This window comes from Camelus bactrianus, chromosome 11 (assembly GCF_048773025.1).
Source record: "Camelus bactrianus isolate YW-2024 breed Bactrian camel chromosome 11, ASM4877302v1, whole genome shotgun sequence".
NCBI lineage: Eukaryota > Metazoa > Chordata > Mammalia > Artiodactyla > Camelidae > Camelus > Camelus bactrianus.
In genome coordinates, this window is record NC_133549.1 from 48,098,267 (window position 1) to 48,242,445 (window position 144,179).

General features: G+C 38.3%; 1 protein-coding gene and 1 long non-coding RNA gene across 4 annotated transcripts; one reads left to right on the forward strand and one right to left on the reverse strand.

Moving 5' to 3' along the window:
• Nucleotides 1-8,831: 8,831 nt before the first annotated feature.
• On the reverse strand, nt 8,832-72,520 carry HECTD2 (HECT domain E3 ubiquitin protein ligase 2). 3 transcript variants are annotated; one of them, XM_074373965.1, is made up of 21 exons: nt 72,245-72,510; nt 58,138-58,267; nt 41,804-41,942; nt 40,994-41,096; nt 39,893-39,982; nt 36,483-36,547; nt 34,091-34,136; nt 32,243-32,352; nt 30,666-30,814; nt 29,985-30,108; nt 27,503-27,599; nt 24,078-24,185; nt 23,064-23,196; nt 22,076-22,164; nt 18,491-18,649; nt 15,192-15,266; nt 14,408-14,495; nt 14,213-14,319; nt 12,793-12,908; nt 12,144-12,287; nt 8,832-10,834 (listed from the first exon to the last, which is right to left on the reverse strand). In XM_074373965.1, the coding sequence occupies exons 1-21, from the start codon at nt 72,392-72,394 to the stop codon at nt 10,714-10,716; spliced, it is 2,343 nt and encodes a 780-aa protein (XP_074230066.1). In that variant the 5' UTR covers nt 72,395-72,510; the 3' UTR covers nt 8,832-10,713. The 3 variants fall into 3 exon arrangements, 2 of the variants coding, with proteins under 2 accessions (XP_074230066.1, XP_074230067.1); XM_074373966.1 differs by lacking the exons at nt 8,832-10,834; nt 12,144-12,287; nt 12,793-12,908; ... (1 more) ...; nt 14,408-14,495; nt 15,192-15,266 and having other exon boundaries at nt 18,519-18,658; nt 72,245-72,518; XR_012510204.1 differs by lacking the exons at nt 8,832-10,834; nt 12,144-12,287; nt 12,793-12,908; ... (4 more) ...; nt 22,076-22,164; nt 27,503-27,599 and having other exon boundaries at nt 72,245-72,520.
• An 82-nt stretch (nt 72,521-72,602) lies between these two features.
• Nucleotides 72,603-77,994, forward strand: LOC141579131 (uncharacterized). The gene is made up of 3 exons (XR_012510205.1): nt 72,603-72,778; nt 74,132-74,194; nt 77,456-77,994. It is a non-coding gene; the product is annotated as an uncharacterized LOC141579131 (long non-coding RNA).
• The last annotated feature ends 66,185 nt before the right edge of the window (nt 77,995-144,179 follow it).

A 144,179-nucleotide genomic window follows, 5' to 3' on the forward strand; every position in this document is an offset into this window, starting at 1 on the left:
GCCCCAGACCTGGTATGACTCCCAGCACTGCTGCTTACTAGCTGGTGACCTAGCTCTGGGCCTCAGGGTACAACAAGGGCCCTGGCTTGCAGCGACCCCAGCACTCCTCCTCTCGAGAAAGCTCTAGGATTCTGCCCTCAGGAATCGGAACTGGACTATTTTGCCCGAATGTACTGAGTGTTTTCCAAAGTAAATAAACCCTGGTTACTAATTACCTGACCTACATTCCCTGTGATTGCAATGACAAGAGGGAGAGCTAAGATTTCCAAGGAGAAATTGGAAAGCAGGGACTGACTAGACAGCACTCAGAGGTGAGGCCTAAGGCTCACATTGATTGGCCAGAATCCTGAAATTCTGGTTGATGCAATTCTCCAGAAAAAGCTGTTTTAGAAGAGCCCCTTAGTCTTTAAACACAAATAAGCACTGTCCTATTTTTTCATAGTTACAAAACTAATATGAGTTTACTATATATATCATATTGTATAATTCTATTATTTATTATACATTGTTACTTATATGTTTTAATACAACTATATTGTTTTATATTTATATATAATAGAATTATATTAATGTAATATAACTTACATTCTTGTGTTATATATGTATTATTAATACAATTATATTTTTATAATTACATATAAATTATATAAAACAATATAATTGTATTAATATGTTACATACTCTTTTAATTATATATGACTATATAATATATAGAATGTATAGAATTATAATCAAGCATTATAGATATTATGATTTAGAGAGTGAAACCCTCCTGGAGTTCTGCCTCCTCCCTGCTGCTCCCAGTCCCCAGGAAAACACATACAGTTAACAGTTCAGTTTATATTCTTGTGGGGATTTTCTATGTAAAAACAAAAATACATCTATTATTTTATGGAAATGGGATCACACTAAACATGCTGCTCTGAGGCTTGTTTCTCATACTGAACCACCTATTTTGCACGTCTGTCCAGGTTAGCACATGTCGATCTGTTTCATTCCTTTTAACAAGAAGAGGTCTTCTTAATGCATTGGGGAATCTAGAAAAGGGAGGTCACCAAGAAATATATAAACCTTTTTTTTTTTTTCATTTCCAGTATTATTTCTGCCATATTTAGGAAGTGGAGAGTATCTGAAATTAGTTTTTAGATGCTGCAGATACAGTTAGTTAAAAAACACATCACAGGAATGATGGTTGGCTTGTTGTAGGAAACCAGTGAAGGAATGGAAGACTCACTGTGCCATTTGGACCATTCCTTATTATTTTGTCCATTTTGTCTTCTACTTGACAGTGGAAATCTTTCTGTGGCAGGGAGAATAGTGGCCCCCAAAGACGTCCAGGTCTTAACCCCAGGAACCTGTAATTATGTCACCGCACACAGCAGTGGGATGTGATTAAATCAGGGATCTTGAGCTGGGTGGTTGATCCTGGATTATCTGGGTGGGCCTAATGTAATCACAGAGCTCTTGCAAGTGGCAGAGGGAGGCCAGAAAGTTCACTACCAACTTTGAAGATGAAGAAGAAAGGGGCCACGAACCAAGGAATACGGGCATCCTCTTGGAGCTTGAAAATGCAAGGAAACAGATTCTCCCCTGGAGCCTCCAGAAGGAATGCAGCCCTTGGACACCTCGGTTCTAGCCTCGGATCTAGTGAGATCCATTTCACATGTCTGAGCTCCAGAACTGTAAGATGATAAATTTGTGTTGTTTTAAGCCTCCAAGTTGGTGGTAATCCATCACAGCAGCAATAGGAAACTAGTACACCTCCAATCACTCGTCCGTCTTGTGTGCTAAGATGACATACGATCCTCCCTTGGATCCAAAGGCAAATGCTGTGTCTGAAATCATGATGCATCTGTGATTCTTGCTGACCAGGAACTAACCAGAGTCCGCTGGTGGTTATCATTTTAGGTTATCAAAATCAAAAGGAAAAATGACAGAGGAGAACCCATGGGCCTCTGGGAGGATGTGCATGGAACCCCTGGTTTAAAAGGTCACCAGATAGGTAGATGGACTTGATATTCTCACTCCATTTAACAGCTGCATCACAGAGGCTCTGTGAGATCACTCGCCCAAGGTCACAGAGTGGGCTAGGGCCTGAGCAGGGAATGAGATGGTCTCTTCCCTGACCTCTGTGATGGTTCCTCTACTGCTTAAAAGGAATGCCAGTTTTGGGTACCACTGAGGTGGCAGGAGGAGGAGTGTGCCCAGATTTGCCCAGCCAGCCAGGCCTGAGACTCACCCACCTAGGCCGGCAGTCAGATGGGTTCCCGGCTCAATAATTATGATTCTGTGGCACATCCCTGCTTATTTAATGCAACTACTTCTCATTCCTAATCGGGTGTGTTTTCCTGATTAATGTCTGCTAGAAGTTTGTTGATTTTATCAGCTTTTTCAAGCTCAAATATCCTTTTGGATTTATGTCTCAATTATTGTGTTTTTATGTTTTCTAATTGAATTATTTCTTGATGCTTTTATCTTTTTCTCTTTATTTTTCTTTGTTCCCAGCTTGCTGTCCCCACCCCATCCCAAAATTTTAATTTATTTGTGAAATTCATTAATTTTATCTTTTGGTAATAAAAATATTTAGAGCTATAAATTTCCTCACAAATTCTCTTGGCCTATATCCCAGGTGATCAAATACACCACTCTACCATTAAGCTATACCTTCCCCACCTCTGCTCACTGGTTTTGTTTCATTTGATGAGCAGGCTGCTCAGTAACTGGAGGTGGACTGGCAGAGGCTCTGTGTGGCTGGAAGTGGAAAGGCTGGCCTAGACTGATGGGAACCTGATGGTGGGTGGGGTTTAAGAAGGCGTTTCCCTGAGGCTGACACACTGAAGTCTTAATAGTCAGGGTGAGAGTGGGTTTGTGTGAGGCAGGGCAAGAGGCTATAACGTAAAAATGAAACTACTTACCCGTGCAGGTTTCTGGTTCACTCCACTGATTCAATGAATGTTTCACCTGCCCAGTCAAGTCAACAAGTCAGGTAAGATTTTCTGCGTTCACTGACCCGGCTCTGTGCTAGGTGGGGACACAGGAAATGCCTCTATTCTCAAGTTGCTGATCTGCACACAACGAACCCCACGCAAATTTGAAAATAGTAAGAGTCACCTGAGCAATAAAGGTAGGTGGGATGGGTGTGAAAAGAGGGAGATGTGCCTTCCAGCTAGTTTTTTTGTTTGGGGGGTGGTGGTGATTCAGGGCAAGGTTTGGTTGGGGAGAGAAAATTCTAGTCTGGGTAGGTTTGGAGGGAAGGAGACCTGAGCTGGACTGGGCTAGGGCTGAGGGAGGACTTGGTTAGTTGGAGAGAAGCAGGACGAGCACCTCAGAAGCATGAGGCTGAGCAGCGACGGACTGAGCAGGGTATGCTCAGGAGACAGTAGAGGAGCCATCCTTCCGGAAGTTGGTATTAGGGAGTATGCAAAGTAAAAGTGGATCACACACTAGGCTTTGGAGTTGGGAGGGGGTTAGATATACCTTAGGCATTGGACAGCAAGGCACATGGTAAAAACAGACTTTTATAAAGATTAGCTGTGGGAACCTTAGGATAAATGGGGAAAGAGTAAGGCTATAGTCAGGGAGGACAGTTAGCGATGAAGGATTGTGGGTCTAAACCAAGGAGGAGCCTGCAGGAATGGAGCAGAAAGAAGGGTCAGATCTGAGAAACAGCATGAAGATGAAGCTTGTGGACGCAACGCAGAAGAGAAGGAAAAGTCAAAATGAGACCAGTATTTGCAAGCCAAGCAAATCAGGAGAATAAGATTGCCAGTGACAGAAACAGACAAGTAAGGAAGGCGTACTGAAGATCTTACAAGAGCCAGCCTATATGCAGTGGGAAACACAGCACAGGATTATGTTCCTTGAGGAAACTTACTGAAATAATTCTATATTTTTTCTATCATAATTTGTGTGTGTGTGTGTGTGTGTGCGTGTGCGTGCACGCATGCATGAAAAAGTCAAGATGCGTTGCCAAAAAAACCTAGCAGCTTAACTCAGTAGTGACTAAGTCTCCCACAGTATGTATATCAGAGTCACAGTATCTAAATGGCATGGAAACACTGAGTTGTATAATTGTCATGAAAATTCTGGAGAAATTTTCTTGCTATGATGCACATTTTAATGCTTCATAAGGTAAGTATTCAGAATCACATTTGCTTCTTATGTTTGTGGGGAATAAGCAGATGATGTATGGTGCCAAAGATCAGCCTCCAGCTGAAATGTAACAGGCACTCAATAAACAAGGGTTAAATTAACAAATAAACACTGGTAAAAATGATCTACAGAGAACAGTGTATTTAAAAGTTTTATGCATTGGATGGGGTAAAAAATAACTAAGAAGCAGGCTTATATAGGCTGAGCTGAAATGGAAGAGGCCATTTTCTGTGATAAACTTTTATAAATTTTGGGCAACATATAGCTACAGAACCTTAAACTATAAACATCCCAGACTAAAAGGAAGGGAAGCAGGGAAATCATTAGTCACAGGAAATGAGGAATAAAGGAAAAGCCAGAGTAGTAAGCAGGATTCGGTGACTCATGAAGGTCATGAACCCTCTGATGGATTTTAATGCCCACAGAATTCAACACACATGTCTGAAGCCTATTCAAAGTGAGGAACCAAAACTGATCCCACTTCCTAAAGCCTAGAATTTAAGAGCATTGCCATGTCTATGAAAAGGGGATAGAAAAACCTTACCCATAAACCCCAGCCTGTGCCACTATAGGTGAGGGGGTCCAAATTTATACAAGTGGGAAAGGAACCCTAATCCAAGGAAAAGGTAAGATAAAAATTGGTGTGGGAAACCTGTGGGGCCTTGGTTGAGAACAACATGAAACTACTCTGCTAGGGCACAAAATGAAATAAGAAAACAAAAATACAAAATTATAAGTCACATAAGGAAACAAATCACTGTAAGAGCCAGTGGATGAACAAATACAAGCATTAGCACTTCAGGAACTGAGGAGAGTGAACAAACTAAATGTATCAAACAAGTATGCTGAACAATATTTTAAGAAAACTGTATGTAAGAGAGAACAGTATGAAAAAAGAGACTTGAAAAGGAACCAAAAGAGTTTCTAGAAATGAAAAATATAGCCCCTGAAATAAACATTGGTTAAAAACAGATTAGGCACAGAGAGAGATTTAATGGTTGAATGAGATGGTACAACACATGTTTAACAGAAGAGATGAGAAAGAACAGGGAGGAGCAATAATAAAAGGAAATGGCTGAAGAACTTTCTAAACTGAAAAGGTAGAAATTCATAGCTTTTAGAACCATAATGAATCTTAAGAGGGATTAAAAAATACACAATATACACATTGTCTTTGATGTTTTGCAGTCTCATGAGAGAAAAAAAATCTTAAAAGTAGTCACAGTGAAAGAGATCATCTACCAAGGAATGACAGTTATACTGACAGCTAACTTTGTATCAAGAATGAAACCCAAAGACAGTGGATTATACGCTAAAAGTCCTAAGAGAACAGTAACTATCTCAATAGAAATGCATGAAGAATCTATCTTTCACAAGTAAAGGTGAAGTTAAGTCATTTTCAGACAAATGGAAAAAATTTACTACCAACAAACCCTCATAAAACAGCTTCTAGTAAATATAATTTAGGAGGAAGAAAATTGATCCCAGGGGTGGGTATGAAGAACAAGAGAAGAGAGAATGGTGAGCAAAGAAACTATAAAAGTGCAGTTAAATCTACACAAACATTAACTATATAAAATAATAATTTATGGACTATATTAAAATCTAAAAATTCATATTATTAAAGAGAAAAATCAAGCTACAACGTGAAGATTTCTGTAATCCATGAGCTATAATAGTAGTAATTACAAACACATATGCTTATAGGTCAGACATAATATAAGTAACTATTATTTATATACATATATAGGTTAACTACATTTCTAAGTATATATATATTTTATGTATAAGCATATATGTATGTATCTAATTCATATACACAATTATTACATGTATTTATATATAAGATATATACACATAAGTATATGCACACACATATACTTATATACACTTCTACATAGACTTATTTCACAACTCTGTGAGCTATGTATTATTATTTTTACTTTACAGATGGGTAAACTGAGGTCAAGAGATATTAAGTAATTTGTCCCAAGTCACACAGTCAGTGGCAGACCTGAGATTCAAACTGAAGCAACATAGCTCATAACTGTTAGCAAAGGATGAGTATCCAGAATAAAGAAATTACTCCTAAAAACCAATGGGGAAAAGAATAAAAAAAAAATCAGGCAAAGAGTACTGAGCTGGTGATTCACAGAAAAGATCTGAATGGCCTGTAAATGTACCAAATGGTGCAAGGTCATCATCAGTTTTGGAAATATAAATTAAAACACACTGGTCAGATTAGCAAGCAAAGGTCAGCTGGAACCTGGTGTTGGGAGAACGTGGAGAATTACAACTTCTGTAATGTGGAAATTCATGCCGGACAAGTGGATGATACCTGGTAGAGCTGAGGATGTGCAGCCTGTGATCCAGCCGTTTCACATCTGGGCTGGAACCTCGAAAGGCAGCACATGCACACTCAGTCCAGCAAAGGTGCTCACCAAACCTTTGGGCCGCACTGGAGAAAACATGGAAACGTTAGTCTGTAGGATGGATCAATAAACTATGGTATATTCATTTCATAGGGTTCCATTCTGCCATTAAAATGGGTGAATTATAGCTTTCTGTATGTATAATCAGGAATAAGGCTAGAGAAGACAATATTGAGTATAAAAAGTTGCTTAAAGACATGGAGAGTACAATATTTGGGATATGAAACTGTAACAAAATGATGCAGTTGACCCTTGAGCAACATGGGTTTGAACTGCGCAGGCCCATCTATGCATGGATTTTTTCCGGTAGTAAATACTACAGTACTACGTAGATTGTGGTTGGTTGAATCTGATGACGGGGAATTGTGGATACAGAGGAATCTCAGATATAGAGGGCCAACTATAAGTTATGTGCAGATTTTGGGGTTTTGACTGCATGATGGTCATGACCCTAACCTCGAATTGTGCAAGGGTCAACTGAATAGCACTTAGAGAAAAGCACATGTATAATACAAATGTAGGACAGCGAAGGAAGGATTTGCACCAACTGCAGTTTTACGGGGAAAAGAGAGTACATTGGGATTGCAGAAGAGCACAAAAAGGGGCTCTGACTCCATCTATAATTTTTTATTTAAAAAAAAATCTGGCAAAATGTATGTTAGATCTGAGAGTAGGACATGATATTTTATTCATCTTTGAAATTTTTCTCTACATTTGAAATGTTTCATTAAAAACAAACTGCTCATTTTTGAATTTTCAAATGACATCTTGTCACACAGCTGCAAAACAGTATTAAAAAACCCTTGCCTAGGGAGACATTTATAAGGATAAATTCTAAAGCATTGTTTCTAGAATGAGATTTATTCTCCTAACACGATTTTAATGCCCCCAAAGCACTTTGCGTTCTTTAATCTGTGGTCACACCTGGTGTCTGAGAGTCAAAAGCCTCTAGAAGGCTTCAAGCAGTGGTTGTAAGATGTCACCCCATTGGCACCATGATTCCTCCGGCAACATGTCATACTGCTCACCATGTGCCGGGGCACTGTGTACATGCTTCACACACATTAATTCATTTAACCCTCCCTGGGACCTTATCACTAAGACAGACAGGTTTATTATTTCCACTTTACAAGTTATTTTCACTTGGCAATTGAGTGAGTCATGGGCAGATAACGTAACCTGCCCGAGGAAACACAACTACTTAGCAGTAAACTCAAACCCAGGTAGTCTGGCTCCAAAGCACAGTTCTTAACAGTTGCTCACTGGACTACGGGCTGTGGGTCCTCCGGGTGAACTAATCTTGTACCCCGCCCTGTGAAAACCCACCCGAGTCTCCCATCCAGCTTCCAATCTTCCATCTATCACCCATGACATTCTCTCCTACTGTCTCATAATATCCTCTCTTCTTTCTTTAAGCATAGAAAATGTGGGCAAGGGAAAAAAGGGCCAAGCCAATGGTTTTGGGGGGGAAATATTTAAGATTTGAAGTTACCTACCTTTGGCCAATGACATGTCATACTTAGTTCATTTCTGGGTGGTCTCCATGGCGTTATAATGTTCATTTGGTGGAATATCTGTGTGATCATCCAGACATTGGATATATACTGCTTCATACTGAAAAATAATGCTAGAGATTGGTTATATTTGGTAACAGCATGCATCTTTTAAAGGTGTATATATTAGCAATCTTCCTAAGCACTAGTTTAAAAGACAGTGTAACAAAAAGAATAGTTTGCATCTGTAAGATATTTTAAACTTATGGTTTTAATTCATTGCTTAATACTCAAAAAATGAACCAAAGCCTGGAGGATTATATAACTTTAATACTTGAAAAATTTTATCCAGAAATTAACTTAATACACATTTGTACAAAAAAGAGGGACTGTTAAAAACTTCTCATCAAACAGACAAAAATATGATTAAGCTAAGATTAAAAAAAGGACAGGACATTTTGTAAATACTGATAAATACTGTGCAATGCTTTAATTTACTGTGGCAGATACAAAAATCAAGAATTCATTAACAGATTATATTAAAAAAAAAAGCAACTGCATGAATTTTCTAGCTGTTTAAATTAACGAAATATAACAGTAGTGTTTTTTTTTTAAAAAAAAATGAGGTATTAATTACACTGTAAACCAAAACCAGAGCATAAATAAATAAAGGCAATGTGCAATTTAGTGATAAATGGTTATAAATTTCATCAAGAGACAACAGAAATTTTCCAGTTATTTATGGACTTTGTCATTTAAAAATTTAGCTTGCTTGTGTATTTATTTAAAAATGACATAACTATCGATATACAAGCACATCATTAAACATGCAGACCAAACCCACACAATTTTTCCATCTCTACCAAATAAAAACTTTGTTTACATTTTTATTTAAAACACTTAAATCTGGTTTCTTATACATGATTCTTTTGTGCTTATCAGTTAGTAGTAGCCTACATTAAACATCTTACTTTCTAGTGCTAGCAGTATAAGAGGGAAGCAGTTTTATTTGCATATGGATTAAAAACAGAGCAAACAAAACAAAACCATCATGCCTTTAACTCTCATAGGCATTCCAAAAATTTTAAGAAAAACCCTTTAAATAGTCTCTCCAAGTGGAAAAGCAGAGTCACTTCTGTCTCAAAGAGAACAGTAAACTAACTCCTTTTCCTCAGAGATTCACACGTTGGCTTCAGAACTGCAGGACAAGCTGACTAGTCCCTCCACCCTAAAAGAATCCTGCTGCTGGCTGGACACAGGAAGCAGAGCAATAACCGCATAACTCAGAAAAAAAATTGGGGGCAAGTAGTATTTGCATGTGAACCATATGCTGGTACTAAATGCTGGCTTCATTATTATTGCAAATATATCTTCAGAGTTTTCTGAAGGAAAGCTATCAACATATAATAGAGAAGTCTTGACTTGGAAATATTTGTAACATGCTAATAAAACTGCTTCATTTGCTGGAAATTAAAAAGAAAATCATTTACTGTCTGACTTAAAAATGCAGTTTCTTTTTACATGCTACTTTATTAGAAACTCCAAAAAGGGTACTTTTGAATTTGCTATATTCAGAATCCAGTGAAAAACAAACATTTTGGCCAAAATGTTGAACTTTACTTTTACACCAAGCTACATCATTTTGACACAAATGTTATTATTGTATTCACTTTTGTCAGATACCTTAGCCTACCTTTTCTAAAAACTGGTGATCAAAAAATATTAGAAATAAATCCTGTACATCAAAGTAGATATAAAAACAGCTCTTTTCTTTTGTGCTTGTAATTGACTTAATTTATCAGTGATTTGTCAGATATGATTTCCTTTCTAATATTCTGACCCTGAAGAAGAAATGACTATACAAGTATTACACAGTACTCAAAGTAACTAGTTTACTGCCCACATGCATGCAGACTAACAATACTTAAAAGAATATAACCTTGAATCCAATTAGTCTGAAAATAGTTACACTCTTGTACAATCATCTTTATTGATTTGTAAAAGCTGTATACACATCTAAAACCCTGAATTTACTTTGTAAAAATAAATCTTTAGCAATAAATGGCACTATCAAAATCCCATTATTCTCAGGCTATTATGTAGTTATTTACATGCTTTTCAGTAACAGTTGAAAAGAATCTTATAGGACCAAAGCCAGTATATCAAAAAACCCTGTAAATTGCAGCTGCAATTATACTGTTGTTTGACCGCTATATGAAAATATGGCTACATGCCTTACATTAATGATAATGTAGCTATCTGTGTTGCTACTGTGTGCTAGCAGCACACAACCTGCCACTGGGCTTCTCTCTGTCATCAATGCATTCTTGACTGCACGATGCTTTCCCAGTGGAACACCTGTGACAAACTACTTATGGAGAATGATAAAGTGCTATAAAAAAGAAGGACTGGACCCACAGCTGTCTCTGCCACCTGGTCTCTTCCTCACTCAAACAATGTGTCTTTAGGAAACCATGCCTCCACTGAACATACTTCATACTTGATTAAAAGGAAAATTAGTACTTTAAAGTTGCTGAGCTTTGTCAAGGTGTTTTGAGACAGAAACACGAAAAGGTTAAAGGCACAATAAGAGGGAGATGAATGCTACATATAAAATATATTTCAAGTCTTTTAGGTTACTCAAGTCCAAAACCTTCTGAATTTGAAATTCCAATGATCAATTTCTGTTTCAGGTCTTTTTTGCTCTTGTAGGGGGGAAGGCAAAGTTGATTGAAGCAGGTGTGGGCCACAGGCAACCTATGGAAGAAAATTTTTTTAAAGATACTAAGTCTTAAAACACACAGAATGACTGCTAAGCAACTTTCAGAGTTACCTGGACACACACATTCAAATCTATTTGACTATGCTAAGAACTGACTCATCCGATCCTTTACTGAATAAAAACTCCTGGAGTAACTGCTACATTGTAGACACAGGGCTGGATTTACAGACAAGTCAGTCAGTGTCCCCGCTCTCAGGAAACTTTCATTACAGAGGCATTATTTTCGGAGTCAGATAAATCTGAATTTGAATACCATCTCCCCCACTTTTCTGTTTCCTCCATCACTGTGATAAGGTAAACTATTCAAATGAGTTGTTTGAAAGATTAAAAGAGCTGTCTACATAAAACACCCAGCAGGGTAGTAGATAATATAACTCTTATTATTTACTTTAGTTTTGACTGTCAAAAAATAATAAAAGGAACATTTCTGGGATGCTTGATACCCACACTTCCAATGTTGCTGCCCTCAATGTACAGGCAACATTCATCTTCCAAACCTCTACCCGATGACACTGTTATCTTTAGTCAAGATTTCTACAGGTTTCTGAGACCCTTCCCCTCAGTCTTTATGCACTCCACAGCAACAGAATAGCTGTTGGTGGTGGCAGTGGGAACAGTGGGAAGGGAAAGGATAGATTCCAGTTCTAAAATGAAAGGAAGAACTGACAGGACTCAGGGAATATATGGGGTAGGAGAAAAAATGATTACAATTAAAGTAGTGTCAACTCAAATTAGCTTTAGAAATTACAAGATGATTAGTAAAAGAAGTAGGTCAGTATTAACCCATCAATACTATAGAAAATAATTTTAAGCCATCATCATCATCATCATCATCATCATCATCATCATCATCATCATCACTTTCATATGCAAAGAGCACTAGATAAAGAAAAAAAGACTAGCACTAGAGGTACTTCCAGTACAAAAGGACTTCTGGTACTAGTTATGATAACCAAAAGACTCTCCTTGGTATTTTAAATAAAAAATACCTTTAAGTATTTTTAAATACAATATACTATGAAAAGCAAGCAAGAGTCTAGAAACAACCATAAAATGGTTGACTTAGCAAAGTAAAAAGCTGATTGAAAGGATTATTATCTTGTTAGTATTGGTATGTCTCAAAATTAATATAGAACTTAAAGCTATAGTCTCTCTTCTCTCAGGGCCATGTTTACGCCCAATATTTTTCTAGGAAAATGATTTCAGATTAAGAGAATCTTCTAATTTCAAACATATTATTAGCAAAACCTGTAGATTAAAAAAAATTACAGTCTGGAAATTTACCAGTTAGTAGAAGTTTCATTCTTTGAGATTTTAAAGTTCAAATCAGCCATTCCTCCTACAGGTACTCTGTCACTTCCTGTAGTAAAATGTAGCAACTTCTTTTGAAGATCAAGAGGAAATCCAAGCACAACATCCCAAAAGTATCTAGAGAACACCAAAGAAATTTATGTAAAATATTGTGACAAAAACCTTGCAGATGAGAATACAGTAATATAAAGTAAGCTCTAGGGAAACAACTGCCCTTAAACATACACAGAACTCTTAATGTGAAATTAAGGAGTGACAGGCTTCTAGATATGAATTAGATTTCTTACTAATATTATTATAAAAATAGTCCAACAATGAAGAGTACAAACGCCATTTTTCTCCTCTATAATTTTTCTTATTTTTTTCAACCCGGTGCTGTTAAAGTGCTATTTGTAAGCGCGGCATCCCTGTGAGTCTAGAACCGGTCATTTTTTAAAAAAGTAAAATCTCTGTGCTTTTGTAGAATCTTATTCATACCACTTTCTCCCAAGGGGATTGCCAAGTGATTTCATATTGAACATTCTTGCATTATTTTCAAGAGATACAGGGTATACAAATAAACCAATTGCATTCTCTTCCCTTCCCGCTTCGGCTGCCTCAATCTCAGAAGCAGAGAGCTCACCGTATAGTCAGGTCAGTTTTCGCATAGCCATCATACTGAGTGCTTCTCTGCAGAGCATGCATGTCCAGTTCAGGACTTCCACAGACCAAGATTTCGACCTCTTCTGGACGAAGCAGCTGCCAATAATGATTCATCAAAAATGAGAATAAAAAGTGACGATTTTTTAAAAAGGGAAATGAGAACTATTTTCACTGAATCAAATTATAAACATCATGACTTTCTAAGGTAGATCAAACCATTTTTCCCAAAGAAAAAAATCTGGTTATATTTTTCCCACTGAGGTGAGGTATTTTTGCTTCTGGAAGTTTATAAATCTTGTCAAACTGTTGGGTTCCCCCTCTTGCAAATAGCAGTTAGCAGCTTTGGCAGAAAAACAAGCAGATGAATAAGCATGAATCCAAATCACAACTCTTCCCCAAAACCCAGCTTGAAACTCTCTCAGCTATTCCAGCATCTACTGACAAGCCTGGTTCCAACACCCCATAATGCCTCCTGGGTAGAGTCTGGGTACTAGGTCACAATCTGTCTTGTGTTGTTCTCTTGTTTTTTTCACCTACATAGGTTGTCTCCCACCTAAAGAGATTAAAACTTAAAACTAGAGACCTGCTCTGCTATTTATTACCCACTCCCCACCCCCATCACTATAGTGCATCACAGACGAAACTCAATTAGAACTCAACAAATGCTCCACTTTCTAAGGTACTTTCAACAGACATGTGACAAAGGTCACTCTAAAATAAGCTCTCTCCTATGAAAAATAATTCACATGGAAGACCTCACTCCAAACCCTCCTGATAAAACCAAAGGGAGGAACCAACGGCATGATGGAGTGTGCCTGTGCCCAGGGCAGCTGGGGAGAACAGAAACGAGGCTTTTATCTCATGGTCTTTCCGACACAGTGTTCCCAACAGCAGCTGACCCATATTTAGGTGGCTCAGAGAAAGTCAAACCAACCGGAGTCCATTATGACTCCGAAACAAACTACTTCCGGTGGGTAAAAGGCAACTAGGAGTCGCTGGGGGACCCCTGAAGCGGCAGGAAGCAGTTATAAGTATGTTTCTTAGTCAGTGAAAAATTGTGGCTTTTGCTTTGGAGCTTATGTTAACTCTGTTTTCTGTGCTTTGCCCCTCAGTATTAAAGACACAGAGCCCATGGGATCCCTTCCTCCACTCTACTTGGGGAAAACATCTAAAGCCCTAAAAGACATAGCATAAGACACAGCTTAAGGGCAGGGGCAGGGGAATGTCTTTTTTTCCTTTAGGCTGAAATGAGAGAACTATTTTTATTTCTAGCTCTATCTTTAAAAAGTATAAGACATTTATTTTCAAAGCTTATCTACTAAAATATGTAAGGAATTATTTGTTTATATTATACTATTACAAAACCTAACTGAAAGCATACTTTAACATTTTAAACTCACCATTAGGGCATTTGAAGCACACACACTATGAAATCCATAATAAAATGCAGCAAACTGCTTATAGATGGATTTGTTGAGAAGGAAGTCAATATAAAGCTGTACATATTCTGCAAAGCAATTTTACATCTGTTAAATGTAAAAGTAAATGCCAACAACTCTAATGCACTTTAATTAAGAAATGGTGTCTTAGCTTACCTTTCCTGTTTTGGTTGGTGACTGGAATTTTATCACCACCTGGCTTTAAATTATAGGACTTAATTATTCCAAATTCTTCTTGAAAAACCTGATGGGACATTCCAACACAGCATATTTACTGGTATGACTGACATATTAACAGGCTTTGAAGAACAGGTTTGTAAAATGAAAAAAGAACATCGCTATCCCCTCTTCTAAATATACAAACTACAGAAAGGACAGGCTCTTGTGGTATCTGTATTAAGGACGAGGGGTTGTGAAAGCATTTTGGGGTAAAAAAGTAGAGTCTTAACCCTCTCTGTTGAATGATGTTAAATACAGATGTTCTCCAAACTTGCGTGGCCATCTAGGTAGCACTCAGGTCTTTGGAGCTCTGTGGATTACTAAAATTTTCACTTCCCTATTATTATTAGGGGAGTAGAAATGGGAGTTTGGGTCTGACCTGTTAGTTTCTGCTCGTAACTTCCTGTGCTGAAGCTACAAGAGAGATTTGTTTTTCAAAGCTGAAAAGTTCTAAGGCAGTAACTGGGTCAAGGGCAGAGGCCAGGCGCCTGGCAGAGTCCCCTCACCCTTGGTGACTTTGAGCGCCTTCCCTGACTGCTCACCTACACATGTCTGCTTCACGGTGTCTTGCTTTATCAGGTTAAGAGTCTTCATGAAAGGGGATGGTATGTGTTGATCAATCCCTGCTTGTCTTTTCTAACGATGGGTGTATGGTTAACAAATGGTATTTTTCATATATGAAATACATGGTTAACAGAAAGCTATTTCCCCTTGATGGTACCTGAAATGTTGAAAAGAAATCTTCCTCAACATTGCCTTCGTATGACAGGAGTTCACTTAATCCATGGGCCAACTCCTGTAAAGAGAAAGCTGTTACCTGTGTTTTTAAATCAAATAGAACTACCCAAAATAGTTAAGCAGATCAATTGTAGTTCATTTACATGTGAGATAAATGGTTTCAGATCCTGAAACAAAGATAATATTAGAGGTGTATTTTCCAGGGCTGAAAATGCTTGTTAATGATTTCTACCATGTACAAGACGTGGAAAAATTCACTGGAAAAGGTCACGTAAGAGGAAAACATCTAGTCAAAACCATGGAGCATAACTCTATGTCTATTCTTATGCAGCCAGCTAAGAGCTCAGTCTCCATCATGAGTCACTGCTCCCTGCAGCATCACTAGTGATGAATTTATAGTATTTCTCACTTTCAATCTATATTCTTTAAAAATCTGCTAATGTTTTAGGATTCATCCTTTAAACATAAAAATACACAGTTTATACATGTTAATTGGTTTTTACATTTCACTTACAGCACCCTCCTCTCCCAAGAAAAAGTTGAGAACACTGGGAGAAAGTTTTCCTACATTATAACTCATGTTTTCCATGAACAGAGATTTAAAAACAGAAAAAACAAACCAATATTAAAAAAATTTAGGTTTTATGAAAAAAATTAGTTTTATTTTAAATATTAGAAGAAATAAAGAATAGCATGATTAGAAGGAGCTTACATACTTTTAATAATAAATTTTCTACTCCATTAAAACCAGAAATTTTAAAACAGATTTAAGCTGGCATAGATTTGATATGATTTTCATCATTTGTTTTAATTATTAATAAAATTATAGATGCTGAAAATTATAACTTTTTATAACTGGGAGATACGCAGTTTTTTTTTTTTTCCTAAAGAATTCCAGGGACTAGTAGGTGAATCCAATGGAAAGGATTTACCACCTTCTTTCAAATATTAAACTTTTAATGACAAAATACAAATTCAATTAGGTAATGAAATTATATACTCAGATCTGCTTTATTCAGGACTGTAAGCTTTTTATTTGCAACCTCTGTATTTTCAAAACCCAGTTTTTGTTGATTTTTTCAAATCTATAACTGTATATAGGTAACTCTTAATTGTAATATGCTATCTCTAAAATATTATTAATTACCCATATACTTCAACATTTTAATGATTTTGTAAACCTAAAATTTAAAAAAACAGTGTGTGAAGATACAGACTTGGTTTTCACACTGTTTGAATACTCCAGTCTTATTTAATACCGCATACTTGAGAGTGACTTAAGCAGAAAGAGCTATTACAGTTGCTGGTTCAAGGTTATACCTCTCCTCCACTGTCAACTAAAACCCTCAAGTGTGATTTTCACAAGACTGCGTGGGGAAGATCTGAGGGTGTTGCTGGACAATTCTGATGCTTTGAGTCATGGACTCCAGAGAGAACCAATGGGAGTTTTCATTAACATGGTCATGGAAAAGCACTGGTCTATTAACACTACACTGATGGCTCCATAGTTGAATATTTTGCTTACTTTCTGTATTTTTTGTCCTTATTCACAGATACTGTGTTTAGATTAAGAAATGTATCACCATATGCTTCTTTTTGCTTTCCTGTTTATTCTTCTTGAAACACATAGTGTACAAATACAAACAGTAAAGTACTGAATAAAAAAAGCACTTAAAACTTTTTTATAGCTGTTTTACCATATGTGAAATGGAAATTAGGTGCTAACAGATGTCATTAATGAATTGATAATCCATTAGAAGCTTTTTAGAAAAATTACCCACATTCCACTATCCTAACACAGCAGCAGTTTTCTTGCTTCCTTTTAAGCTTTATTCATGCATGTATTGAAACTCAAGCTTTTTCTACAGTTGATCTAATATATGTACAGTCTTGGTTCATTATTAAAGAGCCAGTATAAGAATATAAAATTAATTCAGTGTCATCTTCAGTTCCATAATATAAAACAACATATTGGCATAGTCGTTCATAAAATATCCATTATTATTAATTTAAAAACCTAGATCTAAATGAGTCAAATTCAAATAGCTTTACCCATAAAATTACATAATTTATTGGTAAAAAAAAATAAAATTAGGAAATTTATTGGTAAGAAATTTGGCAAAAACTGCATCTATGGGACAAAAAAATCACAGAACTCTAAAATGAGAAGGTAGCTTGGACATTAGTATATATTACATACTAATTAGTATATATTAGTATATATAGAACAATAACTCCCATTTTTATACCAACAAGGAGATTAAGTGACTCATCCAGAGTCATAGGTAGTGTGTTGCAAAAATACAAGACCAGAGAGGGCAGATCTTTCAGTTTCTTAAGCAGAGCCTGTTCTATTATACTTTTGCAATTTTTTCCAACTTTTGAGATCTTATGAAAATATGAATTGAGGCTTGTAATCTGAAAGAACCCAAACCATATTCCAAAAATGTGTGATATCACATGAAGAATGGTTTGCTAAATTGGTCACATGTTTGGAGAGGTTTCTCAACTTTGGTAGGAAGGTGCCACCCCTATACCAAACTCACCTGTCCATTAAAACACAGAGATATTTAGATAGGACCTTAATGAGCAAAGGAAATGTTCACCTCCAGGTACTTGGTAAGAATATTATGGGGAATTCTCTGCTGACCAACAGTTATCAAAACTCAGCTGTAAAAAGTACTGTTATTAGAGAGGATTGTCAGGATGATGTGTATACTACCGATTCTTCTACTGAATTTTAATACTGAATTAAATTTGATGATCAGAATTCTAATTTCTGGACTGAGAAATGTTATCAGACAGGCCTGTGAAATTCACTAATTTAATTCAGAGATGCTGTTGCACACATTGTTAATGATATTGCACAGTGACATGTTAACAAATCCACAGAAGCAACCAAGTACTAACTCCCTTATTATCTCATGGAATCCCTCCAATATATAAATTTTACTATCCCATTGTTCATATGAGGAAACTACAGCTCAGAAAGGTTAAACAATTGATCCAATTTCACAGAGCTAACAAGTAGCAGAGCCTGGATTCAAATCTCTGCCTCTGACTCACAGCCTATTCTACTATGCTGTAGGAGCTCAGAAGTGCTGCAAAGTGGGTTATGTGTCTCTATAAGGAAGGAAAAAGCTACATGAGAAAGGAGATGGGTTACAAAGGTAGGCGGAAACCATATGTAAACATAAGAATAGTGTTAGGAGGACAGAGACTGCAGTAGAAGAGAGATGATTTAGCATTAAAGGATAAGATGCTAAACAACTTCATACTTACAGGCATAATTTGGCATAAATCATCCGTGGTAACATTGCAGATGCCCACTGGCGTATTTTGATCACTAGGAATGATGGGAGGGCTCAATAATTTCTTGTAGCAGCAGGGGGGGAAACGAATATCCAAGGTAATGCTGTTATAAACAGCTAGTCCCATAAGCTATGCATACTAAATGTTAAGCATTAACATAAAATCCATGACAACAAATGAGTTGTGAATTATGCATCAGTCTATTTCTTGCATACTTCTACCAGATCTAACACTGACTTTCTAATTAATCCCACATACTTCCTCTTTCCTTTATTTTCCCTTTATTTTACACAGTGTAATTCCTTGATTACCAAACAGCATGTAAAAAGGACAGGTTCAAGGATAGTATTGAATGATTTCCCTAGGAAAGTTTATCTAAGATCACAAGAGATAGAAATTTCATACATTTCTATAAATTATTTAACATATAAGAAAGCATTTTCTAAATCTAAACAAAGATGTTTATGATTTTATAGGCAACAGCAGCAATTTACTCAGTAGAACTCACTGCAGAACACACCACTGATTTTGGTGATCATTTTAGCTATTTAAAAACTAAATACAAGCTATGCAGAGAGAGCTGTAGTAAATAAACATATGGACACACACAGATGTGTATACACACATGCACATACTATTGATAAGCTAATAGCACAATTAATGTCCCACAGTAATACTTGAAAGACTTTCATTACTTGGAGTTTACTCAAAGTGTTAAAGTTAAAAAGCTATAGAAGCATTTCTAAACTTGGTCCAATTGCATTTTGTTTATCAGTTCTATGGCAGAATGTAACTTATCCACTTGCTAAAAGAGAGGTTTTAGATCAAATTTCATAACATTTCAACTATCAAATAAAGATTATAATATTAAGTTCTTAAGGAAGTCATTAATTTTATAGGCTCAACAGGAAATCTAAACATATGGGCTGGATAAATTCTTGAAAACAATTAAAAAAAATTAGAAGACAGCCAACATTTTAATTTGCTATGGCAGAATGAAGGCTAATAATAGTTTAAGAAATAGATACGCTATTTTATAGGTAGCCACATCAACAGAGACCGAGCAGTGTGTTCTAGGGGAAAGACACTATTAAAATAAGGTCAAATGTACGTCTATAATTGTGATAACAGCAAGAATAGTAGTAACTACAACACTACTGTAGTTACCAGCTATGATCATGTAGTTACCAGCTATGATCATGTAGTAGGGTGGCAAGTTTTCATTAAAGCTTAAAAAAAAATTACAATCCTGAAGGGAGGTTTTTGACAGGTGAGGAAGTAAGTTCACAGGATTTGCTTCGGGGCGCTCTCATAGGAAGAAGCATCATGTTTCGTTTCACACAAAATCAAGCTGCTCTGGTTGAAGGAGAAATGGGGGTGGGGATTCTGCTGGAGCCACTGAGGTGTCATGTGATGCAAACAGACCAGAGTTTGCAAACCCTGCACAATATTATATCGCCCCTACCCTTAACTACAATGTCCCTTTGGTGTAGGCCATTCTAATTTAAAAAAAACGGTTAGATTATGGCTGTTAATGTAATCTTCAAAACAGTTTACAATTATTTATATAGGTTTTACTATATTTCCTGTAAACCTCAAGCCTTAATACTTAAAAATAATTGCATTAGAAACAATACTATCACAGCTACTAAAACAATAAAACTTTGGTTCTGAAATTTAGAAACTGGAAATATGCATGGAACTAACTATATTTTCTTACTCATCATGCCTGTTACTTCTCAGTTTCTAATTCTCACCTTTGACAGATTTCTCAACCACTTACATGATCACAATCTACTATTATCTCACATTTTTTCTATACGTCATCATGCTTTTTAGAGTATCAACCTTACTTTCTACAATTTATTTTTTGTGAGATAAATACATATAATGAGACAGTAGTGGCTATAATTTAATTTTAGATTCAACTGTTTAACTTGTAATATGCAACATGAAAATTATACTTAATATGCTCTTTGAGGGTAATGATGAATAGAAACTAATGTCTATTGCAAAAAAAAAACCTATCAGCAAATTCATGATATTACATATAATCCCACTCTAAAAATGTGGTGTAAGATCTAATAGTTTATTACAAATATTAGAAAGCCAAAATACACCCAAATCCAAGCCATGATAAGAATGTAAAATATGACAAACAGATTTATCAGGGAATTTAAACAGTTCACACTGTAGTGAGAAGCATCGATGACTCAAGCCTTCAATGAGGCTGAAACATTCAACAAATGATTACTGTAGATAACAGAATGACAACAGGAGACTAAGAATTGTTAAGCATTCCATACTGTGGACTTAGCACTTTGGACCTTAGATATGATAACATATACAAAATTTTAAATTTATTTTACCATCTCAATGTGTGATTTTCTCCCTACTAACTTTCCTGCCATTCAGCCTCTCAATTTTCATATTTATTCCTCAGGATTGATTCCAACAAATGCAACAAAGACAGACATTCAAAGCCCTCTGTCAGGTGGCTCTTCTTCTTTGACAGCTCCTTCCATAAATCTCAGAGTATCCCCTGCTCCCACCAAGTGGCCCTACACATTGCTCTGTAATAGGGCCAGCACCACGTGGACTTTTCCCCAGCCATTCTCCCACTCTCTGCCCTGCTCTCTCTAGTCCTGTGTTAATCAAATATATTGGTTTCACTTAAAAATCTCTACTTACTCTTGAAGGAATACACTGAATCTTTTCCTTCATAGAACTCCTCAGTATTTAATGCCAAATGGTCAGTTGACTCGGGGAACAGATTACCTCTTACGTGGGCAGTCATCTGTCCATCTAGACGGTAAGCTTCTTAAAGGTAGATTTTTTTCCCTTCTTTTAATCTATGTATCTCCAGTGCATGCTCATTTATTTATTCCTCCCTTCTTTCTTCCACAAATATATTTTTTTTAGAATTTAAAAAGGTGATGTAGAAGGCACCCTGTCCCATCTCCCACCCAGTGCAGGGATGGCCTCTCCAATATACCTGACAGGGATCAGAGGATGGCATAGGAATTTATGTAATCTTAAAAACAGTGTAAAGTAATACCATATGCTTCAAATGCTCCCATTCCATTCAATTTTTAATTTTTATGACTGCCTCAGGATTTGAGGCCATATTAAGAGTTTTAGTTTAATTTAATTTCTACAATTTCAATTTAGAAAACTGAGTGAAATAAACACAAAGTGAAAGAACTAACAGAAAAATAATTATGAATAGGAAAGATGCTTTGACTTTTTAAAACATTTCTTAAATTTCTGATAATCTACATTATATATGAAATAGGAAATAATTTTTATTTTGAGATAAGGTTTTCAGAAAAAAACATTTAAAATTCAGTTATTCCTCTCAGTTAACTAAATATGCTGATACTGTATAACTGTGATATTACAAACAATAAAAATTACTGAAAGTCTACTAGTAAATTTGACAAGAATATTTAATCTGAATAAAATGCTTAATGAGAACAGTTTTCCAAAATTCAGATAGAATTTTTAAAAATCCTCAGTCCACTAGCACCTCCTAGTGGAAAGTTTAAAGGATACAATTCCAACCAATCGGAATTCAGAATAGTTATCACATTTAAAGCTGCTAAACCAATGGCAGTATGAATCCTTATGATATGTAAACATGCCTGGAAAATATAAAACAATTTTATTAATATGATTGATTTAAAAAATCAGAGTGGTAAACACATACATGACATCTCATCTATTAGAGGCAAAACAGTTCAGCAATAGTTAACAAACCATCTTTCACTTTAAGATGTATCAAATACATGTCCAGAGAGTGTGTAAGAGTATTTTATTGTTCATTGCTATCCCGAACCAAGGGTGAAAATGCAGAACAAAAAGACAGTTAATTTAATCAGTTGATTTTCTTTTATAAAAACTATAGTTTTATACTTTATAGGTTATGGTCAAAATTAATTTTGAGCATTATCTGCAGATTTCAACTTATCCATGTCATCCCTACTTCCCATTCCCAGAAAGATGATATATACATACATATATATATATTTAAGATAAATAAAGAACAAGAAAAACACTTAAAACTCTTCCTTGAAGAAAAACATTTAACAGTTACTAAAGATTACTTAGGTGTTGTCTCTAAATAAAAGAAAACCAAATAAATTTCAAAGGTTTATTTAATGATTCTTATTTATTAAAATGGCTCATTATTTAAGAGGCTTCAAATATTAGCGAAGAGCAAACTATAGTTTTGTTTTTTATTTTGAATGTTCTTTTTATTTCAATGACAAATTATTATGTATTTGGCTTATTCAGAAAAGATGTGGATGCTTCCTTGCAAATACGTACTTTCAGTCTTTATACATTTTGCGTAGGATTCCCAGTAAGATAATGAATATTTTGATTGTCAATTTGGTCAATTTTTAAAATGCAAATAAGTCTTTAAATTATTCAACATTTATGGTTGACCGAAAAATCTGGAAAATCACAGGGTAGATTAAAAATGAGTGACTACTTGAATCTAACAATTATGAAGAAACACTGTTTATAAAACTTTACTCACCATAATCTGGATGAAAAATTTGGCGAATGAGAAGAAGAAACCATTCTTTAGTCAAGCCACCCATATCCAAACCAGCTTCCCCTACAAACGTAACTTTCAACTTCTTTTTCAAGTCTGCTCTTTTCCGGGTTAACTATTTGAAGAAATTATATAACAGAGGACAACAAAGGGCAGTAAAAAGGAAATAAACTTTTTTAATTTGGGGAAATGTAGTACGTACGCATTCTTTACCTTATCTAAAATGGCACAAAACTCCATCCATCCATCCACCCATCCATTCAACAAATCTGCTGAACACTGTGTGAACTAAGTATTTTGATGTTTGTTGTATAGATCAAGAAACAGAATTAGAGAGGTCAAGTACCTTGCCCAAGGTTACTGCCTCTCAGTATCATTGCCTCCAAGATTTTAATTTAGCAAATTACAGTATAAAGTAATTCATTTCCTTTTCTTTCACTTGCCTTCAACACTAAACTTCAAAAAAAATCACATAACTAAATCAGGTATTATCTTATAATAGCCACATGAAGATCTGGGTAAAGAACTACACAGCATGAAGCTCTATAACACATGTACATACAATCAAAGTATGTTCATCCTCAGTAGACCTAATATACCGTATACATAGGATGAGACTTAATTTTACAGATGAATAGTCTGGGACCAGGAGAAGTTCAAATGACTTGTTACACAACAAACCCAGAACAAAGATGGTCTAGAATCTAGGTTACATATTCAGAAACATGAATTACTCACTTAAGTGTCCTACATAAAATCTTTTTCTGAAGATTTAACAGCAAACCATTAATAAACATATAAAAAAATGAACATAAGGTTTAATTGTGAACACAGAACTGTTTTTAACTATGGTATCAAAAGAAATATATAAGAAAGCACACTTACTGGTATGCAGAAGTAAAAGTCAGACTACTAAGGTTTTGGTAATAAACCATATTGTCAAATTTATTTAAAGCTTTAATCAATTAATATCATTTTGGAATAAATGATCTATACCTCATCAAGAGAATCGCTAACGAGATGTGTCCGCCTTACTTTCATATTTAGAAATAGCATATTCATATCAGGTCTCTGTCTTCGAGATACTTTATCCACCAGACTTTGCTGATTAAAAAAGAAAGCAAACATTTTCATTTTTACTTAAACTATAATTTCATTTAAAACATTTAAACACGTTAGTAAAAATCACATATTCTTCTCTATGCATCTCTTAAACAATTTCGTGAACTCAATTACACAAATTTTGATTTATGAAAATGCCTTATGCTTATTTCATTTTGGAACAATGGTAACCAAAGGGGGTCCAAAATGGAGGACCAAAAATAATTCACCACCGATAGTAAAGAATGTTGCATTATAGCTTCTATATGTTTCATCTCTTAAGTAGCGAGGTTTTCTGATTAATAAATACAAGCATAAAGTGGGAACGCTTGAAACAAGGTATATATTTTTGATGATAAAATTTGCTTGAGCTTTTTTTAGATATTGAATTTACTCTAAAAGTACAATTAGTCTACTTTTAGGAAGTAATTTGTCAACATTTATCAGAAACCATTAATTATGTTCAGAGACTTAGTCCCAGTAATTTCACTTCTGAGAATTCTAAATACAGAAAATACAGTGAGATGTTCATCACAGCATCATCTATAAAGGCAAGCCTCTAGAAATATCCTAAATATGTATCTACCTAATGGAAGATAATACACTTATTAAAAATAACTTAATAAAAATTACATAAAAACTATGTAAATAACACAGAAAATGTTTAAGGCAGGCACAACTGGAAAAAGGGGGGAACAAAATAGCACATACAATACTGCTTCTACTTCATTGCCTTTTAAAGATGTATAATATAGATAATATAGATAAAAATATCAAAAGAAAATTTACTAAAATGTTAAGAATAGTTATGTTTGGGTAATGGAAGTATGGATGATTTTCAAAATATAAGGCATATATCACTATCATTTATCACATAGTCTATCTGCTTGCATAGTGAATTGAATCTAAAGCTTTTTCAAACTATATGATCTTTGGTACAAAGAAAATGAATTATTGTGCAAGTTAAAGATGAACATTTCAGACATTTTAAATATCTGCAGCAATAGCTTTATAGATCAAATTTTAATACCTCAAATATATATAAGATGACTTTCATTATTTTGTAGATTACTATAATAAAACACTAATTCAAAGCCCTTCTTTCTCTCTCCAATATCCAACTCTAAAGGTTTTTAATAGTTTTTTCTTCTATGGGTCCTCCCTTTAGTGCTCAAGCAGATCTGTATTTCCAGGATAGTATCCTCTGTCATGGACCTGTTTTCCAACCCTTTCCTATCCGCTGTTCCCAGTCTAGCTCCTGGGAAGCTGTCACACTGGAAATACCCAACACACAAATTTAAACTAGGATGCTCATGGAAGACAAGGCTTAGGGCTATTCCTTCCATCAGGAATTCATACTGAATAGAAAGTGCTTCTAATGAAAGAAGTAACTCAACGATGGTAGAGTTTTAGACATAGTCTGATGAGGAAGTTATTTTTAGGTTAAGGAATCTCTTGCAACTTCAGATTATACTACATAAATTCTTGCTTACATTAACTACCTATAGGGCTGTCCTTGGGTCAAAATAGTCACCAGCCATTAATTCCAAGTGGTATGGCAGTTCACCAGTTAAAATGCTGGGAAACAGCCGTAACTGGTAATCCCACTTGACTCTTTCAGTCTCCACTCATCTGTGTCTGTGCTCTGTGGAAGACTCAGCCTGTGACACAATCGACAGCTGCCACTCTCCTTTTAATTGGAAGAAAAGCTTCACAAAAGATACTTAACATCTTACGTGTCAGTGACACAGCAGAAAACTGCTCAGAGGAACTTAGACAAGCTTCTAGCTCTTTAGCGTTTTTCTTACTAATATGAAAAATCATAGCCCAAGGTAGATAAAAGTATGAAAAATGCACATGAAATTGCATCAATGCAACTAACAGAAAATGTCAAAATGACTACCTATATAGACTAATCTTTGAGCCAGTATCTACCCAAGATTAATAATTCTGGTGCTAAATATACCTGTTTAAACTTACTTTTCAGGGGGGTAGTGTGGCTATGTTACTCCTTGATACACACAGGCAGTAAAATTTCTTCTAATATTCCCATACTCAGTATAAGCTGACTCTGGGATGTCAGGAGGCACTTAAATCTTTTGTCTCGCTCTCTGATAGAAAAAAATACTCACCTTCTGGTGACTTACTGAATAATAAACACTTTTTTTGATCTTTGATTTGATTTAGTAAGTTACAACCATTTTTTTTCCCTTCCACAGATTAGGTTTTAAAGTATCAGCTAATTACATTAAGTAAGGTAAACACTGTTTCTTGAACATTTCTTTCAGTTATATATCATTTATGCATGGGCATACTAAATTGTTTTGAAAATCATATTATTTACTGGGTCCAGTCCAAAAGGTATGAGAAACACTGACCAACTCTGTCATCAATAACCGTATTACTTCAAAAATCTTGATTTTAAACATCCCGTTTTCTAACTACCACCTTCTCATTTTAGAGCTAAACAACTCTTACTTTTTATGGTATTTTGAAGTCTCTTGGGTCTCTTTATTTGAAGGAGACTTCCCTCTAAGTTTTAAAGTTGTAAGTAATCATGTCACAAAAGCAGATCTTCAAAATACATGAGCATTTAAATGTACAGTTTAGAGCTCTAGCTTTTTTTTTTTTTTTTTAAAGCTGGGTCAATCTGGTCTGTATTTAGAGCAAGGCGGTAACTGTGCTGTGCTGAAAACACAAGTGGTAGCGAGTAGAAAGGACAGGCCCAGAGACCAACTTCATCCTGCTCCATAAGGTGCCTCACGCCAGCCTGCCTGCTCCCCCAGTTTCAATGGACCCCCGTGCACGTGGTCTCCTAAGAATCAGTAAAACATCTCTCATCTTCTTGGGATACATTTCTCAGTTTTCCAAGATTATATCTTTTGCTACATCTTCTAATTTTTCGTTTGTCTCTATTTGATTGTTGTAAAACCTAGAAAACGTGTCAGTGGTCTGAGTGGTTTGCTGTTAAGGACAGGCCTTCCCTTGTCCTCACTGTAGTTCTCATCCTTGCCCTGCGAGTTACCCCGGAGGATGGGATCTACAGAATAATGTCCAACAAGCTCCCAGGACTTTGGATCTGTGAGAGGCATTTCATCTTCCTGCTATGCATTTACGATATAATGAGAAGCTGATGAGGGGTATCTTTTTCCCATCTCATGAATAGGTAGGTTTAAGCACTTTTTGAGGGAGTATAATATAAATTTTACTTTTAACATTTCCTGGTTATGCTAGAACAATTCACAAGACAGTTGACTTATTTGTTCAATTATTTACTATATTGATTATAGTCAGCATAAATGTTTTCATAGCTGGCTTACCCTTGCGATGCTTATCATCTGTTGTTCTGAGTCTCTTTGAATAATGATTTTTTTTGCAGCTATAGAAATAACGAATGGGTACTGACAGAAGGAAAACCTGCTCAACAAGTGAAAACAGAAAAAGCAAAATGGTGTATTTTTAGCAAAATTATACTAAGGGAATCTAAGGTACCCCTTCTAACAATATTAAACATTACTTTTGTATTGTGTTTTACCACTTACAAAATGATTTTATGTGCATCATTTAATCCCCACAGCCCTGTGAAGTATGTTCCATTAGTAGATGTGCAGTGCCTTTATTTTCTAGAGGAAGCTACATCTAATGTTCTGAAATAAGCGCTAATCTACTTACATTGTTTATAGACAGTAATTTCAGTTTACGCAGTCACTTGTACATCATTACCTGTGAAAAATATGGACAACACCAGAACCAGAAGGCAGAAGTCCTGATGAAGGATTAGGACAGAAAATTCATGTGCAGAAATTAACATAAGAATCCACTATTATACGGGTGTTTCTGATGTGTGAGCTTCAGAAATCAGGAATTCTAGCAATAACTACAGTAGGAAAAGTGAAGTAATAAATTTAAGAGAATAAAATCAAAGTTAAGAAAAAGTGTATTGCTTTAGCATTGTATTTAATGCTATCGAAATATGAAATGATATGTATCTGTAAAAACCCAACCAAGGTTATGAAAATAACTTTTTTCTGGGGTCAGCGATCACATTCATTGCTTTGTAAAAGAGCCACAAACTTCACTGAGAGAAACGCATTTAGACAGAACTAGTATGGTGGCAACGACACTCAGGAGTTAGACTCCCAGCAGAAGTGGCTGCAGTGACTCCATCGGTTATAGCTGGAACACATCCAAGTAGTCAAGCAGCACATCTGTGACCACTGGGTGCAAGGCAGGCATTACGGGGAAAAAGGAGACAGCCCTAGTGCGAACTGAAAATAAAATGGCTTTCCCTTTGGAATGAAACCATTAAAAGGCAGTAATAAACTGCTCACGAGTACTATTGTGCAATAATTTTGAATCACTAAGTGCTCACTAAAAATTTGGAAGTGAAAAGAAATGTAATGAACTTCTTTTAGCAGGATGGATGTTGCTCTTATTATGTGCTTTAAAACAGTGCGTCTCAACCTTTCCCTAGTCATGGCACATAGGCAAATGATACCGTGTGTCTGACACACTGAGAAAACAGATGAGGCCGCCCATGGCCAGACATGTGACTTGCCCTGGGCCTCCAGGTCCCTCTCTAGGTCCAGACTGGCTTCCCAAGGGCTGAAGGGATCATAGGCTCAAACCTCTGGAACTCATTTTTGGGACACTAACAATATGGCACAGTGGTTAGAGGATTAAAAGATGTCACTGAAATATGCACAATAACTCTTGGAATTGTTTTGTGGTTTTTGTCTACATTAAAATTATATTAAAGTGGGACAAAAGGTGTGTTTGTAGAACAAATTTGGTCAAGAAAATACCCATTAGACTGACCAAGTTCCCCAGAAATGGAATTCTTATTCAGTTCTGAGTGTTCAGATGTGGACTGAGATATGTCCAGAAGGCCAGTCTCTGTTTTAGGCCAATTCTGGGAGAAAGGATCCCTGGAGGCTTGAACCAATTTATGAACTAACCTGGGGTTTTAGGTTACTTATATCCACACCATATTTCTTGGTCAGTCTCTTTTAGAATAATGCATTTGGCAGGATATTTCATGGTCTGGGAACAAATTATGTCTGTGACAGTCTTGCTGGTTTAATCCAAACTTTAAGTGTGGCTATCAGGTGTAGGATAACAAAGAATTTGGTCCAGTTTTTTGAAAATCTATTATATTGTCATAATAAATCATTTCTGGTGAAGCCCTTTTGCTACAACATCCATTCTTTTAATACTATATATAAAGGACAACCACTTTATCTACAGAAAAAGGGAGAAAAGGAGTGAGTGTATGTATGTACGTGCACACATGAGTGACTGCTGTGTTAGATCAGGCACCAGCAAACTATGGCCTATGGGACAAATGTTGCCTATGCTTGTGAATAAGCTTTTGGGACACAGACACATAGCTTCATTTACATAGTTTCTAAGGCTGTCTTGTGCTATAATGGTAGACCAGAAACTGTACAGCCCAAAGAGCCAAAAACACTTATAATCTAGTATTTGGCAGAAGAAGTTTGGTGACCGCTGTGCTGGATGACAGCACACAGAATAAGAAGATACAAGAAACTGCATACTAAGACAGAACTTTTCTTTCTTAAAAAGATGTTATTAATCAAATCCAAACCATATTAACATATATATAAATTCAAAATATCACAGAAAAAGCTTTAAGAAATATAGTATTTCAAGGCTAGATATCTACAAGTTTATATATAAAGATATGTGTATATTTAAATTTATTTACACAAACTTAAAAGCCAGTCATTACTTTATATAGTATTTTATTTTGTGAGTAATCAAATGAGCTTTTGATCATACCTGTGAGAGTTTCCAAAGCTCTGCCAGGTGTGGTATTCTTCCATGAGATCAATGTGATCCAGGGTGGAATTATAGAAATCAGTGTAAGGAATAAGGGTAGGGTGAACCAGACTGTTTGCAGAATCTGCAAAGATAAATTCTAACATAATGATCTTTTCCATGTGCATGATTCATTTTAAAGTCTACCAGATAGCCTTTATCTAGAAATTCCTATTTCAAGCGATTGTAGCTCTGAATTAAAAAGATAGTTTTAAAACTGGTCAAAAGGCAGCCAATAATTTCTTGCTTTTTTAAAAAAACTTTTGGTAGGGATTACATTAGTATAGCAAAGGGAGTGTGCAGATGGCAAGCTACCCATACTAGTCCCCCATCAGTGTTCTCTCTGAGGAGTCATCAGGAATTAATGGAAGTTTCAGTATTCCTAGAAATCACTACTTAGCAGGTCATAAGCAGGTGACAGTCATAACACAGAATACTGCCCAATAAAACGCATAAAGCATTTTCATTCTTATACATGACTTATGAAATCCATTAGCAAAACAGAAAACAAATTACTACAACTCTTCTCTTCAAAGGAATGGTTAAAGATGTAAGAATGCAACTACAGAATTTTGAGATCCTTATGGAAATACTCCTATATTTAACAAAGAGAAGTAAAGATGATTGAATAATAAAACCTACTAAGTAAAGCCAACACTTTAGATGCTGAGGGGATCCACCAGGAACACTTTGATATAGGTGGAAATTCTTCAGGCTTTGCAGGAAACAGGCGCAAAGAGATAAACTGGAGCAATCTCTCTACCAATTGTTTGAACCTCTTCTGGGATAATCTGGTAAAGATTTTTGAAATAACTCCAATCAAAATTCACATTTGCTATTTTGGCAATATATTTATTAGATATCAAAGTTCATCCTTGATGCATAAAATTTTAGAATAGTGCCCCAAATTCTATTAAGTTGCCAAAAATTTGAAAAGATGCAAAATCTTACCTCGAATATTATTTCTTAATATGAAATTAAACACTAAAATGACCATAAAGTTAGCATTAAACATTTCACTTTTAAGGCTTTCAATATTCAGTCAATTCTCATTAGTCACAGACTCTGTATTTGCAAATTCACCCTCTTGCTACAATTTAATTCTAATCCCCACATCAATAGCTGTGGTGCTTTCCTGGTCAATTCACGGCTGTGGCAAGAGTGGCAGAAAATGTGAGTCGCCAACAGTGCTGGTGCTGAGGCTGAACAAGGCGATGCTCTGCCTTCCTGCTTCAGCTCGCATACTGCAAACAAGGTCCTTTATGCAGTCTATTCAGTGTCATGTTTTTCACACTTTTATGCTTTATGTTTGGGATTCTGCTGTTCTAAAATGGGCCCCCAAATACAGTGATAAAGTTCTGTCTAGTGTTCCTAAGTACAATAAAGCTGTGATGTGCCTTATGGAGATGGTACCTATGCCATATAAAACTCACTCAGGCATGAGTTCAATGTTAATCAACAACAATTTAATATCAAATAAAGTGTCTTTAAATAGAAATATAGATAAAGCAAGGTTATGTACTGATTGGTTGATGAAAATGTCGGGACCAAAGGCTAGCAGGAACCTAACACTGTATTTCTTGTGGAAGCAATGGTTCAGGATTCACCAATTCAGTGTTCACAGTAGCTTTACAGAACACAACTATTGTGAATAATGGGAATTAGCTGAATATAAAGTATTTTTGAAAATATTTTGCTTCTTAAACTTTTATCAATCATAGGGAAAATACTGTTAATGTAAGTATAGTTCTGTGAAAAAGTGTTATACTGTTTAAAGTTGATATTAATGGCTAACATTTTACAATGACACTTTTAGGGAAGATAAGGCATCATGTAAATAATGGTGAAATAAAAAGACACAAATTAAAACAGTAATGTCTATGCAAATCCAATCACCACCTTTGAGATATATGAAAAACCAATGATAGGAATATGCTGCATAAAATGCAAAAGCAATGGACAGAAATCTCAACACCAGCTGGCACAACTGGAATGGTTACTTACATTAAAAACAGATTTTTAATGTATCCTCTATGTAGTACTAAAGAGTATGCTTGTAATTGTGAATTATAAGTATCATTTCTAAAGACCTGAAAACATCTGAATTATAAGTATCATTTCTAAAGACCTGAAAACATTTAATATATTTTATTATAAAACTACTAATAAACTTAAAACTGTAAGATTATAAAAATTCTTAATATCATAGAATAATTTACTTTTTAAACCAGTGAACTAGGAAATGATGGTCAGCTTCCACTAAGGTAGCTATCTGTCGGAGCAAGTGAGCATAGATGACATACGTAGATGTGTTATTAAATTGAGGATTCTGAAAAAGATATTAAAGATAATGTGTTAAAATTCTGTCAACATGTAAAAGGAAAGATACTAGGCTTAATGAGCTAAGTGGCAAATGCAGAAAACTAAACTTGAGATTATAAAACAGTAGGTGCAATCCTTTAAAACACTAATCTATTTGTTTAACTCTCTAACAGAGGCTTGGATTCCCACTGCGGTACAGTGGAAAGAGCACGGGCCTTGGAATTGATATAGATCTGGATCTGAGTGCTAATTCTGTCACTTACTAGCTATACACTCTTTGGGATGTTCCTTAAACTTTGATTCTCAATTTCCTCATCTGTAAAATGGGAATAATAATATCTTAGAGGTTGTTTTGAGTATTAAAAAAAAATGTAGGTCAAGTACTTAGCTTAGTGCCTGGTACAAATGGTGGCAATCACTCCTACCCAATTAAACAAAAACCTGGTTCTTCCTTGATTACAAATGGGTTAGGGTGGAGAGAATGCTAGAAAAAATGAAATAAAAGCTGGCTATGAAACCTGCCATTGTGAAATGAGTTATTTGCATATCTCACAAAGAAAAAGGGGAGAACCACATAATAGCTTCTAAGAACTTTTAAATGTTAAAGGAGAGCTTGTATAGTAAGCAAAACCTCGAGTTATAGTCCCCAAACCTAAAACTCCATCACCATGTACATTTCAGAACTCCATGGGAAAAATGAATATTATTGAAAGATAAACTGAAATTGTGAAAAATAAAAGAGCAGTGTGTATTTTTCAAAACTGACTGACTGGCAGTTAAGTTCAAAATTAGGGAGTGACCCCAGCTGAAAACCTCACCAAACGATAGCTCAAAGAACAAGATGTCATGAGCAGAGCTACTGCTGACTAACGTACTCACTTAAAAATCCAAGCTTCATGTTGTCACTTTCTAGCTTTTACCACCTCTACATATATTTCTTCTTTTTTCTAGTTTTGTCTTTCCCTTCTTACCTCTTTACTTCTCCTTGTATCTCTTCACTATCTCTTACCTATTTTCCCCTTTTTTCCATGTTTTCTTTTTTCCTCTCTCCTCCTTCTATCCCTAGCTTGCGTATTTCTTTTTATTGACCATAATATTGAGCTAAGTGCCATATCTTAATGTAATTTTTTCTTATCTTTAAAAATGAGATAGTAATCTGCATGAACACCTTTTGTAAATTGTAAAGAATAATACAGTCATAGTATGCTAGCTATGGGAATAACACATTTCCTTTTCAAAACACTGAAATTGCTTTTCATTTCTCTGGACCTTATTTTTTCATGTCAATGACTATCATTCAAGAGGAAAAAGTTCATCATCTTTGCTTTAGCAAATAAAAACAACCACTTTGATTTTTCCATTAGAACTCTATCTTAAACATTTATTGAAAATACACAGAAAAGTTAGAAACCACTAATTGGGAAATAAAAGAAAGTTTTGGAGCCCCTTAAAAAAATAGTTATAAGAAAGGAAACTTACTGATGGAGGAAGTTCTTTGACTCTCTTCCTGAATCTCACAGGAAGAATGCAAGAACTAAATTAAAATATTAATCCGAGAGATAATTTAGCCTCCCACTGTTTATCTGTTCTAGTTTTAATTCTCTGGTTATAAGTAATTATAATTTAAAAAGTATCAAAAATGTTGTTAAAAATAATACCTAGTATTTGATATCAGTTCACTTACAATTGCATAGACTGAGATATGAATTACACAACTTAGTTCAACCAAATTCTTGCTTTCTTACCTGTAAAAGTATAAAATATGCTCTAAGATCATCTTTTGTTCGTGGTCTGAAAAAGAAATAAGTGTAACTGATTACAGATGAATGTTTAATCTTAGAATACCTAATAAAAAATGATCAATAAATGTTTCTGTGAGAACTTATATGATAAAAGCCAAAACCAGGCTTAAGTTAATATGTATTATTATTGAGACAGTAACATATCCACATTATGTTGGGAATATAGGTTCCTCTGTGCTTACTCTAGACTGGTTCTGAAGAAACCTAAAAACTAAGTTAACTAGGAGGGAGAGAAAGCAAAGGCAAATGTGGTAAAAAGGTAATAAACGGTGAATCTAGGTGAAGGGTGAATGAGTTTTCATTGTCTCCTTTAACTGATCTGTAGCTTGAAATCCTATAAAATTAAATATTGGAGAAAAATGGTTCACCACCAACTATTTCCTTGAATTTCCCTTAAGAAAATAAAATGACCAAGTAATTATTTACTTTTCTGTTATGGTTACAAAATCTGAAAACATAAGTCATTGCCCAAAATGTACTAGATGACCTTTACAGAATGTAAAGCCATATTATCTGAAATATAAATATAAGTAACATGTATTAAAATTCGAAATTCATATGCATATATATGTATATATAATTTTCAAATTAGTAATATTTCTCTGTGGAAGAATTATCTCAACTGAGTAATGATTTAAATTATTTAGATTTAAATCAAATCTAAACTATTTCTTTCTATAATATTCTACATAATTGTCAGATTATTTTCTCAACAGGACTACTGTTTTGTTTTAGAAGCTATGTTTGAAAAGATTTTTTAAAAGCTCAAGGCCATTCCTAAATATGAAAATTCCTGATGGTAGAAGAGTCCATTTTTTTTCCCATCTTATAGCTATACCATGGAAATTTCCATTTTCCTGTCCTATGCACCAGTATTTTAGTACAGTATACAGTTCTGGGTACAGAAGTTGCGGTTAAGATCTCAGCCTCTTTCTTGCCAGACTGCCTGGGTTCTAATTCTGACTCAGGCACTTACTGTGTTAACTTGGGCAATTTACTTCTCTGTGAATTAGTTTCCTCAACTTTGAAATGAAAATAATCATATTACCTATTTCACAGGATTGTAGTGAAGACTCAATGAGAACTACATGTAAAACTTAGAAAGGTGCCTAGCCCATAGTAAATGGTCAATCGACTTTAGATCTTGTTGTTACCACCATAAACCCAAAATAAACCAAGATCTTTAGGGTCAAGACCACATGTTCCTTTGACAAGTAAGTCCCATCAGATTACCATTTCACTCTGTCTTGGGCACACAGTTGAGGAGCAGGGGTTAGGCAGCTGTGCGAGTGTGCTTAGGGGGGGACTGAGGTCCCTGCAGTGCCATCAGACCACTGGACTTCTTTCCTCCTAAGCATTCTCTTTACATTCCAACTTTTTTTCATTTTCAATGAGGTATTGTGTATTCAACCAGAAACGTAAAATTCAAAGAAAATGCAAATGTATTACTAGAATGATAAACTAGGAAAATACTGTTAAAGTTAAAAATCACATGAAAAATATAGTATGACTTCAATTGTTTTTAAAAAGCTGACTAGAAAAAACTGTAAAATGTTGACATTTTTACTTTTTTAATACTATTCTGCCTTTTCTAATTTTTTTATAGTAACTATGAATTTCTTTGAGAATTGGAACAATGTTATTAAAATATATAGAGTACACTTAACATATTTAAGAATTCTAGTTTGGTATTATTTTTAACTTGGGTTTAATACAAACATTTAAATTATAATTTAATGGTATTCCTTTGGCTTTAGTAGAAGCTATTATTTAAAATATAATGTTATTAAGTAATATAAATTTAAATAATATGTAATTTTAAAAGTATATTTTTGTGTTCTGCATATTCACAATTCAAAACATTATTAATTATATTGTCCATCATTCCTAACAATTCAATATTCAGTGCCAAGAAAAAAACATTTCAGTAGCTAAACTTACTTTTCCTCATATTGAGAAATAAGAAAATTGTGCTCTGGTTACCAGAAAACCCAAGGCTAAATGTAGTGCCCAAATTATTTCATTCTAGGTTACTGATGTAACTACCCATTCTAGTTTTGTCAAACACATGTTTATCTGTACCCAACAAATTTTATATACAATTTTAAAGAATTCACAGATCCCTGAAGCTCACCTGTGAACCCTCCTGAGAAGTCATAAAGCTTGAGGTAAAAAGCTTTGTTACATACGGTTTATAATTTCTTCTGATCTGTTTTTATTATAGAAACTAAAATCTTTTCTGAGAGTAAAATACATACATATATATTAAAGATGCATGAGGTGTATAAATTAACCACCTGAACTAATTAATTAGCCAAATATTAGTTCGAATTACCCTTTCCATTCTCGTAACAGGCTGTTAATGATTCCCTTTAATACTGTCTTCTGAATGTCTTGAGGCTGTAGGCAAAAGAGAATCAAGACATAGTTAGGATTAGCCACTTAGGTGACTTTTATATGATTATTATATTTACAGATTTGTTTCAACAGTTAAAATCAGAGTTGATGACTGAGGACTGCCATTTACAGTGGTCTCAATTTCATATCTGAGAGCCTGAGTGAGCACCAATGACACAGATCTCAAGAACGCTCCCTGGGATGTGCACTGTACAACCTGCACAAACATACGGTGCCCCTTTAATGACCAACATCAGTTTTATATGGCAGTGAAAAACAGAAAAGCAATCTCCCTTTCTCTGGATTCACAGGATAAAACCATGAACACAAGTCCAAGAGTAGCATGTTTAACAATGTAAAATGATTGCATAAATTTTGGACATATTTCACCCTACCAATACCAAGTTATAATTAGCAGTTAAACCCACAATTCATTATTAAGTACAACCAAATTATATTCAATAAAAAATAAGGTAACAAGATAAAAATGTTACAGGATTTGAAAAAGGTACTACATAATATTCCTTTATAGTTTAATAATTCAAATACTAAAAATATCTTATTTACTACCAAACATGTCACAAAAGAATGAGTAAAAATAAGACACATCTAGATGGTGCTTTAGTTTATGAGAAATAATGACTAAAACCTTCATTAATTTAGAAGTTTCAAATACATAGTCATTACACTTTCTCTGTGTCATGTTGTTATATGAAAGATGCATACGTCAGGAAAACAAGTATCTATCATGGATTTATTTTAAAGAATCACAATCACTTTTAAGACATTCTGCACTGTCTGTTCACACTCATTCAGCCTAGTATTTTACTTTATACACATACTAAATATGTCATTCCTTTCCTCTCCTCTGCTTGGAGTGACCCTTCACACCCAGAAGGCCACCACCACCCCTGAACAGTGGACAGCTGCAGAAGAAAAATCAGACAAATGTGCTGACTGGACACAAACAATGAGTTTATGACACAAATCTCAAAAGGATGCTCAGCATGTTTTCTGGCTCCCACTACTGCTGGGAAGATGTCTGTAGACAGTTAATTACTGTTCCTTTGTGGATGATCTGTCTTTTCTCTGTGATTATTTGTAAGATCTTCTCTTTATTTAGATGTTACACAGTCTCACCTCAATGTGTCTAGGTTTACATTTCTTTTAACTTGCCTGGTATATATTGTGTTTCCTATGTTATTTGTGGATTCACACACATCTTGTGTCAGTTCTGCAAAACCCTCAGCCATTAAACATACCTTCATTCTTTCTATACTCTGTATCTGAGACTCCAAATGAAATGTATCCTGTTATCTTTACTTTCTTCACACTTCTTTCTTTTTCCCTGTGTCTATGCTGAGACATTTTTTTCTCCTCTAATTCACTTCACAGCTGTCTCTAATCTGCTATTTAATGCATCTACTGATTTTTCTACTTCTAAAAATTCTATCTGGTGTCAAATCTAATTATTTTAGATAGTCTGTTGATAGTCTCAGTATCTGAATTCTTAGGGGATCAAAATCTGTGTTATTTTTTCTGACTCTCATTTAGTTAATTTTTTATCTAAATGCTTATCCATCATATTTAGTTTATTACATTCTGTGGGAATCCTAGGACCCTAAAAGTGAGGATTTTAATTTTTCTTCTAGAAGCTGGTGGGCAGGGGGGCAAAATGGTGAGGACAGTGGGGAAAAGACACTCTTTGGACTTGGGACTACTTTAGCACCCACCCTTTCAGAGTCTCTGGTTTATCCTGGATCGCTTATTCAACTACCTCAACTTGCTGCTGAGACAAAGCTTAAACTCCAAGTTTCAGTGTGATGCCAGTACAGTGATTTCTTACTGCTCTCTCCAGTCTCAACTATTTTTCAAAACTTTCTTTTTGAATAAATCCAGGTTTAGCAGTGTTGTCAGTAAAGTACAAAGAACTCTTTTTTTTTTTCTTTCGATCTTTCAATTGAAGATATATAAAGCACAGTGTATAAAAGTTACTTGGCTTAGGTTTTTTTTCCTCCAGTATGGTTATGGTATTCATTTGAAATGTAGTTTTTTTCTTGTTTGTATTCCATTTTTAAGAGTTTTTCCTCATGTTGTAGATTTAATTTTTTTGGTGTCTATAAAATATTAACATCATCCCAAGTTAAAAGAAGTCAGAGAAACGTCCCTCAGAGTGGAACTTGGGGTCACAGTGTATGCATATGCTTAGTGCTAGTAATAATACCAGGCAGTTTTCCTAAGTGGTTGAACTAGTTATACTTTATCAGGGTAGAAAAGTTCCAATTGCTCTACAATATTGCCAATTCTGGGCAAGGTTTTAAACTTTTTTTTAAAATTAATTTTGAAATGTGCAATGTTAACAATGATAACAAATGTTAGTTAAGTACCCTTCCATGTACTTAACAATGAAGTGCTGAGATTAGGAATAAGACAAGTATGTTTGCTATTACTTCTCTTATTTGAAATTATACAAAAAGTGTTAGCCAGTGTAATAAGGCAAATACGTACATCCATCCATATACACATACAAGATACAAGGATTGGAAAGAGACAAAACTCTTGCTTTTCACAAACGACATGAGTATAGAGAAAATCCAAATAAATATACTGATATATTAGAATTAATGAGTGAATTTAGCAAGGTAATTAGGTAACAATAAATATATGAAAGTATTTTCATATACTGGTAACAATTAGAAAGTGAAATTATAATAGCATTAAAAAAAATCAAGTTCCTAGAAATAAATAAAACAAGAAATGTGTTAGACCTTTACCCAGAAAACATGACTAAGAGAAATTAAAAATTTAAGTAATGAATCTTAAAGGGATACACCACGCTCATAGATGGAAATGGTGTCAAATCTTCATAAAGTGATCTGTAGCAGTGAGGTTCTCAAAATCTGGTCCCTGGGTCAGGAAGATCAACACATCTTGGAACCTGTTAGACTTTCATCCTAGACCTGCTGAATCTGGAACTCTGTGTATTAAGGAGACTTTATGCAATTCTGATACATGCTAAAATTTGAGAACCACTGGTCTATAGATTCAGTGTTAATTCCAATACAATCGAGTAACCTATCTCCTTTTGCTGAGTCAGTAAAATATGATTTTTATTTTAGCAAGCCTTTCTAAACAAGGACTGGACATGAAAGTATTTTCTGCTGAATTCTCATTTAGTTAGAAATCTAACTTTCTGAGAACTCCAACTAAATTTACCATAAAATTATGTCAGAGTTTCTAATGTAATTATGTTACAAGATGACTTTTACAATATTTATGTGGCTATTTTTAAAATACAGCAGAGTCAAAGAATTACACTATTTGCATGTGTTCATAAACAATACTTACAGTATTAAGTAAGGCATCATATACAGCATTCACAAATTTAGCATTAATCCCAGAGTCTTCAATAGTATTAAATGAGGCGGAGGCATCTTTCTGCAAATTCAATTAAGAAATTATGTGTATATACCATTTTATGAAGTAGTCTAAGTAACATCTGAACCATAATGATTCCTACATAATTTCTAATAATTTTAGTATAATGATTAAAACAACAACTGTTAGGGCAAAACTGCTAAAAATAAAAATAAATATATAAGGATTATCTTAATAACTTTTTTAAAACTGAAAGAATGGAGTCAAACATTAACATCAGTACAAATAAAAACAATCCAAGATAGCACTTAAGTAATATTTACTTGTGATACATGTAATTTCAGAATTAATACATATTTATGTTTGCTTAAATAGTTGCTTAAGCCCACACTTGATATAAAAAGAAGTAAACTTATGTATCTCTTTTTGGAAAATTTAAAATGACACCTGCACCCCAATGTTCATAGCAGCACTATTTACAATAGCCAAGACATGGAGACAGCCTAAAAGTCCATCAACAGATGACTGGATAAAGAAGCTGTGGTATATTTACACAATGGAATACTATTCAGCCATAAAAACGACAATATAACGCCACTTGCAGCAACATGGATATTCCTGGAGAATGTCATTCTAAGTGAAGTAAAACAGAAAGAGAAAGCAAAATACCATATGAGATTGCTCACATGAGGAATCCAAAAACAACAACAACAAAAAAGAACATAAATACAAAACAGAAACAGACTCATAGACAGAATACAAACTTGTGGTTGCCAAGGGGAAGGAGAGTGGGAAGGGACAGACTGGGATTTCCAAACTTGTAGATACTGACAGGCATATGCAGAATAGATAAACAAGATTATACTGTACAGCACAGGGAAATATATACAAGATCTTGTGGTAGCTCACAGCGAAAAAAAATGTGACAATGAATATATGTATATTCATGTGTAACTGAAAAATTGTGCTCTACACTGGAATTTGACACAACATAGCAAAATGACTATAACTCAATAAAAAATGTTAAAAAAAAAAAACTAAAAGTGAAAAATGTGTTTTATGTATTATTACCTTAAATGCACCATTTAGTTCCGGGAAAGAATCAAATGTTGTGAGATAAAAATCATGTACTGTTTTCCAATCTCCTGATGACTTAACTTTTTCTACATCTTCCCTAAAATAAAAACATTTATTAGCCATAATTAATAAAAATATTATTCATATAAAATAGCATTAATTCTTTACAAAGAAATGTCACCAAACTTGCAACTTGACATAACGAAGCTGAATATAGAAATATGTTCCAGTTAATGTAAATAGTTTATAAATTTATAATTCCTAATTGGAGTAAGATATTAATCCAGTTTCAACTTACCCATTTTTTGCTTTTTAAAAAGTCGATTTTCAACATCCTCCTTATAACTATCACTCTTTTCTTCACTTTACAGTCAAATTTCTTGACAGATTTTATTTACTTTATCTCTACTTTCTCATTCTCACTTAGTCCTTCAAGTTACCCATTTGGGTTTTTTTAGTAGTGACATAGTTTTTATGGTTTTTGTGACAAATAATAGAGGAAAAAATTTTTTTTAAAAAGAAAGCATTCTATTATTTTATTACCACCTTTATCTCCTTTTGCTTGCTTTGACTCATTTTCTCTTATTTAGTGTTTCTTTTGCTGCAACATTATCTACCCCTTTACCTGTCACTTATATGTTTGTTTTCATCTTCAGCTTGAGATACCTGAATCTTCTGTGCCTTGGCTAATACCTTATAACAAGCCGTAAGTTCAATTAATTTCTCACCAAAACACATTAAATTATGTAAAGTGCTGACATGCGGGTGACTGTATGTCTACACATAATAGTGAGCCAAACTTACAGAAAGTCTTTCATAGTTTTGGGCTGAACTGGAAGGACAGGTTCTGGAAGAACTGGGGCCTTTGTTTCGGATGATCCTGCATCTACAGAGATGCGCTGTTTCTGTCTAACATCAAGGCAAATTGGTGGTAGGTCTCTCACTGTGAAGCATAAAAAAGCATTCAGTGTAATTAATCATAAAATTTCCCCAAACTACAAAATACCAGACTAACTCAACATGAACAAAACACAAATAGATTTTTTTGAATTGCATTCACCTTGGGATCATGTAACAGAGAAACCTACCTTAGAGAAGGGCACTTACCGAAGGGTCTATTGCCAGTTCCCTCCAACTTCACCCACAACAGATAAATTAGGCTGTATTTGACATTAAAAGTTATCTATAGATATCATAAAGAATTTTTCTTTCCCCTCCTCCCTTCCCCTAAGTTGCCTTTCAGGACATGTTTCAGTGACACTAGATGTTTTTAGTTGTTTGGTAGCTTTCTGACTATAGCTGACCCATGAACAATGCAGGAGTTTGGGCACTGACCCCCAGTGCAGTTGAAAATCCACACGTAACTTTATAGTTGGCCCTCTGTATCCACAGATTCAACCAACCATGGATCCTGCAGTGCTATAGTACATATTTACTGAAGTTCATTGAAAAAAATCAGCATATAAGTGTATCTGCACAGTTCAAAGCCATGTTGCTCAAGAGTCAACTATATGTGCAAATCATTTTCTTTAATCTCTTTTTTTTTTTTTTTAATGAAAATACTGGTGATCGAACCCAAGACTTGTGCATGGGGCTATACCTCCAACCCCCTGTATATGCAATTCTTTATTGGCATTTTAGCATTTTCTTACCAATTTACATGAACATATTATGTATTTTTTTCCCAAATATCCACCAGCTCATTTCTTGTCTTTTTGTTGCATTTCATTACCTTATAACTGTTAAATAAAACAAGTACAGAAAAACCTCATACAACAAATGTATGGCTTAATGAATTACTATAAGGCTTAATGAACTATCTTCGAAATCACTAACCAGTTAAGGAATAGAGTGTGACCAGCTCTTCCTTACTCTGTCTATTCCAATTTTAGTTAATTTCTCTCAATCTCTTTCTTTTTAAATTTTAAATATTTCCTCCTTCCCATCTTCTAGTTCTCTAATGGTATTACCTGTTAATGTTTACTTGTATTCCTTCTAGTTTATTTCTAAAATTAAGAAAAAAATCAAATTTCTTTCTTTATTGTCACCTTTTTCAGTTTTTGCGGTTCTTTTTGTGTGTGTATGCAGGGGGAGGTGATTAGGTTTATTCATCTATTTTATTTTTGGAGGAGGTACTGGGGATTGAATGCAGTACCTCATGCATGCTAAGCACACATTCTACCATTGAGCTATCCTCTCCCTCTCAGTTTCTGCAATTCTGATTTATGTTTTTCTCAAGTGCTATATTATTTTCTTAATGAATTTTAGCTCATCTTGAAAGAGTATTTTGTTTTTTTGTGTGTGGGCATGTGTTTCTGACGTGCTCTAACCGTTCAAGTGGCTGTTACTGTTTTTTGTTCTTTTTTTATTACAATAAATTTTGTAATTAAATATTATAATCTACAATTTTATAGTTAAAAACTATAGAATTTGACCTTGCTGCTCTTCTGTAGCCAATTTTATTTGAAATTAATTTCCCCAAACTTTTAGAAGGGGTAGCTCTTTTTTGTTGTTTTTATGTGGAATGCAAATATATTGCAGCTTGCTTTCTGAGATTTCCAGGCTCTGTTTCCCTCCTCCATGTTTAAGTACTCTCTTTCCTTAATTTCTATTGTCCCAGTGCTGCTCAGATTTGATTCTAATCTCAGAAGGGGCCCCTGTCCTGGAAGGGAGCCATGGATTTGAGAATTCACAGGGGTCACCTGCTCCTTTCAGATCTCAGCATGGGCCCTCTGCATCCATCTATTCTTGGCAAAACCCCTCATTACATAATATCCCTCTCTGGCTCCAGCAATTTTCTTTGTTCTAAGTCTACTTTATCTGATGTTAATATAGCTGTTACTGTTTCCATCATTTTATTTTCAACCTGCCCATACTGCCACATTTGAATTGAGTTTCTTGTAGATAGCATATAGTTGGGGCATGTTTTTAATCTACTCTGCCAATCTCTGTCTTTTAATTGATATATTTAGACCATTTACATTTAATATAATTATTGATATGTCATTTAATTTTTTTGTTTTCTATTTGTTTTCTCTTATTTTTCCTACCTCACTGGGTTACTTGGACATTTTTCAGAATTCCATTTTGATTTATCTGCAGTGTTACTGAAAGGTTGCTCTGGATATTACATTGTATACACATAACTTATTTTGGTCCACTGGTGTTATCATTTTACCAGCTGAAGTATAGAAATTGTACTGCTTTGACATTTCTTTACCTTTCTCTGTTTATCATTATCTTAAATATTTCCTTACATACATTTAGAACCATACCAGTCAGTGTTATAATGTTTGCTTCCACTGTCAACCATAATTTAGAAAACACAAAAGGAAAACGAAAGTCTATTGCATTTACCTATTTTTGCTTATCATGTTCCTTCTTTTTATTGATGTTTGAAGATTGCTTCTTTTATTGTTTTCTTTCTGTTTAGAGAACCTCTGAATTCATACTTTTAGACCATCTACTGGCAACAAAATCTTTTCACTTTCCTGAGAATGTCTTGATATTCTCTCCATTCCTGAAAAATATTTTTGCCAAGTACAGGATTCTGGGTTGGCAGTTCTTTCAGCCATTTCCTTCTGGCCTCCATGGTTACTGAGAAGAAATCTGCTGTTATTTGAAATGTTTTCCCCTATAGGTAAAGGTGTCCTGTTTCTCTGGCTGCTTTTCAGCATTTTGTTGCTGTTGTTTTTAGTTTTCAGAGGTCTAATTATGACTTGATGAGGATTCTTTGAGTTTATCATGTATGGGATTTGCTCAGCTTCCCACACCTGTAAGTTTATGTCTCTTGCCAAATGTGGGAAGCTTTTAGTCACTTCTTGAGTATTTTTTCAGCCTACCCTCATTTTCCTCTCCTTCTAAGACTCCAGTGACAAGAATGTAATATCTTTGGTTATAGTCCCACAGGTCTGAAACGATTGACTTTTTCTTTCCAGTCTATTTTTCTCTTTATTATTCAGATTGGGAAATTCCCATTGGTCTATATTTCAGCTCATTAATTCCTATCCCCTCCATTCTGCTGTTGAGCCCTTCCACTAAGCATTTTACTTTGGTACTGTATTTTCTCAAGTATCAGTACTTCCAAACAATAGAATAGATTAATATTTTATAGATTCTAAATTCTCCAATAATGAAATATACACATATAGAACTTAATTCCACTCTAATGTAATCAGGGTATATATTTCAACTAAGCAAACACAACAGTATCAATCATCATAGCAGTAACATAGATATAAGGTCCTCCTTCCTTATTCACTCTCCCAATCAAGCATCTAAACTTGGATCTGTCACTGACTTCAACAGACTGAGACAAATTTTATTAGTGTTAGGGTATCTTTTAAAACAAACTTTCATATTAGAAGATAGTACTGAGATGCCAATTTCTTATACTCAACAGCAATGGTTTTCAAATTTTATTGTATATCAGAATCACTGGAAGATCTTGTTGAAATAACACACAGATTACTAAGGCCCTCTCAAAGTTTGTGATTCAGTGGGTCTGGAGTGGGGCCCAAGAATCTGCATATATAACATGCTAGTCTGGGGATCACACTGAGAAACACTGTTCAGTGGTTTAAGGAGAGAACAATGATACTGAAAGTATAAAACAGATGATTAAATTTCTAACTCAGTTCTATAATTAATTTTTTAAATTATTTATTTATTTATTTACTGGGGGGAGGTAATTAGATTTATTATTTTTTTAATGGAGGTACTGGGGATTGAACCTAGGACCTTGTGCAAGCTAACCATGCACTCTACCACTGAGCTATACATACCCTCTCCCTTATAATTAATTTTTATTAAATATGGAAATGTCCAATTTCTAGCAATTTGTACTTTAAGCACAAATTGGACAGAAGTTCAACTTTTTAGCAAGTAAAATTAGGTATCTCTGCAAATGATTTCTTGTGGGCTTTGAAATCTTTGTTAATGGGAAAGAATGTTACAGAAAAGAACCTCTCTCCAACATCAGTCTTGTTACTATTATCTTTTGAGGCTCCTCAATAGTTTCTCTTCCTCTTCACCAGGCTTATCCTTCCCTATCCCTTCCCACACACCTTTCCCAACCTGGGTATAAACACCCACTATTAGATACAAACAGACTCATTCACATATAAATTAACTTCTTCACTCACAGAGTATATATACACATTTTTATACCCACTCATTTTTATTAATACCATGCTGAGATGGAAGAGGGAAATTTTTATTAGTAAGAGAACTGGATTTTGGCAAAGACTGAGAGTGGGGAGATACTTATATAAGAGCAATTGTAATGCCAAAGCTGAGAGGATTATAGGGTGAGGTTAGAACCAGAGGCCCAAATGGAATTTATTTTTAGTTCAGAAGGTAACTTGGACTGAAGAGTAATGAAGAATGTTAACGTACTATGTTAATGGAACTTGAGTCAGAAAGAAAGGCAGAATCCTTTGCTCACATTAGTGAATGAAAGCCAAACTACAGGATGTGACATTCAACTATTAAGAAAGGCAGAATAACAGCTCACAGCTGCTCACATGTCCCTGAATATCAAGGCATTGTTTCCAGAGACAGGCTTTCAGCCTGTTCTCACAGATGGTTATTAAAACCTAATTCAAAAGAGAAAATCAATAACTGTGGTGATGAGGAATTAATTAAATCTCAAACTGATATTATAAATAGAACGAATCTTTGTTTTATCATATGCAGCTTTTTCTGAAATACGGAATATCTTAATACACTGAAAAAAGTCAAAATAAATTTATCAGTGAAACTGTCATTTAGGTTTCATTCAGCCAATACTTGGGAACACTCTGTGCTAAATTGATAAGCAGTAATCATTTTCCCCTTTCTTTTAATATAGTGTTGCCAATTTTAGTTGGTTGCTTAGTAACATTAAGTAAAACACTTGATACCAGTATAAGAAGAAAAAGGGTTATAGTGGGGGTTGGTAGTATATTTTCAAAAATGTGAAGATCATAATACAGCAATACATAAGGGTGTGAGATTATTAGCCAAATTTTACCAGCTCACTGTTCTCAAGAAGCTAACCAGCTGACTCTGGTTGGAGACCAATAATATGTAGCTTTCCATAACTGTAGCCACCAAGATGAAGACTGACATTGCAAACTGGCCACATGATTAGGAAACTGAAGACTGTTTCTGGTCAGACAGCCCAGGTAGCAACAGTGGCATCAAAGGTAAACAAAGTCTTGACGTAGGTTAGGTGTTCAGGAGGAGGAACCTGGGTCTCCGTCCCTTATCCTGCTATTACTGGGAGAAAACACTGATATAAAGGTTTCCTGCTGGTGACACACTGTTGCAAAATGCTATACCCTAAGCTTCATCCCAAATAATCTGTAACTAAATAATAAGTAATGGGAAAAGCACCAGCCTTGCAAGTAAGGGCTAAGGTCCTGTTGCTGGCTAGGTTACTAACTTTCATGAAACTCCTTAGGCCTCAGCCGTGACATAAAATGAAAGAGATGGCCTAAGTCTGTCATTCCCAAGAAGAACTTCAAGGGCCACCTCAGGGGAATGGTGCTGTGTTGATGTGTACTCAAAGCAGCTCAGCTTTTCTCTGCTTCATATAATGATGCTCTAAGAAAAATTTTGTTTTTCAAAAACTGTTTTGCTATGAAAAGAAAAAATAACAAATATAGGTTTGAAAACCACTGGTTCAATAACTTCTAATTTACATCTCTACAACTTTAAAGAACAAAATGCACAGGACTTATAAACCAGCCCAAAAAAGTAGAAAAAAATTATCTACTAGAGTGAACTACATAATGACCTATAACAGAAAAATTTAAGAAGCCTGGAAACTTGAAGAAGCCTGGAAACTTAACACTCATATGTCATTTAAAGATCTGCTTTTAGTTACAACTTCTTGCCTTACAACAGGGTAAAAGAAAAAGGTCTGAAATAAAGAGTCAAAAGACCTGGCTTCCCTTTCTAGATCTACATTTTACATTCACATGATGTGGTGATTTTAAAATATGTCCATAAATGCTTTGCTATTCCTCCCATCAAAAGATGGAGTCCAATTCTTCTCCCTTTGAATATGGGCCAGCCTTAGTGGCTCCATGCTGATGAAAAATGTGGCAGAAGTGATGCTGTATGACTAGATTACAAAACGCAATAAAATTTCTGCTTGGCTGTCTCTTTTGGGATGCTCACCCTTGGAATCCAGTCACCATGCTGCGAGGAAGCCAAGCTGCCAATGGAAAGGCCAGGAGTAGGTATTCTAGCTAGAATCAACATCACCAGCATGTGAGTGAACAAGCCTTCAGGTGATTCCAACGTGGAAGACAGACACCAAAACAAATAAGCAAAAGCAACTTGGAAGAATCAGAAATCATGCACGGAGGGAAAAAAAAGTGTAAACCTATCACTAATTCACTCAGAGGGATAAAAGTACAATCACAAAATAAGAAGGAACTGTAAAAAAAGAAATATTCAGAGAGAAGGGAAAAAAATTCTTGTCAATTAAAAGCATATAAGCAGAAATAAAATACTTAAAAGAAGGGTTTTGAGGAAATTCTAAAAAATATAGAGTAGAAGGATAAAGAAATGGAAAATAGGAGTGAAAAAGTAAGAACATGAAGCATTCAGAAGGTCTGGGTTTTGAATAATAGGGGACCCAGAAAGAAAGGCTAGAAAAAGCATATGGGAGAAAATCACCAATAAAAAATATTCTAGAAAATTTCTTGGAATTCAAGGACATGAGCTGCTTGATGGAAAGGGCCTACTAGATACACAGCACAAAGAATGAAAGCAGACCCACACCAAGGCTCAGCACTGTGCAATTCCAAAATCCCCAAGACAAAGTGACAGCTCTACAAGCTTCCAGAGACAGATAGAAGCAGAGAGATGGAGATGCAGATGTATTATACACAGGACCAGGAATCACAACAGCCAAAGATGAGAGCTGCAGTCTGCACAGATGAGAACAGAGTGGTCTAAGAGTGAGCAATTTTGGTGCCTGTCATGACTGTCTTTGTACTCTTTCTAACTGAAGACAGAATAACACTGTTATCTGTACTTTGATTTGTCTTGCCAGCGGGGTGATAAAATTCCTGCTCTCCATTGGTCTCAATCAGCTGCGGACACTCGGTTCACCTCACTGCTCTAACCTGTGGCGCTCCTGACAGCTGGAGAGGCCGTCTGTCTCCCAGACATCTAATACACAGCGCAAATCACAGCTCTGTCAGGTGTCCTTATACTTGTCCTTTGTTCCCTGGGACTCACTTATGACCTTGCCCACTGACTACCTCAGAAGGGACATTTTTGGGGAAGTCGGAGCCAGATCTGATTCACAGACTCTGTTCTGGTTATCATCTCCTGGAAATCTTCATTTAACAGTGGCAATATTGTCCCTTACACATCCAGGTCTGTGCTTGCTATTCAGTTTTTCAAAACTAAGCAGTTTGTTGTTTATGGAAAGGTACAAAGGTAACTAAACTTTTATAAAATTGAGGGAACAGTAGCTACCTCTGGACAGAAAGGCAGGGCAATGTGATTGGGGTGGGCTCACTGCAGCTTTTAAGGGGACTGTAATGTTCTTTTTCTTAAATTTGAGTGCTAAGTTCATGAGTTTTCATTTTATTATTATTGAAACCATATACAAATGTTGATTATATTCTTCTATATGTGTGACATGTTTCAAATTTTAAAAAATCTGTGGGGTCATTTACTCATGAGGTAAGAGTGATGGGCAGTCCTGCGCCATCACAATCCCCTCCCCTACAACTTACTGCTTATATGTATTACCCTCACATTTAGTGCATTTCATAAGGCACAAAACAATGCTTTTAAAGGCTTTTTTCCGTTTTCCTTACAACCTTATGAGGTAGCTTCTTTATTATCCTCTTGTACAGACAGGAAAACAAGCACAGAGAGGATAAGTAATTTTTCCAAGATTATTCAGCTGCTAAGTTACAGAGCAAATCCACCCTGGGAAATTACAAACTCCATGTTATTTCCACTACTGAACAAAGCCAAACCCTCTACCAGGTATAAAAACAAGCAGCAAAACTGAATCCTAAACTTACATGGAAGTAGGAGCTAGCAAACTATGAAATGTCAAACAAAACTTAACAAAGATCAATAAAATCAGTATGTTGGAAAACTAACCCTTTAAATCATAAAACTCAGGTGAAGATACTTTACAACTCATAAAGCCCCGTTTCCTCATTCTACGGATGAGTAGATGAAGGTTCACGAGGGCTAAGGCCCCAGTGAGAGAGACTGGGAGTAGGAAACTCAAAGATTCCGTTCTTACTTAATACCACCACTGACAAGCTGTGAGTACTGGCAGGTGACAGACGAGCCACACTTCGGAGGCTCCCTCCAGCAGTGCAGACCTTCGTACTGCTTTTGGCCACCTCAGCAGTGGGAAGCCACTGAACAGGGAGAGACCGCAGGAGATTAGTCATAACAGGTGGTGTTTACATCACTGTCTATAGGATGACTTTCCTGAACATTTGGCAAAAAATAAAACTGCAAGTGGGAGAGAGAAAGGAAGAAAGAGGGGAAAAATATCCACTCTGACTCACAGGACTTTAGCCATCAGAGCCAAATAAAGTGATACATTCACTGGAGTGTGGAGATGTACTTTTGACTAAATTCAGTGGTGTGTGTGTTTGTAAAACTCCAATAAAAGCATGCACAAAATGTTCTTACAGGTCTAGTTATAAACATACCCAAAAGTCCTTTTTATAGATGGTTATCTTTAATGGAATACATGCCTTACACTGGAAGTATCTTAGAGAATTTATTGCAGCGTTGAGATAGGTTACAGGGCAAACTGGTCAGAAACCCAGAAAAAGCACCTCCCATATATTTCCTCATTCAGTCAACTATTTACTGAGTAAAGACTCTGTGTAGCATGGACACTGGATCCTGGAGATAACACAGAGATTATAAGTGCATTTACTCTTGGACTCAACAATCATACTTCTAAGAATATCCTACAGATAAACCTGCATGGGAACAAAATGATATCTGGACAGAGCCATTCACTGTGGCATTGGTTACAATAGCAAAAGACAAAATAAACTATTTTAATAGAATCTTAGTACACCCAATACAATGGAGTATATTCATAAAGAAAGAGTAAGGAAGTTCTTTAAGTACTGATATAGAAAGATATCCAGGGTACTTTAAGTGAAAAAAACAAGGTGCTGGACGATGTGTAGATAGTTACTTTTTAAGTAAAGTGGAAAATTAGAATGTATATTAATATTTGCTTTTATTTGCATAAAGATGCAAAGGATACAAAAGACAGCAGGGAAGAGTGTGAAATCAGACATCTGAAACACACCTATTTTTATAGTTTTGATTTTTGAAACACATGAATGTGTTAATCATTCAAAAAATTAACTTAATGTAAAAAAGTAGACTAGCTCTTTCCCTCTCAAAAAAAAAAAAACAAAAAACTTAAGGAGCTTGTAGACTAGTAAAGACACATAAGTCAACAAATCAATGCAGTTATGTACTCTAAGTTCTTGATAGATGTATCTCTCCCACACGTGTGGTTAGGAAAAGCCAGGTCCAAGGTTACTCACTCTGACCTAGAAAAGGATCTTAGAGATTTCATCCAAAATCAATTCATTCTCCCAGAAAACCGGGAGATGGGGTCATTTGAGGCCTTGGAGATACTTCTTCCAAGGTGGGAATCTTACAGCAGTTATTGCGAGTCCTTTTCTCTCCCCAGATGGCAAGTCCTGGGCTGGGTTTCTTCTAACAGTTTGTTTCCCTGTCTGCCTCTAAAGCTGCTCTTGGAGAAACTGTGAAAACTCTGTGGTACTTCACTTGTGAATAGATCACAGCAGCCCACCACACACAGATCCAATCCCATCTGAGCTGAAGCCCGCTCTGTTCTTCCCTGGCTGTTTCAGTGGCAAAGAGCATGGGACGCACGCCTCCAGAGTGTGTAAAAATGACAGTTCATTATGTCACATCAGGGCTCTTCTAGAGTAAACTCATAAAAGGGACTGAGCTGGGAGAGGAGCAGTGCCCCTGAACTAAATGACAGAGTTCATGTCTCCTCTTTCTAAACCACCAAGAGCACAAAGATATTTCAAAAGGGATGGGGAGGACTTATTTCCTTTCTTTTAAAGATGGTCTGTGCTACTCAAAGAAGTTTTAAATCATCTGAAAGGGGCATCCTCACTTTAGAAAGGAAGATAGAAAAGAGTAAGGGAGGATGTGCTGTTAACCTCCCTCCACCATTACTTACCATTTATATTGTTTCTCTGAAGATGTATCATCCCCAGCAGCTGTTATAGTAGGTAAAACTCCTACACTTCTCTGATCTTTAAAAGGACAGCCAACTCGACAGGCACACCTAGTCATGTGATCTACAGGGAGGAAAGGCATCCCTCAGCTGTTAGGTAAACCCAGTCTGGGCTTTTGCAGCTTCTCTAATGCCACTCGAAGATCAGACAAGCAGACAAGCTGTTAGCGAATACCCGGCATAGGTCCTGCTAGCGGGAGGAAAATTGTAATAACTGCCAAGAATGATGCATCTTTGAGGAAACAATCTTACTGGCAAGAGAGGTTTCCTAAAAGATCAAGGAATTATAAACATGCTTACAGTTGGAAGACTTGGTCTAACTTCCCATTCGGTAACAGACTTCTTTCTGCGGCAGCCCTGACATATGAACGCCATGTCACACCCGACTTCAAGTGGATTCCAGACAGAAGCACTATGAGAAGTCAGCACTAGGAGTTCCCATGTGGTAAAGGAAGTCTGCTAAGAGGCCTGGTTCTCCACAGTGATGTACACAAATATCCCAAGCCCAGGTTGGGGCTGAGTCCAGATTCCGCAAGAATGGAACAGATGAGAGGGGAGCAGACAAGTGGTAGGTGCTCAAGTAGGTAGACCATGTCCAAATCAATACATCCACCCGAGGAGGAGCCAGGCAGGTTGTGGGCAACAAGCTGGCAAGCAGGGTGTAAAGGTCAAGATACCAGTACACAAAGAATGGAATACACGAATCAGTGGGAATCAAAGGCTAAGGCATTTGAACAAACAGTTCAGACAAAGAAGGTTATGGCTATCCACCCTTTCTTTTCTATCATTCTCCAGAGCAGACATTCCAGTGTCCCTAAGGTTCCTAACCTGTTCTGGGCTGAACTGTGTCCGCCAAAAAGATATGTTGAAGTCCTAACCCCCCAGAACCTGTGATGTGACCTTATTTGGAAATAAGGTCTTTGCAGATGTAATCAGGTTAAGATAGGGTCATACTGCATTAGAGCGGACCCTAGTCCAATGACTGGTGTCCTTATAAAAAAAAGGGAAATTTGAGCACAGAAAGACATACTGGGGAGAAGGCCATGTGAAGACAGAGGCAGTGACTGAAGTGAGGCATCTACAAGCCACAGGACACCAGCAGTTACTGGCAACCAGCAGAGGCTGGGAGACAGGCAGGGGACAGATGTTCCTTCAGAACCTTCAAAAGGAACCACCTCTGCCAACACCTGCATTTTAGACTTCCAGCCTCCAGAACCAAGAGAGAATACATTTCTCCTCTCGCTTGTGCCAAGTCTGTGGTACTTGTCACAGCAGCCCTAGGAAACCAACACCCCCTGCATGGAGACCATTGAATTTATGGTGAGAAGTGAGTTTCCTACTTCCATTTCCTCCTCCTACTTCCTCTCTGCCCAGCTGTCCAGAGTCTGAGTAGGAAGTGCCCGTCTCTCCTCGCTGAAGCCCACATCTCAGCCCCTGTGCTGGCATTCCTCTTAACCTTGCACCACTTCTCTATTCTATCTTTCATTTTTATTTTATATTCCTACTGCAACTTTCATCTCTCCCTCTGGGTTAGATCCTTTTACTGACCGTACAGCTCGGCAAGAGTCCATTCTTCTCTTCTGTCAGTTGAAGTGACTCTACTGGCTATCTACACTTGCCCCTAGATCCTCACCACTAATCTATTCCTTAACTTTTTACCACATGAAGTCTCCTCATACCATCCCACTGTATAAAGTCACCAATAAACACATTCGCCAATAAACACATTTGCCAACAAATCCTCAGCTTTGTCTCAGTGCTGCTCATCTAGTCCTCCCTCAGCAATGGCACTATGGACTGAATCCTCTTTAAATTTTCTTTTCCCTTGAATTTCCAAGTCACTGCACAGCCTGGTTCCTTGACCTCCTTCTGGGCTCATTTCCTTTTCTTTCACCAACTCTCTCTCTTTTAAACTACCTCTGGCTTTCTTTCCCATCTCAGCTGTTCAACAGCTGTGGAAGTTCATGCAGGGCAAGTCACTTACGACTCTCTGAGGCTCAAGTTTCCTTATCCTTGAAAAGGAAAATAATTCTTACCTCAGACTGCTGTAAGGACTGCATAAGTCAGTAACCAAACAGTGCTTAGAACTGTGCCTGACATGTGGTGGGCACCGTATGAAGCTGTTGCCCTGGCAGCTGCTGTCAATGCTCTGGGGCACCCACCCTCACGACTATTTCCCCCCAACCCCTAGAGTTCTCTCTTGTTTTCATCTAGGCGATAAATACTCGTAAGGCCCTCTGATGGAGAGGGCAACTGCCCTGGGCTCCGCGGGGGATGAAACATACAGTCTAGGAGATTAAAGTACATAAATGATGCTACGCAAGACTGAAAGGCTAAAATAGGTAACCAACAACCCAAAGCCGTAAGACGGGAAAAATTATATGTGGTTAGGAAGAATCAGCAATGGTTTAGTAAAAAGGTATCTCTGAAGAACAGATAGGATCTGATGGGTAGAGAAGAGGAGAGAGGACATTCCAGGCAGTGGGAACAAACTGCAAAAACTGAGGTAAGAACATGCTAGGCATCCAGAAGAGTTAAAATGTAAGTTACATGTAGGAGAAAAGTGGGAGATAAAGTTGAAAAGCTGTCATATTATGAATAACCTTGAGTGTCAAGGTAAAAATTTTTTATTTAATTTTGGAAGCATTAAGGAGTATAGAGATGATGTAATTAGAATTGTATGATTAATGTGATACGATTAATCAGGCAAGAGAAACAAGTCAATCAGGAGTTTCCTCTATCTGTGAGAACAAGAGTTTGGTTGTCAGAGAATGTAAGGCTGAATTTTGATTCTGTTACTTAGCAGTGTGACCTTGGCCAAGTCATTTACCCTCTCTGATCTCTAGTTTCCTTACTAAAAAAATGGGTGTGAGGGGGTGGGTATAGCTCAGTGGTAGAGTGCTCCTGGGTTCAGTCCCCAGAACCTCCATTAAAAAAATGGGTTTGATAAGCAGAATTTTAAGATGGCCCCGTGATTCTCAGCCTCCTGGTGTTCCATCTTGATTACGTTGTATTATATGACAAAAGGGATTGCGCAGATCTAATTAAGGCTACTAACTGGTTGACCTTAAAACAGGGAAATTATCCAGGTAGGCAGGACCTAATAACATGAGGCCTTTGTAAGCAGAGAGTTTTGTCCCACTGGTCGTAGAAGACAAAGTCAGAGACACTGGAAGCACGAAGGGGATGTGACACAAGGGCTCCTACTACCAGCCCTGAAACAGCTGCCATATAGCGGGAGGTTCCTGTGAGCAGCCCGCGGCAAACTGTGAGTGGTCCCCGGGAGCTGAGAGCAGCCCCGGCTGACAGCCAGCGAGGAGAAAGGACCTCAGTCTTACAACTGCAAACAAGGTGTTCTGCCAGCAACCTGAGGAGCTTGGAGAAGGGTTCTTCCCCAGAGTACAGTCCAGCCTCCACCTTGGGAGACCCCAAGAAGAAAATCCAGCCACACCCACCACGACCTCTGACTTAAAGAGCTATGAGCTAATAAATGGTGTTGTTTTTAAGCCACTGGGTTTGTGAGAATTTGTTATGCAGCAATGCTAGTATCTACTCTATTGTACATGATTGCTATGATGCTCAGATAAAATATGAAAGTTCTCTCTAAATTATAAATATTACACATATAAAAGTTACAGTTACCACCAAGTTAATGTGATTAAAATAGAAATCACCTCTCTCAACTCCTATCCCCCATCAAACAGACTCATTTTATTCCTTTATTTCTATAATGGTATCACAGTAAGTTTGTTTTGTTGTGGGTTGGGGGACCGTGACTTACTTCCTTAGGGTAAGACTGAGATAATGAAATATGTTTGTATGTGTAAATAAAAGAAGAAAGAAATTATCAAAGGCAAAGGTTGATAAATGAGATAATGTAAATACTAACCGCAAGAGTGTAGAATAGGTCACTCTTGTTGACCTTGGAGTGTCAACAGAGAATATGTGCAAGAATAATTTATGCCACACGCAGTTTATGGACACAGGCAATTTACTGGGAACTGTGTCCTTCATTTCTAGGTTTGTTTCGTTTGGGTGTGAGAGGCATTTAAAACTTTGCAAATTTGTTTTGTTTTGTTACAGGGCAAGGGGCCCTTAAAATTATGCAAGTAACGTACACTTCCTGTGATTAAAACAATATAGAGTTGTATAAAGAAACAAGTCATATTAATAATATCCACCCAATCCTACTTTCCTGAGGAAACAATTAACAGATTGGTGGGCATCCTTCCATACCTCTTCATACACGGAAAGAAGTATAAAAGGTTTCCCAACACCAAAAAGAACTGGAGTCATACTCTACCTATTATTAACTTGCATTTTTCGTTTTACAGTGTATTGTGAGCATTTCTCCTAGACGATTTATATACATGTCACATTTCTCTTAATAGAGGCATGGTATTTACAATACGGATTACCATAATTTAGTCAACCAATTCATTTAGACTCCTTCAAACACCACTATTATAAACAATGTACATTCTCTCCATATGTCTTTGAACATATGCTATTTCCTTAGAATAAATTCCTAGAAATGGAATACTGGGTCAGTGAGTATATGAACATTTAAAAATTTGAATATGTGTCAATAATTTGATCTCCAGAAAAGCTGTATCAACTTCCAAGCCCTCCACTCATAAAAGTGCCAATTTTCACACTCCTTAGACAACGCCACAGATACACATCCCTCCATTCTCTGCAACTGAGTAGGGAAATGTTAGCTCCTTCTTTTAATTTGTATTTCCTTTAATACTAGTAAGATTGAGCATCCTTTCACAGGTGTATTAATTGTTCATATTTCCTTTTTTGATTGGTCTGTTCAGATCCTTTGCCCTTTTTTTCTACTGGAATGTTCATTTTCCTGATTTGTTAATGATCTCTATAATTCAAGGATTTTGTTTTTCACCCACTATGACAACTTACTTTATGACTTTTAAAAAAATCCTATAGAAGTTTTAAATTATCTTATGTCTTCAAACTTAGCAATTTTTGGTTTTATGGCTGTTGGCATTATCATTACAAGAATTTTAGTACGAAAAAATTTCCTGTTTTCTTCTAGTACTTTTGTAGTTTAAAAAAATCTAAATCTAAAGTTACTATTTTCAATAGGTTGGCTAGGCGGCCTAATCAATTTTTTGAATAGTACCATGTATATGGTATTATACACATATGTTTTACTCATCCATCTCCATCTGTTTGGCTATCTTGGTGGCGGTGTGATCATCAGTATAGCTTTGTAATACATGGTACTACAGGGAATAGTCTCCCTCATCACTTTTTCTTACATCATCTCATTTATTCTTATACATCAAACAGAGCAACATTTTCTTAAGTTTCCCCCAGAACACTGTTGAAAAATTCATTAAATGTTAGAGAGTAAACTAGGTTTATCTGACATCTCTATGATAGTTAAGTTTTTCCCCCTCAAACCATCTTTTTAAGCCTTTGATAAAGTATTACTCATTTTCTCTTAGGCTTATTTCTAAACATTTCATATATTTTCCATCAAGTCTTTCAACTGATTACTGCTCAAATAAAGGAAATCTATTGAATTTTTGCATGTTTATATTGTGCCAGGCTCGCTAGCCAAACTTTCTTACTCATTAGCTTTGTATTTTATTCTCTTACTCTGGGTAACAATTACCTAAAAGTAATGATTCTGCTCCTTTCTGTAAATATTTATAGAACTTACTTCTTTTTCTTATTGTATTAACTAACGAGACCTACCAGAACAATGCTGAATTATTAAAATCTACTCTTTTAACTGTTTGATAATATACTTTCAGCCAAGATATATATATGTATACTTTTAATAACTGTAATTACATTTTTAAATTTATAAATATTTTACCATTCTTGATGTTAGGGAAAACAAGATGTGTAGGTGAACTTCTGTTTTCAGCGGCTTCTTTCTTCTGATTAACAGTTGAAACAAAACTGCTGAAAGTAGAAATTTGGCCTTTTGATCCTCTGTCCAAACCCTAAAAACAGAAAAGTTAACACTGCAGCGTAATCCCTGATAGCTGTATTTAACTTATTGTATTGCAAAAATGATAAGCACTTATAAAAGAGATTTTAATTTGATGATAGATACATGACTGATAAAATGCGTATCTAATACTGACTTACCTTTTCTAGGACCAAACTGTTTTAAATATGAAATGAAAATAGTCATACCATCTAACTGCTCACAAATCGATACAGTTTGGAAATGGGGATAAGAACAGCCCCTTCCCCACAGGGTTACTGTGAGGCTTAACTGAGATAATGCCTGTAAAACAATCAGCACAGCTCTTTGTCCACACTACACGCTCCATTCATGTTAACTGCTATTTTAACTTGGTATTAGGTAACACTATTTTTGTGACCTCCACAAATAATTTTTTCAATAGTTAACATGCATGTGATACTTCACAGGTTGATTCATTGAAGGTTTTCTTGTCTTTTGATGCAACTTTAAAAAGGTAAAAAGGTAAACCCTTTAGAGTTCATTTCTCTCTAAGCACGTGATTAGACTTTGGGTGTAGTGGGATTTTAAAAAGAAGTGCTAGGCACAAAAGTGCAAATAACAGAGCAATCTTCCTATAGCATAGAATCTATCCATTAATGTACTTTCCACAAAATAACAACTATAAAATTCATAATGTATAATTAATCTGCACTTTGTAATTATAAATAAAATCACATTACCAGTGCAATATTTAGCTGTAAAACTACTTTGGGGCTTATTCTCAGCTCTTCCCTACTTACACTGTGTTCCAGCCTCCAGATGCTTAATAGAAATATAGTAGTTAACTTCTTCCCTAACATTCACTGCTTTACTCTAAAGGTACATAATTTCTTTGCTTTCACAGTAGTTTCTTTTTCATGTCCTCCTTCTTCATTCAGCAGAATGATTTCTATTTACCTTTTTAGAATCAGCTCAGATGCCATGTAGCAAAAACATTTACACTCACCCAGTCTTCACTCTCCCACATTCCCCACTCTCTTACAGATAAGTGGAGCCACTTGATTTATTCTGATCGGCCACAAGTAGATGTGATGTCTGTCATTTGTGGACCAGAAAGTACTAATGCGTTTCAGGCTGGTGGGAAAATCTCCAGCTCCTCTCTCTTTTCCTCCACTATGACAACTGTCAAGGCTACAAACTGAAATGTTAGTGCGTCCACCAGCTTGGGTCCCTGAGTGACTATGTGGAGCAGAGTCACAGCTGACTGACATCAGATTACACTGTAGCAATAAATAAACCTTTACAATTTTCAAACACTGAAACTTGGGGCTACTTTGTAAATGCAGAATAACCCATTCCATAATAACTCCCCAGCAAAGCTTTTTCTGGTGGTCACCTTTTCGACAAAAATCACTCTTATTCATGCTTGTGATTTACTTAAATTATCCCACAGAAATTATCATTGTTCTCACACTAGACCTTCATGCTGGACAAGAAATTTCTTATTCATCACAGAGCTTGACATCCAGTGAATCTTATGCATAGATCCTACACTTTTGGGTAAATTGATTATGTTTTTCTTTTTAAGAGAAAATAACCCACAAAAAATTTTTTCAGATACTGTACACATAGAATTTAAAAGCTTCTGGACTTAAGAGAGTTTGAGAAGCTAGTTATTTAACTCCTTTATTTCACAGATAGAAAAAGTGGAATTGAGACCTACAGTCATTCAGCTAACAAGTGACAAAGAGGTGACAGGCACTGAATGAGAACTTGAGGAAGACTTCCATAAGGAAAGTCCATGTGTGCAATTGTGTGTGTGACATCTTTGGCCACTCATAGAATCTGTTGTCGTTTTTGTTTGCTTTATTTGTTTTTGCTTGCTTCTTGGCTAGATTTAGGTTCAGTGAAGTCTGAGTCAGTATTTGTGTGTTAGGATTAGCCTACATGATCCAGTCTATGCAAGTTAAACATACGGCCTAACTGAAATAAAGCAGTCGTCTAGTGGATGCAGAATATGAATCTGAAGTGTTGGAATCACAGATAATACCCTCTAGGGTCTTGTACAGAGCCCATGGCACAATGCGTACTCTACAAATGATTATTTCTGTGGTAACAACACACTAAAATATGTATTAAGTACTTGATATATGCCTACTACTTTATTAGGTGCTTTAACACAACATTCCTATGACTTGTGTATTTATACCCCATTTTACAAATGAGGTTACTAAAGTACCATGCCCAAGTTCACAGAGCTGGTAGGTGAGAATTCAAACGCTAGTAGGAACGACTTTCATGTCTGCAATCTCAACCCACTACAGCTCAGAGTCTCTGCTACAGTAACTATCACTTATTAAGGGTTTATCATGTGATAGGAAATGTGTTACACGGATCAGCCTGTTTTCAAAACAGCCCTTGTGGCTGATATTATCTTCTGTACTTGTATAAATATACGCTGAATGACATTTCCTAGCTTTAGGAGCAATTCACCTAACCAGAGAAAATTAATGTAAGCAGAAAAACTAAGTGCACTTTCGAGAAACTTTTGATGTCCCAGCAATCTGGGAAAGACTCAATCTTTTATTTTCCTGCCCCTTTCCCTAACCCTTCTCAATTAAAGGAGATCCTGAAGAACATTCTTAGTTCACTTGTGGAATCTTCAAATAACAAAACAAAACAAAACAACAACAAAAACCAAGCCACTGATTCAATCAACAACGCCATTTAACCCACCAGTTCTAAATCCCAGTGTTGCTCAGTAACAGAACTTTGTTAACATGGCTGTAAATATCTACAATAACTTAATGTATCAAGGGCTTTTTCCATTGGTAACTGTCATTGATGGTATCTAAGCCTGAGCAACAATAGGACTTAGCGATCAGTGTAGCTGGAATATAGAATCAGAGAGGGAGAATGGCCCCATAAGATGAGACTGGACAAGTAGGCAATGATGGTGTCATGAAGCCTTCAGGTGAGGGGTTATAGACTCCATCCTGGAAGGGCACAGGGACAAGTCAAGGAGGACTGTAATCAGGAAGTGACATGATCATATCTGTATCTTAGAAAAATCACTCTGTCAGCAGTATGGGGACAAATGGGAGGGGAGTAATACTAGAAGCTACACCAGGCCTTTGGGGAGAAATGAAGTCTGAACTGAGTCATTAAAGGAAATGAAGACAACTGGCAGCCTGGGCCAAAGGAAGACAGAAGGGTAACAGCTCTTTCAGGTCCAAACATGAGGCATAATGAGAACTAGAGCCCCCTCCCATAAGTGGCAAAATAAATGAAATGAAAAGGTCAAATGGTTTATTTCAAATTTCAGGAGAAGAGACACACTTTGACACCTCATCACGAAGGAGAGGACATATGATTAAAGAATACATAAAAACTTGAAGAAAATTGTCAGCTGGGTTATATAAACATATGATTTGTGAGTGACTAGAAGAGGAACCAATGGTCACTAGGCAAAAGCATGGTTCTCATGCCAAGATAACGTAATTTTTCCAACTGACAGGGATACTGTTATGCTGCTGTTATGTGGCAACTGTTACACAAAACTAATGTAAGGCTAGAACCACAGGAAACATTGGCATATGTGATATGAGCTGACAAAGAAGATTTAGAATGAATGACCAAAAAAGCTGAGAAACCCGAGAAGGTAATTTATTAAAAATTAAGGAAGCAAAAGTTTCAAGGAAAAAAGTAGTCAACAATCTTGAATGATGAAGAGTGATTAGGTCTAAAACGTGCTACTAGAATGAGCAGCTATGAAATCTTGGGGACAAAGGAGATGACAGATTCAGGGAGTACTGGTGGCAGAAACTATGAAATGAGTTGGTAAATGAATAGGAAGTCAGGAAATGAAAACAATGAACACCAACTGCTCTGACTGCTCCCTCCAGAAGCTTACAGAAGGGGAGAAAGGCCAGTGGCTGGAAGGGTACAAAGATTTGAAGGAACATACAGTGAGCAGTGATCATGGTAGCCAAATTCAACGTTCACTTCTGTGGTCCCCAGAGCATTACTGCCTCTCTCTGTGTAGGAATAGCCATGGACTGGAGCAGAGATAGGCACTCAACCAAAAGGCAGCCATCTGTAGGCTGGGTGGCCACACATTAGCTGGCCTGGCATAAAGGGCACTGATGCTTCCTAGAATGTCAATCAGAGGAGAGCTTTCCAGATTTTAGATGGAGGGATATGGAAATGAGTGACCAGCCAAGAGTGAGAGAGCAGCAGAGGCACAGACAGCAGCCAGTCTCTGTTCCTGTTTGCCTTCTGGTTCCATCTATGTATATCATTTCAATAATTCCCCCTTTTCCAAAAGGAGGCACGGATGGCCTGATTTTCTGCTCCTTGTAGTTAAAAAAGCTTAAACAACATGAAAAAAAAATCCTCGTCTAGTACAGACATCTTGCTTGTAAGATTAACTACACCCTTGATACTTTATACTTGAGACGACGTGAAATTAATCATGGACAATTTCACAGGTTGACAGTGCACTACAGATCAATAAAAGCAAACCTTCAAAAGAGCAGTTGCCCCGCATAAGAGCAATCTTATCTGTAACCTAACAATTTCATGAAAACGCAGGCAGCACGTTGTGTGAGGGTAAACTGATTAACTAAAAACCAGAGAATCAAGAAGCTGAGTATTAATAGGACCTCAAACGTCAGCCTAAATTAAAGGTTAGGGAACATTGCAAGTCTTCTAAGGATTGGATCTACCACAGTTATTACATCTGGTTCCCTGAGGAGCTTCAGAAATGTTATCTATGAGACCTACCAAACGAGAACACTAGAGACGACACCCTGGAACACGACCAGCCTACAGACAGTGGGCTGCATGTGTGAAAGAATAGATAGTAGCAGGAAACCCAACCAGCTGTTGCAGAAGAACAGCACAAATAGGGAACACGGGAAAAACACTAAGATACACTGAGGAAAAAACTCAAAATACTTACACCTGGCATAATAAATAATAGACTTGACTCTCTCTCTAGGCAGAGGCTGACCATGAATGAGTTTAACAAACAGGCGAAAAATTTTATGTCATAGTTACAAAGCTAATCAAAGATCGTATTTCACAAGTACCTAACATGGATCTCAGTGGTCTGACTATATAATCACGCAGATTATATGTAAGATTATAATATAATTTCAAAAATTAATAGACAAATACATAGAATACCTGTTTTGCTCTGTTAACATATAATTCAATATTGTCAACCTTATTAATACATGAGTTCTTACTTTCAAGATTTACTGAATAACAGACTACATTTGAACTAAATTTCTGATTTACCTTATTTTTCTATCAGAAGCCAATAAGAAGGATATTCATGGCTTTTGGTGATAGTTTTTGTATTGAATATCAAGTTTTATTACATTCAAAATTCTGATAAAATTTACTATGCTCATCCTCTATCTCCCAAAAGCTGCCTTAGAAGATAAAACATTTTTGTTCACATTCCAAACCAATCTTTGATAAAAGAATAATTGCTGGCTCTGTTCCATCATGAAACGCTTTTTAAAGCCATAATATCTCACTATATTAGAGTCTCTGAAGTAAAACATTTTAAATTAAATTTCTATGTTTACAAAATTCATTATTCATAACATATTTTAAACTAATAGCTTTGCAAACAAGCTGGAAATGCTAACATTTTAAACCATATCAAGGGAAAATTAATGTTGGATTCTAGCTATCTATTTAGATAGGTCAGACTGGCAAAAGTTTTGTTTACTGTAGAGACAACACACTACAAATGCATAGGTAGACAGATTCTACATGGAGCTCTTTGGTTTGGTCAGCAATGCAAAGTTATCACAAGGGATCCAGTCACCAGGATATGTTAAATTGTGTTCAGAATCTTCTATTTGAGAAGAGATGGACATAACGTATTTCAGAAAATGCTCCTTACAATAAATGACCGAGTAGTCAAAAATAACACTTGGCTAGTTGGAAAATTCACTTACGTAGAATGCTTGTGGTCAATAATGCCCAATGAAAAGCATTAATGGTAACAGAACAAAGAAAATTCTAGATGCATTAGCGTAGTAGTTCTCAAACTTTCTGATTTCAGGATCTCTTTACACTCTTAAAAATTATTGTATATATATACTAATTCCTTTCAAAATAACAATAAATCCATTTATGGACATTAGCTATATTTTCCCAAACAAACAAAAATCAGTGAGAAGAGTGCCATGGTTTACATTCTGCAAATCTATTTTTAACACCTGGTTTTATAGAAGACAGCTGAATTCTTATATCTGTTTCTGCGTTCAATTTGTTGAAACATCATGTATCGCATAGCCTCTAGAAAACTACACTGTACAACTCAGGAGAGAATGATCGAGAACAAAACAAGTAACATCCTAGTGTCATTACAAAAGTAGTTTTGATCTCACAGACCTCTAAAACGGTGTTGAGGACTACACTTTGAGGACTGCTGCAATAGGAATAAACAGTAATTAGAACTAGGAATGAATCTAAGAAATCTTGGGAGAATAAGGAGATAACATGCAAAGCTGCACTAACACAGCCATTTACACCTGTGGCTATCGAGCACTTGAAATGTACCACTAAGTGTAAAATGCACCGTTTTCAAATACTTAGCATAAAAAAGAGGTAAAATATCTCTTTACATGGCTATATTGATTAAATGTTGAAATGTTAAGTTTCTGGTTCTATTGGATTAATTAAAATACATTAGTAAAATTTATTTCACTTCTTTATGTTTATTCTTTTTAATGTGGCTATAAGAAAATTTTAAATTACATAAGTGATTCATATTCTTTCTACTGGACAGAGCTGATCAAGATAGAAGAAAACATACTTTTCTAAACAAGACCCAATCCAACATACAATCTTAGGAAGCAGGACAGAATTATTATTCTGATTCATCATTCTGGAAGGGAAAGAGCTGATGGCAAGGTAACAAATTTAAATATGGTATAAAACATAGACAAAGAATGAAAGATGTCTGAAGGAATAAAAACTGAGTTTCTTGCTTTGGTAATTTCGGATATTTATACAGGAACAATGGCAAACTGCATACTTTTGGCCTCAGTGAAATTTATTTTTCAGCCCAAAGATGGATACTTCAGTAATACATCAGGTGCTCCTAATAAAAAGCATGTATCCTTCAGACTTGATGAGTCCAAGGACTGACTACCTATGATGCATAGAAAAACTGCTTTACAAACGAGTGGGTGGTTTCCTGAGATTTGAGTAAAGGTTGTTGTGTCAAAAGACTGGTGAACAAATGTACATTTACATATTTTAAGTTAAAATAAAAAGCATTTAAGATACTTTGCTTTCCCCAACTTTTAAAATAAATTGACCTATCGGTTAGGGCCACACCAGATGAGATGCCTCAACTGTATTTAGAGTCTATAAAGGAGACTATTTTAGGCCCTGCTACTGGGTAAAGATACTTTGTTTTTCTTTTTTGTATGTTTTTTCACAGTTCCCTATTTGGATGCTGGGTTATAAAATCAGTGCTCTACATCCTTCAAGATGTGGAAAGTTGGCTACTTTCAAAGTGTGAACCTCCCTCTCAAACTAAATAGCACCCGCCCAAGTGGAACTGCTTTCTTTACGTGAGATAAAGCCCATCTTTCAAAGGAGACTAGGAAGAGTGGATCCTGAAAGAAAATTTTAACACTGGAAAAGTCACAAATGTAATCAATCTCATAGAAAGCTGAAAACGAACCCTACTTAATATAAAGGAAATGTTAGTACTGAAACTCAGAAACTTCAGTGTTCACTTAGCAGGAAGGCAAGGTGGCTTGGGAGATTTTATTCACCATTTTACAACATGGGAAAAAAAGAAATTGCAGCAACAGATACCCTTATACAATAATATATTATTTTTAAAGTGTGTGATTTGATGTAGTCACAATTCTCAATCAATTTATTGTTCTTTACTAAAATATCTGGATCAAAACCAAGCTGATTTGAAATACAGCTTTCTTTGATGTCTAGGTTCAAACTTCAGAGTGACTTTTCAATTAAGCTGAATTAGTAAAATTCCAGTAATTTCTACTTTTAAAAGGCACATTCATTTATTATAATTATCTACCCCCCCCAAATGTGTTTTGACTACTTACTAAATTGTCACCAAGTTACAAATACCAACTTAGGAACAACTAGTTATTCACATAAAGCTTGGCAGTCATTTTTGCAGTGCAAGGAGGGATCCTTACAATATGAGAAAAAGTGGAAAAATCCAATCTTTCCAGAGCTTTCTCAACTCCACCCACTTCCTCATTCATCTTCTGTTGATCATCTTTTACTCTTGCTTCCTCAATTCTAACTAAATACAAGCAAGTTAATTTCCAAACACTATGTCAAAATAAGCTGCTATATTGGAACACTAGCAGTACCCCTTTCTGAAGCGCTTTCTTTTCCTCTTCAAAAAGAAATGCATATGAACCCAGGCATATCCCAGGCCTGAAGAGTTCAGAAAGCACATGACATCCCTTAATTCATAGGGCATGTGTGTGTGTGTGTGTGTACGTGGTGAGGGAAGAGGAGCGAGATGGGTTGATAAAGGTGTATCTATAGAGATTGAGGCTTGATATAGAAGGTTGTAAAGGAAAGTACCAAAGCCACAGGACAGGAGTGGAAAGAGCTGGCTGGCTTGAGTGCTTACTTTGTCAAGGCTCTTTCTTAAATACTTTGTGTGTGTTAATTAATTTAGTCTTCTGATCTACCCTATGAGGTAGGTTCTATTACTATTTTCCCCATTTTATAGAAACAGAGCCACAAATAGCAAGGCAGTATCACACTGGACACTCTGGGAGGGTCTCTGGTTCACAACCTACAATGACCATTTTTCTTCAATTGTTAAATACAGTAAAATTATTTGTGTCCTAACATTCTGAATTAATTATGAATGGGAAAATAAGCATGCAACTACAATATGGCTTTGCAGTTAAAAAAAAAAAGTTGACAGACAACTTTACAACTCGCTCAAAGTCAGACACCCCGGTTATGTATTTATATAGCTACAGCCCTCACGTTTTGTGTCTTAAGACTCTGATTATTTTTCTTTTGTGAGACTGTTTTATCTTATATAGAATTTCATGATAATTCATACCATAATTAAAACTGATATCATCAGATATCCTAGAACACATCTTTCTCTCCCATAGTTCTATCTCTGGTAACAAAGTTTTGAACAAACTATCACTGGACCACATCCTCTTTTCTAAAAGAAGAAATCTTGCCATAGGTGCAGGTTCTTTGAACCACCTGACTCCTGGCCACAGATACAGGGTATAGGGGATAAGGGAAAGAACACAGGTTTTTGAGACAGAAAAGTCTCAATCTGAAACCAAGCTCTGCCCCTGAACAGCCATTTCAGCCTTTGGCAAGGTACACCACACGTAACCTCACACTCAGACTCCTGTCTGTGAATTGGGGACAGTATCTTCCTCACAGTCACAACCATTAGGTGACTCTGGTTACACTAACTGACTAGATGAGAGATACACGGAAGATGCTTAGCACAGAGTAGGTACTCAAAGAGTAGCAGTTACTTGTATTATTTATATATATTACACATATGCATATGTGATGTATTTTTGTAATATCTATGGTTTATTAAATTGCTTAGAACCCTTCACCACCATAGCCTTCAGTCTTTCCCATTTCATCTCTTTTTTAGAACATGATGGACAAAGGGCACAAGATTTTCCAAAAATAAGGTTGTTCCAAACACCGAGACAGGCAGGCTTTATCTAAGGTCACACACACATATGTTTATTTGGAATGCTGTTGGCTGGACGGCCTTTTTATGTAAATGTTCTTCTCTGAGAGAACTTGTCTGGAAACATTAGAATCCTTTTTCTTCAATTTCTTTCTCTCTCATCCCTGTTCTCTAGGTAGGCTCCACTCCATGTGAGTTCTTCCATCCCTTACACCCTTCACGTGGCCACCACCCTAGTGGCTGCACCATCATCTCAGACATGAACTACAAAGCCCCTTCCGTGACCCCTTTCTCCTCCCTCCTCCAGTCTAACTACCTCTAACCACGACCACTGATTTCATGATGCCACCACTGATTTCATTATGCCATTCCTCTATTTAAGAACTCCAAAGGTTTCCCTGCTAAGCACAGAAAAAAATGTCCCAACTTCCCTGCTTAGTGATCTGGTCCAGCACCCATGCAATCTTACTCACCTCCCACAAACTGCCAGCAGGCTTCCACTGGGCTTGCAGTGTTACCCCCTAATTCTCCCCTTTAAGTCTTGCTCATGTTGTTTTCCCCATTGGATTATTTTTCCCACTTGCTTCTGCCCATCCAAATCCCATCACCCTTCAATGGCCAGCCAGCTTAAATAATTGCCTTTACTTTCAGGCTTTTCTTCCCAGTTCTGCACACACTGATTTCCCTTCTCTGATCTCCCGTAGTGCAAATTGTTTCTACGGCACATGGTGGCTCTTACACATTGTTTTGCTTTGTTGAGTTTTTATGTGTTAGCCCTGCCTACCCTGAGGCAGGAATCTTTTTTTTTTTTTGAAACTTGTCTTTGTGTTTTCTGTAGCATCTAGTCCCAAGGTAAACATAATAGATGTTCAATAACGGGCAGTTACATTTTGGCCCAGCGGTTCCAGTGAGTCCACTTCTACATCCTTTAGGCACACAACGTATACAAACATCTCATTCTTGTAACCGACTTCCTATCAAATTCTCTCCACACGTCAAACCCTTTACCCTCACAGTCCACCTACCTGACAAGTCTCTTGGCCTTCACTGTGGGCAAAACTGACTTCCTCTGTTTCCCTTCACCTCCCTGCCCTGAGCAAAGTCTCTTTCTGGAATCCACTCGCTTCCTTGCTACCCTGTCCCACGGAGAACCACCCTTTCTCTTCTCACCCGATTTAAATGTTGAAGAAGACAAACTCACCTTCACTTATCACTATTATTTCTGCTCCCCCTTTGACCGTTTCTCCTTCCCCATTCACCAATTTTTTCTAACTTCTAACTTCTCTATTACATCAGCAACTACTGTATAATATTCTCCTCCAGTCCACTCTGTCAATGTCAGTAAATGTTCACATTAGCCCTTACCCACCTCAGCTCTGGTTTAACTGGCCTTCATTTGGGCCTCGGCAATGATGGCTTTAAAAGTTCCCCAGGTGATTCCATGGTGCATCGGAGGCTGAGAACTGATGAGCTCAGGTGAGATCTGGGAATCAGGGCTTTAACATGCTACCAAGGTAACTCAGTGCTCAGTCAGGTTTGAGACCATTGTGTTAGGCACTTCTCAGCTAGCATGGACTTCCTGCACACTTAGATGGTCTCAGGATCAATCACTTTAGGGCACCCTGCACCCTCAATCCCACCTCTGCACCTTTCTTTAAACTTCCAGGATACAGTCCCAACTCTTTAGGCTTAATAAAGGTCATCATAACCTGCCTTCTACTTATTTCAGGAAGTTGTCACTCTAAATTATTTCCAACTTTCATAAAAATGTGATACAATGATTTTTGGGAAAAGCTAGTACTGTAGGGCTACATTAATTGAGTCATAAACTCAATCTACATAGACAGAGGTGTTAACCTGGGGCAAAAAGGAAAGATCACTAAAATGGCTCAAAGAAAGAAGTTACTGATGGCAGTCAGGTTCCTCAGCAAACCTCCAGAAGCTCTGTTTAATCCACATGGAGGCTGGAAAACCACCAACAGGCCACAAGCTATCTCTCCCTGCCCCCAACACCAGGGCCTTCCACACCTACTGGGGAACTCAGAAGTCATCCCAGTCCCTGGCTTCCTCGCCCTCTGGAGGACCAAGCACAGATTTTCTTGACTAAGGCTTTTCACTGCTATACCTCAGCATCCCAGCTCTAGAAATCTCTCTTTGACAGATACATACACATACACACACACACCATCATCATCATCAGTAAATTCCTCATTTTCCCCTTGCTCTTCTGACTCCTGCTACAAAATCTGAGAAAAAATCCTTTTGTCTCCTGTCATGACTCAAAATATCGGTCCTAATTACAAACCTCTGTCAATTCAAAGAAGACCCTTAAACTGTGAATGTCAGTAAAAAAAAACAAAAACAAAAACAAAACAACAAAAAAACTCTGTCATTAAAAAAAAAAAAAAAGAAGCTACCCACCCTGCCTGTAAGGTACCAGAAATTGCCTTCAGAATCTCAAGTTTTTCTATTCATCCTTATCCTCTTCTAATTAAACCTGTGTCTTTGCAAGGTTTTATTCAAGATTTTTTGAAACTTCCTGAACTCTATTCTTCTATTTGACTAGCAGTACAAGTCCATAATCCTTTGATCACACTTCCAAAATCCTAGAAGCTCTTAAAACTGTAAAGTTTTCATACTTCATCTGGTGACAAAACATGTACCTGACCTGAACTCTTACAATCCAACCTGAGCTGAACTGATATGAAGCTACTGATAAGACTTTACCTCATTCAGCTTGAACACACACACATTCCATTGCAGACACATTTCTAAAAACCCGGAAAACTCTGAATTTCAAAGCCCCAAAGGTTTCAGATGACAGTCTGTAGACCTGTGCCCACACTGCATCAATTTCTCCAAGTTTTTATCTCAAGTCTTCAATTTTTCAGTTACACGAAGATAAAGAAGTTTTTTTGGGTGGGGGCATGCTTACTTGAGGACTTGATCCATTCACATAACTGTTCCTGTAAGTGTATACGCATTCATTGTTTTAAACAACTAACTTAGAAATGAACTGCTGAGAAACACTGCCTATTTGCCAGTTAAGAACTTCCCAGATAAGCTCTGAAAGCCTAGGATACCAAAAGCAGAAACTGGGTCTACAAGCAGTTGGCTGACAAATTCCTTCAAAGCATTTCCCAAAGTAATTCCTACCTGCAACTCCAATTTACCAATCAACTGTAGTCATTTTCTAAAGTGTCATTTTATCACTGTCCACGCTCTGCTGTGTGAATTCTAACAATTTCCAGTTATCACGGTCATCAGACATTAAAAAAAAAAAAAACCTACCGAATCAAAACACCATTCCTATAACGCTTTAGTGAGCTATTTTAGTAAGTTCTTAGTCATTTAAGAGGGAGGTTTTAAGAAATGAACTGCAAGCAGGAAGAAAGAAAATATATCATGTTCTCTAAACTTTTACTATTTTGTCACGCAAGGCTGCATGACAGGTCCGGGTCTTTAAATGTACTAAAGTTTCAAGAAGTACTTAAATATGATGTCAAATAAAAATCTCAAAAATCAGAGGTTAATTTTGTGTGTGTGTTCCAAAGTAAACAGTCATAACCACCAGTAAAAATAGGGAAGGGGGGCTGGCCCATTACATCATCTGGCAATATGTAGTTTGAAGCCTGAGAGTGCTCTCCAAATAATCCTTAAGAAAATCCAGCTGGGAAATCATCTCCGTGAAGCTCAGATCACTTGAGTTTCAATAAAAGGTTAAAAAAGCTTCCCCACCTTACGTCACACATCTGTATCATACGAAATATAAAACCATCACCCAGGCATCTACCTCCCACTACCCTGACAGCAACGAAAAGGTCACAATTAGGTGGAAACTCGCCGTGGAGCCCGTTCAATCTGAAGGGGGAAGGGAAAGAAAAGCGAAGAAAGGGGGGAAATTTTCGCTCCCCCGAGCCAGACAGGCAGCTCAGTGGAAAACCCACTCCCGCCTGCCTGACACCTTATCCTCAACCGACAGATGATGCCCACTCCAAGATGCTGGTGATTTCCTTAGAGAAAGTGAGGGACCCTCAACCAGAAAATAACCGAAAAGAGCTAGCGGACCCAGCCACCCCGACATTTCCCGAGGGTGGAAGGTGCAGCTCGCGAAGTAACCGCGGCTGCCCACGAGGCTCAACTCTTTGATTTCAGCCCGAAGAAGGGCCCGGGCGCTCTCCCCGGGCGGGTCCCGGCGTCCCGGGAGGAGACGCGCGTCCCCGGGCGCCCCTCGGCCCCCTCCCGACCCGCCGTCGGGGCGCCCCGCGGCCCCCGCCCGGCACCTACCGCAGTCGCACCGGCGCCCGCCGACACGATGGGCGGCAGCTTCTCGCGCTCCGGCTCCTTCCCTTTCTTCTCCTCGGGCGCGGCGGCAGCCGCGGCCGCCGCCACCGCCGGCGGCGCGGCAGGCGAGGGCACCCGTTCCGCCTCACTCATGTCGGGCCGGGCGGCGGGAACGCGAGGCGGCGGCAGCGGCGGCGGCGGCGGCGGCGGCGGCTGCGGCCGGGCTGAAGCTGAAGCTCGCGCTGCTGCCGCCGCGGCCGCGAGAGGGCTCTGGGCCGCCGCGTCCAACTGCCGCCGCCGCCGCTCCGCCCCCGCCCGCGCCGGGCGCGCGCCCGGATGCCCCGCCCCCGCCCCCGCGCGCGCCCGGCGGGCTCTTCGCCTCGGCCGCCCCCGCCCAGCTCCCGGCTCGGCTCGCGGGTGGCGGGTCCGGGACGCCGGCCGCGGCCGCCCTCGCCCACCCCGGGGACCCGGAGAGTAGGCACTGCCGCCGCCGGGCCGCCATGTTGTTTGCGGACCTTCGCCCGAGATGGCCAGGAGGTCCGGGCTAGGGGGTCGGGACTCGTGGGTGGCAGGCGAGGCCTGCAAAGGGTCGCGCGGGGATAGAGCGTGCCGGAGTGGCGCCTGCTGGGTGGGCCGAGCGCGGCAGCCTCCTCTGTCCCGGCGGCCGTGACGTGGGGCGTCTAGACCCGCGGGGTCTGGGCTGGTGGCCTTTCCCTCCCCGGCGCCTGCAAAGCCGTCGCCTAGGGGCCTCTGCTTGTCCCTGCCACCCCTGCCCGCCCTCCTGCTCCAGGAGAGAGGGCTCGAGCCTGCGCATCCTCAGGAGGCAACCTTCCCTTTTTTGGTTGACGGACCCTTTCTGGATGCCGCGAGCCCCCATCTACCAAGGAAAACCCTGGGAGTGGGGAGGGGGGAGAGACCTCGTGGGCTCCACCTTCCCCACCGCAAGGCCGGACGGCCAGGCCACACTTTCCATTCCTGTTCCTCTCGTCCCCACTTGGACTGCCAAATCCGCCTCTCCCTTACCGTCCCCACGCGCCTACATCTCTCCCTGCATCCCTTCGCTGCCTCCTATCCCTTCCTTATACGTTTCTTTTTATAAGTTACAGATGGACAGACCCAAACTCTGCTGCATAATCCTTAATGTCAGAGCATTAATATGGGTACGAACTTTAAAACTGAGGAGGAAAGCTTTTAATCATGATATTAAACCACCCCCCACCCCCACGACCAAGCCACATAGACAATTTCCTTTCTTTTCCGCCCCCTCCTTTTCCTTTTCTCAGTCTACTGGAGCTGCGGAGACACCTGCTGATCTAAGAGAAGGGAGGGAGTAAGAATGCAGTGCGCTGCGTCGGCAGTTAAGAATAGGGAATTTCTCGACATTCAGATCGTCTGATTTTTCGGTTGTGGCTTTGTTATTTTACTTGAAGTTGAGTGAATTTTCAGAACAGGGATATCCAGATCCAAATAAAAGAATCAAAAATATCTCTGAAACACGCTTGGGACGATGTTTGGGTTATCTGTTGTTTTACATAATTCAGTTATTAGCATAACTCAGTACTAGTTAGTTAACAGTGCATGGTGAAATGGGGTTGCATGGTTTTTCAAACCCAGAATTTGTAACAGGCAGATCTGAAGCAAACCACGTAATGAATATGATAATTAGTATTAAAGTTCCAGATGACAAATTCTGATTTTCATTTGTAGAAAGGCTTTCTAGTTTTAATATAGTTGCTATCGTCACCTATTTAAATGTTTATTAGCAAAAGGTATGGCATAAGTGCCATATAGTCAGCAAAATTCAGTGCTAATTAGCCTTGCCGGGAAATGATGTGTCCATCCGTTACTTTGAAGTCTTCTCATTTCTATTTTTCTTGAATTCTTTTTCAGGATTTTCTTTCCTTCTGAAATACTCATAGGAAGGAACATGCAATTATCTCCTACTTTTAGCAGGTCAGTGTGCTGATCTTTCGATACAGCAACAACTCAAATATTTTATAGACAGAAAACTTTATTTTAACTACAGTTCAAGATAATCTGTGCTGCCAAGCTAGGTTGATAGAACAAATACTAGGGGAAAACAGTACAATTGGCCCTCCCCATCCATGGGCTCTGCATCCACAGATTGAAACTATTTAAAAAAATTTCCAGGAAGTTCCGTAAGGCAAGACTTGAATTTGCCATGTGCCAACAACTATTTATATAGCATTTGCATTGTATTAGGTATTATAAGTAGTTTAGAGATTATTTAAAGTATATGGGACCATGTGTGTAGGTTATATGCAAATATTACACCATTTTACAAGGGACTTGAGCATTCTCAAATTTTGGTATCCATGGGAGCCCTGGAAACAATCCTCCTTGGATAGGAGGGACAACTGTGTCCCTATTGTTTTCAAATATATTTAGTAATTTGCGATTAAAATGCTTGGCTGAGAAGCCTCTTGAATTGCATGCCTTATGCTTTCTCTTTTCATGTGCGAGACTAAATAAAAGTGGGTCTGTACGTGTAGTCACATTCAATACAACAAAATGTTGAAATACTGGCAAAACAAGGCAAGTCAGAACTTTTAATTTCTGCTACTCTACCAGAATAGATAACCCATTTCTAAACAAATCCACTGATGAATTCACCTGGGAATTGCATACAAAAAAATAATTTATCGATGTTTTTTTTCTTCCTGTTAAATACGTTGCTCTTAATGCACCACCCCTTCCCTGCTTGATGCACATGCACTCCAGGATGGGGGTTGGCGGGTGGGAAAGGGGTCACTGGGTAGTTGCAGAGTGACAGCTCCAGGGAAACTCTTGGTCTTGAGAAACAGTCCTAACTGCCACCAACATGCTTCTGAGTGCCCAGGGAGGAGTGAGAGGGTTGTAGAGAAGGACATACAGAGAATGCTGATCATTCTGTACATAGGTGTGGAGAAGATGCTTTTCATCTCTGCCAAGTGTCAGCGAGAAGTGGAAGAGTGATGGTTTACAAGTAAAAACTCTTTAGCCCGAGAACAACTGGGAGTGAGGCAGGAGAAATATTTCACCTTGCTAAGTCCAGATGGCCAACGGGAGCTCATTTTATACCTATGGGGGATAGGAGTTTGGCGGTGGGGTAGGGAAGTTAGAGAACTGGTTATTTCTGTGGAAGAAAAGGAAAGACCAAATTACAAGGTAATGGAAGGTCTAAATTATAGATAACATTCTACTGTAATTATATACAGTGATACTAATCTAGTGAACAATAGCAAAGTAAGTTCTGACAGGTTGGGTGAAAATGGTTTGTAACTAATACCTTAATTATAGAAGGTATGGCTATGAAATTGTGAACTTTTTTTTTTTAAAGAAAACATCTTTTTCAGATTTCAACTGAATGTTTTTCTAAAATAGTAAACTTGGGGAAATAAACTTCTTTTAGCCATGTTGACATCGTTAAAAAACGTTCTTAGAACTCTCCTTTAGATTTAATGGCTGTGGCTTTTAAAAATTACTATTTTAAAAAATAGCTTTTCTTTATTGCATAAACAATACATTGTCATTACAGAAAAAGTTAGAAAATTCAGAATAGCAAAATGAAGAAAATAAACTCTGGATCCTACCCAAACTTCAGATAATCACTAAGACCTTGGTCTGTATCTTTACATAATCTCCCATCTATGTATATTTATATATTGATCTATCTGTCTGTACGTGCGCATGCACACACACACAGTGTTTCTTGCTTTGTTTTTGTAAAAATAAAACACCCTGAAATACTGTTTTGAATCTGTGCAGCTCATTCTTGAGAATACCCCCAGTGGTGAGGGAACTCTATCTTTAAAGGATGAATTTGTTAATTGCTCAATGTTATATAGAGCCAAGACTGAGAAATAGTCTGGATGCTCATCAACTTTTGTATTTTGAATCAGACCTCTCTTGAATCTGTTCTTTCTCTGTGGATTCCTGTGGCCATTGACCTAGTCAATCCCTCAACATCTCTAACCCAACTGGTTACTGCTAGCCAACTGGTCTTACCTTCAGTGTTTTACCTGCTCTAATTGCTATCAGAATGACCATTTCAAAATACATAAGTTTTTGTCTGTCCTTTGCTTAACAATACTTCAATAATCTTTCAAAGCAAAACTCTGAAACCCCTAGTGTAACATTCACTTGAATTCTTTATAAAGAAGACTTGTTCTTAACGTTCCAAATAGAATCAATTGTTTCTTTCTGCTCCCCAAGCATGCTGTACGTAGTGATATTTATACACCTGTTACATCATATCTTAGTTATTTGTTCCCTCAATAGGTCATGGCACAGAGGGGAAGGGCCATGTCGCCTCACTCCTTGGATCCCCATGTGCAGCACACTATCAGGAGTGTGCTGTTGAGAAGGCACTCAATAAACTCAGAATCAATGAAAATAGGATGTTTTCTTAATGTGGCTTGTGAGGGGCTCTGAAGACCATTCTTAAAGAGGAATGATGAAAATGCTTCAGATGATGGGCTGCATTCATTTAGAGGACTTGGTCTGGTTTTGCGTCTTAGAAGTCCTGATCTTCTAGAGCAGTGCTGTCCAATGAGCTTCCTGCAGTGGTGAAAATGTTCTATGTCTGTGCTGTCCTAGGCGTAGCTACTAGCCACAGATGGCTACTGAGTTCTTGAAATGTGACTACTGTGACTGAAGAACTGAATTTTTCATTTTAGTTAACTTTTATTTGAGTAGCCAGATGTGACTGGTGGCTACCATATTGGATGGCACAGCTCCGGAGTCACATCTGAACTTTAAAAGAATACCCCCAAATGAGTGGCATCCTTATCAATGAACTTTAATGTATCTTAACTTCATTCTTTAGAATATATGTAAGCAAACATTTCTGCAGTTATCAGGGCAGGTTTAAATGAGCTCTAAAAGACTAAGCTTAAAAGACTAAATAGCGTTTTTCTTTTGGGGGTGGGGTTCTTTTCTTATACTGTTTTCACAGAAGTTCTCGTTTATAGATGAGACAAACTACATTTGGCTACATCTTCTCTTAGCCCATTGCTATGTTGAAATGACCTCAGTCCAGCACTCTGTAGAAGAAAATGTCAATGGCAATAAAATTGAGATGTCTGTATATGTTTTCAGGTGGGTTTTAGGTGTCCTCTTTAGACGTTTCCAAAGGAGTATCACTATCTGGGTACATATATTTATACCTCTTCTAAATCTTAATCCCAATTTTAATTTATTTTCCACTCACAGGAGACAAACAACAACAACAACAAAACAGCAAATGGCACAATAAAAGCATCCCATGCACAGTGAACCTATTTCAAATTTTCACGAGTCTATGTTAAAAGAAACTGTTTTCTAAGGTTGCTGAAGACATCAAAACGAGTCCGAATGGCAGACACTGTTACTCATTTTTTCCTTTTGTCTTGCTAGCAGAACCCTGATTTAACTTGTGATGGCAATAGGCCCAGTTAAGAGTGGTTTCTTTTCTGAACTTCCTTGCAACTAGAGGCGGCCATGCCACATAATTCTGACCAATGAGGTGTAAGCTGAATGTTTTAGGGAAAGTTTTTGCTACTTCTGTCCTGTCTGAAGCAAGGATATGATGAGTGGATATGGTGCTACAATCTTGTAACAGTCAGCTGCAAGCATGAGGATGAATATCAGGACAGTGCAGTGGAAAGACAGAAGGAATCTAGAACATTCCTGAAATTGGGGAAATGATACACCAGCTTGGACTATGTCTGAATTTCTTGTTTCGTGACACAAATAAATTCCTCTCTTGTTTAAATCCATATTAATTGATTTTTCTGTCATTTGCAGCCAAACATTTCTGTAACACACAACATGCACGTGCACATACACAAATCCACATGTTTTTTCTTAGTTGATCCCAAACTAGTAAATTGGTTGACTTTCTACTAGTTTAACCCATTGTTTCAGTTATAAAGACACAACCCTAATCAAGTAAAATGCCTCATCTTAATTCTAATGTTTTCAGAAATTGCAGTAACCCTTGTAAAAGCATAAACTTTATTCTTTAGAATTAGAAAAGATACCTCTATATTCCAACACCAGGTATTGGAAAGAGTTAAGTTAGGAGTTGTGAATATTGGCTTTCAGTTCTGGTACTTCCAATTTTTAACCAATTGTGTGGCCTTGGCAAGATCAGTCTGCCTTTGAGTTAGTTTCCTGATCCTTACATGGGTGTTGTAAAGCAAAATGAGAAAACATACTAAAGTGCCTTTTGAATTACGATGCATTTTAATAAATTTAACTTAATGAGCTCTTACAGGGCACTGCAGACTCTGTGATGTATTTTCCAAGGATTGGTTCATGTATTCTTTTTTAAAAAAATTTTTTTATTGTTAAAAAAACATCAAAACTTCATCAAATAAGAGAAGATTGTAAGATGAACCCCATATTCCTATCACACTGATTCAACACGTCTGATTCAACACGTCTAACATTTTACAACACTTGATTTATCTATTTTTTGATTTATGAAACATTTTAAAGCAAATCCCAAAATCATGGCATTTTTTTCACTAAATTCTTTGGCCTCGATCTCTAAAATATTAGGATATTTTCTTACATAATAATATACCATAATCATAACTAATAAAATTGATAATAATTAAAATCATCTAATACCTGGTTCATATTGTTTCCCTGATTGTCTCGAAAATATCTTTTTATTCATGTATTATTCTTAGGAAACTAATTTTAATATTGCTGTAGAATAGGAACTCACCCCCATTTTATGGATGGGAAAATTAAGGAATCATCTTGTGCAGATTCATCTCTTCACTCCCCACAAAGCACAGAGTAGGTGTTCAAAAAGTATAGAAGACATAGATGTGCATTTTATTCCTTCTGAGATCCTGTAATTGTTTACCATTTAGGATGTGCTAAAGTCATCAATTTGGCCACAATAAAGGATGACTGCTGAAGGCCTACTCAACACCTCCCTGTGGCCCAGCATCCTGATGGAACGTATTCTACCACAGAGACTGAAAGAAGTACCCTTTATTAAGGTGGCCATCCAAGTTAAGCATCTTTGGCTAACAATTTCTACTGCCTCTAGACATTTCTGAGGACAGATACTGAGGGTCCCCAGCCTTTTGCCACCTCCTGGCCCACAGGCTCAACAAACACAAGTGAATGGATGACTGTTAAGTGTTTCACAAAGACCCTGCTTTTGGGGGCTCTGCAAATGTCACTGTGTTATGGTCATGTTTTGATCAGGGAGCCACAGAGGATATTCTGGATGTATCTGAGTAAATCTTATGTTATTTAAATGCATCGGCATTAGAGTTTATTTCTGAAGGGCAGGCGAGTGTGAAATTGGGATTCCCAGTAACACTTTTTAGGGGGAGGCATTAGTACTCAAGGGGTGCACTCACGTGGTAAATTTCCTCCAAAAACAAAGGACATGCATTAAACCTGCCTGGGGCAACTCTATTTCCTATCATACTTTTCTTCATAGGAAGCTGAAATGCTGAGTCACTTCATCAGCAACAGGATAAAGGTACCCTGTGATATGGGGACTGCCAACGTGAGGACACCTTCCAGAATGTCAAGGAGTTCCTGGTTTCAGGTCTGCGCTGATGAGTTCTGGTGATCACGGACCATTGTTTCTTATCTCTGACCCTTCTTTTCACCATGCAGGAGCTTTGCTTAGTGACAGAATGCTAAATGGCACTGAAACATCTACTTGAAAAAAATGCTGTCAACACAGAAGTATTAATACATTGGTAAACAAACTCATGGCAAAAGTCATGACCACCTTGATACTCATATGCTTTTATAATTATACTGATTACAAACCTCTTCTGGAAACCCATTTCTAAGGACAAATTTGGATTCTTAGTGATGGCCCTACCATAGTGTTGGATTCTTTTGTCCATTACTGCAGATGGGACCCTACAAGCCCAGAAAAGCCGGGATGAGTGTCAGTGCCCTCAGCTATCTCCCACTGTAGATATTGTGTCACTGAACGTTTTCATTTTAGAAGGCCTTCCTGACCACCTTTATCTGGTTGATAAAATCGATAGTTCAATCACCAAGTAGCTAACATTAAGGATCACTTAGCTATATAGCAGGCAACATCTTGGACTGGGTGCTTTGAATATAAGAATTATGAGACTATCCTCAAAAGTTTACAGTGTAGTGCAATGGTCCTCAAAGTATGGAGTGTAGCAGACTCTCTTGGTAACTTATTAAAACGCAGACTATCAGACTTCATCCAGAGATTAGGACTGTCAAATTGAAAATCCTCAGGTGGGAACGGGGGGAGGGTCAGCCTTCATGTTGTAGCCAGTGGAATGGTAAGGCCTGCAACGTGAGTGTACCACCCATGGGACTGTAGGGTCTTAGAAATAGAGTGGGTGTTGTTGTGTCTTCCACACTCCCCATCCCCATCCAACGTGCTTCAGGAGACCCTGTTTCCACGTCTAGTTGGACATGTGGGCACATCGCTCAGTGTTCACCAGCACAATCCCATCTCTCCATCACAGTTTTTGGCTCAGGAATGAGCACGTGACCCAGTAAGAGGTGAAGAAGTATTTTCTGGAAACTTTTAGGGGAGGGTGCATACTTACATAGACAACTTGTAGGAACATCTTCCTCTCTCTTCTAAGATGTGGCAGAGGAAGCAAGTTCCCTGAGAGTTAGGGATACTGCTCTTCAGAATGAAACTGACACCATGGAAGGCAGAGGAAGGACAAAAAGGAACCAAATGTTTAATGACACTGAAGAGTCACTCAATTCCTTTGGCTTATTAACGTCCTGTTTCTTCTGAAATAAAGTGTGTGTGTGTGTGTGTATGTGCGCGTGTGCACACGCACGGGCATGTGTGGTAGTTTTTGCTATGTTGTTACTTGTAGTGAAATAAGTTCCACCTGTTACCTTAAGGCGGCCCCCCAAGAATCCTCATTTTAAACAAGCTGCTCCAGGTGATTTTAAAGTAGGTGGAGATGAACCTAGTCTAAAATGTTTGGATAGATATTTTCTGAGAGTAGAGGTGTTTGTCTCATAAGCTTAGTATTGAAAGCTCCTAAGGAAAATATGTAGGTTAATAAAAAAAAAGTTTAAATCATATTTAATGAGTTGTACTTTGAAGGTTTGACTCATTTGTCTATAATGCATCTGTCAAGGATAAATGCTCTTGAAACTTCAATTCATGCATTTTCTGCTCTGCTATCATAAGAAATGATTTCATTGCAGCTACAGTGACAACAGTTGCTATGCCTCTTATGTGGTGAAGTGGAGAAAATGAGTTTTAAATAATCATTTCTTAGTGAAAATTGAACTGTCACCTCAGACAGTCAACAGATCAGAAAATTTAAATGAAACTAGCAGCTCTTTTACTCTTCAACTCCATAAAAGTAAAAAATGCTGCAAAACATTGATATGCACCATCACTGTCATTTTGCTCTTACAGCTCTCAGCTCACCGCATCTATAGTCTGTTGATAAAATAGTGAAATACTAAAACTTAATGAATGGTAGATAAAAATGGCCAGAAGAAAACTGTATTGTTTATTAACTCCTACCTTAGAGGATTAGGCATAAAAAGATTTCAGTAAATTACAACTCATTAATATTAATATTCCTTTTACTTGAAGGTGCTTATTGTACCTGTGATTAACCTCTTACTTTCCTAAAAAGATTTTTTTAAGGAAAGGACATGAAAGAAAAGGGACAAAAACAATCTTATAAACATTTATATAAAATTTGAGCATGCACTTTTAAAAGACCTCCATTCGATTAAATAAAATAATCTTGTATGATTCTAAAACCCTTATCTGTTTAAACAACAAGGTCCTACTGTATAGCACAGGGAACTATATTCAATAGTTTGTAACAACCTATAATGAAAAAGAATGTGAAAAAGAATATATATATGAATAATGGAATTACTATACTGTGCACCAGAAACTAACACAACATTGTAAATCAACTATACTTCAATTTAAAAAAACACAAAAAATAAATAAAAATTAAAAAATTAAAACCTTATCTGTGGCATAGGTCTGAAATCTTCATGTGTGGCAACTGAGTTCTCTAAATGACTCATTGCTGGGGGCAGAAATTCCATTGGTCAGTATGGGAGGGAGAATTTCTGAAATGGTCCTCAAAGATGTCCCACCCTAATACCCAGCCTTTATGACTGTGCTGATGCCTCACTCCCGTGACTGTGGTATGCAACACAGCTGACCTCAAGATAGGGCGATGCTCCAGGTGGACCTCATCTAATTGTATGGGCCCTGAAGAGCGGAGTGCTTTCTCTGGCTCGCAGCAGAAGTCAGAAAGATTGAAAGTGTGGGAGGGACTCCTCATGCCATTGATGGCTTTGACAAAAAGGAGACCATGAAAAGGAAGGTTAAGTGTCCTTAAGTTGCTGAGAGGCCCCAGTGACTGGCAGCCAGGAAATAGTGACCCCAGCCCTACAACTGCAAAGAACTCAATTCTGCCAACAGCTTGAACGAGTTTAAAAGTGGAATTTTCCCAGAGTCTCCACCTAAAAGCCAGCCGGCTCACACCTTGACCTTGTGAGACCCGAAGCCGAGAACCCAGCCAAGCCCGTGTGGATGTCTGACCTACAGAACTGTGAGTTCATAAATGGGTGTTGTCTTAAGACCCTGAATTTCTAGTAATTTTTTACATTGCAGTAGAAAACGGATATAGTTGGGGAAAATGTGACCAGAATATTCAAGGTAAAAGGGACCTCAGAATGCATCTAATGCTTAGTTTCTGAGGCAAAGGAGGTATCAAGACACAGGAAACAGCGTGAAACCACAAGCTATTTGAAAATTTTAAAAGTCTACACTAAGTCCTACATTTATCATTAAATACTGCTGCACAGATTTATTCTGTCCTGATAACCATCGAGTGTCTCAGTTTTCGGCTCCACTGAAACCTAAGTGCCACTGCGGCAGGGACGCTGTCTCTTGTTCACCATTATCCCCAATACCAAGAACAGAACCTGATACCCAACAGGCACTTTAAAAAATTAACTGAAAAAAAAATAAATGATTTGGGTTAGAATTATATCAAGTCATATTAGGACATCAGTTATCCAGCTGTTGCCAATTATTTGTTTTGAACTCATTGGAGAGACAACAATAAACTTATTTGTATGTCTAAATGCAGTTAGATTGGCCAAATCCTTCAAAACATAGGCTTCATGGGCAGGGGAATGTTATAAAAAGGACATTAGTTATTAACCTGTTTTCAAGAAAACATGATTTTTGTCCATATCCCACCCCTAAAAATGCAGAGGAAGGAATTAGTTAAATTAAATAAGTCTGTAACCGTTAGCTAAACTGTAGTACTGGCTCTAAATGTTTATGCTAAGAAGTTTTTTAACCAAACAAAAATCTTTCCAAATTTAAAACTGATAAGTGCTACTGCTAAATCAACCGTGTGGAGAGAAAGTGGAAACAAACTTAAAAAAGTAGGTTCAGATTCACAGTTATTGGAACACGAATTCAATTCCGTTCTGCTTAATTAAACAAAATTCACTGAACACCAACTGTACTTAAGATACTAATAGACACTCTTTGGATTATGAAAATGAACAAACGCCATGATCCGGTAGGAATTCCAGTGTAGGAGGGGACCCAAGGCATGTACCCAAGTAACAACAACAGGCGGTAGAACGTAAGGGGACTATCCAGGAGGCACAGAGTGATGGGAGCGAAGTGGGTGCAGCGCTTACTTGAAACTGAAAGGCGCAGGAGTGTTTCACGGAGGAAGCGTCATCAGGCACCATGGCAATGATCACTGAGTGGAGTTTCCTCCACAGTTTATTTACCTTTTTCAGAAGAGATGTCTCATTACAAACTTGCAAACAGAAGGAAAACCAGCTCTAGGGCTGCAATGCCTCAGAAATAACTTGGGAACTTCTTATTTTTATTCATTTTAATGGAGGTACTGGGGATTTGAACCCAGGACCTCTTGTATGCTAAGCATGCGCTTTACCACTGAGCTATACCCACCCCCCTTTTACGTGGGGACTTTTTAGACTGAAAGTTGTGCCTGGTTTCTACTCTCTCAGCACTCACCCAATACCTGCTTATTCCCTTGTCCTTCAGTTTTCTCTTAAATGTACTGATGACTGACTTTACCCAGGGGTTAAAGTGGAGCATCAAGCACTTTAAAATGTGAAAAGATACAACACTAATATTTAGGTAGCTGCTTCATATCTGAGCGGAATAAAGAGCATCTCCAGTCACACTTGTAGCTGGTGGTTTCTTCTTCCCAGATCAGGGAGTTAATCTCTGGACTCGGTACTCTGGCACTTAGCCTGTGTTCCAAGCGTTCTTTTTACATTTGTGGAATAGTTCCTCAAACTTAAATATAGAGTTAACTAAAAGGCATGGCAAAAAAAAAAAAAAAATACAAAGAACATCTGAGAAATAATATACATTTTTTTAAAAAGCTACTTACTCATCTGGAACTGCATCAATGCTGTTTAGTAATCTTGATTACATTGCCCTCTAGTGGTGTCATGAGGGCATAAATGCAATCAACATTTCCTTTTGGGTCGTCATCTTTAACATTTATTGAGCATCTGTTGTATACTTGGCACTGAGGTAGGCTCTGAGAATACTGAAATGTTAAGACATAGTTCCTAGTCTTGTTGATTTCTTGGTCTAGCAGTAGAGGCACTGGACCACAGTGTAGTGTGAAAAGGAACTACAGTGATGTACACAGATCTATGAGTATGCAGAGGAGACAGTCGTTAATTCTCTTTAAGTGTGTCTGAAAGGGCTTTTCAAAACATTACACTTAAGTGGCACCTCGAAAAATGCACAGGAATTCTCCAGATGTGTGTGTGTGTGTGTGTGTGTGTGTACGATTGAAGGAACAGCCTGAGTAAAGGAAGCTAGTCCATTTCCAACTATTAAAACGCACAGTGTGTTCAGGTAACAGATGCCTCTCATGTGAGAGTTGAGCGTGCTTCAGCCTGTTGTTATAATCCTGCTCCCCTAAGTATGCCCACAAAACACTTCACAAATTTATTGCACGTTCTATATTGTAGAGATTTAAGACGGAAGGGTATAGCTCAAGTGGTGGGGCACCTGCTTAGCATGCCTGAGGTCCTGAGTTCAATCTCTGGTACCTCTGCTAAAAATAAATAAATAGGCCTAATTACCTCCCCCCACAAAAAAATTTTTTTTTAAAAAGGAAGAGTGGGACAAACTAATCAAACGGGCATTACATTACAATCAAGATTTTGCTCTACCATAATTATATCTATCATGATTTTAATAATGATATGTAACATTAGATATAATATATAATATGATACAATTTTTATAACTTATAATGATTGTATTCTTAATAATGATACAGATGACTGTTATAACACACACTAGCATTGCCATCCTCCCCTTCCTGAATGTATATATAATACTGACTATTTTTTACGATCTCTTTAAAAATTCCTGTTCCTTAATTTGTGGGGAGAAAAAACAGAGCTTGAAAAATACCTGCTTAGCTATCAAGACTTCAGTGTTTTGTGGATTTGCTGCCTTACTGTGTGGGTATATTGTTTCCTATTGCTGGGCTGAAAATGTAGCACCTTCCTGGTTTCTGGACATCCAGTCAACACTTGTGCAGAGTCCTGGGCCCTCCTCAGCTTTGCCACCATTCAGCTGCATGCCTTAGGCAATTTCTCCTGGTGCCCACTTTTTCTTCAGGTCTGCAGAGTAAGGAAGGCAAGGTGTGAGTGTCTATTACCTATGACTCAAGATGCTTCCCTCTGCAAAAGCAGCATCCCATAGGGGAGAAAATATAAGTTCTGAAGGCAGACAAACAGGAGCCAAATCCTGGCTCTGCCACTTACTAGCTGGGTGATATTAGCAAGTGTCTTGGCCTTGCTGAGCTCCAGTTTCCTCATCTGTAAAATGGAGATGTTAATATCTACCTGCAGGATTGTCGGAGGGATTGATAAGAATACACGAAAAGTGTTTGGCACAGAGAAAGTGATGAGTCAAGATTCATTTCCCTCCCAACTCCCTTCATTCATTGTAAGAAGCATAAGCTGTTCCATAGTTCTACTTAAATACGAGCACAGTAGAACCACTTTTATGTGTATTCCATTCTGCCCAAACTACCTAACATCTAGAAAGGGCCTTACCATTTGAAACTCAATCTCATATGCCTCGTCTCATTGAATCCTCACCCAACCCCGTGAGGGAGGGCATCTTAATGTCTCTCACCCACCATTCACTAAGGGTCTACTCTGTGCCAAATAAAATGCCGGGATCAAAGCACTCCATCCCTGCCCTCCAGGCCCGGTCAGTCAGGTGGGAGGAGGCAGGTGAGAAACCAGCTAACAGCTCAGTGTTAGTAAGTGCTGTGACATAGGTGGAAGGAGCTAAAGGAGCACAGAAGAAGGGCACTTAATGTAAGCTGGTCCTTGGTGCAGTGGGCAGGTAAAGGGAATTGGGAAGAATACAGAAGAACTTCTCTCATGAAAGTGAGAGGAAATTGGGGGTTAGGGGTTGAGGAAGGTGAGGGGGAGGGTGGAGGAGGGAGATGTGGGAGGGGACTTTTCCAGACAGAGGAAACACAAATTATTGAGTCTAGAAGACAAAGTCCACATCTGTGATCAAATAAATCTTCTAGGTGGTCATATTTGGGTCATTTATTTGTCCATGGTGGACATAATGCTGTGAAATGAATGGGCTTTGTAGCCCAGGTCACTGAAGTTTCTTAGAAAAACCATTACCTCTCGCTGAACTTAGCTATGTTCCAGTTAAAGATGAATCAAAATTATTAAGTCACCAGCATCTCTAAGCACCTTCATCTAAGCAGCGATAATTGTTCAGGGAGCCATGATGCCAATCCCATTTTATATACACAGATACACCTGGCATGTATTTTTCCTGAAAGAAACTCAGACATTTTCTAGACCACAAAAACAAAAACAAAAACAAAACCTTAAAAAGTGGGAAAAGTTGCTTGGCTAACAATATGACTTATTTATTCAGTCTTTGTTCATTCCATCCATGCAACCCAGCTCTTCAGCAGAGGTGGACGTCTTAGATTCACTCCTCCTTTTGCTTAGTGGAATAGGGAGCTCTCAGAAAGTCAGGATGCCAGTAGTGAGGTAATTGAGCACACACCGCAGCAGGATGAACAGGCTTCCGAGCCATGATGGTGACAGAGTTGTGCTATGAGATACACAGCAGATTTTTTTTTCCCTCCCTAACTTGGGCAGGGATGAATTCACTTCTTCTCCAGCCTTGATTCCTGGCACTAACGACCAAACATTTGCATTTTTAGAGTCCTTTTTTTGGGTGATCATTTGGTGTAGAGAACTTTTCCTCTAAGGATAATTTTAGCACTAAAAATGCATCAAATTATTTCAAATCCTGGCAAGTTTCAAACTATGAGTGGGTGACTTAGGAAGGATCTATTCTCAAGAAATAACAATGGTGTCAGTACAATCCAAGAGACTTGGATAAGACTTTACACACACACACACACACACACACACACACACACACACACACACGTACACACATTCCTTCACTTTCCAGAAACTGAAATTGATTTAACACATTGAGATTAAGTTCCTTGGGTGTTTCTTTTCAATGCCAAAGAATAAATTTATTTTGGCATTAAAGACAAACATTTCTAACCTACAGAAAAGAGGGCAGAGAGTTTGGGCTTAACAAGTATTTTAGGGGAATTTCTGTTGCAAATGCAACCCCCATTCCCAGTACACCACTCTCCCCTCCCTCCTGGGACTTTCCTTCATGGAACAACCAAAATCAATAAGGCAATTAAAGCAGAGCTTCAGAGTACATACCGATCACCCTGTGTGGTTTCAGAATATGCATTTGCAAGGGCAAAATGAAACACCCCCAAAGAACACATTTGCACATATAATTACTCCTGTTTGCTTGCATTCCTCATTCCTTTTAATTTCTCCTCCCACCTCCCAAGTTTCGAGGAAGAAATAAGAGTTGCATTTTTCTATGCACAATATCCTCCCAGGTGGGTAGCCCTTGTCTTTGGTAGCAGGTAAATAGCAGACTTGAAGTGACTGCTCTGTTTCTGTGTATTTCATGGAACCCAAAACAATGTTAGCGCCCAGCTTAATAGTTCTGTGCACTTACATGAGGGAAGTTAATCTACCGCCTTGTACCAGTTTAACTTGGTGGAGGATTCATTTCTAAAAGACAGGAGAAAGGAGATTATCTTTGAAAATTTGAGAATTCATCTCTCTTTGGCCTCAATTCCTGACATGTAATAATAAAATAAAAATTACCCATAGTCCCATGGCATAGAGATAATTATTGCTGACACACATGCACCATATCTATGTCCTTTATTTTTGTATAATATAACATAATGTGTGTGTGTAAATTACATGCCAAGCTACCCACATCAGGAGGGCCGGGCCACGATGAGGCGGTCACCAGGCCAGGGCTGAGAGTTTGCCAAAGTGCTGCCCATCTGGGCATTTGCCTGAGGTGGAATGCCAGTAATGTTCTACACCCAGGGGTCCTACAGCTTTGTAATATGAAAAATAAAATAAAATAAAATAAAATAATAAAATAAAATAAAATAAAATAAATAAAGGCACCTGGAAGCACACTAGAACTAGAAAGAGAAGTTTCTTCCTCCTCCAATGTCCTTCCAATATCCTGTGCTGACAAAGCTTAAACACTGTGCTTGCAACAAAGGAAAGATGCTTAAAGGATCCATGTGCATTATCACAGAGCAGGTAATGAAGAGTGTATTTGGAACTAAGAAGCAGAAAATTGATAACTGACCCATCACCAAGCAAAGGGAAGCATTTCCCAAGCTCTTCCTAGAGGGCCCACCTGTGGCAGGGGATCTGGCCATCTATTTTATCAAGATTTCAGGCCACGTGATTTGAACTCCTTAGGCTTCTCTTCCCTCTGCCTCAAGTGTTTTTTCCTTTCCGTCTTACAGAAAGACATACTTCTCCTTGCAGTGACTGCTGAGTGGACAGTGGACAGGATCTTGTCCTCTGGCCATAGTTGATTACAGTCTGACTCATGGCCAGACCATTCATTGGCCAGGACTGGCCAGTGTGGGTCTCCCCTTGAACAATTAAAAAGCATAAAGGTGGCAAATCATGTCTATACAGACTTGAACCACAAACTGCTGTGGGGTCAGGTTGGGCCTGACAGTCTGGGCCATGAGCTGGGGAAGCCAAGAGTGGAAGGAGGAGACAAGGCAGGTGAGCAGAGGGCAGAAAAGGGAAGTCTGTGACCCCACCCTCAGCGAGAGGGAAGGACTGTCTTCCAGATCACTTTCCAGATCCTATGAGGCTGTACCTCCAAAGTTCAGTTCTGGAAACTCCCTCGAATCCCATCAATAACCCCTAATTTTTACCTGTGCTGGTTTTAATGGGTGTCTGTTCCATGCTAACATTTGACTTCTTTCCAGGCCCACATTTCTCATCCTTGGCACTATAGACATTTGCAGAAAGATAATTCTTTGCTGTTAGTGGCCAGGCTGTCCTGGGCATCGTAGGGTGCTTAGCAGCTTCTGTGGACCCTGCTCACCAGATGCCATGACAAAAACATCTCCAGAAAGTGTCCAATGTCCCCTGAGGGGCAAAATCACCCCCAGCTGAGGATGCCTGTTCTAGGCCAGTCTCTGCTTGGGCTCTCAATGCTGGTCCCCTTATCACCCCTAAGACAAGCCACATCAGTGCCTTTCCCTTGACCTGTGAACTTGCTCCAGTCCCCTAACCTTCCTCAGCCCAATTTTTCTTGGCAGGTACTCTTCTCTTTCTTGCCTTTCAGTTTAAACCAGACTTGCTGCCCTTGGCTCGTAATCCTCAGCTTCAACTAGTCTAATTTCTTCTGAAGGAATCTCTGAGATGTAAACCATTCCTTAGAAAGTCACTAATGACCTCATTCTTTTTTTATTTTAACAAAAAAAAATACTATTTTATTTTTCATGTTGTTAATCTTTATGAAAATTATATCATGCTGTACATATTGTATATATAATGAACGACCTCATTCTATATTAAATCCAATATCCTCATGGGGCCTTACCTCTCTCCAGCAACCTATGATCTACCATTCCTGCCTGTTCACCTTTGCTCCTAGATTAGCCTGAACAGGGGATGGTAAAGAAACAAATACTTTGGCACCTACATTCAGTCACTTTGTAGCCTTCTTGGTATAGCAAAGGTACCCACAAAACGATAGGAAAATCACTGAAGAAAAAGATAATACAGTTCTCAGGTGAAGAGCATTGAAGATCAAACAAGGGGGGAAAAATGAGAGAATAACTTTATCAACAGTATTATGCAATTATGACATGCTCCTCCCCATTTCTGCTGTTATGGGGAATAGAGAAAAAACATATTTGCTTTCAAGATGTTTACATTCTAATTAAAAATCCAATACATAGTCATAGAAAACAATGATTGAATAAAATAGTAATAATAGATTCATTTTGCAGCATACAGATGACAGATATTACACAAGGTTGACAGAGGACCTGCAGCAGATGATTTCATATGTATATACTGTTTTTACCATTCTTAGAGGACAGCCACACAGCATTTATTGAGTATATATTATGCCAGGCTCTGTGTAGAGAATTTGACATTATTTGCTTTGTTCTACATAAGATGAATATGGAAAAGGACTCTTCCTGAGGCTTTGATCTTTCAGATAAGGCTTCCAAATGAGAACAATGGATGATAATTAGCCCCACATTTTTTACAAAATTGAAGTATAGTTGATTTACTGTATTGTGTTGGTTTCGAGTGTACAGCACAGTGAGTCAGTATTTTTGCAGATTATACTCCATTATAGGTTATTATAAGATAATGGGTATATTTCCTTGTGCTGTACAATAAATCCTTATTGCTTATCTATTTTATACTTAGGACTTTATATCAGTTAATTCCATGCCCTAATTTGTCCCTCCTCACCCTGTCCCCTTTGATAACCATAAGTCTCTTTTCTCTATCTGTGAGTTTATTTCTGTTTTGCATATACATTCATTTGTATTATTTTTTTCTTATTCCACGTATAAGTGGTATCATATAGCATTTGTCTTTCTCTGACTTCTTTCACTGAGCATAATATTCTCTGGATGCATCCACATTGCTGCAAATGGCACTATTTCATTTTCTTTTTAAAATCAGCCCCACATTATTAACTGGAGTTGTTAGACACAACCCTGCAGGACTAGCTGAGAGGTTGCCAAACTGGTCTTTCGTCCCTTGCTTCCCTGACCCACCCACAGCCTTTGTGAAGAGAAGACAAGAAGAGAATGGATTGAAAATATCGTTGAGGCAGAGCATCTCTTGCCTCAGCTGGCTGCTGCCTGAGCTGCTTTCTGCTTGGAGGTTCTGGAGGCAGGGGCTAGGCTGCAGCTGCCCACAAGGGCGGGGGGAGAAGAGTTCAGAGGTGACAGCCTGCCTGCCTGGTATGGGTAAGGCAAAGAGCCAAAAGGATTTTCTGGACCAATTAGATATTGGGGAAGAAAAATGGGCAACTTCCATATTAATGGGACCCCACTGAAATGAAAAGGCCTTGCCAAGGAGAGACACCCACATAAGAAGGCAAGGGGGTGTGTGCTGCTGGGCACAGGATCAGGGGCCAGCTGGGGAATGCATCACCCACCAGAGGGGCCTGGGCAGTACAGAGGTCCTTGAGGAACCTCCAAAGAATCCACACATCCACTCCCCACGTAAGAGCCAGGCTTTAGTCTTCTGTCCTTGGATGTCCAAGAGAGCTCTAGCTAAAAAAAGACTTGGCCACTCTCCTGCTATTTCTCGCTCCTCTTGCCCTGACTCTAGAAGGCCCATGTGAATGAAAAATATTGCCTGCCATGTCAGTAAACAAAGGATGCTGTGGCCATCAAGCCATCAGCCACTGCAGCCATCTGACGGTAAGCGGGAGGGAGCTGAGGAAGGAAACATGCAGGCTGCCTGCTCTGAGTCCTTAGCCTCTGCAGCCACCCCAACGGTGCCCCCTGATGAGACTCAGGATGGGGAAGACAGGGTACTGGCCCCAGAGAACTAAGGTGCATGTCAAAGGAATGATTTCAGTGAGTCCAGATGCTTGCATCTTCCCATACATAGAAAAGTGCTAAATTCCTTAACTTGAGATATCTAGTTTTCTTTAATTCACAGGAATCTTTTGATGTTCCCATTACCTGGTCTTTGTTGCAAAAACCCCTGTCTATTCTGGCTCCTCCTCTCCCTCTTCAGAGCAGTCTCTTAGAGCAATCTGAAAGGCTGCCTCCCAGGCTCAAAGTCCTCAGAAAGTTCACCAAACAAAACATAATTCTCAGCTTTTAGGTTGTGCTTTTTTTTTTTTTTTTCAGTCGACACCCAGAAGCAGGCAAAAGAAGAGGGGAAGAGCAAGAAGGAATGAAAAGGTAGCCCACAGGTCAGGCTGAGTTGGTAGGAAGGGGAAAGAGTCAGGGAGCAGGGGAGAAGCTTTTGGTTTGTATTTGGATTGGACAGGATGTTTAATATTTGGAAGTGAGACTTGTTCTTATGACCCAAAGTTTCCAGAAACCTGTTGTTCAAGGGCCAAGAAGGGAGAGTTGCTATAAAATGGCAGAAGGCAGGAACTGGAAGAAAATAAAACCATCTCCTGTTTATCCTTCATCAAGTTCAGATCATTAACAAACTGGCTGAAAGTACAAAAGCCCTGAGAAGGAGGATGATCTTCTAATAAAGCTGCAGCTCAGAGAAGTTAAGCTACTTGCCCGAGGTCACATGGCTGAGAAGCGGTCTCAAAGCTGGAAGGCTGGGACCTGTGACACCATGCCCCGTGCTTTCTCACAGTATCCCAGCTGTCTGCCTGAAACAAGAGCGAGGTATTGTTAGAGGCAGGTAGCTAGATATGAGCAGAGAAAGGGGTACGCAGGCCAAATGGCAGGAATTGAGCAAAAAGGAGGGGCACAGGCCAAAAGCAGGAAACCACACATCATGTGAACAACAGGGGTCCCTGGGCAGAGAAAGAAAAGCAGGAACCTCCATGCTGGTAAGGGTTCACACATTTTAGGGTGATGAGTGGCCTGGAGGCTGACAAAGAAAGGTAGAAAAAGGCAGGAATCTTTGGGGTCTGAATGTAACCTTCTGCTCATTAATCTCTCATTTCAATAAAATTAGCCTTGTAGGCTAGAAGTACCCATTATGCACCGATGCCATGACACTTCCGATTCAGGCTAAATAAGGACAAAAATCCCTCCTCCCCTCAGGAAAGTGGAGTTGGGATGAAAATCAGGGAATATGACCCCAAACCCTTCCCTCCCCAATGAATATTCCACCCATTCATTTTTACACTCTGTGTAAGCAACTGACCAAAAAAACCACTCAGGGCAGCTGCTCACCTGAGCCTGCCGGCTCTCCCCTTGAGACTGTACTAGCTATCCCTTAATAAACCCTCCCTTTACTTTCTTAACCTCCACGTTCCATCTCTGAATTCTTTGTACGACGGGACAAGAACCTAGTCACCAGCAACATCATGAGGTTGGCATTTTAAAAAGAGGTAGAATTTTGCAAAGAGCACAGGTGAGGGCACTGCAGGCAGGTATGAGTGTGAAGACTTGGGACACTGGACCAAGCTGGGCCTGAATGCAGAGAGAAGAGTAGGCTGGAAAGGGAGGTCAGGTCGGTGGAGCTAGGTTGTTGAGATCTGGGAAGGGGCGCCTTGATCTGACAGTTGCTGGAGGATTCTGAGCCAGCAAGTGAGATGAAGAAAAGCACAAGGAAGCACTCTCCTGGGGCTGAGGGAAGACAACACAGAAATCAGACCCTGCAGTCACCAGGATGTGAAATGATGAGGAACAGAACAATTAGAACGATAATGGTGGCAAGAGAAATTGGCAGGACATGATGACCAATTTGATACAGGGAATAAAGGAGCGGCTTTAATAACAGGTTACTAAAGAAAAGAAGCTGTTTGGGGGCTGGCCTGCATCTGTTGAGGTAAATAGCTTGCAGGGCAGCCTGTCAGTCACGGCTGCTATTAAGAGCCCAGGACTGCCTGGGAAGGAAGACTGGTCTAATCTAGTTTAGCCTTTCTTCTGCTCTTTTCCTTGAATGGTGATGCAGCCTGAATGCTAATGCATGTGGTTCAGGGGATTCGCAGCGACACCGCCCAGGAAAGCCAGCTGGCTGCCAAGACCCAGCACAGGGTGACACTCTGGAGTGAATTGAACACAGCGGAGCATCTGGCTTTAACCCTGTGGGCGGACGAGTTTTTCCCTCCCCCTTCCCCTGTCCCTGGGGCTTGGCACGCAGCCAGCTCCTCTGGGTCAGGCGGGCACTAAGCAACGATAACAGAAAGAGGTCTTTTGTCAACCGGATTCCACCTCCAGCAGGGACTGGAAACTGTAGCTCCATCCTAGCGGGGGAGAAAAAATAACAGAATAGCAGACAGATTAGAATGATTGACAACACAGACCCAAAGCCAAGGAGGGGAAGAGATGAGAACAGAGAGAGAGGAGCGGAGGGATTTGAAAGACAAGAGGTGGTAGCAAGTAAGAAGCACTCGGCAGGGAAGGACTCCCCCGGGCCCTGGGAGAGGGTGGCGGCGTGGGTGGCCCTGGGAGTTGACAGTTGGGAGCTCTGAGAGGGTAGGCTCCGTGGGGATTCCAGCAGATGGTTTGAGCAGGAAGTCACTGTTCTGAAGGTTCTCCAGGCCCAGCGTCAGTGTGCGGGGAGATTGATCAAGCGGACAGTAAGGCTCAGTTTCTGCAAGGCCGGGAACAGCTGACGCCTACACCGGAAGAGGAGAAACTCTGCAAAGCCACGGGAAGGAAAATACAAGTGAATGCCGAGGTACTGATTTATGATGAGAAAGACAGCTGTGGACAGAGCAGAGTATTCGTCTTAGCAGATCTGTAGTTTCCCTCCCTGCAGGCGAGGGACGAGGGGAGTCAAATTCTGGCCTGAAGGTTATAGCTGAGCCCACAACCAGAAAAGGGTGGTTTGCCCCATCATTCGCAGCAGGTATGCAGCCAAGGAGGAAAGACTGTCCCTCCCGGGGACGGGGCTTAGAGGACCCCAGCAACCTCAGGCGCTTTACATTTCCACTTTTATCAACTAGGCCACTGTTGCTCAAAATCTGGTCTGAAAATACCTGCGTCAAAACTCACTGGGAAACCTGTGAAAAAATTCAGATTCCCAGGTGTCATCTCAGATTTTCCAGCATCAAAAATCTCAAGGGAGAGACCCTGGAATCTGCATTTTAAATTAGTTCTTCACAAGATTTATGAAGCCTACATGATGTTTTAGGCTGACCTTTCACTTTCTTTTCAGTCTTTCCAAAGGGAAGGACATTTGGTTGATTAGATTTGCCCAACCGAACTTACCGTATGACATCTAGGAAGCCAATAAATAGCTCATCCTTCCTCCCCTCTGGGTTCTGATCCATTGAAGTAGCGATATAAGAAGTCACGTGGGGATCTCAGTGTTGGTTTTATTTAGCACTCTCTGGTCAGGCGTGGTTGACATGTGGATTAGGGCCTCGCTGCTCTCTGTTAGAACTTAGATTTGGGGACTTTTGCAGGCCTGAGATAGGAGAATGGCAGGGAGGCCCTGACAAGGAAAGCTTTCTGCATGGAGAATGGGCGTGGGGTCAGATACAATCAGGCAGGCCCAGGGGATTCAAGAGATAAGAGGCTGAGGCATGCTGGAAGGTGGTAACTCTGCCTGATAGATAGTCCCCCAGAGGACGGGTACTGACAGAAGAGTTTCCCTCTGGAATCACATTGAAATTCTGCTTCCCTGGGCTCTAACTCAGATTCCATCTGACTTTACAAAATGGACACATGGCTTAAGATAGTCTTGCAAAGAAACTGTAGATTACTAAGAAGCTTCTTTGCAAAACAGGCTGGTATACAGAAAGCTCATAGCAAATGACTTTTAACCATATGAAAAGATCAGTCTAACTCACAGTGATAAATGCAAATTAAAATTACCATTTTTTTCCGAGATGCCACTTCTCACCTATCAGATTGGCAAAAATCCAAGTTTGACTCAATACTCTATTGGTGAGACTGTGGGGAAACCAGCACTCATATATCGCAGTGGGGAATGCAAAATGGTACCACTCTGATGAAGAGGATTTGGTACAATTCAGCAAAATCAGATAAGCCTGAAATATCTTGTCAAAGCAGATAGTAAGGAAGCTAATAGGACTACTGGGGACATATCAAAAGGCTGCAAGAGTCAACTTTAACAGGCTCCCACTGGCCAAAGATGGGACAAATTGAGCATTAACAAGAATAATATGTGTTTCAATGGATTGAAACACATCAAATATGTTTAAATGCATGAGTTTATAATGATAAAAAAGTTTTTGGTTACCTTTGGAGGATGATAGAAAACAATCATTATTTTGAAAACTGGTAAATAGTGGGAAAGCACTAAGCATTTATTCTCTTTTTCCTATATAATTTCTACCCCTCAGGAAAAGACAGTTGAAGTTAAGAAGTATTAACTTTACAGAAATATTTAATTTACTAAACAGAAAAGGCATGAGAGAATTAAAATATAACCATGAAGAAAAGATTGCCTTTATACATGTATTCCAGCTAATAAATAAAGAACAATAGAATTAGTCAATACCATATTTCTAATGAATTAATGCAATCATTTAAGCAATGATTATCTCAAAGTGTGCCTCTTGATAAAATAATATCTGTCTCATGAAGTAGTTTCACCAAAAAAAATTGAACCTGAATTTGATAAAATCTCAACATATAACTACCAATTCATGAGAAATATAGGGAACTGAGGGATATGTTCAATGATACCTGACCCCTAAGCAAAATCCATGTGATAGGAAGTGCTACAGGATAAACTTATATGATTTTTTAACATAAATTGTGGAGAGACAGAGACAGAGAGAGAAGAAAAAACAAACACTGAGCAGGGAACCTGTAAATTAAAGGAGACTTAAAAGACATATAACCAATCATAATATAGGAGCATTATTTGGATGCTGATTCAAATAAACACAATGAACAAGAAGTTTGAAATAATCAGGAAACTTTGAAGCTGGATTGTATATTCATGATATTAAGAAGTTATTGTTATGTTTTTAGGCGGGGTAATGGAAATGTGGTTTGTTTTTTGATATACACAGCTGAAATATTTACAGGTGAAATGATATGACATTTGGGATTCATTTCAGAATAATCCAGGGTCAGGGAGGGTGCCATGAGAAGTGGGTGGGAATATAGATGAGGTGAGATTGGCTGTAAATTGATCATTGTTGAGCTGAGTGAAGGGTAGGTCAAAGTTCATTATGCTATCCTCTCTACCTTTGTATATGATTGAATTTTCTATAATAAAAATAAAATAGACTTTTACAAATAAATTAAAGATAATACTAATAAAGCAAATACTAACCACAAGAAAATAGTAGAGCTGACACACTCCTCCTTGTATGAGCCTTTTGTCAGCCATCCAGTGAGATAAAAACAATGATAGTCTAATTAGAGCTGACACAAAGTTGGGAAAAATCTTCTGATTTGAAATATGTTTAAGGATAAACCCTCATTTAACTGCATAAAGTACCTTAAGACATTAGCCACTGTTCAAAGATCAAAGCCTCTGTTTCCTATATTTTGCCTGTTTTTAAAATCAGTTGACTGAAGAAAAACAGGCAAAATATATGAAAGAATGGTTTTCAGACACTGGATGACAAGCAGGGCAAAACAGTAATCCCTGAGAAAAGGGAAACAAATGAAGTAAGCCCTCCAATTGCCCCAGCTTACTGTTCAGAGGAAGTTTCCAGCCAGAGCCTAGGGAAGGAAACCCCAAACAGAGTGTGGCAGGTACTTCTGTGTTCAGGAGATGGCGCTAAGAACTCAGAGCGGCCAAAATGGCTAGAATCCACAGGGCAAAGTTCTGGAGAGTAGGAACATCACGAGGCAGAGCTCTGGAAATCGGCAGATGGGTTCCTGTGTACACAAAGTCAGTCCTAAACAAACTGATTAAAATAAGTAATGAAAAGGAAAATCTTTAAAAAGAGACAAAGTAAAAACACAAATTACATTACATAGAAACGGGTAAGAATGACATCAAACTTCTCGTTGGAAACAGTACAAGTAAAAAAGTGGTAGCAGAGCTACACCTTTAAAATACCAAAAGAAAAAAAAATCCATTTCTTAGGATTCTATACCCAGAAAACATATCTTTCAAAAACGAAAGCAGCATAAAGATTTTTTTCAGACATATAGAAGCGGGCGAAAATTCACTGCCAGCAGGCCAGAACAACAAGAAACCTCAAAGGAAGTCTTTTAAGATAGAAGGAAAATGAAACCAGATAGAAATTCGGATCTATGCAAAGAAATGAGAGCAACTGAAATGATAAATATGCGGGCTAATATAAAAGACTTTTTTTTCCCCCTAAAACTTCTTTTTAAAGGACCAGGATATTATTTTGCTGGGAGCGAGTTGTTCCTTTTTTTTCTGAAATCACTAAATAAAATAGCATGATTTTATCTCACCCTTTAAACACCTCTGTTTTTGTATTAGTTTTATCCTGTACCACTACGTTAGTGAAGTGTTCATGCACAGTACTTATCAATCAAATAATACAATTCTATACAACTAATACTGTATATAGGAGTTGTATGCTCATTTTTTTTCCAGACAAGAATAAATAATTAAAATCTTGGAGATGACTGCTGTGGTTTATAAAAATCAACTGGAGTGTTTTGAATAGTGATATAATATTACTATTTGACTTGTCTTTTAGAAAAAATGACTAGAGTTAACAATCTGGACAATTACTTGAAAAAATAGGGAACATGGAATGAGATTAAACTGCTGAAATGTGAGGTCTCAAAATTTGAGGTCATTCAAAGGACCTTAAGCTAGCTTTACGATATGTGATTTTGATGACTGAATTTTTAAAAAAGATGCATGTCTCATCCTGGGTGATTGTTTTGACCTATTTGAAAAACACACACACACACACACACACACACACAAAAAAACCACCCAAGAAGACAAGTCTTTGAACTATTAAGCATTTTTTAGTGCCTTAAAAAATAAGCCAGCACAAGCCTTATATTTTACGGATTTGGAAACTGAGGCCTACTGAGATGAAGTTACTTGCTTAAAACCACACGACTAGTTAATTGATTTCATTTGGCAATCATCCACCTTATGTACTGGAGTGTGAGGATACCAATATTCATGAATTTCAAGCAGCAAGATCACTCCCAGTTGTGACATCCTTAGGCCTCCTTGTCTGCTGTGCAGAATTCTGGTCACTAGGTGGCAACCTAGATAGCAGCACCGCCTGATCCTGTGATTTCTCCAGCTTTGATTACCCACGTAAAGCAAGTCAATGGTGGTCACTCTTTGTTATCATAGAATAAAGAAACTTCCTTAAAAAGTAACCTGGCTGTGACTGAGAGTTAAAGAAACAGAATATTCAGGAATTGATAACAAACAGAAGAAAGAAAAGTGTAAACACATTTAGGAAGGATTGCTGATTTGTCTACTACATTAGCATCCTTCCCCTTTAAATTAAACAGCTCAGCATTCCAGCGTACTCACCAGAAATCCAATAGAAGCTTCCAGTTTCTCCATTTTACACAGTTATAGTTGTTTACCTTGGACTAACCTGCTTACCATAGGGGAGGTCGCTCAGGTCAATTCTGCCTCATAAACCTGAATCTCTCACTTCCTCACCACCTTCACTGCTGCTTCCCTGGTCCAAGTCTTGCCATGGCTCTCTTGGACCCTTACAACATCCCCCTAATTTGATTTCCTGCTTTCATTCTCAACCCATCTCAAATCCATTTCCCACACTGTTCCCACTTTTGAAACTGAATCTAGTCATGACGTTTCCATGCTTAAAATGCTTAATGGGAGTTTGTGGATTATTCATCACTCTTAAAAAACATAGAAAGTGATTAAGATAAGTTAATAGCACCATTAACTTATCAACTGATATTATTCAGAATGAAGTCTGACTCTGAGTCACAACCATGGGGCTACTCCCTCTGCCTCGTCAGAGAGAGAGAGAAAGAGGGCGACTCCTTATTACACAAGGGCTGTTTCCCGGGGTCGCCGGACTCATGGACACTCCCCCTTCCCCTCACTGCAGAGCTAGTTAGTGATCATATGAGACAGCGGGGACACACATGTTTGGGATGTGAATTTGCTTGTGGCAAGGGACTGAATCTGGAAGAACTATTTCTGAAAGGGAAAGAAATACAGAGGGTTTCAAAGAATTTTGGAATGAACTCCACTCCGCATGGAAAGATAATCCGGCAAAAAGGTCAAAAGACGTTTCCTAAGGACTGCAAATTTATACCAGGTAAAAGGCACACAATCCAGAATATTGACTAGGAGGTAGCCTTCTGGATTGTGAGTGAAGAGAAGAATTTCGATGGTAGCTAGGCAAATAATAAAAGGAAACAAAGAGAGGTCACACTGTTTATGGACAAGTGCTGGGACTCAATACAACGTTCTTTTCTTAGGGCTGTAAGCTTAAAATAACACAAAACAAAACAAAAATGTCTCTCTAGCATGAAAGATGATAATATTACACTCTAGAGGGTAAAAAAAGAGAGCTAACACTTGATAAAGACCTACTTCAAGGATCTAGTTAATTTTAGAAATCATATGTATTGTGCTCTTAAAAATGTGGAAAATGTGGACTGTATGAAGCAAAGGATCAAAGATAAGCAGATAAAATATTGAAATGGAAAAGGAGCTGATCGAATGATGGGCAGAAAAGGACTTGGAAAAAAATGTCTAAAGGAAGTAAAAATGTAAGCATAGAATAAAAAATAATCAGAATCAACAGTGAAGAATTAACACTATGGAAAGTCAAATCTATGCTGTAGATTCTGGGGAATTAACCTCAAAACTCTCCAAGGATACACAGGAAAAGGATTAAGAAAGAATATGATTAAAAAAAAAAAGAGGGAGAAAGAGAGAGAGAGAATGTTGGATGAGGAGGATAAAGAAGAGAGACCTGAAAATACAGACAAGAAAAAAGGCTGGAACCAGTGGAACTGAAGCAACAATTCAAACATACATGAACTTAGGAAAGGTTCGAGTTTGAAAAAGAAAGTGACTCACAGTGGTATAAGGGACGTGTTCATGTAAAGGGACCAAGACCTGTACAAATCCCGGTGAATATTTTTAAACTGAAATTTGTACTGAAATCATTGCAAATTCATCTGCAGCTGTAGTAAATAAGATGGAGAGAGCCCATACGCCCTTTACGCAGTTTCCTCTAATGGTAGCCATTCACAAATTATAGTACAATGTCATAACCAGCGTATCAGCATTGAAACCATCCGCCAATCTGATTCCGATTCCTCCAGTTTTACTTGTACCCGTTTGCAATGTGGATGTGTTTGATGTGTATGTGTGCATATTTTGTACAATTTTACCACACATGTAGGTTTGTGTATCTACCACCACAGTCAAGATTCTGAACATTTCCATCACCATATGATCCCTCGTGTCAGCACAGGACAACCACACCAACCTCCCTCCCATCACGATACTCGCCCTTCTATCCCTAACACCCGGCAACCATCAATCCATTCTCCATTTCTAAAATGTTTCATCAAGAATGTTGTATAAGTGGAATCATATACAGTATGTGACCATTTGGGAGTGGCTTTACTCACTCAGCATAATTCCTTGGAGATGTGTCCAAGTTTTTGCACGTATCAATAGTACATTCCTTTTGGTTACTGAGTAATATTCTACAGTATGTATGTACTATAGTTTGTTTAAATGTTCACATGTTGAAGATTGGGGGTATTTTAAAAATTTAAGCATAAAGAAAGAATTCAGTACTTTACTAGGCAAAACAACAATAATAAAAATATTTATCAACACAAAAGGAAAACATTGGAATTATCTTAGATTCTTCCAAATATTTCCATTAATTGGTGTTTTTGTCGTGATATATCAAACTGCTAGTCATAACTTTTATATAGGCTTAAAGATTTGTGTTTTTTAAAATTTAGATATAATTGATGTAAAACATTGGTTTCAGGTATATATCATAATGATTTAGTATTCCTATACATCACAAAATGATCTAGTTACCATGCATCACCATACATAGTTACAATTTTTTTCTCGTGATGAAAATTTTTAAGATCTACTCTCCTAGCAACTTTCAAATATATACATAATATATATAATAATTATAATTACTGTTATAGTTAATAATATTTAATATTATATGTATTTATTAACTAGAACAGTAATTATAATAGTATTATTAACCATAGTTTCCATTCTGTACACTACCTCACCATGACTTATTTATTTTATAGCTGAAAGTTTATACTTTTTAAACCCCCTCACCCATTTCGTTCAATATTTGTGTTATGAATCACAGTAATAGTCACTAGTAGAATTTAAAAAATAAAACACAGGGCATCTGTTTTCAGGTCACAAGAGAACTAAGGGGGTGGGGGAGGCAAAATTAAACCACAGATTAAAAATATAGGAAAAAAAGGAAATAGTAAGGAAGGGTTTTAAAAAGGACAGTGGAAGTGAGACCATGCATGCCAATTATGACAATAAGTGTAATAGAGTTAAATTCTCTTGTTAAATGATAAAGACTATCAAATTTATTAAAATCTCTGTGCAGAGCATTTATTAGAAGCTGTTCTAAAACAAAAATTTAAAAGAGAGCCTAAAGAAACATGAGGATTTTTAAAAAACAACTTCTGCTTTCCTTGCGATTGGGTCTACACTGACCTGTCCCCATTCTAATGAAAGAGCACAACCAGCTGATGCACCAGCCGTCTCCCCACGGGCTTGCTGAGAAATGTCCTTGCAGTAGACCTGGCACTCCTGCCTCCCCATCTCCTTGCCCCAACAAAGAGAACTTAAAGGTGGAGGGGCGGGATTAGAAGGCTTACTTTTAGGAGTGCCCAGTGTTTGTAAAGGCAGGGAGTGCTTGACAAGGTTCTCCCACAGGCAAAGAAGAAAACCTCAAGGTTGGATTATTTATAAATTTCGAGGGTTTTTTTTCTTCTGGATGAAAAGGAGACTAATATCTTGCTCTCCAAGTGAAAGTCCAGGAAGCTATAGTGATTGCTGAGCTGTCCCAGATGAAGAAAAAGCCAAAGCGAGAGGGGACAAAAGACTTCTCCAGGGAGGACTCCCCCAGAGTTCCTGAGAATTCACAGTACTTATCCATTTAGCCCCTTCAGAGTCCTCCAGAGATGGAGCTGAAGACTGAAGATGAGGCTGGGAGGTGCAGCATTCTAGAGACTACACAGCTTGGGTCAAAGAATATACATCAGAAGGATGTCACACACTGCTGGGTACCGTCTAGGGGTTGGGGGGAAGATGCATTTGAATCTACAAGGGCTCACCTGTGCTGAGGGGAGGTTCTTGGGATTCAAACTCTTACTAGTGGGTACCCACGCACACCCACCAAGTCTGTAGATAGTGAGCTGGTTCAGCCAGGATGAAGAGCAACACAGGGTAAGCTGCCTTGTCACCGGTGACTGGTGGTTGCTCACAAAAGAGACTAACATTTACAGCCAGCAAATCTGAGGTCCTCTAACTTCCCCTGCAGTCACATAAGAGAAAGTCCTTTTCCCTTTACCAGCTGAGGGGTAGTGGTAGAAATGAGGAAGAGGGCAAGCGAGCGTAACACGTGTTTTGCTGACCTCCCCTCCTTCCTGCACTATCAGGGACTTTTTCCTGCCAAGCTACTGCAAATGCAACTCTAGTCTGTGCTTGGAGGAGGAGGAGAGATCAATGTTTTGCCTGGGGAACTTCAATAACCCAATAGAGACTGAAAGTTATGCAATCAGGCTGAAGTATTGCAGTCTATTCAGTGCAGCTGATTAGAATTATTTGTATAATAAAGCTGTTCCATGTTTTTATCCCCAATGAGTCAATATGCCTCAGTCAAAATGGTTTTAAAAAGAAAAGAGCCATTATAATATTAAAGTATATTCAAGAGAAAATTTGATGAATATCACATGATACTTCACTTACATGTGGAATCTTAAAAAATGAAACAAATGAGCTTATTTACAAAACAGAAACAGACTCACAGACATAAAAAACAAACTTACGGTTACCAAAGAGGAAGTAGGTGGAGGGATAACTTAGGAGTTTGGGATTAACAGATACACCCTACTGTATATAAAGTAGATAAACAACAAGGACCTACTGTATAACGCAGGGAACTATAGCCAATAGCTTATAATAACCTGTAATGAAAAAGAATATATATATATGACAGAATCACTATGCTATACACCAGAAACTAACAACACTGTAAATCAACTATACTTCAATTTGAAAAAACAAAGAAAACATATAATGAATGGTTTAAAAAAACCAAATATTTTTATTTTGATCAAGTATAGTTTCCTCAACGAAGACAGAGTCATGGGTCCTTATGAGCCAAATGACATTTAATAAAGATTTACAATAAAAACTTGAAGGAATACAAGGAGAAATTTAGAAAATCACAGTGTATGTAAAGCCTTTAAAATACGATAAGACAACTAAAAATTGGCGAGGTGAATTTACTTGCCCAAAGTCAGGCAGTAAGAGAATAGCAGAGTCAAGTCTAGAACCACTGGTCGGGGTTCTTTGCATCTCAACAAGCTGACCTCCTTCCCTGACATACACACATGTGTACACATATGTACACACACCTACAAATTAAAACATGTCCCCCGGGAGCTGCCAGAAGAACAAACAGCTCCCAGGGGAGCAAAAAATGTTCATGTCTGAACAAAGTTTTCTTTTTGTAGCTTTCTTTACCTATAGAGAATCAGCGATTGGAGATCCTATAAAAATCATAAGATTCAGTGAAAGAAAGAAAGAAGGGAGGGAGAAAGAGAAGGAGGGAGGAAGAAGGGAAAAGAAAGCAAAGGAGGAAAAAATGGAATCTCATTTAATATATAAGACATTGGAAAATATCAGAAATGGTGAATGAAAACTTCTAAATGGCATGAAGTGAAATGAAATATGCATCATACAATCCCATTGTCATTTTATTGATAATGCATAATCCTAGAATAAATCTTAGTTTATTGGCATTTCTTTTTAATTCCTGGGAAAGAATAAGAAAGAAATTATGACACTTGTGGTTTAACTGAAAGTAAGAATTCCCAGACCTAAGGTTCTTTATCCTACCATTTACCTTTATAACCTATGAGTCCAGATTTGTCATCATTTCACCAGGATAGGGGCAGAGTGAGGACTGGGTTTGCTTGAGTGTGACGGTCTCAGTACTACAATGTATAACATTATGTCAATGCCTGGTTCTTGTAAGTATTCATGATTTAGGCTTATTAGTGAAGTTAATAATCTCATAGGCCAGCAGAGCACCCTTGTCACTCATAGGCCTGAAAATCCCTTGTCTTTAGACCTGTTTAAATTCAACACTTTAACAGAACACTTCTTTATAAGTGGTCTACTTTTCCTGTTACAGTACTACCATATAGATTGCTGTATGCCAAGAAGTTGAACTCCAACTTTTTACCACTCAGCTACATGGCTGAGTGATGAAGCATTGAGTGCCTTATGGAATAATATTAACCGTGAAGTAAAAATAGATGATACTCAGTCTATTTTAAGCACAAGTAGATTACCAAGTCAAATATTTAGAACGACTAAAGAGAAAAACATCCAAACATGTAAACTAAACCTGTCTCTATCTATCTCTCCATCTATCTGTCTATCTATCTGTCTATCTATCCATCCATCCATCCATCTCTGTCCACATATTGTTACCAATGACCTGAATAGATTTATAGTGTATCTAGAAATGTACAGGAACAAAGCACTGAATGCCAGTAAAGTTCTCAACACCTATGAATCAAGATGCATGAACTGCATGCTGCCTTATTGGTAGTCGTTAGATGAAAAGATTTGTCCAGAGATATGATATGGTGGTGGTTCTGATTCCCATCAAAAGGACTAACATTGGCAGCTTCTTCCTAAAAATACTCTGTACTTTAGTCGTGTAAATCTACCTCTTATCGTACAGGGAGCAAATGGGGGGCGGGGGTAGGGTGACTCAGGCATACAGGAATAGGAGAGAACAGTGACTTCTTAGAAATGAAAAGTTGAAATAAAACCTTTTGAGTCAACAGGGAAGATGCCACAATTGTGTGCATGCACACACACGCAAATCTATATTTAGAGATATGATTCACAGCCAGAAAGAATAGAGATTTTATATTCATACCTTATAAAATTTCCCCTTTCGCAGTTCCTCATGGATCAATATAAGAGAAAAGGTGTCCTTTTGTTCTCTGTGATATTGTAAATTATGCGCACATTATTCCACACAGTCTCTAATAAGTAGCAGAATCCCAGGATTTTGTCTAATATATATTTGAAAATTAACAGTGAATTTGCCAACTCATCACATCATGACTGCAATGGTGATGTTTTACGCGCCATTCCTGTCTGTGTTGGAAGTTACTGATCTCATTGTTCGTAAGGTAACTTGGGATGATAATTACCCCAAAGGAGATCATTTCACAAGAACCTTTGTGGCCTGTTTTAAATTCTGAGTCTACTTGGAATCCCTAGGGAGTAAATTCAAACCGAGGAAGGCTAAAGAGACCATAGCCAGGACACTGAAATTGGTCAGGTAACCACCAGAAAGTGGAGCAGATTCAGGGCCAGTGAAGGAGTTCAGAGTCCACTGAAGTTCTAAGGGGAAATATGGACAAGCCTTCCCAGATTCTCTGCTCCCAGGCCATGAATCAATCACCAACGACCTGTGTGTATTTCCATGGAATGTCTGAATCAGCATATATCTTAAGGTAGCCCCATGGGTTCCCCACATTGTCTTAGTCCCCAGCATGCATCATCCTGGGATGTATGGGATTGTTTTGCAAAGGAAAAATAATATAAATTAAAGGCAACAAACAAAGATAGGACTATAGGAATGGAGATCTAAATAATGGAACCTTGAGGGATCAGAACAGAACTAGTTATTTCTCTTAATCAGGAACATACTGGCAAAAGACATTTGTAGTCAAGTTTCTACATTTACAGGAGACACTAAATTGTCTGAGGGAGTAAAATGTTAATCAGTAAAGACAGTATTAGGGAACTCACCAGAAAATTAGCTGCTGAGTGTCAGTGAGGGCTAATGAAAAGCAGTATGTGAGAAAATGTAATGGTTCAAATTTTGTTTATGGGGATGGACTCAGAACTATCACATATGCTCAAGGAAGCCCTAAAGTCACTCCATCTCAGGGAATGGCTTTGCTGCAAAGGCTGGCTGGGCATCTCAGTGAAGCCGCTGGAGGCAAACTAAAAGAATATTATCTTACCTGGGTTCAAACTCTGGTTCAGCCATATCTAGAGAAAAGGAATCAGATAGGATCATATCATCACTCAGAAAACCCCAGCAGAAGTGAAGCAATTCCAGAGAAAGACGATTGGAATGATCAGGCTGACAGGGAAATATCTACAGCTGGACAGTTTGAAAACCAAGTATACTTGAATAGGGAAATATAAGGACTAAGAGGGAAGGTCATCTTTGTCTGTGAAACCATAATGGGAACATTAATGGACAGTGATTTGTTTCCTAATTCCTAGAATACCTTATCTGGTGAAGTGCTAACCAGTAAGCATGATGATTGCAAAGATGATGATGATGGTGAAGATGATGGCAGCAAATAATTTTGTGCTTGATAAAGAGTTTATGCTCCAGGAATGCTTGTTAGATGAAATGGATCACCTTTTGTGTTGTTACTGCCTAATGTTTGAGAAGCTAAGCTTCCAGGACCTCCCTCAGGGACAAAGGAAGTTTTCTCTGGTCCTGTTTGGATTTCTTATGTTATTGAGCTGTTTCCCAGTCCCAGCCTAAACAGTGCGGTAGGCAGCCCTGCGTGGCAGCCCAAGACATCCCAGTCTTTTCATCTATTTGATGGGGTAGGATGTGGTTTGCCTGATTATCACAGTTTGGTGTCTCCAAGAAGCAGACCCTGAGATGGAGACTGGCATGCAGATTTTTTAGGGAATGCCTTTGAAATCAACCCCCATGGAAAGGAAGGAAAGGAAGCAAGACTGGGCAGAGGGAAAAGCCGAGCTGTGATGCAGTCTTAACAGATGACTCAGCCAACCACGTGGGGGGTTATGAAGGTGGAATGAAACTCAGAGCAGTCACGGGCTGTGCTAGAGTTAGACATGGGACCCCCTGGGAAGGGGAGGTGATCTTGCTCATGCAATTCCTTTAGCTGAGCTGATCCTACGGCTGAGTGTGGAGTGCCAGAACAGTCCCAGCAGCTGGGAGTAATTGGTTCTTCATTCTTGAAGGGGGATCTTGGCAGCACATCCCAGCATCCCCACAGCCGCCTCCATCTTGACCTCCAGTTCCCATTTCTGACTGACATGGTTAGACAACAGGATGCTACTCAGGCTCTGTTCAGTGAGAGACCACGGCTCAGCTGCCAAGTACAAGACCAGCCCTTGGGGAAACCAAGGAGCTGACAGGTTTGTCCTCAGTGGTCCTGGCTTCCCTTCCTGGACTCCTTGCTCCCTTAGCCAATGCCTCGTCCTCTCCCTGCTCCCCCCATCCTTGCCGGGTGGTCTTCTGCTCACCTCCCTACATCTCTCCCACACCCACTTCTCCATTGGAAGAGATTTGGTAAAATCATTCACCCAAATCTGTCAATGACAGGGACTGGCTTTGCGTTTCAATGTAAAATAGAATTTTTGGGCCCAAAGAGTGAAGCCCTCTGGAATTTGGCTGTCTTGGATGAGCAGAGACATTGTTTGGGGAGAAGGGAACACCTTCCTGAGTTGTAGGAATGAAGTGGTATTGGGAGCTGTCAATTCCGGAAGGTTAAGCATGGCCTCAAGATAGGTGTGGATGGGGCCAGCAAGAGAGAATAAGAAAAATAGTCTTTTCTTGGAGGCTCCTGCTGCTGGACATGATTGAGAACTACTGATAAAAGCAAGAGCTGGCTCCCTCCGCGTGGGAACTGCTGCTGCCTAGCAACTTGGGCTAAGGAATCAAAGCAGAGGTTTTTCCACCCTGAACCAAGAATTCATCCCTTGTCAATTCTGATGAGTTTGTTGGAGTGAGTCCAAGTGGAGACTAGAGAAGCTAGACCTCTGTTAAAGTGATGACAGCCAAGGTAGTTTGCACAGGACTAGGGTTAGTTTATCAGACTTCCACCCCCTCAGTGCTCCCCACCTGTTCTGGCTGCCAGCGTTCCATTTTTTAGTAGCAAGAACCTTTGATAGCCTAAAAGAAGACTTTAAAAGGGAAGAATTTTAGAAGATTTTATTGACACATCATAACCTTCTGTTGTTTAAGGCAGAGCAACTTTCTCAAAGATTTTCTATGCTCTGATAGACTGCAAAATGGTATCTTTTCAGCTCCATCTGATCCCATTTATTGCTTGGGGGAACTTAGTCTCTTACACCATCAACAACAAGTTTGACATTTTACTTTGAAAAATCGCAAGTTACCTACATTTTAAACATCGATGGGTTACTTCCTGGAAGAAGCATGTGGGAAATTAGTGAGTTATTAAAGGAGTATATTTGAAAACAAATTTCCAGCTGAATTCATTTTTGATTCTGCTTCACATGCCACCTCTTTATTTTCAATATAATTCTTCAATGTCAATGGTAATATTTTCTTATGTTAGACTAGAATATAAATACTAGGAAAGCAGAGATTTTTGCTTGTTTTGTTTATAGATATATTCCTGTACTGAAAGCATAGTTAGAGAATCAACAAATGCTTGTAGAATGAAATTAATATTGCCCAACACCACTTAGGGGCTCAAAATTCTCAAGCTGCTTTTTGGCTTTTCGGAATATCTTACCCTAGCTCCCACCAAAATATAACTGTCTTTGCCCCACTCTCTTTTTGCTGATGATGACCTAACTAGTAATCCTTTTGGCTTAGTATGTTAGGAAGAGTTGACTAAGAGTCATGATTCCCAGGACTAATCATGAATCAGCCAATAATTAGTTGGGGAACTTTGGGCAAGCCACTTACATTTTCTGGGTCTCCATTAGTTCATCTGTAGAAGATGATTTAGTAATTCTTTTATCTTGCAGGACATTGGATTGGCTCTAATAACATAACAAGTAGTTTAATGGTTAAAAGCAAGAATTCTGGATCTAGACTCAAATCCCGACTTCTTACTTGCCAATTGTATGACCTTAGGCAAGATATTTAATCTTTTTTTGCTTTAGTTTCTTCCTGTGTTAAATGGAGGTATTTATAGTTCTCCTCTCTTAGAATTATTGTATAGATCAAAATAGTCTACACTTGCAGAACACTGAAAATAGTGCATACCACATAGAAAGTACTCAAAATAAATGCTCGGTATTGCTATTTTTAGATGTAAAATAGTTTGGAAAATGTGAATTGCTGTTCAAATGTAAGGTAATTAGATTTCCATATAAGCGGTCACCAGTGGCTCATGCTGAAATGAATGACGGATGCTGAAATTTTAGGCCCTGTGATAAGTTAGGAGGTGAATGATTTGGCACCTCTCAACTTGCACCTCATAGCTGGCCATGTATTCTACCCACTCCCAGGGCTGGTCTGAGCTGTCCATGTATTGGACACAGTGGGTAAATTTACTCACAGTGACTTTGCCTTTCCAAGTTCTGTCATCATCTAAGCGTGTGTTGTTCGATACGTCAATTAACTTGCTCAATTCTGAGTTTCCTTATTTGCAAAATGGGAATGATAACAGCTTATTGCCGTTTTCAGAGGGTTAATGAGAGGCCCAATTAAGAAACTCACTATTCAAATACAAGGTAGTATTGTTCTTTTGTTTACTCTCCTTGACGTTTTGATAGACCTTTAGCTATCCTGACTTACAAAAATAGTAGGCTGTTTGATGCTGTGCAACAATAAGTGTAGCCTCTTACAGACACAAGTTTGTTTTATTTTTCTATTCAGACTCCTCCACTATGCAAAGTTGGAAAACAGCCCCTACAGGCCATACAATCTGCTAAGGCCTCCCTTCTGGTCGACTGTGTGGGCCAGGGTGGCCTTGCTGGCTGATTAGTCAGCCTTAATGGCTCATCTCAGAGCAGCTCAGTGTTTGCCAATGGCTAAGTTGGTCTAATTGGCTTAGTTTTGCAAGTTTGAGATCTTAAACTCCTTAGCGAAATAAAGCATTTACATTCTTATTAATATTTCATAAATATGAATATTGCAGAATTGGAAAATTGGTTGTAGATTATTATGCAAGAGATTCAGAGAATGTTTTCATTTTTGGTTTTTGGTTCAGGTCTTGACTAGCTTCTGCTAGGGGAGTGTGATGGAATAGCTGCTATTGGATTATCCCTCTTGTGGTAAGCAATCACAAAACTGGAAAAAAATGTGAAGCAACTATTGTTAGACACTGGAAAATAAGCAGTGCAAAGGATGGTCCCTGGGAGAAACTCAGGAGATAAGCCCCATGTTGTTGCAGCTTTCTGCTTGGGGATTTTTTCCCCAACCATGGTATGGAGACTAGGATCTGAGTGGAGAACAGTAGTCTTGATGAGCTGAGGAAACACAGATCAGAGTTTGGGGTTTCTGAAGTGACTGGAATCTGTAAAACAGGGCAGTGGAGAGGAGGAGCTGCACAGAGTAGGCGGGAGTTCTCCCTAAATCCTTGGCTGAGGACTGTGCTGCATATGTGCGATGAAATGGAAAATGGTAAATAAGAGGGTGCATTTAAATGACAATGTTATTTTCTCTTTTCATAACTTTCTTAAAAGTGAATGAACTGTTTAAAGTAAAATTAATAATGTTGTAAGGGGATTTTACATTTGTAGAAGCAAAAGGTATGACAACAGTAGCACAAAGGACAAGGGTGAAAAAGTAAATGGAATTATATTATGGTAAGTTTATTACATTTGTAAAGGACAAAGTGGGAAGTGAAAAGTGGGAAGTGAAAAGTATCAGGTGTAAAGTAGGAAGGATGAAGTAGGAAGTGCAAAGGTCAGATATGAAGTGTGAAGTTTGAAGAAGAACAATATGACTCAAAATAGACCTTGTTAAGGATGCATATCGTAAGCCTGAGAGCAACTACTAAACATTTAAGACAAAAGGGATGTAATTAAGAAGCCAATGAAGAAAATAAAATGGAATACTTAAAAATATTTAATTAACCCAAAAGAAGGCAGGAAACAAGCAACATAGACAAAAAAACAGAAGAGGCAAATGGAAAACAAACAACAAGCAGATAGATTTAAATCCAATCTTATGGATTATTTCAATAAATGTAAATGGAGTAAACTCCAATTAAAAGGCAGAAATTTTATAGCTGGGTAAAAAAAGCAAGGCCCAGTATATGACATCTACAAGAAACACACTCTGAAAATAAAAATACAAGTAGAACAGAAGGAAATATACCATGCAACAGTAAGCATGACAAAACTGGTATTAGTATATTATTACCAAATAAATTAGACCTCAAGACAAAAAGTATTAGGTGTGATAAAGAGGGTAATTCATGAAAAATACACAATAATCCTAAATGTGTATTTGCCTAATAAAAGAATTTCAAAATCATGAGACAAAAACTGAAAAGCCAGAAAGAAAAATCCACAATCACAGTTGGTGATTATATCATCCCTCTTTTAGTAATTAATAGAGTAAGTGGATAAAAATTTAGTAAGGGTATGGGGAGAGGATATAGCTCAGTGGTGGAACATGTGCCTAGCATGCATGAGGTCCTGGGTTCAATCCCCAGTACCTCTATTAAAATAAATATATAAATAAACCTACTTACCTCCCTCCCACCAAAAAAAAAAAAAACAAACAAACAAACAAAAAAAGTCAGTAAGGGTATAAAAATCTTTGTTATACTATCAATCAAATGTACCTATGAAGCAATAGGTACATACCATTACCCCAAACCATAGAGTATTCATTCTTCTCAAGTGCATGTGGAACATTTACTAAAACAGCCATCTGCTGAGCCATAAAATAAATCTCAATAACTGTAAAAGGACTGCAATCATGTAAAGTATATTCTCTGACAACAGTGAAATTAAATTAGCAATCAGTTACAATATGCTATTTAGAAAATTCCACAAATATTTGGATATTGAAATAATGCATCTATCAATAATCCATAGCTCAGTGAAAAATTACAAGGGAAATTAGAAAACATTTTGAACTTGATAAGGAAAACAATTTATCAAAACTTTGACACTCAGCCAGTGTAGTACTTGAAAAGAAATTCAGAGATTTAAATACCCATTTTAGAAAAGAAAAAAGTTAAAATCAAAGATCTCAGTTTCCAAATTAAGAAGTTGATAAAAGAAGAGCAAATTAAGTAGGAAGAAGGAAATAATGAAGGTAAAAATAGAAGTTGATGCAATAGAATACAAACAAAAGAGAAAATTGTCAGAGCTAAAAGTTGATTTTTTGAAAAGCTCACATCTGGACCAAGGCACAAATTAATCTATCAGTTCTTACACTCATATATCGCATTTGACCTCAGCAAAATAAGAGAATAATTATGATCTCCACTCAGGCTGATAAGTAATAAATAGAAAAAACATTCAATAAAATATATGTAACCAGATGAGTCTGGAGAAGTTAATTTATTTGCATACAGCCTCCAGAAATCATTTTTGGAAATTATTTAACTAATTTTTATTTTTTAACAAAGATACATGCTAAAGGTTTTAAAAGTCAAAGGGTAGTAAACAATTTATAAAGAAAGAGTTCCAGGTATCATGTTCCACTCCTCCACATCGCTAGTCCCGCTTCCTGGAGGCAAGCACTGCACTTATTTTTTTCTAGTGTTTATCTGCATAACTTAAAATTAAGTATCTAACTCTATTTTTAATAGATCAATTTTACGTTTTCTCTGTGTATTTTCTACTATGGTGCAGAATGATTTAGCACACACAATTCACTCTGCCCATGCTTCTTCACCTCCTTGCAGTAGAAATATATCACATTAAAAAAAAATCAGTATTCACTTTTTTTTAGTGTTGTAACTAAATAGGTATCATATACTCTGAACCGTAATCATAATATATTGTGGATATATTTCCTTTCTTTTACAACTTTTGGTTAGCTCTGACATTAATAATTGTCTGATTCTTACCTGCTTAGTTTTCTCTGAATCTATTGCTCATTCTTCCCACTTGCTCCAACAGCCTCTCAATGCAATGTCCCACATCATGAAACACAGGAGATCATCTCTTGTTGGTTTTGTTTTTAAAAAAGGAATCTTTCTCCTGGAGCATGTTTATTTGCCACTCTCACTCTTGAGAATGTTGCACTCAATGCTGCCGTTCTGGGTGTTTCCTTTACCATCAATCAGAGAATTCCTCTCACCACTCTTGTTGTGTTGGACCCTAAAAAATTTCATCTCATATAATCCTCTGTCTTCCTTCACTTTGTTGTTTTGCTGGTGTAGTAATTATAGCAGCTTCCTAAGAATGAATCGTAAGTAAATTTTGTTTAGATTGCATATATCTTACAATTTTATTTCATCTTGCTTTATTGCTTAGCAGGATATAGAATTTTAGGTTGGAAATTATTTTCATTTAGACCTTTGAAAGTATTTCTCTATTGTATTCTAGTCTCCAGTGTTGATGTTGAAAAACCCCAAACCATTCTATTTCTATATTCTTTGAATGCTTTCTTTAGCTTCATATTTGGGCAATGTCTATTTTTAAAAACCAGCTTTATTGAAGTATGACTGATGTACAGTGAGCTGCAAAAATAAAAAGTGTAGAATTTGATAAGTATCATGTACACTCCTAATACTATCCACAATCAAGAATCTACCCATCAGTTTAGAACATTCACAGTTTCCCTGTGCCCTTGAATAATTTCTCATTCCCGTCTCTCTTTGCAACCCCTCTCCTATGACCCATCCCCAGGAAACCACTTCTCTGCTTCCTATAGAATATTTTGCATTTTCTAGAATTTTATATAGATGGATTAAAACAGTATGTATTATTTTTGCTTGGTTTCTTTTACTCAGTGTAATTATTTAGATTACTCATATTCTTATGTGTATCAATATTTCATTCCTTCTTATTACTGGGAAGTAATCCATTGTGAAAAACTAATTCTAAAATTTATATGGAAATGCAAATGAGCTAGAAGAGTCAATTTTTTTAAACAGAGAGCAAAGTTGGAGGACTTACACTACTTGATTTCAAGTAGTTTGTCCTTATTTACTTTGTACTTTTTTACAAAGCTACAGTCATCAAGAGAGCATGGTGTTGGCATAAAGATAAACATTTTAATCAGTGGAATAAAATCAAGACTCTATAAATAGACCCACACATAAATTGATTTTCAACAAAGGTGAAGAAAGACTAGTCTTTTCAACAGATGGTACTGAAACAGAATATTCATATGAACAAAATGAACCTCCACTATTACCTCATACCACACACAAAAATTATTTTAAATGGAGTATAAATCTAAACATAAAAGCTAAAAGTATAAAACTTCTGACAGAAAACGTAGGAGACTAGCTTCCTTGGTGTGGAAAAAGATTTCTTAGGACAAGAAAAGAACAAACTGTAAAATATCTTTTGAAAAAATACATTGGATTTTATCCAAATTTTTAAAATTTGCCCTTTGGAAGATTCCATTAAGAAAATGAAAAGATGAGCCACAGGCTGGGAGAAAAATCATAATACATTTATCTGACAAAGGACTATGTCCCGAATATATAAAAAACTCTTAGAGGTCAATAACAAGTAAACAGCCCAATAAAAATAAAAATTAAAAGATTTGGACACTTCACAAAAGAAGATATGCAAATAAGCCAATAAGCACATGAAAACCTGCTCAACATCTTCCACCCTGAGGGAAATGCAAATTATAACTACAGTAAGATTCTCTCACAGATACACTAGAATAACTATAATTAAGGAGACCGACAACAGCAAATGTTGGTGAGGGTCTAGAGCAACTGGAATTCTCATACTGATGGGAGTATAAAATGACACAACCTTTTTGGGAAACACTTTGGCAGTTTTTTAAAAGTTATTCATGCACTCACCAGCAATTTTTCTCCTAGGTATTTACCCAAGATAACTGAATGCATATGTCCACACAGTCTTGTATACATTTGTTTTAGCAGCGTTATTCAAAATAGCCAAAACCTGGAAATAATCCAAATGTTTATCAAAAGGTGAATGGATAAACAAATTTTGATATATTCATATCATAGAATTCTTTTCAGCAGTAAAAAAAAGAACAGGTATTGATACACACAAAAACATGGATGAATCTCAAAAACTTAAGCTGAGCTAAAGGAGCCAGGCACAAGAGTCTATCCTGTATATTCCATTTATATAAAAAACAGGCATAATTAGCTCTATTCATAGTAAACAGATCACAGTTGTCTGGGGCAAGGGAAGGGGTAGATGACTGCAAAGAGACATGAGTGAACTTTCTGGGATTATGAAAATGTTCTGTATTTGTCTTGACTAGGGTGGAGGCTACACAGATGTACACATTCATCAAATTGCATTGATCTGTACCATAATATGGGTGCAGTTTATGTAAACTGCACCTCAATAAAGTTGATTTGAAAACTGGCATGTCACTGTATTGTGGATTGCTGCCACATGGCATTTCTACTCTTGGACACACCCTCTAGTATTCATGTCACTCAGAAATCCAGGCAAAGGTAAAGCGCCAGCAACATGACAAAGAAAAAGAGAAAAAAAAGAAAAATTGAAGTTTATGGTTTCTAAGTGCTGATTAGCTTAAAACTACAAGGCTGTTTTAGAAGTTTTGAAAGCTAGGGAATAACTACTGCATTGTGATGGGAAAATTTATTCAGGTGAATGTGAGAAAACTTCACTCTGGAAATAGAAGAACCAGCTTTCTCTTCTGGCATGTGCCATCACACAAAAAATAATAAACATATGGATTCTCTAAGAATTAGAAGACAGCTAAATGCACTCAACACTAAAACTCTGCTGAAGAGAGTTGATTCTTTGATGACTCACCAGGCCTGTCATCCCCTGGGCCAACATTTATAAACATTGTGATGGCAAAGAGCTGAGAGATTAATACCAAGGATTAACATTTCCTGTTTATAGAATGTGAAATACATGAGAATTTCATGTAGTGTTTTAAAAGAGGCTTTTTAGAAGTATAAAGGAGTGAGCCTAAGGGAGGAAAGTCAGGAATGACAGAGGAGGGTTTTCATCACCATTGGTACCATGTCACCCAAAGCTAGTACTTTTCCCCTCTAATACCTGCAGAGGAGGCCTGCAGCTATTTTTCTTAGCTGACAAACAAGCTGAAATAAACAATTTATATTTTCTTGGAAAGTCGCAGTGATTTAAAGAGACCTCAGATCTTATTTGTTACCACGTAAAGAAATTGGGGCAACTTATAAATGAAAAGGGTCTTAGGAGACAAATCAACCACTTAAAACGTATGGGCCCTAATTATGTGGACCCTGATTACAAAAAGAAAAATGTAGAAGCAAACAAAAATTTATGGGATGGACAGACATCCAAGATGGTGGAGAAGAAGGATGTGGAGCTCACCCTCTCCCACGAATACATCAAAAACACATCTACATATGGAACAGTTCTCGCAGAAAACCTATTGAACTTTGGCAGAAGATCTTGTACAAGGAACTACAAGGAAAATCTTCCCAAAACCAGATAAACAACAAGGTTCTACTGTACAGGGAACTATATTCAATATCTTATAACAGCCTATAATGAAAAAGACTATGAAAAGGAATATGTATATATGTATAACTGAAACACTGTGCTGTACACCAGAAATTAACACAACATGGTAAACCAACTATCCTTCAACAAAAAAAAATTAACTAAAAAAAAACCAAAAACAAAAATAAAAAATTATGGGATGGTTAGGGACATGTGGATTCTAGTTGGATATTGAATGGTATTAAGAAAACATTATTAAAAAATTTTAAGCGTGATGATATAATTTTGGTCTTGTTTTAAAAATAGTTTTTATATACACGCTGATATATTTATGGATGAAAGGATAAAATTTCTGGCATTTGTCACTATATGATATAGGTGAAGAGAGATATACAACTTTGACTTAATATCAGATTCTTAAAAGAAAATAGCTCATGGAATTATTATTATAAGTGAATCTGAAGGTTTACTTTAATGTGATCCTCTGGGTAGCAGCTTTGGAGCATCCTATCCAAGTGTTTGAAGCCCGCTCCTACACAGGGCCGCAGGAGCAGGGTCAGGAGCCCCCATAGCTTTTTACTTTTGGTTTGGGAATTACCCTATGCCTGCCCCCTTTCCCTCTGTCCATGACTTTCACAGCTTCCCTCTCACTTGGCTTTCTCCTGGTTCCCTCCCTTTCCCTGGTGCTGACTCCTAACGGGGCATCTGGTTAAGCCTGGGTACCTCCTTGGTGGGCCGTTTCCTGTGTGGACTCTTCTATGTCTACACAGACCATGGCCACGGCCAACAGGCACCATGTCCCCCAACCTTGCCAGGCTTCATGGGTGAGATGCTTCGGAAGAGCTCCCGAAGTCTGTCTGTCTGAGGATGTGGAAAGGAGTCTGATCTAATTATAGTTTTCACAACCATTCATCAGAATTGGAAGAGAAAAGTGTGAAATTGTGGGTACATCACAATTCCACCAAAGAACTGGATGAACAACATTACTGATCCTACAGGGGGAAAACATCCTGGAATATGCTAATTAAATCCACTTTCTAGTTACACTTTATATTTCATCAGAATGCTCTAAATTGTCATTCTTTAAACCACAGTTTAAGTAATGTGACATTTTCCAAACTGTGGGTCATTTTCCTTTAACAGGCTGTGAAATCAATTTAATGGGCAGCAAAAAGCATTTTGGATAGTTAAGACTATTTAGAAGGAAGTGGAATAGAATGAAAATATTAAAGCGAATCAAACATAGTAAGAGAGAGTATATTTTTTGTAGTACTTTCAGTTTTATGTGTGTGTGTGTGTGTGTGTGTCACAGTGTAAACATCAATTTCTTACTCATTGCCCCAAGGCTTGAAAACTCCTCTGTAATGAATCTGTACATACAATACATAAATAACAAAGAAACTCAAGGGGAGAAAACAAGATAACTCAATGAAAATTCCTTTCCAACCAAAATCCCAGTAACCGGTCACCTGAATCAAAGAACTAAAGCTTAATCATGCCAACCAGTCAGAAATCAGAAATAACATAGCAGAAGAAACAGGCAACTAGGCACCACCTGATCATTGTTCTTTTTGGGTGGCTTTGCTTGCTGTTTTTTTCTGTGATTTTTAAAGGCTCCGTACATTTTTGTTAGTTGGGAACTGCCATTTCTGGACTTGAATTTGTCTGTGTCCAGATGCAGCTGGTCTGGTGTCAGCTGACAGCAGGAGGAGTAACTGTGTAACTTTGCTTGGTTGGCCACGGCCCAAGTGAAAACTTCCCCCCAGCCCACCCCCATCTCCCCCACTTCCCCCGTCATTTAGGTCATGGTAAAAACAAGGTGAGGTGACATTAGTCACCAAACCACAGACTCAGTCTGCAACAACCAATGTTCCTACAAGGTTGGCCATATGCCAACACCATATTTGGCCAAAGAATGTGTGCCCTTTGAATTCCCAGCAGGCACACACCTACCAATTCCCAGCTGGTGAAAGGTTCGTCTATTCTTACAGCCCTAGAATGGAGAAAACAGTATCGCTCTTGCCAAATTTTCTTTTTGTATAAAATGTTAAATAAAAACTTCACAGTGCCTACAAATCTGGGAATTTTAAACTCAAATCCTCTGAAAGCCTGTGGCACGAACAGCCTCTCACTGCTGATGGAGCATCATCGTGGAATAGATCTGCGTGTTTCCATCCCAGAAGGAGTAAGTCCCATTAAAACAAGGACCCACAACTAATAAGGGGGTGACTCCCCAGACAGAAAGGCACATTGGGAAGGTGTAATTCAATCAGAGAATCTGTCTCAAGGACAACATGATCCTTTGGAGAATGGAAATGTTCAAATTCTGACTGAGGGTTTCAGGAGGAAATAAGTCCTCGAGTCTTAAAAGAGGTGTAGGATGGGGAACGCAGATGTACAGAAATGATAGGGAGTGTCAAATGTCTGTATCAGATGGTTTCACAATGTGATCTACTTGGTGGTGTGTGCCTGGGCCCCAAAGAATCCAGGCCTGCCATATTGAAAGCAGACTGGTAGGGACCTTGGCATGGCTCTCTGAGCGGTCACCAGTGATACATCAGGAGGCACATCTGGGGCCCCAGGCAGAAGGGAGCAAGTGCGGTCAGCGTGAGCACCGTGGGCTTCTGGGACCACAGGGATGCACAGCTCTAACCCAGCTCTGACGCAGAATAGGGCCTTGCCAATCTGTCATTTCCCAGAGAACAGAGTCTGCTCGGTCCGTGTTCTTGTCTTGTTGCAAATTTTGAATGAGGTTAACAAGAGTGGCATCTGGAACATTTCCTGGCAAGAAGTCATTTCTCCCTCCCCACTCCCAGACCTCGTTCTCCATCTTCTCTCTCCCTCTGCTCCCGTTCCACAGTTAGAAGAAGCCTGGCCATGGAGTGAGACTGGCTTGTGTTCAAATCCTGCCTCCCTATTGTCTTGCTGTGTATCTCAGAGCAAATCATCGAACGTCTTTAAGCCTCTGTTTCCTCAGCAATAAGATGGAGAGAGAACTCTTACCTTATAGCGTTGTGTGAAGATTGAGATAATTTAAAATACTTTGCAAACATTCAGCACTTAAAGTCAGGGTTTCTCAACCTCAGCTCGTCTGACATTTTGGCCAAATGATTCTTGGTGGTGGTGGCTGTCCTGTGCATTTTAGGATGTTCAGCAGTATCCCTGATCGTCCCTACGAACTAGATGCCAGTAGAACCCCACCTCTCTGGCTGACTGTGACTTCCATCTTGCCTCTCTCTCTCTCTCAAGCAAAACTGCCATGTTATGATTAGCCCGGGTAGCAAGGAATTAATGTCTCCAGCAAATAGCCAGCAAGAAACTGAGGCCAACCTGCAGCCAAGTGAGTGAACTTGAAAGAGCCTTTCCCCCCAGTTTATCCTGGAGCTGACTGCAGCCCTAGGCAATACTCTGATTGCAGCCTTGTGAGTCAGGCTGAGTCAGAGGCACCTAGCTAAGCCCTGCCCAGATTCCTCCCCCACAGAAGCTCTGAGATACTAGGTGCTGTTCTTTGAAGCTGCCAAGTTTTTTGACAGTTTATCATGCAGCAGTAGGTACTAAGACAAGGCCCAACAATGTATTAAATGATATATTGGGTGCTCCATCGGGAAACAGATGAGTGAGATGGATTGTCTGCTCACAAGGGGCTTGTAATCTACAGGTGGCCCACAGGGCAGATCCCAGGGTTTCTAGGATTTTCATTTCTTTTCTTCGCTTCTCTTTTAGCTTTTCCTTTCCTTTCTTTTCGTGTCCACATTTGCATCCATTGCATTAGGTCTGTCCACAGGTATCACATGGTTGTCCTGCAGCGTTTAGTTTTTCTCTCTATGACTTATTTAAATATCTTAGAATTATTCCTTTACTTCTTTGTAGGACTGGGGTTTACCTTTTAGAAATTTGCAGAAACTAACTACTATATATAAAGTAGATAAACAACAAGTTTTTACTGTATAGCACAGGGAACAATATTCAATATCTTGTAGTAACCTGTAATGAAAAAGAATAGGAAAAGGAATATATGTATGACTGAAACATTATGTTGTACACCAGAAATTGACACAACATTGTAAACTGACCATACTGCAATTTAAAAAATTAAAAAATAGAAAATAAGAATTGTATCAAAACCATAATGAGATAGCACCTCACACCTGTTAGAATGGCAGTTATCAAAAAGACAAGAAGTAACAAGTGTTGGCAAGGATGTGGAGAAAAGGGAACCCTTGTGCACTGTTGGTAAGGACTTGGTACAACCACCATGGAAAGCAGTATGGAGTTTCCTCAAAAAATTGGGATTAACAGAAAGAGACTGACACAGAAAACAAACTTATGGTTACCAGTGAGGAAGGGGTGTAGGGAGGGAATAAATTGGGAGTTTGGCATTTGCAGATACTAACTACCATATATAAAATAGATAAAACAACAAGGTCCTACTGTATAGTACAGGGAACTACATTCAATACCTTGTAATGGCCTATAATGAAAAAGAATATGAAAAGGAATATATATATATATGTGTGTGTGTGTGTATATATATATATATATATATATATATATATATATATATATATATATATATAAAACTGAATCACTATGCTGTACACCAGAAATTAACACAACATTATAAATAGACTATACTTCAATTGAAAAAAAAAGAAAAAAATTCTCCTCAGGCCAAGTTCTTTGGCATGGTAAATATGCTGGAGCTCAGCTTTTTCCAATCTCCTCTCAGTCCTATCCAGGACAGTTCACTCTGCAGTCTCTTATTCCTGGGGGTCTCTCTCTTTGACCAAGCCTCATGGATAGGGCACCCAGCAGGGTGTCTGGAGCCCGGCTACCTTCCAAGGATCATCTCAATCTCAGGAAGCCCTCATAGCCTTGTCACACCCAAGAGTGGATGGCGGGCTGCTCCATGTCTGTCCTCTTTGTCCAGCTGTCTGTCTCCTTTTATTCCCTACTAAAGCAGACATACAGGACAGATAAGCAGTTCCACTGAATAAGCAGCTGTCTGAGCAGTGAATAAAATGTGAGGACCCCCTTTCCTGCCTGCACTTCTCATCTCGGCGTGTTTCCTCTTACTTAATTCTTTTGAGGGATAGTCCCCCTTACGAGAAAAGAAAGGGAAACCCTAGCACTCCCCACCAGGCTGACATCTCAAGACTGAAAATTCTCCTTGAACTGTGTTCCCTAAAGTGGGCTGCATATACATATGTAGACTGGAGGGAATTGTGCACTGACAGCCGGGTAGCCAAGCCAATCTAGCTGTTTCTTACCTGCCCTGAAGAGCTGCAGGCGCCCTTTAGAATGTGGGTTATCACTGCAATCTCCAGCCAGTTCTGGGACAGCTTCCTACTACAAGGCAGTTTACTTCAAGTCTATTTTAATGTCTTGCATAGTATGAAAACATTGCAATTTGTTTAACTAGTCCTCTGCTGAAAAACCTTTGGGTAAGGTCCAGATTCTTTGCTATTACTTCAATGAGCATACTCTTACTATTTTAGGGAACATGTGACTGTGTGTGTGTGTTTGTGTCTAGATATTTCATCTGAATATCTCAATTTAAAACTGTTGAGTCAGAGTAGATGAGAATAATTTTAAGAAGCTTTTCTGTACATTATCATAAGGTAAACTTTTACTTTTTACATTATCATAATGTAAGTACTTTTTAATTTGGGTGTAGAGTTCTATGAATTTTAACTTTTATGTATATATATAGGTTCCTGTAGTCACAACCATGATCAGGATACAGAACAGTCCATCACCCCAAAACACTTTCTCTTTATTTTGCCTTCTTCCTCCCACCCACAACCCCTGATAACAACTCATCTTTTCCAGAATAATTTTTAATGGTAATAATCTTCTATTTGTTCAGCTTGATTGATTGACAAAGTAATGATTCCTGTCATAAATAGGTTTAAGACATTAGTTGCTAGGCCTGTTAACTAAAATCATGTCTCCATGTAATTAACCCTAATGAGAAGATAAACTACTTAAACATTTTTTTTCAAAAACACTTAAGTAAAATAGTTTCCCAAAATACCTCAGGCCTTAAGGCTTATCAGCAAAGAATAATCTATCATCATATGTAATCCCATGTGTTTTTAAAAACAATTATGAACTAAATCACATAACAGCATAATGTATAAGTACCATTTAAATAAAAATAATAAAATAGGTACCTTTATATATGTTTCCCAACTTAAAATCCAGAATATTATGATACATTTGATGCCTTGTGTTTTCATCCCTGAGGGAATCTTTCTTTCCTAGGCCTGAGGGTGACCCTTCAAACCAAAATCCTTTGAATATTGTTTAATATTTATCTGGGAGGGAGATAGAATTATTTCTCTTTATATTAAAAACTGAATTGCTCTGTGGTAAGCAGGATAATGGCTCCCCAAAGACGTTCACAACCTAACCCCGGGGACTTGCGACAAAGGGGATTTTGCTGGTGATTAAATTAAGGACCAGGGATGGGGAGATTATACTGGACTATCTGAGGAGAAGGGTTCAGTGTAATCACAAAAGGTCCTTGTAAGAAGTCAAGAGGGTCAATGCCAGGAAAGGAGCCGTGATGATGAAAACAGAGGTTGGAGTGATACAAGGAAGGGGCTATGAGCAAGAAATGCAGGGCCCTCTGGAAGCTGGAAAAGGCATGGAAGATAAGTTAATGTTGTTTTAAATCACTAAGTTCATGGTAATCTGTTACAGCAGCAAATAGGAAAGTAATACACTATTTATGTTTTTAAAAAGGTTTATTGAATGCTCTAAATATAATATAATATTTAAATGTTTTTATTTAATGTAATTTCAGACTTTCACAAAAGTCAAAAGAATAGTCTAAGAAACATCTGTATTTCCTTTATCCAGATTCACCAATTGTTAGTATTTCGCTCTATTTGCTTCATTATTTGTTCTCACTCTCTCTTTGTACTTTTTTTTAACCCTTTGAAAGTACCTTGAACATATTATGATCCACTACCCATAAATTCTTTAGTGTGTATTTCCCAAAAGCAGGGACTTCCTTCACATAACCACACTCCAATGATCAAAATCATAAACCATAACTTTGATATAATATTTTAATCTAAAATTCATATTTAAATGGCTCCAGTGGTGCCAGTAATGCTATTCATAGTCATCAGTTACCCTGGTCCAGGATTTAACCCAGGAGCATGCGTTGCATTTCGTTGTCACGTCTGTTTAGTCTCTTGTAAGCTGGAACAGTCTCTTCGTCTTCCCTTGTCTTTCATGTCTTGGTACAGGCTAGGTATTGTATAGGACAGTTAAAATTTTTACCTTTCCTGAAGTGTCCCTGTGTTTTGATTCAGGCTATGCATTTTGGGTTATGCATTAACACCAGAGATGTGATACTGCGTCTTCCTCTGTGCATCCCATCAGGAGGCACACAAAGCCAGCTGGTTCCGTTACTGGTGATGCTAATCCTCTGTGCAGTTACTATGTCTCCCTGTGTAATTAATAAGTTATTTGTGGAGAACTACTTTGAGATTACCTTCTCAACCGCATAAACTGTAGTGTTGACTCCAGCCTTCCCTCTTTTCGCTTTTTAACTCCCTTTTTCAAACATTGAGAAACCTGGCTTCCATGATCTAACATAATATTTAAACTTCTTTGAAATGGTCTTTTGTGTCACTACTTTCCATTACTTACAATTCAAAGTCAGTCATTGTACCTATGAATAGAGATAATTTATAGGCATATAATTAACCAGATCTTGTTCAAATTCTGTTTAAAAGTTCTTTTTTGGACTTTCATATTGCCAAAACATTTCCCACTTTTTCATAATGTTATTTTCGTTTTTATTTTGTGGTTATTTTGGTGGGGGAAGAGGCAACTCACTGGAGCGAGTGTAAAGAGTTTACAATTTGGACAATAAAACAGACTATTCTTAAGAATCGCAGCTGCCCTATAGGCATTGTCACGGAAGGTCTCAGGGTTGGTGGCATGGCTATGGTTATTCAAGCTCCAGAGAATATCACGAAGACAGTCGGCACAGATGGGCCTCCTGGGTGGCAAATCCTCTTTTCTCCACACAAGGACACTTGTGAATTTAGTGAGAAACCTGAGTTACTGATATAGACTTCTGCTCGGTTCTAGGCATTAGTGATTTAGTGACTGCCGCCTCAGGAAGGTAACTGACCCACCATCCTTCTAACACAAGTTTAGATTGGGTCAGGCTTGGGCAGAACTGGGTTTTCCAAAGTACCATCTAAACTGATTGGTAGTTTTCTTTATCCTAGAGATGATCAATTTAAAATCAGATTTTCGGTAAGCTAGCTTGACTTGCTCAAGGACAGAAGGGTCAAGGTCATGACACAATCAGACTGATGAAAAGTCTCTCGACCACAGGAAGAATTGTGAGGCTTAGAGCATACTGTGGAGGAGAGGAGAGCCAAGGTGCAGTATCAATGCACCATGAACCCAGAGGACCTCAGAAAAGATTCATAAAGGTATCTGACATGCTTTCCCAGGAAAGAGCGGAGCGGTTATGCACATGGGCTTGGCACCAGACAGACTTTGGTTTGAGTCTTGATTTATGGAATGACTCTGTTTACTGAATGACTCTAAGGTACTCAAACTTTTAAAGGTTTAGTGTCCTTCTCTATTAAATAAGGATAATAACGGAGCTTGTATTACATGGTTGTTGTGAAGATGTATTAATGTGTGCCAAGCTCAGTAAATGTCAGCTGGTAGTAAGTTTACAGTCTCCCCAATAAAGAGTTTAATTTGTCAATTCTTAGTTTTGTGAGTACCAAGGGGAAGGGTCAAAAGTGATTACTTTTTAATTGGCCAGCTGGTCTTTAAAACAACAGGATCATGTCTTGAAGTGGGTGGGAAGAAGGTGTGAACTCCCTAGCGGTGATGACGGTACAGCAGGAGAACACTTGTCACGCTGTATACTACCATGTACTTACTGCGACGCTGTATACTGAGTGGATGTATCCTAGAACACAGTAACTGTCTGCATATAAACCACAGGTCTTGTTTTGCAGTAGTTAGAAGAACTACCATGCCTCCAATATGTAATGACCTGGGGAAATGTTCAGGGGATAATGTTAAGAGAAAAAAAAAAGCAGGGTCCTGCTGGCTGACTCCCTTAATCACTATCAGTAATTAGGAGGCACACAAATTCAGGTCAGAACCCTGCCTCCCTCCCAATATACTGCAGCCTGTGGCCATGGGCCTGTAGACCTGGTGTCTGTCCCGGACTCTAGATCTGGGCACTGTTCTTGCTTTTGGCCATAGTGGTCAGGTTTACTCCCAGCTTAGTCCCTGAGCTTGGTCTCTGCCGTATGTTCTCAAAACTGACTTCCTCAGTGTCTACAACTTGTGTCCTCTGTTGGTCCCTGAAGCCTCATTCTCCGTCCCCTGAGTCTAGGATGTCAGACACGTTCAGAAGATACCAGGGATTTGTACTTCCTGTGGGAGAAATCCAGGGAAGATAAGGTTTGGTGGAAGGAAACTTCTGAATCAACAGGATCACCTCGGGCCTCCCAGGATGGGTCCAGATCCGCAGACCCAGGAATGGCCGCATTCCAGGACTTTCTTGGTATCCAGGGCCAGTGAACTTATCTCAATATGCCTCCCTCAGCTTCCTGCTACCTGGATTTTAACTTCCTAGCCAAATCCGTCTGTTATATAAAGCAGATTCAGCTCTAGCCCACATCTGAGTAACAGACATCGTCATCTACACTTGGCAAAAATGCAAGTGTGAAATGTGAGTCAGCTGGTTTGTTCCACTTCCTAGTGGAGAGAGACAGTTTCTAATCCCGTGTGAATCGAGTCATTCAGGAAGAAACTCTATCCCAGAGAATTATTCAGACAGCAACCGCGGCCGCTCCTCATTAGCCGCGGGCTGACTCTGGGGGCCGGGGCCTGACGTGGCAGGATTGCCACCCCGCAGCTGCTCTTGGCCGTCGCACCAGGCTGGCCGCTTACTCGGTCTCTGAGTGCCCGTATTTCTCCCTTGATCAAATGATCATAATTATAATTACTAACTATTTAAGTGTAGCACGACCAGTTTGTAATGTTATAGCCACGCCACTCCAACACACACGCTATCTTCTGAGGAGGGGGCGTTCCAGCCCTGGAAGGCATTTTCTTTACTGGACCCTGAAATGCTGCCAGTGAGCCAGGCTGGAGGCAGACTCAGAAGCAGAGTTGAATTGCTCCCATGATGGCAATGGAGGTGGGGGGCAGGGAAACTAAAGTTCCTGGGGGAAATCCAGGAAGAAGGAGACACAAGACAGCCAGGTCCAGAACTGCTTCAGCCAAGGGTAATAAAGAATCCAGGTCGGAGATCAGACACCTCATAGGGGAATTCGGCGTATTTCACTGAGATGGGTAACAACGGAAACCAAACTCCTTCTTCTAGATTCTATACAGAATCTTGGTCAATGCCTACATTGTTCATTGGTGCTTTTGGTTCAGAACAGATTATCTATTTATTTACTGGAAAGAAGAGATATGCTGTGTCCTACATCAAGGTCATGGGGTCTGAAACATTCGAGTTACTTGTGTAATTACAGTATTTGTTTAATGCCTGTTCCCCCAACCTAATTTACTAGCTGCATGAGGATAGGAGTTGTGCCTCCTGTTAGCACATCCCCAATAACTAGCACAGTGTCGGCACATAATAGGTGTTCAGAAATGTGTTGGATGAATACACAAATGAATGATTCCACTTGATGACTCCATCCAACTTCTGATCTCCAGACGAACTGAGGTCTAAAAGACAGTATTTCTTTGTCCCCTTGCCCAGTGTCCGAAAGGCACAGTAGAAGGCTGATGATTTGGAAGATGGTGACTCTAGCAGCAGTAGCATCCTTTAGGGCAATCCTTTTAGAAAGATACTCTTTGGCCCTAGTGAAGTGGTACTGTTGGCTGACAACAGAGTTGGAAATAATACACCATATGCAGGAAATAATATAGGCCATCAAGTTACCCACTTCATTTGCAGTGGAGGAGGCCAGTCTGATTTCCATAAATATTAAAGTTATAACAGTGCTATGGGATTTTGCATGATTTAGAATGAAAAAAACAAAGCGCTGTGTGATGAATTGCAAACATTCTTTCCCTGTTTACCCTCTGGGGACTTCCACTGTAAAAAGGAATTGAACTCTCAGTTGCACTCAATCATGACACTTAGGAAGAAATACAAAGTATATGTAGTTGCAGTAGCCTTCAATTTTTTCCTTAGGCTGAAAGGAAACTTATTAAATTGAGAAGGAAACCATACAGGGGCTGCAATGTGTCACTAAGAGAGAGTGGTATTTTGAATCAGAAGATGTGGGTTGAAGAGCCGGCTTAACCACTTATCAGCTATGTAAGCTTGGAGGAGTCAGTTGAAGGAGTGCTTGGGGCTTCAGCGGACTCGTCTGTAAAGTAGGAATATTAGTAAGATGTGTGTACGTATACGTGACATTTTAATGTACGAGCTGCTTGGGCTTAGCCATCTTCATGTAGCCTAAAAAAATAACAAACCCTTTATACTTTTGACCTTTTTTTTTTTTTTGGAAGTTTTAAAGCAGCATGTTTATGAGAAATTCTTATCTCATTCCTGTGTCCCACTCCAAGCCTGGCCCAGCATGAAAAGTTAGGTGTCAAAGATGAATTAATAGCCCGTGATAGCTACTACATATACAACTTGATAATGAAGTGGGAAAAAAAATCACTGTTGCTGGGGAAAAAAAAAGAAAGAATTACTATTTATTACCAAAAAATAACAGCAACAACCTCTGCATATCCAAGTAGTGACATGATTTGTGTCAGGGTAGATATTTTGTTTAGAGGTATACTGAAGCTCTCTTTGGGAGTGGGCTTGGTCTGAAAGGTGGGAGAAAAAGAAAGAGAAGTAGAGCTACCCCGAGAGAGAGGCCGAATTTCTCTGCAAAATAAATTAAGTAAATTGTGAGGATTCTCGGGGCAAACTAGGAGAAGGAAAGCAAATGTCTCAGATCAGTGAAAGAAAGGAGACATAAGGCGAGAAGGGGAGAGAACCAAAACTGTGGTTTCTCGGTTCTGAGGAGGAATTCCCTCTGACAGAGACGGGCGGTCCAGTCTGGGGGATTCCAGTTCTTCTGATGTTAAGGACTGATTTTGATCTTACGTTCTCAAGTTCAGAGAACGATAAAAAAAAAAAGTATAATTTTAACCCTCTAAAACCAGTAACTCCTGAACTGTGGGAAGATGAAAAAAATGAAGAGCAAGAAACAGGTTACTAGTTACCAATGTTCCTTCCTACTTGCTACTGTGCGTCTAGGTATGACTTTTGTTTTGTCGATCCTTATTTGGGACTCAGCGTACTTCATAACTCTGAGGACTAAGGTCTTTCTTTCATTCTGAAAAATTCTCACACTTGATCTTTTTTTCAAATTCCCTCTAGCCTCTCCATTCCTTCCACTTTGTCCTTCTGGAACTCCTATTTGGCAATGCTGGATTTTAACTGAGATCTCGGTTTCTGGAAAGCAGGGATGGTTAAGAAATCCTCCCAATTCTTTTGTGTTCTGAAAACAGCTAACCTCAAAGGACCACTCTGCCTTTGTATCCTCTGATATGAGACCCATTTCCTTCCTTCCTTATGGATTCCCAAAAGACTCTCTGTGTCTCTCTTGTCTACCTTCTTCTATAAAACCCCATGTCCCCTTCCTTTTCACTGAGGCATTCCTCACCAGTGAACATTTATCTGCTGCAATAGTCTATTTAAAATCATTTCCGTGATGTTCTGGTTCACTTTGGTTTTGATACATTAAAGACATGTAGGATTAAGCTTCTTCCCTGTTTCTCCATATTTCTACTTCTATTTCATATTTCACTTCTCTGTCTGTCTGTGCCGCACTGCAAGTAATTTGCTAACATCTATCCACTAGTTCACTGAGTCTCTATTCAGTGCCTTATCTTATATTTAAACAGGTTTTCATTTCTGATAGTTCTATTTATTTTCTCCCTCTCCCCTTATTCTTCTCATATCCTATCATGTTCTTTCATTATGATGTCTTTAATTATTTTAAATATCCTTCTACTTCAGTCTTACAGATGGCTCTAGTTTTCAGACCTTGAACTTGCTGCTTCTCCGTTTGTTGCGTCTGCTAGTTCTCCCTCATGGTGGATAGCTTCCTTGTATAGTTTGTAATGTTCTTATTGTGAAGTTATCTTAGTGTTTTTTACCCAAGATGGTGATTCCTGTGTGCTCTGAATTGTAGAAGTATTCCTACAGAACTATTTTGAGTTTGTTCTGCTTCAGTTCTGGGAGTTCCACCAATTTTAGTGTTAATCACTTTGGTTTCTTGTAATACAAGGGAAGCTAAATTTTGGACCTAATATCCTTATGTGGTTTGGGCTTTGATTTCTCATGAGTTATGCAAATTTTTTCCAACCAGAGCCCTGGTTACCTTCAGGATCTATTGGCACTTTCCCAGGCTAGTGGATGGGGGTTTTTCTAGCTCCATTTTCACGGAGGGGATAGCTTTTCAAAATTCTCAGCTATTTTTTTCCTAGAGGCCTGGTTCCAGTTCCCTCTTCGTGTGATCTTCCCACACACATAGCCTTTCTAAATGATCTCTCAATAAAAACAAACAAAAAGACAAAACTCAGATCTGTTACTGTAAGTCTTAATTTGCCAGTAGTCTCCTGGGCATCTCTATACAATTTCCACACTTCTCCTGTTACCATAATATGGGAATGTATCATGCAGATAAAATTTAATTTTCAATCTTTATTTCCAGTGTTATCTCTGTATAAAACACAATGGCATATACAAAAATGCTACTAGAATTACTAGTATTTCTATGTGTTAGCTACAAACAACTAGAAACTGAAATGAGAAAACTGCCATTTTCAATGGCATCCAAGTATAAAAATAAGTCTGACAAAAGATGTGCAAAAGCTATACAATAAAAACCGAAAAAATTGTTGAGGGAAATTAAGAAGATCTCAATAAATTGAGAGCTATATCATGGTCATGGGTTAGAAGACTCAATATTAATAAGATTTCAGTTATCTCCAAATCAATCCATAGATTCAATGCAGTTGAAATAAAAGTATCAGCAGTTATTTGAGGGGTACAAATTGACAAGTTGCTGATGGATGGGGGCTGCCAGTGGATGGTGGGAGAGTGGAAAGGGATGACAAGAGAGCATGAGAAAACATTTGGAAGGTGATGGATATATTTGTTATCTTGATTGTGTGAGCATACCTATTTTAAATTTTATTAAATTATACATTTTAAACATGTGTAATTTGTTGTATGTCAATTATACCTCACTAAAGCTGTTAAAATGCCATAGTTTTTGGAGAAATGCTAGACCTTTGTGGGTATCACAGATGAGTCATTGGGATAGATTCTTCTTATTGAATTGATGAACCCTTATTTACAGGATTCAACTTAGGCTGGAGTAATAGGGCATAAACCCTTGGCATGGAATGATGTAGAGGATCTTAGTTATCTTTATCTGCCCAAGGTTCCTTCTTCCCTTTTTCTGTTAACAGCATCCCCTTCTCCGTGGGGGAATCTTTCTCCTTGTAGTTACCCATCCATGTGTTAATGGTAATACTGCCAATCACATTGCCTTAGCTACAGAGGTCATGTGAACCAAAACTAGCTAGGGGTGGTACCCTATCACCTTCCGTGATCACTGGTCAAAGAGGTTGGTATGAGACTCAGGTGATAGAAACCCTTTCCTAGGAGATTTAGATATAGATAGGGATATAGATAGAGATATAGTGATATACTGAAGACAGATGAAAGAAGGCTTGTGCCTCTGCAATCAATAGCTTGATTGCATAATTCAAGATTTGACTATGAGTAGCTGTATGAAGGATGCCTGAGGACATTATAGAAGAACTGATACATTCACTTATCTTGTATATATTTTATTGCATCCTTATTATGTGTCAGTCACTGGTCTAGGTGTTGGGAATACAATGGTGAACAAGCAGAGAGAAGTATACTTGATGATGAATAAGGAGAGAAAGCCCAGGTGACACTGACTGGGATCTTAGATCCAGGCTTACCTTAAATCACATCTATTCTGCCTTTCCCAGTTATATAAGGTATGTTAACTTTTCCTTTTTGCCAAAAATAGTTTAAATTTTGTTTCTGTCCCTTGCATGTGAAAGAATCTGACCAATATAGAGGGTGAAAAGTACCTTGGCAAGAGTGTGAAAAAAGGGCACATATAACTTCAAATGGTGTCTTTAATATATATACTTTTTTTTGGTAATACAAAACACAGAAAGTAGAGCTAAAAAAAATCTTGGCTTGTGGGGATGGATATACATAATAGTGAGAGAGTAATGAAACCATTATTTTAAAATTTTGTTCTCATAGATGATATTAATAATAATTATTTTTAAGCACCTAGGCATGCCAAATACTTTTCAAACATTGTATCTCTTTCAGTCATCAAAACCACACTTCAAGGAAGGTAGTAATAGTCGGTTAGGATCTTGAGAGTATCAAATAGTACCACTCTTCTTTATCTAAGTTCTAAATAACCTGAGAAATAAGACAGAAAAGAAGAAAGAGGCAAATATCATTTTTCTTACTGAAAACAAGTCAGATGATTTAGGTTAGCAGAAGAGTCACAAGCTGAACCCATCCAGTCACCTGAATGCTGGACCAATGCAGACCTTGCAACATGGGCGCTGTCCAAGGAAGACTTAGAACACAGAAGAGGCGTTCACTCCCAGGAAGGAAAATGAAGAATCTGTACCAAGAACACTCAGTTTGTTCTTACCAAATTTACTCATCAGATGAATCACTTTCCCTCCCTTGAGATGGAGTGATTAAAAGGGTAGAGAAAGGCCAGGAACACATCCCTATTTGAGTTCCTCCAACTAGGAGGGAAACTTCAAGAGTGGGGTGGGGAAGTGTTTCCCAAACATAGCTCAGTTTTACAAATGAGGAAAATAAGGCTCAGAAATGCTGAATAAACTGGCCAAGATCACACATTTAATAAGTTGTAGAACCAAGAATCAAGGTCCATTTAACCAGCAAGTCCATCTCTTTCCATTACACTCTGCCTCTGTTGCACTTTAAAATGTTTGTGGGCAATTCCACTACTAGGAATTTAACAATATACTCCTATAGGTGTACAAAGTTTTATCTAGAAGGATGTTTTTAGTGGAAAAAATTAGAAGCAACCCAAAAGTTCTTTAACAGGGAAGTAATTAAATACATTAGGGCACATCCATAAAGTAGAATGATTTGCAGCAATTTTTAAAAACAAGGATGATCATCTCTGTATTAAAAAGGAAAAAAAATCTATGATATATTTAAAGTAAAAAAAAGCATTTAATAGAACAGTGTGTGTAGTATGTTCCTTTTTGGGTAAACTTAGAAAGTGTATATATATATATATGCACACACACACACATAGAATACTTCTGTAGAAATATAAAAGCAATCTAATACTGGTTAACACAAAGTGGTGGGAGAAGTGGTGGCTAGGATGCATTGACTTCCCACTTTAAACACTTCTATGGTGTTTTTTCTTTTTTTGAGATATATTTTACATACCATAAAATTCATGCATTTACAGTGTATAATTAAATTGGCTTCAGTATATTCACAGTGTTGTGAAACCACTACCACTTATTTAATGTTAATTCCAGAATATTTTTCATCTCCCTAAAAAGAAACCTCATACCCATTAGCACTCACTCCCCATTTCCCCAGATTCCCAATCTTGGCAAGCAATCATCTACTTTTTGTCTCTAAAGATTTTCATACTCTAGACATTTTATATAAATGGAAGCATACAATATGTGGCCTTTCAGGTCTGGCTTCTCTCAGTATAATGTTTCCAAGGTTCATGTATGTTGTGATATTATCAGAATTTCATTTCTTTTTATAGCTGAATAGTATTCCATTGTTTGTCTATGTACCACATTTTATTTATGCAGTCATCAGTTGGTGGATGTTTGGGTTGTTTCCATTCTTTGTCTATTAGAAATAATACTGCTGTGAACATTTTTGCACAAATTTTTGTGTGGACATATTTTCAATTCTCTCGGGTATGTATCTAGAAATGGAATTGCTGGGTCATATGATAATTACCAGCTGAATCACCTGGGAGAGAAGAGGGCAAGAACTTGGAGGTGCTGTAAAAAAAAATCCATAAGCATGTATAAACTTTAAAAACAATACATAAAGTAAAGTGAATAAAAATGAAATAAATGTTTGGCCAAGTTCTAGAATCTTATAAACACTGTTTCTCTTCCTATGCAACTTGTGGGTAGGGAGCAAACTCTGTTCCCTGGAAAGGCAGCTGTACATCCATGTGTCACAAATCTAGGGTTTCCAAGTAAAAATATAGGATGCCCAGTTAGAACTGAATTTCAGGTAAAAGTAATAATATTTTAGCAAAGTATATCTCAAATATTGAATGGATTATAATTATACAAAATTTTATTTATTTATCTGTAATTCAGGTATAACTGAGAATTCGGGGCAGGGTCGGGCTTGAGGGGGTAGGTATTTTGTTTTCTTCCTTTTGCTAAAGCTTGTAAACCTACCCAACAAACAATACAAGGTCTGGGACTTCCAGAAACAGGAAAGCCTTCCCCACTGATGTTCTGGGCCTCTGGGAAGGTTCTCAGAGCATGTCTCAGTTACTAGCTGAAGCCACAGTGGAGGTAAGAGAGTCACTGATGGCAAATTGGCCTGAGGGCAGGTGAGTTTCCAGCCGTGGAGAAGGGGTGGAACAATGTGAGCCAGAGAGAGAGAATTATCCGGGAAGCTTTCACTTCTATTTTTAAAATTTTTGTGCTATTCAACTATCTTATAACAAGTATGTATTACTTCAAATTTTTAAAAAAATTTAAGTTATATTAAAAAAATTAAAGTTGTATTAAAGTATAATATATATGCAGAGAAGTGCACAAATCACTAGTATAAAGCTCGATAAATTTTCACAAATGAATTTTTGAGTTTATGTGAATTAAAACTATGTTAATGTTTTAACCAGATTCATGATGGAGCACCTAGACTTTGAAAGTCTTTTTTAACTCCCACCTTTCCAAGAGTCCTTACCTCCCCTTAGAGATGTAGTTGCTTCTGCAGTCCCCAGGATTTTATTCTTCTAAATCACTGAAGTATTTTTTTTCTGGACCATTATATATCAGTGTCAATCACAATCTATCTGTCTGTTGACCAATCTTGCCTCGCTGACTGGTAGAATCCAGAGCAATAATAAATGGTTATTGTTTTAAGCCAAAAAAAAAAAAAAATCACAATCTATCTGGATATGGATGTGACCTGTCTCCTCAGTTTTACTGTGAGCTCCTTGTTGTGGGAACCATTTGTGTTAATCTTTACAATCCCACTCCCTAGCATTGTGCTCAATAGTTCAACGAGTTTTAAATGATGATGGTGATGACTGGCATTGACGGATAATATATAGAATAGCCCCTTAGGTAGCCCTTGGATCGTCCAAGCCTGATTCTAGTTGAATCAAACAGAGAGAATTTTTCCTTAGTTTCTTTTAGCCATAGAATTGTTTTCTATTCTAATGGGACACGAGGCAGATCCATGGATGAGAGCTACCCATAGAATACTTCCTGCATTGTTTCCGATGCCAATCTCCCATATTCCCCCAAATTCACATGGGAAAATTGTTTCTGATGAAGTAACAGGCAATTTCCAAACGCTTGAGGTTTATTTAAAAAGCCCCGAATCCAGAGAACTAAAAGCTGTCGACAAGTTGCACCCTTGGATAATGGTGGTTACAAATCGTTTGATTTTCAAAAATGTATTGTTGCCTTTAAAACTTAACCAGAAAATCAATACAATGCAATTTGAAGTGATTCCAGTAGGCTTTCTCACCACAGCATCCCAGTTCCTTTGGAAGATAAACACCCTATTAAAAATGCATTAAGAAATTTTTGTCTTGAGTTTTCTGAGAGATTCTTCAGTTTTGTTTTCATAGAAATTTACCCAAAGTTCTATTCTTTTATTTTCAGATTCTACATTCACATTAGTAGAAAAACTATTAGGAATTGAGTTATCTCTAAACCCCTTAGTTATTTTGCATTTTTAATTGAGACCAGGGGTTTATCCCCACCCTGATTATATAAAATATCTTCTCAGGGATGAGTCATTTTCAGCACAGCAGTGCAGAGACAATTTGACTCCATTATTTGACTCCTGGAAAAGAGCAATTTTCTTTCACAGAGCTCTTTGCCTGGACATGATTCTCTAATCAGCTTTATTTTCTAAATCCAGGGGGCCTTTACTTCCACTAATAAGAAGGAACATTTTCTATAGAGTTCTACTGCTGGTTAAATCCTTCAACTCCAGTTGGAAACAGAATGGCTTTTATAGAAAAACAGACAAGTTTTATTTCTTTAAATCTTTTCAGGAGCAACAACACCTTCTACATATTCTTAAAACCTCAGAAGTCAGGCTGCCTGGATCCAAGTACATCTCTGGAATTTACCAGCTCTATGTCCTTGTTGTGAGTTACTTAATTTCTTTTGTTTCCTCCTCTATAAAAAGGGACTTATAAAAGAACCAACTTCATAGAGGTGTGATGACGATTAAGAGAAATAATGAAAGTAAAGTACTTAGCACATTGCATGGCACTTAACTCGTAAAATCTCAACAAATGGAAGCTGTTTCTTTCATTGTATTTGGCTTCTTGTTCAAATTCATGGAGTTTTAAAAAGTTCAGAGAAATTCCATAGTTACAGAGAGCCGTCATCAAATCTTTTAAGCCTCTGCCCTCAAAAATACTCATATTTCTGCTAAGTCCTTACTGTTTCACCAAATAATTTGCAGTTGTTTCTTCTCACTGGTATCCCAGGAATAAGACCGTTCCTTTTTCCATTGCTTGTAACCAAATAGGCAAAACGCCTCCAGCAGAAACCTGGGAAGAGGGGGTAGAAGGGAACAATACCAAAATAAACTAAACAACCTTTGTCCCTTTTCTAAGTATTTCTGGCAATTCAAGACTAGTGTTAATACCAGTTGAACTGAGGGTATTCAGAGAGATACAGGGAAATGCTTATTTTCACAATGAGTTGAAATTTTCATCTCAGTAGGGAATATACACACATTAAGCACAATGAAATTAGGGTGAGCTGTTGGTGTTCTCTCAAGATTAGCCTTCATTTTAAAAGAGGCTGAGGAGTTATTGTAAAAGGCTTTTTATCTGCATAGATCCCAGGGAAGATATACCCTTGGGGTGGATAGAAATACTCTGAGTCAGGGAGCAGAGAGCAAGTCTTTGTATGACCACAGAAGTTAAATGCACCAACTAATATCAGTAACAATAACTAACGTGCACCTCTGGAAGATTACCCCAAATAAATACGTGACAAGACTTATGTCATGTGACCCAGCAGGTGTGTGAAGTCTGTCAAGTCCTAGGGTAAACACCCTAGATGAAGAAACCAATGGTAAACAACAGCTCTTTATTTAGTCATATTTCTCAGGCAATGAGCAATGTTGTCCATTTTGACTTTAATGGGATTAACCCATCCTTCATTCCACAAAAAACTGATAGTCAGGGGATGGCCAAGATTGAATCTGGTAAATTTTCTCTTTGGATCCTTTTCCAACGGCTACTTTGCTCTTCACGTGCTATCATGCACAATTTTGAGAATTCAATGAATTTGCTGGCTGTGACCTATAGAAACTTATTGTAGAAAGCAAATCAAAATATATAATAAGTGGTATCCACAAGTGTGCAGTGGACAACATATACAGCTGTATCTGATGGCCCTGGGTGATTTATCTGTTAATGAGTTTGAGATAACTAAGCAAGCATATATAACTCAGCCCTTTCCTCCTACTTATCTACTTAGGAATCTTCCTCTCTGCAGAGAGATCCTTTATGTTGTAAATTATACAGGGAGCCTTCCCTTCTCTGAAGGCCTGCAGACTTTTAGCTCTATTTGTGATTAAGTGGGTAAATTTAATTCTGGGCTACAGTATTAGAAAACCTTTGTTGCCACAGTGTTAAACATTATTCTCCAAACAGCTTACTCTTTTTGGCCTCTATCTGTCTTGAGTCTTTTTCTCAACTGATTCTGAACTTTTTAGGCAGAGAAAAAAAGAGTAATATTTACTGACACTTTAAAGCTCCAACCTTCATCGTTTTTTGAGCAACTACTATATGCCAGGTTCTCTTGATACAGGAAAAAGTCTTGGGTGCAAGAGGATGGCCTTGTCCCAGGTCTCATTTGAGTCCCTGAGACATGCCCTGCCAAATGAGGGTCCTTGGCTTTGTACAGGAAAGAATTCAAGAGTGATCTATAGTTGAGAAAAAGTAGATTTACTTAGAGCAATGTACAGGGGGTAGGAGCAGTGGTTACGGGTGGGGTGAAGTAAAGGTAGATACACACTCCTTAGATGGAGCGTGGGCCACCTTGGAAAGTAAGAGAGAGTGACTGCGAGGCAGAGGCAAGGTGCTGCTAGTTTTTATATGCTAACAAGTGAGAGAATTATTCCAACTACCCTGGGGAAGGGGCAGGGATTCCCAGGAACTGAGCCACCGCCTTCTCCTTGACTTTTCATGGTTAGTCTCAAAACTGTCATGGCGCCTGGAGGTGTGTCACGGCTGGGTATGTCATTCACCATACTAATACATTTCAATGTGTATAATGAAGCTCAAGGTCCACTGGAGGTCAAATCTCCTGCCATCTTGGGCCTCAAATTTTACTGGGATTTGAATCTTCTGCCACCTTGGTGCTAATTCCTGTGTCATTCCTTTAATGGCTGTGCCCTGCCCCCTTCCCTCCTGCCTCACTCTGATCACATCGTCTCACTTGATGCTCTCTATGCCTGTGAGTTTTGCATTGTTATCCCCATTTTACAGAAGAATTAAGGTCAGAGGCATTTAAGGAGTGTCAGGAACGGGTAGTGGAGCTAGGATTTAAGCTCCCAGCCTTCTGATTCCAAAGCTCATTCTCTTTCTACTCTGCTGTGGTTTCCAAACAAATTTTAGGAACAGCCCTTTTTTTTTCCCCCCTAAAAATGAAATGTTTCAAGCCAAATATGTGAAGCAGATAAAAGATGAGACCTTCTGGTTGTCATGTGGGTGTGTCGGTGGGGGAGCTCAGAGCTCCACTCACCTCATTCCCCAGCCTCCATTCTCTGTGGTAACCTCTAAGTGTGCCCAATGTGGCTTTTTCAGAGCAATTTGCAAGCCACTGCCTCTCTGGATTGCTCAGGGATCTTTGTGAAAAGGTTGCTCAAGCCGAGGAACTGCCAAGAAGTGGGCTACGGGTCTCATCATTCCTGGGGACAGCCACGGGGAGCTGCCCGCCCAGCAGGAGTCATTCTCAGGAACCAAATCCCTGCCTTGTGCTCTTCGCCTTGGGCTGCCCTGGTTCTGGCCTGCCGGGCTGGGAGACCGATCTGTCAGGACAGCTCAGCTCTATTTGAACTGCCCCTCAGACCAGGCTGCGCCAGTCCTTCGCAAACACCTGGAGTGCTGAAGAGTTGAACAGGAAAGGGCAGAGGAGGAAAGACACAGCTTCAGGAAGCCTCCTGCTCAGCTGCACACGGATGGGGCACATTTCTGATGGGAAGGGGAACAAAGGAAGGAAAAACAAAGGGTCACATGTGCAATTCTTTCCTTTTGTGCAACTGAAAGGTCTAATTTACTAATCCTGCAAACCCTACTGACTGGGGAAAGATTTGGCCGTAAGGAAAGGTTTCCTACTGTTGCCTTGGCTGGAGAGGATATTTGTAAGTTTGGACTAATTGTCAGAGATTAGTCATGGGGATGTTGCAGGGGATGAAGTCAGCATCGTGTCCCTACATGGGGGCAGAGCTGGCTTCAGTCACAAGCCGTTTCTGTGAATGTTTTTTCCCTTCACTTCCTTTCAGAGGAGAATAATTTCTGAGCCCTTCTAGTAGTCAAGTCTTTGTTCAGTAACTAAGAAACATCACTTTCTAGAAGCCTCTAATAATTACTCTTATGACTCTTCTTAGATAGGTTTTGCTTTTCTTGCCTTAATTAAGCAGAGATCACTTCCATTCCAGAAGTTGTTTGTGGTTTTTAATTTCCATTTTGATGGATTCTATGTGTGCAAGCTCTGGACGTTATTTTTTGTTTATGGACTGAGACACTCACTGATAAATGATTTGCTTATGTGTCCTTGTGTATGCTTGGTCTGAAAACTGGCAGAAGGCTCAACTGCCCCCTTCAGGAAAATGGAGAAAAATTCAAGGATTTTCTAGAGAATGAATCCCCAGAGGCAATCAGTCCAGTTATTATTAATGCCTAACAAATTGCCCCCAAATTGAGCAGTTTAAAACAGCCATTTGATTTGGCTCATGATTTTGTGGGTCAGATTTAGAAACAGTTTGGTGATTCTCACTGTGGTTTCCCATGTGGTGGTTGTTAGATGTTGGCAGGGGCTGAAATTGTCCAAAGCTCAACTGAACTGCATGTCCAGCGGGGCGCACGCACGTGACTGGCAGCTGAGTCTGGCTGTTGAATGGGAACTCAGCTGTGGCTTCTCCAGAATGGTGGTCCCAGGTAGTCAGACTTCTTACGTGGTGACAGGAACTGGCTTCTCCAGAGTGCGCATCCTAAGAGAACTGGGGGAAGTGGCAGGGCTTTTTCTGACTTAGCCTTTGCAGTTACGCCACATCACTTCCACTGCATTCTACTGGTTACAACTGAGTCACTGGGACAACCCGGATTCAAGGCGAAGGGACATAGACCGCATGTCTTAATGAGAAGGATGTCCAGGAATCTTCATTCTCTATACACGTTCTCCAGAGCGGCAGAGCCCAAAGAGAATTAGACAGCCACTCCTCTTCTTTGATTGTCCAGCTAAATACTTACTGAATTTTCTCTGTCTTGTGCCAAGGGAAGAAATTTTATCCAGTTTTCCTTTTTTATCTTTAAATTCGCAGTTCCCAGAAAAAAAAAAATATCTGCCGGAAAAAAATCTCTGCTGTTTATTGAATGATTCTTTCACTTGATAGATGTGTCTTATGCGCTTGGCTCTATACTGGAAGCTAGGACTGCAGATGGGTGCCCCGCCCTCCAGGAACTCATGATGCGGCAAAGTGAGAAAGAGATTTTTTAGTGACTCTGCAGCCACGTGCACGCAGCTTGCAATAGTAATGACTCTACCAGCGGTCAGAACAATGGTGTGGGAATTAGAAGGAAGCCATGATTTCTGAAACTGGGAGAAGAAGGAAAGGGAGGCAGAGTCTAAAGAACCTCACCGGGGCCAGTCATTGCCGTAATTTCAGGGCTGGACCTTACAGGCACCTGGCTAAGAATCAGGTATTTGGGGTGGAGGAAGGAAAACGTAGATAGAGATTCGTTCTGGAATTTTAGCTCTCTGACTGGAGCTTTACCTGGGAGGGAGTAGACACTATTTGACAAGGCCCAAAGTCTAATGAAATAATAAACTGTTTCAAATATACAAAAATCTGGCTTCTCCGTGTCTGGTTCCTCTCTGCATTGTTAGTAAACTGCAAACAGCTCAATGTGACCAGTGAAATGTTCAAAGTCAATGCTGTCCAAGCTACTGAGGGAGCACGCCTCTTTTAATTTATTCATTCCTGCAGTATTTCCTAAGCACCTACTATGTGCCAGAAACATGCTAAGAATAGGGATGAATTGGTAAACACAATAACCTGTATCAATCTAATTTTTGGAACATGGTTCTGTTTTGGTCAAATGTGCTGAATTTGTGTAAGGGGACTTGATTAACATTCAAGTGGAAACCAAATGGGAATATTTACCTCTGGAAGGGAATCTGATTTGGTTTAAATAACATCAGAACACGCCACACCCAGGCGTGGTGAGAGTTACGCCACCAGAACCATATAGTGAGTCCTGGGAAGCTTGGTGTTAGTGCTGGACCACCAAGCCTTCCCAGTCCCATGGAGCTCACTGTAAATCCCTGTTTGGGCAACATATTGTTAGCTTAGCATGTTGACTTTGTGTAAGAGAGCAAAGATCAGAGGGCTCAGTGGTGCACCAGCACTAATCTTTCTCTCAGGGGTCTTGGAGGAAACTCAGTCGACACAAGGAGAACACTGATGAAGACAGCATCCTTCTTAAAACAAAAGTTAACTGGGGCTCTCCATGATGGCCAGAACTCCATGTCATGTTTCCTAAACATGAAACATCTCAGGGAACAAAGAAATTCTCAGTGTTACACTCCCCTCTGTTCTCCTGATCAAAATAACACGATCCCCTCCTCCTTTTGGAAGCAGTGTATCTTAATGGATTTTCAGATGGATATTTTACATTGTTTGCTTCAACTCACCTCATTCCCAAAATGTGGCTCCAGCCCTTTTTTCAAAAGTCTTTATCTGTAAAGGGAAGAGAAAAGCCTCCCTTTGTAGTTGATTCTAAAACAATCTTTGGAAAAGTGGAGTCGGTAGGGAAAACTGGAGTTTACTCGTGTATGAGGAGAAAACGTAAAACTGATGTTTTAAGAACCGCGAGGTGGCAGCTGCCGTCTGCTGCTGCTGGTCAGCACCTTCGCTTCTTCCTACACGTGGCTTTTATGTGTTTCATCATGTAAAAGCCTTACTTCAAAATGTCTGAGTCTGTGGCCTTTGGTCAAATTGTCACTTGCTGGACCTCAGGCCCCTGACCGTTTGACCACAGAGGCTGTAGGATTAGAGATCCTGGTAGGAAAATTACAGGGAAGATGGTAAGAAACTTGGGGATATTGGCACATGCTGGTTCTCTCTTACAGCCTTCCGGACAGGGACGGTCTGAAAGGCAAGTGTGGGTGAGAAGTGGCATGCCGGGCTGTAGAAAGGCAAGAAAGGAGATTTTTGCTAATACAGATGCTTTCTGCCTCTAACCTACAATCTAAGTGGACTTTAAAAAATCTCCAACTGCTGGGACTTTAAGTTAGAAATTCTCATTTTGTTCAAAATTAATTCCAAAAAAAAAAAAATAGGGAAGAAAGAAAGTTAGCAGGAGGTAAGGCTGTTATCTTATTCCCCACATGTCCCCTTAATATCTTTCCTCAAACAGTCTTCACAAGACAAGAGGCACAGCCTAGCCTAGCCGCCCCCTCCTCTGCTCCACCCCCGCCTCCACGCCGTGGCTGCTGTATCCACTGCCTCAAGGTGGAGGCTATGAACCTTTGGGCTGGAGGTCACGCAGAACATGGAAAAGCTGGGTGAAGAGACAGGGATCGTGGGACTCAGACTCTTTCGGACAAGCTCTTCGGCCACTATCGGTTTCTGGAATTGACAGAAGAAAATTCCAAACTTGACTCATGAATATCTCAAACATTCAAGCCCTAATATGGTCCTGTGGCCACCAAATTAGCAGCTGCAGGAAGTGAGCTGCTAAAGCCGGCAGCC

Excerpts from the sequence above, each read along its gene's own strand:
- HECTD2 (XM_074373965.1), bottom strand. The coding sequence starts at position 72,394 with ATGAGTGAGGCGGAACGGGTGCCCTCGCCTGCCGCGCCGCCGGCGGTG. Across the intron at positions 36,548-39,892 it reads ATGATGCCTTACTTAATACT|CCTCAAGACATTCAGAAGAC; the intron begins GTAAGTATTGTT and ends TTTTGCCTACAG. Across the intron at positions 22,165-23,063 it reads AATTTTTCATCCAGATTATG|GCATGTTTACATATCATAAG; the intron begins GTGAGTAAAGTT and ends TATATTTTCCAG.